A 136459-nucleotide genomic window follows, 5' to 3' on the forward strand; every position below is an offset into this window, starting at 1 on the left:
CCGTCCAGTGTTGTTACCTGGTGAGAGCCTGCACACTTCCCAGCCGAGTCGCCTCATTCCCAGGAAGAAGCTGCTCTTACCGTTATTGTGGGGTTTTGGGTGCCTGAAGTGTTTGGCAAGAAACTGCCAGCTACAGGATGGATTTTTAAGATATTTCTGTCAAGGCTTTTTTTGAGCATACCTGCATCTGTTCCCACGTGGAAGGCTGGCTGAAGCTGGAGACTCACGCTGGCAGTGACACAGAGCTCAGTGCGACTGCCATCGTCAAATACGGCACTTACTGTAGCCCTAACGAGACCAGAGCTTACAGACCTCGATAATAAACTTTGAGAAGAGTTGCCCTCTCCTCCTACCCCAGTAGAGAGCTACGTGAGCCCGGCCAGACTTGCTCGACATGGAGTTGATGTAAACTGGCTCTGGCTTCTGGCCTTGCCGCCACGGACGTGCAGGTGGGAGAAGGGCCAGGAGCAGGTGTGTCTGTAACACACAGGCCGGGTGCTCTCCGTCATACCCGGAGGAAAACCAGGAGCAATCGCAGAAGAGTGAATGCTCTGAAACAACGGAGATCATGAACAGTGGTGGCAGCCTGCATCTAAGAAAAGAAAGACGGTGGAAGGGACATGCTAGTAGTTGTTCCTTAAAACTCCTCCCAGAAGTGCGTACATTTGCCTAGTTTGCATCACATGAAGACACTGATTTGCCACCAAGAATTCCTAAAACAGCACCTTGTTTAGCTTTACCCTTTTGTTTTAGTAACCAGTTTTTGTAATATGGGGATAATAATACTTCTCATGTTTGTAAAGTTCCTTGAGGCCTGCTATTAAAAATCACCCTGAGAATGGCTGTTTGACAATCTCTGCTCTGGTAGGAGCCAAGTATTCCCGCGCTCGGTGCTGTCCTGCCGTCCTCCACCACGAAGCCCTGCTCGGAAGTCCTTGCTCAGGCAGAGTTCCCGGTGAAGTCAATGGGAGTTTCCCGCGTGAGGAGGGATGAGCTAGGTCCAAACTAAACACCCAACTAATAAGCAGCGTAGGAAACAGCTGACTGCATCATTTTTAAGCTCTGTGCTTTTACCTGACTCAGACTCGCTGGCATCACGAAGGATCCCGGGGGCAGGATGCAACCCGAGGGAGGAGAGGAGATCCCTCGTTATGGCAGGCATGCCCATCTTCCTCTTCAGGAGAATCTTTGGCAACGGTATTAAATCTTTGCAATGGAGTGACTACCGCTTGGATAGGTGAGCCGGTAGGTAGACAATTATCTATTGTCTGCTTAACAATAGCCTGCATATACTGAGGAAGTTGCGCTGACCAGGACAAAAACCACCTCCTAGCAGACACGGAAAACAAGTTCCCACTTTACTCACAGGACACGTGTAATACAGGGTACAGGTCTCTCACGTTCAAACTCAGGTGCCTACATTTAGACAAGTAAATAACACTGCACCAAACCCCTTGGATTGCAAAGCCCTTTAATTTTATTTATTTATGAAGTTGCAAAGAGGGAAATAAGACTTACAGATGTTTTGAAGCCAAAAAGCTGGTAAACAGCTCATCACAGTGGGGCAGGTAAATGGGGCCAGAATAGATTCCCTGCATGGAAAATTCTTGACTATAAATTAATAAGGAGGGAAGAGAAGGGTATGTTTATATCTTAACCCTCTAAATACATCTATCTATCTAGAGTAAAGAAATTGTTTTGTGCCTTCCAACCTATAATTATCTCTTATCTGCTGTGCTTGCTTTTGGCCAGATTACAGCCAGACACTAAGGTGGGGGCTTAGATGAAGTATTTGGCAGAAACGGGATTTTTTTTTCAAACTCTGCAGTGGTGCTTTACTGGAGCCATGAAGGACTCAATACTTGCAGGTAACATGCAATGTTAATTTTGAAAATGGCACATCAGTTTGCCTAAAATATCTGCTTGTCACATTGTCTTGCAAGAACCACAGAAAACACCTTCAGGCAGCTTAGGCACTGATACACCAAAAGAACTGGGTTTTGTATTTATGAGTTCCCTACCAGTAACGGAAATAAACTGTGAGCGAAATGGCCATTAATTTTCATGAGCGCTCTGGAAGAAAGAGCAATAAAATCTATTTCTCTGCCCTTTTTCCTCTTTTCTCTCACAGCCCGTGGCCTGAAGCGTGGGGGCTCTGCTGACCCCTGACCCCACCAAGCAAAGGCGTGTGGCTGATCGCTGAGTTAATGACTCCAAAGTCAGCCCAAGGAGATCAGAAAGTCTCCACCAGCCTTGGCATTTTCATCTGAAATTTCTCTGCTTTGAATAGATGTATTTTCCTCCTACCGCCCCTTCTCATATAGTGCAAGGCAAGTCCTGTGAAGAAATGTTGCAGGCAGTGCAAAGTTGCACTCAGGAGAATGAAATTACAATGAATTACATATACCCCTAAGAGTAAGCAAATGTAAATGGCATACACAGGCAAAGCGAGGTAAAGGGAGATCCTTGTTCATGTGACGTGCATAGCCGAGAGCTCTAACCTGTGCTGGCTCGATTTTCCTGTCAAGACCCCATCAGACTGAGAACCGAAAGGAGAACGTGGTGACCCGTGACCCATGACCCTGCACTTTCATTTGGGAAGTATATTCTGTGCCTAAGCAGGAAGGTGAGCAAGGCAGAGCTGACCACTTCTTAATGAACAATTAAATGAACTCTTCCACCTTCCAGAAGAAGAATTTAATCAGAGACTGCTATTGCAATACTCACCCGGGGGAAAAAAAAGAAAAAAAAAAAGAAAAAATTTAAAAAAAAAATTTAAAAAGGGGATTCTGCACGACAAGCCACTCTGCAGGCAGGGTGATCAGTACACAGAGTGTGGGAACCAGAGCTGGGCACGGGCTTTGTGAGCAGCCCTGGCTCTGCCCTGGCAGCGGAGCTGTGGGCGACAAGTGGGCGGCAATCTCAGCTGAACAGCTCTGACGTGGGCTTAAACAGGGTAGGAATACCACGTCTCTAACCAAAGCTGGAGCTACAAAATACTGCGTTGGTGGGAACCGTACAGTCCATCCCTGCAGATGGGGGTGAGGGACCTTCACTGGTGCCCTTAGGCATGGGGGGAGCTGGCACGGGGTGCTGGAGGACTAGTTGATGCATGTTGGCTTCTCGGGGACCCCCTTGGTGGCACAGATCTGGGGAGGCTTTCCCAGATCACAGGATGGGAAAGCTCCATGGTCATTTGGCATGCCAATTTTTGGATGACAACACCTTCTTTCTGACTGGGAAAAGGGAAAGCGACCGGTGTTGCTGGTTTTGGGCAAAAGCCCTTTGAGATTTTGCATTGCCTTTCAGGCAGGCGGGCACCCATACTGATAGGCAGCAGAGGGGTACAGTAAACTAAGATACAAGGAGGCTCCACCTGTGCCAAGACATTCTTGCTTTTCCTGCCAGAAAGCACAGGCTGGCCGGCGGGCTCGCTCCCTGTAACCGGCTGGTGCCATCTTTCCACTTTCTGTGCTCTAATCCACCAACCACAACTCAGTTCAGAAAACGTGAGCCAGGCTTACAGTCTTTTTCTGGGCTCCTCTAAACCAAGGGCATCTCTTTCCAACCTTTGCAGGAAAAGGATTTTTGCACTCAAGCGAGGAAAAATGCCTGTGGGAAGGGGGACTAACCTTTACCACCACCTTTGCGCTTAGGGGAAGGCTGGATATAGCAAAGGATGTTGGATGCTATGCCTTTTGATTCACTGCTCCCACTTGCTGCTTCTCCAGCCACTGGCATCCTACCAGTGTGCATTTAACACATCCATGTCTTGATCAGGATACCAATTTCTGATGTTTCTTCGCTTGGTACAGATGCCTCTGGAAAAGAACAACATAGCCCTGAAAAAGAAATTCCCATCATGGCTTTTTTTGTTCTCTTTTTCCTTTTTACAGAAATTTCTTATTCAGTTTGCTCCGTTCAATACTCTTCTCTCTTTTCACTTCACTTCAGGCCTTAAGTTTCTTGCCCCCAATGAGCTAGTTCAGTCAAAGCCATGCTTGGTTTACAAATATGAAAGCAACAGGCACCTTACAGCTGCTTACAATAAGCAATTATTACTTTTAAACACAGTCTGGTACTGGCTATGGTATGGTGCGAATCATCCCCTTTTGCTCTTTTAAGTGGCGAGGGGCGGTGGGATAGCCCAGCGAATGCTCCGCTGGGAGGGAGGGAGGTAACAGCCGCCTTCTCCAGCAGGACCAGCTGCAGCTCTTCCAGCACTGGTTTTGTACCTGTCGAGCGAGTGCCAAGAACTGGCACACATTAAGATTACGGTGTCTGCCAGCCATCGGCTAGCTTCTCTGCTCCTCCATCATTTTCCTTTCACTCAGAGCAAAGAGAGAAATACGAAGGGTGACGGGCTAGATGCTCACTTTCAGATCCCCTTTGGCAACATGGAGTTGGTGAAAGGGGTGGTGGGGTGGATGTAGGAGAATTTATTCCTGGTTTAATAGCCCTTCATTATAGCTAAGCCTTGCATAAATGGCAATTTGGCTCCCCTCTCCTGAACACTGCCCCATTGCATTAGATTTTTCATAATGGCCGTAACTGCAGATGCAAGCTCTGCTTTTATTTTATGGGAGCTAAGGTAAACCTGCCCGATGTGACAAGCGGCGATCCTCAAGTCCAGCCAAGTCCGTGGGGCAGCATCTCCGAACGGCGGGATTTGATGTGTGAGTCCTGGCAAAGAGCTGCCGGTTTCCGCGCTGGCCCTGCCTGCTCTGGGGACCCATCTCCTTCGCAGGTATTTTCAGCAGCCATCCTGCTCCTCTCCTGCCTCCTCCTTTGCCTCGGCTTGTCAGGATTAGACAGTTTAACCAGTGACCCCAGTTGTCATCAATCTCAATATTGAATGCACCAAGATAATACAGGCAATTCTCTGCTCTGTGGAGACAGGCATTTATGAAGTATTTGTGAAACCATTTTAGCTAAAGAAGACAGACAGCTCTATTTTGTGCCTAATATTGCCCGACAGGTGTGGACACACCCTGGGATAACTCTCTCGTCATCCCGACTAGAAGGTCAAGAGTCTACGTTTGACAGAGAGAATCGCCTTTGGCACTCCGACAGAAAAATGAAAACGCAGCAGCATCCAGGGAAAAAAAAAACAAACCCTTTGTAAACCAGGTGTGCCAGATTTAACATTTCCCAGAGCTTAATTCCTTTTAAATTTTGTAGCTCCTCTTTGAAGATTATCCACAGACCCAACACCAGGCTAAACCAGAAAGTTTAGCTTTTGTTCTTCTAATAGCTATTATCGGCTTATTGTTTTAAACATGTCAGGCACAGTGAGCAGGGGCTGTCTCTCCACTCTGCTCTTTTCTCCTTTCCTCCCCATCCAGCGCCGCCCATCCTCCCCTCTCCTCTCCTCTCCCTCACCCATTGTCATGCTTTCCCTAGGGATCTCCACGCAATGCCACCCTGTGTTTCGCCGCCGTCCCCAGCACGCAGCAGAGCTCGGCTGCAGAAGAGGAGAGCAGGGGATGGCCTCAGTCAGGGCAGCAGCGCTGCTGTCACCCCACCATGGCTCCTGGGGGAAATCCCGGCCCCACCGGGATGCGGAGGGTGGGCTCAGATGGAAAGTTCGCCGAGAGCTCAAGAGCTTGGTAGTGGGGCTGTGAGACGTACCAGGGAATAGTCTGAGCTCTCCTGGGTTATTTCTTGGGCTGGTGCAAATTTCAGCAGCTAAATCTGAGCCCACTTCACTGGCAAATGTCAAACCCAGGAGAAAACATCATTTTCTGCTATGGTAGCAAAAATTTCTCTTGTAAATAAATTTTCTTTTGATTTTTATGGAAGTGAGGTTGTCTGTTTATAAAAAATGGAGACATCGCTGCTTCATATTTGTGCAGAAGAGAGTTGCATGATAATAGCCAAGAATCAGATAATTTCTTTGCAAGGAAGAGGTAGGAATGAGTATTTTTTACCATGGGTGTTATGGGAAGAGCTTTGCCAGGGTATGTGGTAGATTTAGAAAAAAAATTCGTTAGGCTTTTCCTTCTCTTTGCTGTAGGAAATGCTGCAAGTTACAGAATCTAACAGCCGGCTTTTGTGCTCCTGCTTCCCGGAGCTGAAAGAGCACATTCAGAGACGCTGCAGCTATCGACCGTGGTCAGCCCATACTTGACCTTGTGGTCCTTTTTGAGGCCAATCCACTGTTGCTTTCAAAGGGTGGATGGCTTCGGGTGGTTCCTGCCGACACAGGCTTGAGGGAGGCCTGAGTTTATCGGAAGGGAGGAGGAAGGAGGAAACCCCAGGGTTTCCTTACTTCCCTTTCAGCTCACGATGCTTCCTCGTATGAAGCACTTGAGGTGGGGCAGCTGGGAAGGGGGGGTCTCCATCTCTCTGATGGAGATCAGAGCTGGACATAACCCCGCTCTGACTGGCCAGTGGCTGTGGCAATCCCGCTTCAGCGGGTACCACCGGACGGTGCTGTACGGAGGGGAACAGGAGCAGTTGGGCTGACTGCTGCTAACCTGAGCCTCGATGGCTTCTGTTTTCAAACTCTTCATCTTTTTGACACTTGTTGCAACGTCCACGGAGCCCACGGGCACCCGCGGGGCTCTGGCAGCAGAGCCAGCTGGTGTGTCTTGCCCCACACCCTTAGCCATGGGCACCCTCGGGGGGAAACCTGAAAGCGCAGCTGAGTACAGCTGTCAGCAGAGCACGAACAGGCACACCTGGCACCCACTGAAAACCAAGGCTGCAAGAACTTGGGTTAATAATGTTGGGATAATGAGGGACCTGGCAGACCTGCTGCTCCACCAACGTTGGTTTAGGTGGCCCTTGGAGCCGAGTGTCCAGTCCAACATCTCCCCCTTCTCTGGGGCCAGAGGAGGAGAAGGGGAGGAAGGAGGTGGCAGCCGGGCCAGAGTAGAGAGGGGATGGCTGGGTCGTCCCTCTTGCTGGGGGGCAAAGCCCTGAGGGAGCCTTCCTCGGGCCCCAAAGTGGGCAGCTCACATTCACACCCTATTGTGGCTTAGGTTGAGCAGGAGCTGGGGTTCATTCCCAGTCTGGGAAAGCCCCAGCAGAGGATGCCTGCCGCAGGGGACTGTGTGAGCGAACGGCTCAGAGCACACTGGAAACTAAACATGATGGAGAAGCAGAAAAATCACAGTTCACAATTTTTATAGGTTTGGGGGGGGTTCTTTCTGGAAATAGCTATACAAGATATATTGCAAAATCAATCACTGGTGTGCATATACCCTCAGGAGACTTTACAAGAGAGGGATCCCTGCAGCACACCCCCTGCTTCCAACAGCAATGCAAACCGTGGCTCCAGGACCCAGCAAACGCAGAGCGTAGCTCGCCATGCAGGGTCCGTCTGTTGTTCACCACATGACCAGTTCCCCTTCTTGGTGCTAGCTGGCTTTCCAAGACAAGGGCAAGGAAAATGCCCAGATGAATTTGAAATACCACGTGGTCACTAAAATGTAATTTCATCATTTTGCGAGTTATCAGCAGAACACGTGGGGGTCAGTGCGACGCCTGAGCAACAGCAGAGGGTGGGAAGGGTGTTTGGGGCATGTCTTCGCTCTGCGGGCTGAGGCTGGCGTGACTTCAAATACAGATCCAGAGCGCAGAGCAAGCGCACTGATGCTATCGGGAGAAAGAGAGTCTACAAGCAACAAAGAAAGTTTTAACCAAGTATTTACCAAGTGTCATTAACCTGAAGAGAACTGAGAGCTTCCTAGAAAATAATTTCTCTGAGGCTTAGTGGAGTCCAAATGGAAAAGCCCATCCCTTATTTTTGGGGGGTGTTACCATGAAAAAATCCCTGTACTTAAGGAACTGCAGCGTGGGCCGCAGCTGCCCCAGGCGCGTCTGCCCGGGGAGCGCCCGGCACCTTGCTTCCTTCCAGTCTGCGGTTACAGGGGGAGGAAACTCCAGGAGATCCAGATCCTGGTTTGCAGGAGACGGCCATCGGCTTTACAAGCTAAGAAGGAAGGTTACTTGCAGTAAAGCTATATAGCAGAGTTCAAACAGCCAGAGTTTGTTGATCCCCTCATATGGACAAATTAATAAAACATCTAATTAATTTACTTAGAAATAGGACAGCAATCACAAGCCAAAGTTTACCACAATGATTTGCATTAGAGTAACAAACATGTAGCTTAATCGTAGCTGTACATCTCTATTTCCCTATAGAAAATGCCATGTCCTCTCCCCATCATGGATAGCTCATATCCGATAGCGCTCGTAAGCAATGCCGTTTTTCCCCTGGCAATGACATCCCAGGTAAGTCCCACGTGCTCTGCTCAGCAGCGCATGTTTCGTCCCACGGTACGACCCTGGCACAAAGAGCATCCTGCCAGTTCCCCCAGGCTCAAATGGGCACAGCTCTTTCCAGTGAGGCGGCACCAGGTCGCTCCTGCAAAGAGGATGGCCTGGTAGGGACATGTAACCAACGTAGGAAATAGAAAAACCTTTCTGTTAAATTACCCCGCGTACTCAGTAGTACCTGGCTGAGGGGGATAACAGCATTCCTCTCTCACTACCTAAAAACTCCTTCACTGAATTGATTAATCATTTTCTTATCAGCATTCCCTTTGTTCCTGGGCTCTAAGCGTACTTGAACTAAAAACTTCTCAAGTCCGAATCCACTCCGAGTGATGAGTATCTTCAAGGTGATAAATTAGCAATTGCTGTGTTCCCTACACGAAAGCCTTCAGTGGAGCAGTGACCCCGAGAGAGACTTTATTAAAAAGTAACATTTGTCTGACCTCTCTGCAACCTCCTAGCCAGGTAAATATGTTATAAACAGGCTATTTTGCAGCAGATGATAGAGAAAAATTAGCGTTCTCCTTGTTATAAAGAGGCTGGTAGTTGAAAACTGGATTAAAATGTCTTTATTTCGATTTTACTTCCTAATGTTGGCCCATAGAAAAACCATCATACAGAAAACCAAATAGTAAGCATTCTAATATTTTCGAGTGCATTTCTAATTTCCTTCCCTCTGATTATCTATATATTTTGATATTTATTACAGCTGTTTGCTTTGTCACTTGTGAACTCTCTTGAGAGAGCACAGCTCTTACAGCCAAGCGGAGTCCATTACTCCAGCACATATGTCCAGGTACCAAGCTTCCAGGAGATGTTAAGGTGGGATTCTCCGATGTCAATAACGAAACAGAGAATGTATATGTATATATGTGTGTGTCTGCATGCATGTATATGCCTATGCCAGGCTTATAGCTGGTGACTCTGGGAGGGACGGGGTGCTGGCTGCTGTGAAGCAGCTCCGTGGTGTTGCTTACATTTCAGGGCTGAAGCAGACGCTTTGAATCCCCCCCGGCTGAGGCTGCTCACAAAAACGGGTGGCAAGAAGATTTCTGAGATGGCATCATGAAATCAAACGGTGAAGGGAAATCAGGCTAAGTTCATCCCCTGCTGCAGGCTAATGGAGTATCTTCTGTGCAGGACAGGGAACTGAAATACAAGGGGGTTTATCCTCGTTTGGGTATTCATTGCTGTTTTACTGGAATTTATTTATTTCACTGGCATACAGAGGTGTGTGTACATATACATGTACGTATATATAAAAGCTACATAATGAGAACCATCTGGATTCAATATATTACATATAATCACTTATTAAAATATTTTGGGAAATGAATAACTTAAATCCTAGTTGGCAAAAAAAAAAATATTCAAGTACGGAAAACCAAATATTTTTAAAAGTTCTAGCTTTTCCTTTAACTACTTTAAAATATTCAAAAAACCCACAGCAATTGCTAAAGAGTGCAGATAAGACAGAAAAGCTAAACATTTGCATGCAAAATGGTCTACAGGGAGAAAGTATGTGCACGCCGTAAAGTAGAAATACTGTTGGAGGATGAACAGTCACAGTTTAGAAAGAATAATTGAAATCTCAGCCTGAAGGCCAGCTTCGAATGTCCCAATGGAATTGATACTTTTTAGCAGCTCCTAAATGCAGGCAAAAAAATGCCAGCTACATGTTTTCATTTACTTTCCAGGGAGAAATTTTTGACTCCCAGATCTCCCCATCCCACTGGCAAGTTCAGACTATGGTAACTAGCACGCATAGTTAACATAGTTTTGCATTGATACAACACATTCTATAAGCATGGCTAGGCAAACTTGATTGCCTTTGCACAATATCGTGTTTCCCAGCAAATTATCTAAAGATCTGGCAAGAAAATTTGACGTAATTTTCTTGAAAAAACTAGAATAAAATATTTACATTCTGTTCAGATGAGGGAATTTATACTGCCTTGAATAAATCTTTGGGGTTTTTAAAAATTCTATTTAAATACATAAATGTCTGGGTTTAGTTATCCAACGCTTGCATCTCTTTGGAAATAAGAAAAAAGACAACATTGAGAAATGTAGAGTTTTGCTTTCCTAAAATCTGATTCATTCCCATTAGTATTTGCAACATATATTCCTTCTTCACCTCCCCTCAAATTAAAACTGTTTCTGTAAGGCTTGCAAAGACAAAGGACAAACAAAATTAATCTAGTTTAGTCGTTTTCGCTTATCTCATCACGCTCAAGTCTACCTAATGTAACACCCCGCTACACGAAATGGTCTTGCATTTTGTACAGTTTCTCTGGCAATAAGATAACAAAGCAAAGAACGTGAAACCTTCTGCAGTGAAAGGCGAGGAAGGTTGGTTACTTCTAACCCGAGGGGCTTTAAGATATACGACTGAATACGCATACACCAAGGTGGGAGGCTTTCCAAGCTCTGGATCACACCCCTTGGTGTGAAGAGGTGGTTCAGAAACTGGGTAAAAAGGGAGTAGAGCTCTTTTAGACAAATTGTCTAGGCGAGTTAGAATCGCTTTTTCCCAGAAGGACTTTGAAATAGAGGAGAAAGAGCGAACAACCATCTTTTAAATGCCAGCGTGAGCACGCACACGAGTAACACACCATGAAGAAGCCGCGGTTAATTGGTAGGTAACCGTCCTTTCTCCCGTGAGCTGCTGTCCCTGCGCCTAGCACGCTGCAGGGGACACTGAGCTGTCTCCACCAGTCTCTGCGGAGTAAACGAAGACGAGTCTCAGAGCTGCGTTAGGACTGGAAACTTCTCCTGTCCTGCACCGCGTCTAGGTTGCATAGCGGGAGAGCGCAATGCACATTCCCACGCGGGGCAGTGCCAAGCAGAACTCCCTCCTAGTCCAGAGGCCGATGGAGCTCTCTCGGAACAGGCTTTTAACACGGAAATCCACAGGCACAATCTCGCAGCAGCTCCCGATGCAATCTGCTGTAGAAACAAAGTAAGGGTTTTCCCAGGAGTGCTTTTCCCTGAACAAGCAGAAAGCTAAGGCATGCCCGACAGCCAACGTGCAAAGGGCATTTCAGCCATAGAGTTCTGGGGTCCAGGAGAGGCGGCAGACCAATCAGTTCCCTGCCTAATTGCAAAAATCAAGGCTCATTCTAGAGGAAACTTGCAGAACTTTTGGAGAAAAAACACGTATCAGGAAATACAATAACATAAGGGAGATCGACCAGAAGGTCACAACGATCTCTGGAAGCAAGTACCTATCTGCAGAGGCAAGCGAGCAAGCAGGAAAGTGCTGGCTGGGTTTGAAGGGAACCTTTCAGCAACCTTCTTGGGAAGTGGGAACCTCGCTCCTGCCGAGCCCCCTCCGCCAGCAAGGGGAAGGGCAGTCGGTCACGTTCTGCTCGGATGGCACCCTTGCTGGCGGAGAGAGATCGACGATATCTGAGAAGCGGAGCAGAACAGCGGGATAAATTTTAACCAGCTTGCATATCTCACAACCAGTCCGTATCCGTATTATCTGAAGTTCTCTCTGTGCTTTTTTGCAGAGCGCACAGAGGTGTAGCCTAGCATACTAGCCCTTAAATTAAGCAGGATTAAACAGGTCCCAGGTGGCACTTAATACTTCCACCAGGTTTATTCATCCCTCATTTTAAAAAAAAAAAAAAAAGTAAAATCTAGGGTTTACTTTAGCAGAAACCTCAAAGCAGTTGAAACTATTTTTCCCCTTAACCGGTTTTATCGAACTACAGTACCCAGAACCATCCCCACAGAGAGTTCTGAAGAACCAATTCTCTAAAATTGTTTTACACATTATATAAACTTATTTTCTGGACCTTCTTGAAGCACAATGGCTAATTGGGATAGAGTCTAATTTTTATTGACTACACAACTCGCTTTCAGCAGCACTTTACAGCTATTCAACAGCCATGTTCCTGGTGAGGTAAGCAGTGTTACGAACTGTTTTACAACCCAGTGTGGTGAGGCAACGGGAAAAACCAGCGAGGGTAGCAGAAGCTGCCTCCGTACCCCACTGAGCGAATGTCTGTCAGGGAACACCCGATACCCTGAAAAGAGAGAGATGCAAAGCAATCTTTGAATCTCTGAATTTGAGAAAGCTGAACACACTTAGGCACAAGTCCTGCACAGGTCTCCATTTCAGTTAACCAGGTAAAACGCCTAGTCCTTGGGATAGAGCAGAGATTACTGCTCTTAGTCCTATCAGTCTTTTGTCAAAAGCATCCCTGGAGGACAGGGAAGGTAGGTTGTGGCAAGATACCCATTTCACTGTTGCTCTCCTTTAGCCTAACTTCTTCACTGGAAAGACATGAAGGAGCAGGAGCTCATTGTCTCTCAGAAAAGGAAGCAGCAGAGCAGGTTTAAAGAATAAGGTGCTTTTGAGAGGATTTTTTCTTCTTCCTACTCTACACACTGCAACCTCAAACCTGAAGGAGAGTCTGGCAGAAGTATTCTTACCTAGAGACTTCTAATCGCCCAAGTGAAGGCAGAGAAAGCGTGAAGAGAAAAATCTTGTTCATTAGGACATGCAAAAAGGAAGCTGGTAGAATCTCCCAAATCCCTGTGTAAATTAACGATCCGAGAAGACATCATGCAATACCCTAAAAATTGATCAGGAATTAAAATCTTTCTTTTAATCTTTCACTTTTCCTGAACTACTTATAGCTAGAGTTTAGTGGTCAGAAGCAATGAAGAAAGGATAGAGTACCTTTCTTTGCTCCAGACTTCACTGTAGGCCAGGAGATCTGAGGCGATGGGACACGTTCCTCCCCTCTCATGCACTTGGTAGCATAAAAGGGGAGGAAACGATACTGCTAGGGCTAAGTCTCTAGCTCAGTAGCAGTCTGAACATGTTGATCTCAAACTTTTTTCCCTGAAAGCTATTTTTAAACTAGTCTAAAAGTAGCTTCTCTTTTCTCTGATGCTTAATTAGTTCCAATTAAAATAGACTACATTTAAGTTGTATACATTGAAGTTTGAATGGTGCTCATCAAAATACAGTAAACGATAAAAAACTGCACTTACACTGAAATGTATGTGCCCTTTTCATCTCCTCAAGACTTCCAAAGGGATTTGGGTTATGAATCACAAACATCCCCCTCAGCATTAGAGTCTTATGAGTCAGTAAGATAGTCATCATTAATCACTTCTCAAGCATTTTTAACAAGGTGGTTCCTGCTTGCTGCATGTTTTCATCCACATCAGTCATTTACATAGCATAAAAGGTGTGCCTAGCATTTTACAGACAACCAAGACAAAAATCTTTGCTTTGTAGTGTTTACAGCTACAATAAGATCACACAAAACAAGAAAAGATTCTCTTTGCAAATGAAAAAAAGAACAGAAATTACAACTATGGCAAAGTAGCAAGCAATTTTTTTTTCCGTGGTACGAGATAAGTTTGCATTTCTGTATTTCTGTATTATTTTTATACAGTTCCTAGTTTTACCACTCACGATTTTAAGTAGAAACCTATTTACACAATTCACTTAAGATTTTAATATCATTGTAACCACGAAAGCATTTTATGCCCTCCTCTTTCTCAAAGGAATGCAATCACTATTTTGCTGTTGGACTGTTTCAGGGAGGGGAGAAGAGGCACCCCAGTTCTACACCGAACACTTAAACCACTTGCATCAACACGTCTTTCAAGAAGCAGTAGCAGAGATGCCAGAGTTGCTGTAATCCGAGTGGCCACTTAAAAGAAAGAAAAATAATCTGGAAATTAAATGCATTTCCACTCTAAGACACCTATTCCATGACTGCCACTTAGTTGATGATATTTAAGCAAAGAATAAGGAAGGTTTCATTTGTTCTTCCCAAGCATGATTTGTCAGTCATCTTCTTTTCCTCATCTATACACTGAAAAAACTCCTAGTATAACTACATCTGCACTCCATGGAGAAACTGTATATGCTCACAGATATTTTTTCAGGACTGCCAATTAGCCTACAGTCCTTTCACTGGTAAGGAATGTTTACATGCTTCTCTAATGCTTTTCTCCAAGTATTACAGCTGTTATTTTGGACTTCAGTGCCATAAATGAATGTATCAGTCCACAAGACAGACCAGAGTTATGAAACAACAGCTGTGAAAACAATGCAATTAAGGACACAGTTTCAGAAGTACTCTGTTACAAGCTGTTTATTAGAACTTCACTTTGACAATAAATAAGGTATTTCCCAAGCAATCAAAATGTAATTATTTAGAAAGTTAAACAACTGAAGTTTTCACAATGCATTTTTTTATATACATGATTTACTGTATTTTAAACACAAGTTCATCTGGAGCTGTACAACAGTAGGATGTCCATTTTTTAAGTTCACACAGCAGAAGACTACTAAGACGTATCTTTAATCTGGAAGCTGCGTGTGTAAAAATAATCCAAAACCATACCAGCTTCAGGTTGGATAGTCCAGCTGTTACGAATGAATCTCTGTTCACTACACTCGCTGTTGCTGAATTCAAATTCGGATATATGGCTTACGCAGGAGAAATAGTGCCTTTTAGATTTATGGTTTTAAAGAACTAGTAAGCCGCTCAATTCCAACAGTACAATGTAACCATTTGTAGTTTGCTGCGCTACTGCACACCCAGTTCTGCCCTCCACACAAGCGGCACAGAACAACCTTCTGTAAATTATGATCATTTTCAATGTTGTAAATCTCAGTAAGTACAAACTTTGCACTTCAACTTACTGTTAATTATGCAAACGTCTTTCAGTTTTGGTCAAATGAATTAGCATTTCTTCACTTAAATACTCGAGACATTTAATATGCCTTAATAATACTTTAAGAGTTTTACATTCCAAGTTAACTTCAAAAGAATGTTCCTGTTAAATAAAGCACCAAGTTTCCTCCACGTTTATTCCTTAAAGAAAGTCTACGAAAGACTATTTTTTTTTTTTAAAAACATTAGTTCTGCTAAGAGTTGTAATTTAAAAATAAAATTTAATTCTTCTGGTTTGATCAAAGCCATGTTTCCAAAGTGAGATTTATATATTGTGTGCAACACCCCATTTTCTTTGAGGGCAGAGGTACAGGTCTCGCAGTTATGCAGCTGCAATCGAGTTATCCGCTTGTCGACCCTGAGGCTTTAAGAAAATAGAGAATTAAAAAAAAAAGGCAAAATACTAAGGCTGTTATGAAACTAACTTTGCAATACATTGTGTTGATCAATGTAGCTCTAGTACACACGTGTGGCATTAAGCCTATCCTTACTTCTAATGGTTTCCAGTAGTAGCACAAACATGGAGGACATCCAACTGAAATTTCAGTTTTGCCCATGAGTACTTGGTGGAGGCCTCAGCTCCTTAACTGCCCTGTTCAATGGCAAGAGCACCTCCGTACACATTTGGACAGCGTAGGACAAGGCCTGGCTGATCAGAGTTCTCAATATTACTGCAGGATAAAAACCTGACAGTTACCAATGCATAAAACAGGAATGAGACTGACAGTTTCATGGAGGAATTTCAAGCAGATGCACTAGAGATGGGAGAGAGCAAGGAAGAAGTTTTAAGGAAGAAAAGGCATTCTTACAATAAGGTTTTTTGAGGTCCTGACAACTCCAAAGCAAAAGCAAAGAATTCTGAAGCCTGAGAGATTCCACAGGAGCGTTGAGAACACCACGCTTTTGAGGAAAAAAGCCTTTTGTACTGACTTAGGACATCTTGACAACCAATCTAGAAGAGCCACTGATTGACAGCATACATAAAAAGTAATTTCTGCCTATCTCTTTTGGCTAAAACAAAATTGAAAGAATGCCAAGCCTGTTTCCTGGAAACAGGATTACAGATGTCTCAACAAGTCCATCTCAAGTCATATAAACAAACTCTTCAGGCTCCTTGCTTACTAAGAGTCTGACTGAAAAACGAATACAATATTCCGGAGACAGCAGCAGTGGAATGAGAAAGCATTGTTTTGGGCAACTGGATTTAAATGATTCTTAAAAAGTCAAAAGAAACCTGTGATCTACTTTTCATGACATGATTGAATTGTCTTCAGTCGTACCACTTAAGACAAAAAAAAAGCTAGACTGAAGGATTCACTGAGAGGATGTGTTTTTAGACGTTATTTAGGGAGGTGTGGGATGCTACAGTGTTTCTGAACCTAGTCATATGGGTTGCTCAAACACTTTTTTTTTTTCAGGAGTGCTACAAATTATGGTATTAAAGTATTTCATTACATTTAGCTTACTCCATTGTACTCAAAATACAAACAACTTTAAGACTCATTTTACAGATAAAGACATGGAATAACAGGGACAAGCTAAGCACATTCAGCTAGTTCATCTAATTGGAACCAAATACTTGTTGCACTTAAACAGATTTCCTAAGGATTTTGGTTGGCAACACCAATGCATAACCCAAGACGTTTCAAAGCAAGTAACTCTGTTACAAGCTGGCCATTTTAGTCTGCTTAGAAACACTCAGCTTTGAATAGAGCTGGGGTTGTAGTCCCTAAAAACTGAACAGCCCCTCAGGGAGCCTTTAAACACAAGGCACTTCTCACAGTCTTACCTTTACAAAAATGTGTGTCGGTATGAATCGTCTGAGCAACTGATTAGTGAAGTTTGGGAATCGCAGCAAGTTAACATGAAGACATGGTAACTGCTGATATCCAGCCATCAGAGGATAGAAGTTATATAACATTTCCTGCTGTGTGCCAGGAAGGATTCTTAATCGGATCTTAAAAAAGAAAAGAAAAAAAGACAAACATTGTGACCAAAAGCAGTCCTCTGTTTACTTTCTATTTATACACTGTTTACTTTCTTAAGTTGGAAAGAATGTAACTACTTTCCTATTCTAGTTAAACTATTACTTTTATACTGAAGCACCGCGTTACCCATGAACAACACTAGTTGGGAGCCACTAGCCTGGCTCCTAGTCAGGCTTCCATTTCGCCCTTCTTTAAATGGAGTCTGCATCCATGCGTTCTTCCAGACAGCATTTACCATACTTTCAACATCTAAAAAACAACGACTTTGTCCTCTTTGCACATCAGTGTAAGTCTAATCAACGTATTCTTCACCACCAGATAAGCCAGCAGGATCAGTAGATGTGACAATTTTGTACCTGTTTAAGGCCAGAGAACATGAAGGCATCGCTGGGTTCCACTGACACCTCCACATCCTGGACTAAGTTGGTCTTATTTTGCAGGTGATACCTGACAGGTAGGGATTCTCGGACTCGACCAAATGATGGTAGATCTTTGGAAAGAAAGTAAGTAATCTCAAATACAAAATACGTTTTAAAGTTCCATACATAAAAAATAAGTCTGTCGCAAAGAGCAGTGAAAAATTTGAAGAAAAAAAAGATAAAATAACTAGGTATCCAAAGCATTTCTGACAAGATTTTTCAGGAAAAAGGTTAAAGAACAGAACACAACTTCATCACAGCTTTTCAATAACACTTCTTCAACATCTCGTTACAAAACCCCAAGCTGCTAACACTGTCCAGGAATGCTAGCCAGGAAGTCATTTTGGTTGCTGCTGAGTATTTTCAGCTTACCAAACCCTTATCAAATACTGTCAGGAAGCTCCTTCAAAATATAACAGGAAAGGATGATGGAAGAATCTCAGTACAAATGAAACTGAACTGAGGAAAGCATAGGAATTCTGTGTGTTTAGTGAGCTCTCCACTCCCCCTCTGCTCTTGTGCAGGTGAAGTGGTAGAAGAGAAACAGTTCACCTGCCTGCAAGCAGCTGAAATTCTCCAGGCTGTTTCTTTCCTGGGATGCAGCCAGGGCGTGGGTGGAGGGAACAATGCTTGCCATAGGCGTCTAGAGAAACCTACTGGGAAGGCAGCATCAGCAGAGGTAACTCTGGCCTTTGTGCTGCCACGTAACACAGGTCGATCCATTGACAGCTTTTAAGAGAACGCATTCGCGTAACTACCTTCCAGCTCTTCCCTTGAATTGAAGAGGGGAAAGAGGGGCAAGGCTTGAGGCAGTCTAAGCGATGACAGAGTTTCTTTCACTAGCTCCGAAATAACCAGCACCAGTTTTCTGAATTTTGCTACAGTAAATGCAAGCTCTGGATGCTATAAAAACTTTGGCCGCCCTAAAAATTCTAATTGGGACATATATGTTGCCAAATTATTATTACCTGCATTAACATGGAGGGGAATGCTCTCTACAATCACATGTGGTAGAGTGATGACTGTATTAACAACAGGTACACTTTCCACAGGTGAACTTCTGCAGGAAAAAGTCAAATGCAGACCATGTTGAAAGTCATACAACAAAGTATCAAGCGAGTACAACAAAACAACATCACTTATGTGTGACTAAACTAAAATTATAGTAATTTCAGTGGTGGCAAGAAAAAACCCAAATCTTTATATCAGATTGTTTGAAGTGAGCAAAAAAGTGCCATAGCATGGAGATAAAATAGCAAAAGGCAAGTAAGAACACTAAACAGCTCTAAAACTAAATAAAAGCAAACTAGAAGAAAGATATACCTCAACATTTGTCTTGGAAAACTGAATGAATACATAAACCTACAATCTAGGGTGTGAAAACAGTTAGTTTTCCCATTTAAAAAGTTAGTTTGTTTCTACTGCCACAAAACTATTCCTTTGACTTGGCTTCTCAAGTGAAGTATTTAATGACTGGAGAAAACAAGGAGTGGAAGGTGACAAAACAGCTTTGTAATTGACCTAAGATCTTACAAAGAAGAAAGCTTCATGGAATGTTAAAACCATAACCACATAATATTTATCTTTTAAGTGAAATATGTATTTATTCAAAAGTCTAACAAGCTAAGCAGTAATTAGTAAGGTCCAAAATATCTAGACAGTGCTTGCTACAGGAAGATCCAAAACCAAAAAAGCAAAAAAAAACCCCGAACAAACAAAAAACCCCACCAACTCACCATCTCCCCTAAAAATAAACCAACTTACTTCCTCTTCCCATCCAGGCCAAGAGATACTTACCTCTTCCAGGAAATGATATAACATCCAGTTGGCACTCCACTAGCATTAGTAACTGGCGGACATCGGAGGCAAAAGCACTCACTGGCACTCTCACCTGTCTGTAAAACAACTATCAGCAAGATTTTGTTTAAAATCAAAGCGTAATCATTACTGCAGAAGCCACCAAGTCTAAAAATCCAATATGACACAAACACAAGTGTTCAGCCAGAAAGGCCTTTGAAGTGCTTTGCAATGTATACCTACATAATATATAAATTCAATAAAGGTTGTAAAGTATCCCAATACATGAAAGGGTGATGTATAGAAATATATGACAATTTATTTTCTGAACGGCGTTATGAGGTCTTTCATGTACACACAGAACAAGTCATTGCAAATTTAGAGTTCATACACAAAAAAAACAGCAAAATAATGCCAATTCAAATTCTACACTTCTCCCACAGCAAATTCCAAGACATCAGCATAAGATGTCTCTCATGTTTTAAAATGAAAGTGAACACGGACATTTCTCCTCACCCACCAAAACGGATGACAGGTGGGGAAGAGAGGGAACAGAAGAAAAATCTACTGGCTTTGAGTTTTCACTCTTTTCTCCACTTGAATGAACTAAAAAAAAAAAAAACAACAAAACAAAAAAACCCCACGTACCTTTTCACTTAGTGATTTAAAAAAAAAAAAGTACTAAGAAAATAGATGTTTCAGTCACTTAAAATTAATCATTAAATCTTTATTAAGTCTTATGGGAGGGTAGGGGCGGGGCAGGAGTGGGAAATGGAATCAACCAAAAGGTGGACAGCTGGTATCTGAGGGGGTTCATACCTCCTAGCAGTTAGCTCTTTAAGGAGTATCAACCAGAAGCCATGAAGCACAAGGTGACAGAGCTGAAGATGAAATCTCACAGTTTGAAGACTAAAGGAACTGGGAAATAAGTGCTTTTTGCCAGGTAATCCTTGAATCTACAGAGGAACTAGAGTCTTGCAAGTCCCTGATTATATGGGTGGACAGCTGCCCCACAATCAGGCAGCCATCCAGGCTGCTTCATTTTATTCCAAGTTTTGATAGATTACACACATTTTCACATCTCTGACTCAGCAAATGCTAAGACAATGTTTTGTTGGAAGATTTTGGATCAGCTCTACTGCTAGGTACTCCATTTATTTGACTTTAAAGCTAACATATGCACTCTTAAACATTGAGATCTGCAAGATAATTTTTTTTACATTTAAGTAATTAGTTAAACTGTGTTAGTATAAAAAAAAAAGATGCTTACTTCTAACTGTTCTTTATAGCCTACCCTGTTCTAGCGTCACATTTTTCAGTTTCATGACTGCAATCATGGACATGGATCATTTTAGCCTTTGGATGCTGCCCCTATCACGTGGTAAAGTGTTTGCATTCCAGAAAGTATATGTAGCCCATAAACACTGGAAATATTGAGTATCTTTTCATATGGATATCTAAGAAGTTGCATATCAGAAGTGCTTTCCCTTACCTCTGTTGTATTTAGAATTTTGGTTACCATCTATCATTCAAGTCTATTTACCTGATCTGGTGAAGTAGAACTACGTTTTGAAGCATACTGCTGTCTAAGTTGTGTTCTGGCAAGCAATTATAGTATTAAACAGCTTTCTTCTATGTAGAGTTTGATAAACAAATGCTGTTTAAAATATCGCCCCTTCCTACTTCCAACTTATGCAAAGAGTATCCTCCTGGTAGAAAGCATAGTCTAAGAAAACTTACCATTCTCCACATAAGATTCCAGTTGATCTACTGGGGTCATGGAAGCTGACAGCTGTAGCTGGCTGCTTACAATAGTGAGAGGCCAAGGAGAGGCACTCAGGATGTCTGTCATCAGTAAAAATGGTATATCTGCAAATACTCTGTCCAAGTGCTCCAACTGTCAAGACAGACACAAGATTTGGCTATTTGTAACTAAACAGGGTGCAACTATTGAAAGTGGCGTGATTCCAAAATACCTACAACTTTTCAAACACGTACCTTTGTGGAGACAAATTTGACAGCAACATCAAAAGGAAATACTGTTTCTATGGTTACAGTTTCATCCTGCATAGGTAACGAAAGGGGTGGGAAGAAGAGGGTAAAAAAAGTTATATTCAGTTTCAGACCTGGCTATTGATGTCAAAGGTTACTAACGTAAAGTTACTTTTAATCATCATTTTAACCAAGTCCTCCCCAGGGCAGAATGTATCTTTAAGAACAAATATAGAAAACTTTTCTTCTGATTATACTTATGAAACTGCTCACCCTAAATTGGGCTACCATACTGCTGATTTAGCATTTTTTCTATTTATTAGAAAGGCTTCTAAGAGACTTGGAATTACAGCCTTTAGATTGAGAATATTTCTTGCATTTTATGAATGTATCTCCAGCAATTGCTGCATCTTTACATCCTACCCGGTGACACTTGCAAAGGATTTCCTTCCCCTCAACAACAGTGTTGATTAAGTAAGAAACATAAACCAGAAACATTCTTGCACCGACTGTTCCACAACGAATGTATATTGGTTTTTCCAGCTGCAAAATAAAAGAGACAGTATGAGCCAAGCTATACCTAAATTACATTAATTAGGCCTAGAGCTGTCCAAAACTTGTTAATCATCTTACTTGGTCCAAGTGGGCAATAGTAGAACAGGTATTATTTTGACCATAAAGAATCTTCTACAACGCATGATCTTAATCATGTGATGACTGATTTTAATCAGAACAGCACAGCTTCACTTGCTTCTCTGCTGATGCTCGTTTGTTACTTCACAGTACAAGAAAAGAACTATTACTGTGTAATATATGATATACCCAACTTCTAATCTACTAGTCACAATTTGAGTTTGGTGCAACATCTGCATATTTGATCCTCTACCATGTTGAATCACACTTGCTGACTATTATTATCTACTGTCCATTAGGCAGTGCATTTAATTAGCAGTTGAGATTAGCCTCCTTATTTTATTTCTTATCTCCCAGCTGTATCATCAATCCCAGAATATACCTTATTCCCAAATTTAGTCCAAAAGAGGATCTAGCTAAAGAAATACTAAACTACAAGTAAACAATAGGTAAAATACGCCATGAGTATTTTATTTATCGGTTCAGATATCTGAAAGTAAACACAGGTCCTTCTATGAGAGTCTGTTATTAGTTGATCCCAATTTTCTTAAGTGTGATATGGCAAGAAGGTTTTAAGCCTTCACCTTTTCCCCTGGTTGCAAGTCTCCTACAGGAATATCAGGAAGCAGTGCAGGAAAGGAGTCATCACATGCATCTGTTCCATGAAGAGTCACCTGAGTTTTCTGAGTCAGGTTGGCATCTTGCCCTAGGATTAAAAACAGTCTTCATATCCACACAGGCTTACATCACTGAAGCATGAAAGCAATAACTAAAAATAATAAGATATTCATCTCAAAAAGCAATGCATGAGGAATTAACGTTGTTCATTTGGTTGAGGAAATCTTTCAAAAGTACCAGCAGAGGGTAGATTTGACAACACCTTAAGTTTTCTAAGTTGGAGGCTTCACATCCTGCAAGGTCTTTGTTTCATCTATTTAGGCCAGATTAAAAAAAAAAAAATCTCAAAAATCAGAAATCATATCTATATGTTCCCTACCATAGACAAAACACAACATAACTGTGTGATCCAAGTTTTTCTTGGTACTCTATATGAAGTAAAAAGGAAGTTTCACTGTTCTGTGATTCTTTTGTTTTCAAGAGCATGGCTTAATGATTTTACATCTTTTAAAAATTGTTCTTCCAAATCTGTGTGGAAAATACATAAAAACAAATGTATAGATGTTAAATGAAACCATTCTTCAGTCAGAGGTTGATTAGAATAATGGCATTACTGCAAGCATGTGGGATAATTTTCAAAGCAAAAACAAGCCACATCTTGCCAAATAGCTGCAACTGTGGAAAATATATCACCTTCCCTATAAATGAAATGTCAAATTTCAATTGCCCTTTTAATGTAATCAGCAAGCCCACATTGACCTTGCATATCATGTGTTAAGAGTCAAGATCAAGTGGGGAGAAAAAAAAATAAAAATCAAGACCAACTATTAAACACTGCTTTAGAAGCTAAGCCCAAACATCCAATTAAATAAGTTTAAAGTACACTCCACTGACTTTAATGAACCGTACAACTGTATAGGGAATGTAGTTTTATTTCAGAGTACCCAGCACATATTGCATCCTATATGCTAGTGGCTTAAAAATATTTCTGCCTTTTAGGATAATTGCTACAAATATGCATACCAAGTATAACATTTGGACTTCACATATTGAAAACTGTCAGCAGTAACTACATACACTCACTAGGACTTAGACATAAAATACTTGCGTTTTTTCCTTTTCATTCAAAGGAATACTGTCTCAGTACTCCACCACTCCCCAAATTTCAAGTGGTTTAAAAACCAAACCACATTGTCCAGGGTGGGGAAAAAAAGCAGGGGTAGGCAGGGGAGAAAACCCACAAAGACTATACTTAGAAAACATTTATCTAGCACTGTCTAATGCTTTCATCTCAGCAAGAAAAAGATCTATCTCTTGGGAGAAGAAAAATTTAGTTATAAGCAAGTTAAATAAGAGGTTAGGAAGAAATACAAAAGCTTCCATGTTTTCTTTCAAACTTTTAAAGACTTATCTTTTGAAAATATCCACGTAAACACTACTGACAAGCAGTGGTCAAGATAACCATAACTGAATGAGTCTGTTAGCTCTTGTTCTTACCACTAGTATCTCATCATTCCTAACCTTCCCTTTGGTTTGGCTCTTAATTACTGGAGAGCCATTTACTGTATTTCTCTGCATTGCATCAAGAACAAGGAGTCAATTAGGAGACTGCTGGATTAAAAGAAAGTAACCCCAAATACCTGGCTTTAAACCTGCTGTAAGCTTAACATCTTTGGCCACTGTCTCCTCATGTGACTGGACTGTCACAATCAAGCAATACATTTCATTAGTCAGGGCAGGAGGTTCATGACGGAGCTGAACAGAAATGTTTGGTACTCTAGAAATAATCCTTCAAAAGAAAAAACTCAGTTATTGTATGTTTCTTAAATAACAAGTTTTTAAGCCTAGTTTAAAGGAGGTTAAAACAGCCTATTAAGAGACTTCTGACAACTGGTGGCCTATTCAACTAGGAGATGTGAGATTCCTGAAAAACAACATGATGGGAACAACTCTATAAAACCAGTTTGGAACCCCAGTAATAAGCACTGATGGATCAGATGTTCTGCCAGGAAAGAAAAAAGCACCCCCACCAACAGCAATCAGACTTAATTCTTTTGAATACATCTAAATTAATATTAGCCTATTTTCCAATACAGTTTCTTAGGGATTCTTTGTTTGTGTGATGGCTTTTGTAAGAGAACAATAACACCTCCTAGTTTGCACAAAAATCTGGGAAAAGTCTGCCCAGCAAAGTTAGGTGAAGGGGAGAACTAAAGGATACTTGGTATGCTCAGAGATCAGCGCAAGCTTTTTCTGCATTCCTAGCTATCTGGAGCCTCAAAAGTCCTAAAGAATTAAGATAGGTACTATCTTATCCCCAGGTAAGCAAAGACATATTAAAAAGCTCATATTAAAGAAGTCCCAACAAGTCTGTCTTCTTCTTTTAGGCAGAGGGATCAGAACTTTGCAGGAGACTCACGATGATATATCATACATATTTTCAAGTTTTTACTCACATAGTGCTTGCCTGAATAGTCAAACTGTCCCAGTGCACTTCATTATCTGGAAGCTTAGGTCTTCGCCTGAAGGAACGCGCTGCCTGCAATGCTTCTTGGGATGAGGCAGCATCTCCACCTCCTCCACGCCAGTTCAGAATCACACATCGGCCAGATTCACTTCCCAGGATCAAATCCACAGAGGTGATCTGATAGACACAAATTGGAACACATACTGATAACTTTGTCTTCAGATCACCTACTGTAACAATATAGTTTTCCAACGTACACATCTTTATTATGCCTGTATATCACCAAAAAGCTTCTGGCAGATTTGCAGACTGAAGACACCTCACCACTCCAGGATTTCATTTAATGAAACAGTGGTGGGAAAAGTATCTGTGCCCATGTGTGTGCAGTGTAGTATTTTGTAGTTTCCTACCCTCCCATAGTGTTATACCACCCGTCCACCCTTTTTTTTTTTAAGCGTATTGCACATATTTAAAAAAAAAAAACAACAACACACCAAACAAACTTGAAGCAATACTTAAGTTCTTGTGATAATTTTTTGCTTTGGTATTATCAATAAAATTTTACTCTCATTTTTGGTACTTAGTTTCAAGAATTCAAACATTTCGAACTGCGTGAACCGGTGACATTTGTAACTGGTGCCAGATTAGAGGCAACTTTGTAGTTTTGAGTTCTTTGTAGCCATCAGTAAGAGAGGTGTAAAACAAATTGACAAACCTCAACCTTTTTTCCTACATCTTCAGTTTTTGCAACAAATTTGAAAGTGAACTTTCTTGTTTTGCCAGGAACTAAGCACATTGTTCCTTGTGATGACTGTTCTAGAATATCACTTTTTTGATAGGCTTCTTCTACCACACAGTATTGGTTGTAATCCTACAATGGAGGAGTGGGGAAAAAAGTTGATAAATCCAGACTTAAGACATCTTTAGAGAGTAACGGTAGTACAGCAAATGTTAAGGCTCTGTGTTACTGGAACAAACTATATGGGTTTTTGCTACTTTTCACTCTATAGAAGTTAGACCTAGCAAGTAATTACAATGCAATTCTTTAACACAAGATATCCATTATATTAATTAATGTAACTTTTTGCAAGAACATCAAGAGAAATAAGACACTAAAATGATCCTTCTGAAACTTTAGAGCGCTTCATAGAGAAACAAAGATATGATCGACAAACTAATCAAACTGCATTTGGGAGTTTTATCACAGTATCAATATACTTGTCAAAAGTGATAGATAATGCAAAAAGAAAAAAACACTTAAGTATTAACATAATTTTTTGAAAAGAACTTTTGAATTTCTTTAATTAGTTTAAAAACACTAATAGATATTATTCCATTCTTATAATAAGTTTCTATCATTAGGTCAGAGATAGATAGAACATAGTTACCTGATTATTGAAACTGATGCAGAGCTTAGAAAACCTGATAGGATGAGGACAATCAGCTCTCAGATATACATCAAACTGCACAGGAACATCAACATGAAAACTAGGAGCGAGAAATTTTGCTTTGCACTGCACTGGAATTAAAAAAAAAAAAAAGAAAAAACAACCAAAAAACCAAACCAAAACACAAAACCCAAGAAGTAGGTGTTAAACACAAACTACTACAACATTGAATTCCAGAAGCACACTCTTGAAATAATCGTGGTAAGGATTGTTCTGTGTGTACTCTTAAAACTTTGGTTTGCATGTAAGTGGGACAAATTTGGCTACTGACACTGCCACAGAAACCTACTTTTCAGCACTTGACCAAAACCTTTGCAGAGAAGAGGCAGACAACCAGCATAAAAAAATAATCCTGTACACTTAGATACACTTCTTTTGTAGGTAATGCTCACTCATGCCTCCTTTCTATGGGGAGTATTAATTTGCACACATTCTGCTCTCTTTCCTCAGAATCCTACTTCAAACACACCAGAGTGGCAGAAGTCTTTCAAAAAGCAAGGGTTTACTACTTCTACCATGTTTAAAGGTGTAGGTAGCCTCAGCTGGAAGTTCAGAGTTTTTTTTCCCCTCAGACACAATGCTCAAAGGATTCTTCTTTAGTAATCCATATTGGGGATAAGAGATCACTGGCTTCTCTCATGATTTCTTATCTTACCGATTTAGATGAAGAACTGAGCAGTGCTGAAACAAGAGTTTCAATGTTGCTGGCTTTAATAATACACTTTAATACACATTTTTTCCTAATTAGTTATTTTCAAGAGATAACTACATGGAAGTTTATAATCTGGTGTAAATTTGCTTTCTTACTTACCAAATGGTATAAAATCTTGGACTTCTATTGTGAAAACATTACTGCCTGCCAAGGAAACACGGTCAGCCCACAATTTTTGTGATGCTTTCACAGCTGCAGCGTCACAATCAGGTTCAGGATCAGGGCTTTCATTCTGTATGCAGACAGAAGATTACAAATAACAATAAAAGAAGGCTACCAAACACTGACCACTCTTCAGATTATTTACAAGAGTAATAGGAGTTTTGCCACTTACCATTAGAACTTTTATCAGATTTTTTTCTATTCGAGACTTCTGATCTTCTTTAAGAGTAGATGCTAGCAAATAGAACAAAACCGAAGATTACAAGAGAGAAGCAAGTCCTCTTACTTTTTTTTTTTAAACCTTAAAAATAAATCTTTCCTTTGGATTGCATCTTTCAAAAAAACACATTCTGTGGGAAAAAATTCTAACATCCATCTACCAGTAATGAAGGATTCGTTCAGTTTTCAGAACTTTCCCCACTTTAAGTGTTTCCTCTTGCTTCCACTGGAACCAAGTAAAATATTTTTTGGTTAGACAAGCATTTCATAATTTATTGGAGGAAAACCCCAAAAGAATAACGCCTATACCTTCATGTTTTTTATGTTTAAAAATGGAAGAAACAGTAGAAACCAGAAAAGTTTCGGACATGCAAAAGGCAAGCTCGGATAATATTAGAAACAACAACTAGAGAAGGTAACAGAAAGTAAAAAGGACTAATTGAAGTAAGCACTCTTCTCTTGAAGATACAGAAAGGTGGGTTTGTCTCATTGGCTATTCTTTAATACAAAGCAGAGTAGCCTGGCTAGCTAACAGAAGATGCAAACCCATTTTTACCACATCTACCTTAATAGTAGTATTAGTTAGCAATTTGGGGCACAAAAGAATTATTTCTGCAGTGTCAAGTAACAGACATTATACAAAGCAAAGTCCTTGCATTATTACTGTGCAGCCATCCTATGTCACATTCTTTCCCTAAAACATACAACATGCCTATTTCATCAGCAGAGTTCTAGTAAAAAAAGCTGAGAGCAGCCTATTCGGAATTTTAAAGTCCAGAAAAATGGTGCTAGCTTTGTTACTTACTAGGAAACATGTTTTTCCCCCTTAGCTATACTACTGTTCTTACCCCATCCCAAAGCTCAGGAAGTTTCTGTTACATTATTTGAACAGTCTTAAACGAATCTCTGTGCCTCAGATATCCTGACACAGTCTATTTGGATACAATGAATTTTATAACAGAAGAGCAAGAAAATTCAACTTCCAGCATATGAGAGAAGGTAGTAAAAATTCAGCACAGGTATACAGTTATTTTGTAGTCAAATCATTTGAAGTACTGTAAGCACTCTGTCTGACAATGGTTTGTCAGGCTTCCAAACACACGTACTTTAATTTTTCTGTATAGGCTGAGTATATTTTTTAAAATAATACCTCTACCCAGTAGCTCTAAAGAGTATGTTATATAATCTTTTAGCTGGGCCATCAGATATGAACATTTGAGAGCTGTCGTCAATATGGAAGTGAGAAGAGTCCACCATCCTTCACTGCGATATTCACACATAACATAATCCAAGAGCCTGCAACACAGTAAAATTGAGAGAATAATAAGTTATACACACCAGTATTTTTTAGAAGCTTGCATTTACTTGGTATCATCGACACAAAACTCATTTTCACTAATACAAATGATAGATTAAAGTCAAGTCTACTGTTTACATATGGCAACGATTTATTGAAAACAGCATGAAATTATTGTAAAACACATTTATTCAATGAATTTTCTATTTCAGGCTAGAACAATTTTCACAAGAGAACAACAGGAAAACTCACCTGTCTTCACATAAAGAACTAGCAAAACAGCAACTGGATAGAAGAGTCTTAGTGCAGCATTGCACTAAAAATATGCTTTACCATTGAGTATGCAGTAAGTTTTAAGAAAAACAAACCAAAACCCCACAATAAAGTCCCCTTTAAACTGAAGGATTTTAATGGTCCTTAAGATGAGATGTTTCTTTTCCTCCTACTCCCTGCTCCCTTCAAGGGTTTCAAAGATCTACAGACACCACATGCATCAATCTTTATCAGGCAAAACTGCACACCTTAATATGGTTTTAATACTGAGCAATGTTTGCTATTACTAGCAAAGCAGAGAAGTGAATTTTTTTTTAAACTCTGCTCTACTGTTCAAGACGAGTTTCTGCCTACTTCAGAAAAATCTACCTAAACATAAATAAGAAATGCTTGTTCATATAAAAATTAGGCTTGATACAAACTGATTTGCTTATCCTAGCCTATCTTCTCCTCCATGTAGCTTTCAGTCTGCTAGTAACAACAGTAAAGACATCTCTCCTACGTCAAACATACTCCCTTTACAACATGCGATCTTTGAAACCTAAGTAATGAAAACATTGTGGGACTCCTGCTTAACATGACCTTGACTCTCCCCTTAAAAATACAAAGTTAAGAAACTAAGCATAAGACGCATCCTTCAGAAAATGTGGTAGCTGTACCTCAGCACTAAGCTCTCCTAGCTCTGACATCATCAATAGCAGAAAACTACACCAATAAAAATAATTCCTTTTGCTAATTCCCTGGTATATAAACAAAAATTAAATTCAGCTACATTTCCATATTTTTTGGATTTTGTAACTACAAAGTCTGTAATTAAATATAACTATATTCTCATTGCAGTAGTAGGCAAGTTTCAGAAATCACTTCTGGGAGAGAGAGAGAGACAGCATTCAATCAGTGAGCTAGAAATAAATAATATTTGCCCAATAAGGCAAATCCCCACAACAGCTTACAGCTGGAAGTTTTTCTACTCTAATAACTGACTCCTCATATCTGTTTTGCTTTCTTTGATATAAGTGGAGTTCATAGACTCCAAAGCTTGTGTTTCAATCAAATCCAGGTACTAGGAGCACCTTAGATGAGCTTCCAACATTATTCCATAGCTATAAGACATGGGGTCTTAGTGAGAAGAATAGCATGTGAAAGAAACAATCATGGATGGTACTCACTTCAAAGCTTTGGCATAGTCTTTAGCGTAGTAATACTCTTCTCCCATTTGAACCACTGATAAAAAAACATTTAAAAAACCGTATCAGATCAATATTGAAAATCTTTGCAAAATTAATTTTAAAAATGCATCTGATTATCTATACTCACTCAAATGACTTTTCATTCTTGGACATTTGTATTTCTTGAACTGCGCGACAGCATTACTCAACAAAGTGATTATTAGCTCCTAACAGACAAAACCATTACCGATATTATTATATATGCAAGCATTAGGATAATGTTAGAAAACAGATTTTTTTTTTTCATAGAGTAAAACTTACTGAGTGAAGGACATTTTTCTCTTTCAACTGCAGGGATAAAATCCCCATCTTCTCCTTTTCAGGATCAGAAAGATCGAAGCCTGCATAAGACAATGAAAAATCCATGAAATTGGAATTTTGTCCAGATCCAAAGGGAACTATTTATGTGGTGAGCTATATACAATGCAAGCTTCAACTGAAGCACACTCAAACTCTTAAACATTCTTTTGCCTAGGAGACTGATATATCGCTTTAAGAATTCCTCTGTGTTCTGGAAGGGAAATTCTGGAACAAATATCTTGTGCCTTTTGTTTAGAAGAAGTTATCTGAAGCTACCCAAAAATAGCAAACTACAGTAAGACGACCTAGTCTTTAGACTGCATCTGTTAACATTTAAAGCACTTATGTTAGAACAAATTTGTAGCCCTTTTCCTATCTGATCTCAAGTAAGGATTCAAGCTTATGTTTCTCTAGCAGTAGAGAACGCCAACATATGAAGATCTGTATAGGGCTTTAAAAGACTACAAACTCTTGCTGGAACGAAAAAAACTGAATATATTAACAGGTAAAGTTTCTCTTCATCTTAGAATCTACTGCTGAGGTTAAACAGTTTAACTAATTTTAAAACAGTAACACTTGAAGATAAAAGGTTAGACAGTACTGTATTTATGGTAAATGAAATAAAGTCTTTAAAAGAGGGCAGTGATAAAGTGGCAAAGCCAAAGGATATGCAGAGAATAAAGAATAGGAGACCAAGTGGAGAGGCAGAAAGGGAAGTAAAACCACAGTCAGCAACAAAGATCTCAGAACTGCATGTGTATTCATATATAGCTCAAAGCTGTACATTCAAAATCTGAATTTCTGAGAAAACATCCTCCTTAATAGGAAAACCACAAATTCCTTTCTTAGATTAAAATCATTGCATCCTCTCAATCCATTTCAAAATCCAAAAAGCTTTTTCAGACAAAAAAGTCATGAGTTCCTGTCTACTGTTCACAAGATACAGTATGAATGGCAGGATGAATTTATAACAATCGCATTCAGGACATCGTTACTTTTGCTGTATCCAGTTCTCCAACTTCTCTTCCCAGGAATAATAAATTTCACTACAGTCAGGCATTTCTGCAGCACACTGATTACAGGTAGCTGAGGCAGCAATAGAAACAAAGCAGCAGCAGAGCTTCAGTATGGCCTACGCAGCTTTGCTGAAGACCTGATCCTGCATAAACCTGAGGTTCCTTTTTCTATTTGTTACAGAGATCAAACGCACTTCCTGCACTTCCAATTGACACCTGTTCAAGTCGTATCACCAACTAACAAAAGAGTGTGGTCCCAGCCCTGCATCTGGCTCTGTGGAAAAAGGAATTACATGCTTATGCCCACTACATCAGCTAGCAGGATCAGCAACTGAAGTTTGTCTGAACTCCAAAGATACAGGACACAGAAACGTACTTAATATTCCCTGCCGCCATGGTCTTTGCCCGTAGAAGTCAAGCACTCCAGTTTGCGTTTCCAGGGGATCCGGATTGGGATATACCACAGAGGACTGTAAATTCAGCAAATACGGTCATAAAAAAGGGTTCATGTTTCATTTGATGCTCCAATATACATGCACATAAAAGAAGAAATTTGCTTTAAAAACCATATAACCTTTCCAGCCACCTGTATAAAAATAGTACTTCAGGAAACCGAAACATTTAAATACTTCTCATTAATTCAGTCTGACATTCCACTTCATTCACCTCCATTCGTCTCAAATGCTATTAAAGAATAACTGGGTAATCCTTTTTAAAACTAGTTCCCAACAAGATAATCCAAGAACAACAAATAAATAGCACCAATAGGAACAAAGATATTTTTAAATAATCGGGACATGTCAGCTGGAGAGTAGCTACATATAATTAGCATGTATTTTTAATCGATTGCAGAAAACGATTTTCCATGCAACCCTTTCTGCCAGGCAAGTGTCAAAAAAACCCAAAACAACAACCACCACTACCGCCGCCACCCCCCACTCTAATACTAATGCTCTTGTTTCTCTGCTTCCTGTAAGTCACCAGATACAGTGCATGTATAGAGAAATATACTGGAAAAACAAAACAGTAAGTTTTCAAGTATCCAGAGACGTAGAAAGTACAGGGTTTTTTAAATAAGTATTTTAAAAATATGTCAGAATTATTTGTAATAAAATAAACACTATTTGTAATAAAATAAACACTAACACATTTGTTCTGGAGTAACCTTTCCAATATATAACAAATACTTGTAATATTAGTAAGCATCACAAGAACACCTATCTTTCCTTGAATTTAATTTACACATATTACAGATTATTCCACTACTAAACCATTAGCTAATTTATTATCTGGTTACTTGCAAAGCATTTGCTCCCCTCCCAACTTACATCGTGGTTACAAAGCATACTTGCTAGTTGTTTCCGTTCCTGTGCATAGTAGGCTGCCTGCTGGTAATAGAAACCTGGATTTTGAGTTTGAATTGCTGTCAATCCCAGCTTAATTGCTTCATCAAACAAGTCACCAAAAGCCTGAAACCTATTAAAAAAAAAATTCATAACCAAGGTTATGTACAGAACAGCAATTTGAGCGCAAAGATACATTTCAATTAAAAGTTCTGGTTAGTCTTAAGACAGATGATACTTCTCTGAACTTTTGCATTTAAGCTCTATGGTTGCATTTGTGTCATATCCTGTTCATTCCCAGAGAAAAGTGGTCAATAATCAATGCAAAACAGAATGACAGCATACAGGTTTTATGGTCTAGTGTATCTCTTTCTTAGATGAAGAGCTCAGAATTTGTATCTTGCCTAGACAAGTAAAACAGTGAACTTCATAAGGTTATATAGGAACTAAAACAGAAACATTACTAAGCAAAAACATACTGTTTAGACATCCAGGCAGCATGCTCAAAAGCCAGTTCTGCACTTCCTATTTTTTTCTTGCACAAATCAATATGTTTCCTGAACTGAGCAATTGCATCCAGTGGAGTATTATGCTGAAAACAGAGGCGACAGATCTAGAAGAAATCAAAATAAGAGGAAAAAAAGAAAAAACAACTGTGTTAGGCAGCAAAGGATTAGCTTTAAAAAACTCCCAAAAACGCCACCCATAAAAAACCCAAACACATTAATTTTACATATTTCTGAACAGCTCGAATAGCATAGAAAACAGAGGGAGAAAAATAGATGTAAACCATGATGTACTATGCCTAAAACCATGTGGTCCTCTATTTCACCTAATGTTATTTTTCTTCCCCTTCTCCTTCAAATCATCAATGGAAGAGTGCATAACTCACAACCAAATTCAAGACGGAACTGCAGAGCCCCTGGGAAGATCATTATCTTTGAAGCCTGCAGTCTGCAAATGGAATTTGATGGAGTCCAACTCCAGGATTGTTGTAAATGGTGGAATAGGTTTTTTTTACCTAAAAGCCCCCAAAATACCAAAAGTATGGTCTGATGCTTAAAGAGTTACTCTCCTCCTCCTAACAAGCAGTAACTAAACTATACTGCCTTAAGCTTTGCAAGAAGACAAAAATATTCAAGGAACAAGCAACCCTTGTTTTCACTCCCCCTGCACAGAGTGAGAGTTAAAGAGAGTCTAGTCTTTCAGATGACTACATCTCAAATGAGTGCCAATCCTTCAAGATACTCCCAAACTTCAGCTAAGGATCTTTCTTTTGTGTGGAGTTCAGAAGTCTTTGCAAGGCTGAGTGTAATTGGTATTCCACTGATAGCTGTTTCTAATCTACCTCCTTAAGAGCGATACAAAATGGAACTTTTAAACCTTTACACATTAAAGAGGCACCAACTTTTACTAAAAAAAAAAGTTGTCAAAGATTAGAAGTACACTTGTTACCTTGTAGTTTATAAATCCTGCCATGGTCTTGATTTCCAGCATGTTTGTTTCATGAGCCCTCAATTCATGCACAAGATTGTAGGCAGTTCTGTAATTTCTAAGCAGGAACACTTAGAGTATTTAATTAGAGTTAAATCATACAAGATAATAAAATTTAAGAACAGGATTGCTGACAGCAGAAAACAGCTTTCCAATCAGAGTGTTCTTCCCAGTGAAGAACTCACCCCTTACATACATGTTTAAATAATTTTGCAGTTGCAAAAATGTTTACCATAGTCTATGGCTTAGCAGTAATTTGGGGTAGAGAGAGTGGGGGAAGATTACATGAGTCTTACTTGAGAGCATTCTGCGTATCCTGTTTCAGCTCACTGAAGAATGCTATTTTGAACTGGTGTCTAACAAATAAAAGCTGCAAAACACAACCAGTGTACATAATTCACAAACATCTGAACATACCTGTTACCTATAAAGCAGACACAGGTGATAATTTCAGAGGTTTACATAATACAGCAGTTAACTTGAAAAACTGACTATGTAACTGTTTCCTACAAGTTCTCTCTACCACCATGACGCAACAGTGATCTTTCAACAGATTTAATCTATTCCAAGCCCTTCACCCTGGAACAGGGGAGAGGCTTTGTAACACCCCAAAATCTCTACACTAACAGTGTCGATTGTTCATTCAGAGCTCACCACTTGGATCCCAGCTTCCAAGAGAGGGAAGCTGGCAATCGCAACAGAACACTGTGTGTCTGAGCAGATATTTAACAATCTGAAAAGCAAAAGCTAAAAGCCAAATCAAGGGCAAGTTTAAGTTCTGAGCCTTTAAGGGAAGCACTTCTCACAACTTTTTAAGATACTACATTCAAATAGGTTAACCCATGTAGAAAATTTAATTTTTTTTTTTTTTTGTTAATCAGAACTTCATTTTTGGGCTGTGGCTCTTCCTCTGAAGAAGATGAGAGGAAGACAAATAAACGTAAAAACAAAACCAATCAAAATCAAAGTTTAAGTTACAGAAAATAAAACCAGATTTAATTTCTATACCGAGAGAAGGCATCTCAAGTTGGAAGAGGGGGAATAAAACCATTTAAGCAAGAAACAACCCTTATTTTCATGTTTTAACATGCACTATAATTTGCACAGTATTTCAAAAATTGGGTAACATTACCTGATGAGTGGTTTTGTTCAAGAACTCCTTATGAGATTTCACTCTTCGTATTTCTGTATAATAGTAAGTTTGTGCATGCTCATAGAAAGCATTTTCCAACCTGCAACAAAGTTGCTCATAAGTTTCACTAAGTTTTTCCCACATAAAAAGAATCTGAAGAATAAGTTACGTTTAACCATGCTTAATTTTAAGGTTGGCAAAAGAAGCTTGAGGTATTACTAAACTCTTCTTTAAGTTACCACACAGGGTAAGAGTTTGCAGACAAAAACTCTTCACACAAAGCCTTACACAGGGGTAGCACAGTGTAGAACAAGTAGGTTCAAGAGCCTTATGGCTTGATTTCTCATACAACAATCTCCAGTATTTAACGTGAGAAAGTCTGAGAATAAGCTGTTAGGATTTTGCAAGGCAACAGAAAGTAGAGAGACACCTCAGTCAAAACAAGCAAATTTTGCAGAGGCTCCTGGGATAAGTCTGAACAGGTCAAGATCTTATTTGCTGGACTGTGGGGGGAGGAGTGGGAAAGAAAAAATAGCAATAAATAGAATTATGAGGGCACAGACTAGGTTTCATCATTCTGTCCAAACGTCAACAGCTACCTGAGTTACAGAGGTAACAGTCGAACTTGTGTTTGGAAGATAAATAGCCCGATGGCAAGTCACAGGGGGAGAAGAGAAAAACAAAGAGGCCCAGAACACTCAATACAGTATGAGGCTGAGGAGGATCTATGAAGCACATGCTGTATGATCAAATTGTAAGGAGTAAAATCAACTATAACAAGGCCACAGTCCAGGAGAGGAATACATTCAGTAGCACTGATGCACACAGGAAATAAAGGATGAAGTACCAGTTCTGTGATTTGGCTAAGGGATGACTGCAGACTTTGACCAAGGCAGATCACAACTTGGTGTTCTGCTCACCACACAACAGAGAGGATGGCGATGAAAACAACGGGACAGACCATGGACAGCAATTGTTAACTATGAGTTCAGTCACAAAAAGAAGACAAGATAAATTAAGTCTATCTATTATACTTATTTTAGCAGTATACTGCGGTTGTATAAGAAAAGACAAGCCAGTCTGAGAGGTAAAAAAATTTATTCTCTTTTACTGCTATGAAATCTCAATTGAAAAATGTCAAAACAAAAAGATTAATACCAGGAATTCTGACATGATTACATGCTCAAACATATTTTTCTTAAATGTGCATGAAGAGCTATTAATCCTTGATGATATAGCCTTATCTTCACAAACTTGGAGACAGTTGCAAATCACATTTCAAAATGCAACTATATGCAGTCTGCAAAGGCTTACGCTAGTTAACATGCAGTAAACATTCCCTCTTTAGCACTGAACAAAATTTGAAAAACTAGATGTAACACTTAGTCTATTTTGATCAATTCTAGTAGCTGTTTATGAGCAGCATGGACACAACAGCACTGATTTATACTGAGAACTTTACTGTTTATATATAAATACGAGCATGAGAGAAGGAAGAATTAGTCTCTCAGACCATGACTCTTCCTCTCCCTAAGCATATCTGGAAAAATTAAAACTAATTTTAATAAACCATGATTTGCCTTGGTTTAAGCCCTTCTTTTTAGGTCTACACAAGACTGTCTTCCTTTCCCTGTTCTGTTTTTGAAAGGCCTTAATAATTTATTTGAAGCTGTATTCCCTGTAAATATTAAAACAGAAAGCACAAGAAATGTAAAAAAATGACAAGGACATAATATTTGCAACCAGATAAACGCCACTTAGCATAAATAGAAAGAGAGATACCTATACAGCCAGGAAGTGGGGGGGGAAAAAAAGTAAAGACCTGCTAATACAGAGTTACACCTAACAAAACATTTGTAGGGAAAGCTATTTAGAACCAGCAGGGCCAAAACCACTGTAGAGGTAGAAAAGCCCACTTCAACTCTACCTGACTTGAGGAAGGGAATGTCTTGGGATATCTAATAATGTTTCTTCAAAAGCAACATCTCTGACAGTCATTACTCAACCTCACAGAGAAAGGGGAGCCGTGTGCAATTCACCAGGTTGCAGAATAACCTGAAGAATTCCAGTAAACTGATAAAATAGTCACTGCTGATCTACAGTCAGCATGCCACATCATAGTCATCCCAACCTATCAACTCTCTCAACACCTCTGTTAGCAAACAGAGCAAAACAGTGGTTTACAGTCACTTACCTTATAATATAACCAACAAGATGATCAGTGTGTGGAAGCACAAAGAGGGATTTTCCAGAAAGGTCACAAGCATTGCATAAAGCCGCTGCCCTCTCTGATGCAATAACATCTTCCCCTAGTGAAGTCAGGAAAACACAAGTAAGCAGTATGCAGTGCTGCAATGTCAAACTAGCTCCAAAAGCCTGACCAGAACAAGTATTGGAAAAATCTAATACACATAAAACTGAGACCACATTCTATCTTATTTCTTTCAGAGTACTACGTGCTTCATCATCCAGCAGAACACATTGCAGAAACTTTCTAGGAGTGGCTTACCTAGCAACAAAGTAGAAGTATAACATAAATTTTTCATCTCTCTCACAGAATTAAATATCCCGTGATATTGAAAACTACAATAGCATCCAGAAAAGACAAGCATATATAGCAGATGGGGGGGGGGGGGGGGGGGGGGGGAAACAACAAAAAATAAGAAATTGTTTGCCAGACACTAGAAAGTATGCAGCTACAGCTGTAGCAGCAACTCTACAGAAACATAAGGTTAAAACATACCACATTTCACAGCTTCACTTGACTCCAAAATTTTATTGATTAAAACTGAGTTAAACTAAAAGGTTTCTGTAGGTCCAAATACCCTTCCTCTAAGTTCTCATTGCTTTTACAGCTTTTCTTAATCTCAAGCAAGGTTTAAAATACAACTTACTTACAAGAAGGCATGTCGTGTATTATACTAACATACCATTTTTTGATACTGTGTATCAAAAGATGGACTTGGACTTAAGGGGAAGTTAAGGATAAAAGTATCAATGTTTAGGGTCACCTGCCCTGAGAACTCTTTCCACGTGTATACCTTCCTGCAGCCACAATGCATGTCATGTACGTAGATGACATTATATTAAGAACTGAAGACAACGTCACAAATGATAGTCAGCTCAGTCTGTCAGGCCTTCTGAAAAATGAGATCATCACAACCGTGTACAGAGTTCTCTAGTACCTGGAGGTAACGGTGTTTTTTTCTGAATCAAAACCACAGCGACTTTTGTATTTCTTCCCTGCAAACTTTGCCTAAAATAAAAACAACAGGGCACAGTGTCAAGGTTTCACTTCTTATTTTTGAATAATCAGAACAAAGTGATAGTTCAGTCTAGATGGAAGCATTGAAAGAATTCTATATAAGAAATAAACCCAAACACAACAACGTGCTGCATCATCCACAGAACGCTGTGTTCTCTTCTTTGTTCAGATGGGACAGAATGATTGTGCTGAGTTTAGCAAGCAAAATTTCAGAGGCTGTTTTTACTTAAGTGACTTTTAAAAATAAACCATTTAAAAAAAAGTTTCTTTACTGTCAGTTGTGCTTCAAAAAGCAAAGTTCAAGTTCGTCTTAATTTGTGTCTAAGAAGAAAATAATCTATTTATTTGTCTTAGAATGCAAAAACGACTCTGCAATTCACATTTACCATTAGCTTGAAGTGCATTATGAACTAAGCAAAAAAACTCTACCTGACAATTTCAACTCGAGTAGCACATTCTGACTGTTTTTCTTTCCATTGTGGCTCATCCCAGTCTAGTTCATAGAACACCACAACAAGTGCAGGAACCAAATTCAGATGTTTGTTCATCCAACCAGTCTTCAGGATTCCTTTTGGAATATACCATTCGTAGGATGTCCTCTGAAAATATTGAGGTTATTAAAGCAAGCTACCAAATCCATTTACTGGCTTCTTAATATAGCAGGAGAAGGGGAAATGCCTCTAGATTCTTGTTACTTGTCGATATGTTTGTCATCTTTCCTTTAACATTCTTCCCCTCAAGCCTTTGCTTCCTATCGAGCAAGACATACACCTTGTTTCCTGGCATCAGGGCTTGATGCCTGAAATATCAGCAACAGAGGTATCAGCAGATTCCAGGTAGACTGGATAAAAAGGTCCTGTTCAGAAGCACGTTTCACACACCTTCATGAAAAGTTAGGTTTATTTTAAAAGCGGGCTCTTGAGATGCTCTCAAACAGAGCCAGGAGAAACCAGTTAGGATTCTTGTTCCTTGCCAGCATCACAGAATTATGTAGTTCTCCAAGGGTTAAACCCATTGACGTTGCTTCCTAACTGCCACTGCAAAGCCAAAAGTAGAGCAGAGATATTATTTCTGCTGCATTTCACTTAGTTAAAGGCTTTACATTTTTTTCAGAATACACCAATGACAAATATCTAGTTTCTCCAGAGTTAAATTTTGGGTTTCATTAAAGCTCAAATTTTACAAGCACACCTTAATGCTGAGTAAATGAACAGCAAGTACTTAAAAAGCAAGTCATATTGGCTTTCTCTACTTCTCGCTACTGAGCTAAGGCACCCTGGTTTCCTATGCATCCACAGCACTCCGCCACAACGCCCTTGGCTTCTCCTTAGCGCTGACAATTTTTCTCAGGCTTCAAGCTCCCACGCTTCCCCTCCAACAGCGCGGGGAGAGACAGCAGCATTCCGGCTGAGCGGCGAGCGCTGCGAGTGCTGCTCGGCTGCCTGCAAACCAGGCAGATCACAACAGCCCCTTGCTACGGCCCTCGCCCTGAGGGAGCCACCAGCTCCCGCATCCCCCCGCAGCCAGCCGCTGGCTTTTGCTCCACGGGCAGAGGCTTGAACCCCGTGAGGGGCCCGCCTGGACGGGGAGCAGCCGGGGCACACGCCGCTCGCTACCTTCGTCCTGCACTTGGGGTACTCGTGGTCGCCGGGGAGCACTTTGAAGGAGATGGGGACGCGGTCGGCTCTCCGGTTGGCGCAGAAGGCGTCCCACACGGCCCGGTGCACGGCATTGTACACCACGTCCAAGCCGGTGAGGGTGACAAACGCCATGGGCCGGCAGCACAGCTCCACCGGGAAGTCCCACTGCGTCGGGGTCATCCTGCGCCCGGGCAGGCGGCCTGCGAGGCGGCTGGAGGGCGGCCCTCAGCGCGGCGCCTTCGCGGCCCAGGCCGGCCGCTCCTCCCCGGCCCGCCCCGGCTGCAGGAGCTCCCCGCCGGGCGCTGACACGGCGTCGGGCCCGTCCCCCCCCCGGGGCGCCGCTCACCGCCGCGGGCTGGAGCTCGGCGCCGGGCAGCGCCAGCCGCGAGCGGCCGCGGGTCACGGGAGGCGTCGGCGAGCAGGGCGAGGGAGGGCCGCCGCCTGAGGAAGCGAGCGCCTGGCATCGGAAGGGCAGCAGAAGCGACCAATCGGCGCCTCCGCTCCACCGTCGGGCCAGTCAGGGAGCGCCCGCGCGGATACGTCACTAGCGAAGGAGCCAGTTAGCTAAAGAAGGAAGCGAGGAGAAGCGGAGCCGGCCAATGGGAAGACAGGGAGGAGGTGACGACAGGAAGAGGGGACCAATAGCAGCGAGCGACCGGGTGACCCGTGCTGCCCTCGGGGGAGGTGTGTCCGTCGGGCGGGGCCGCTCGGGCCTCCCCGTGCGACACCGGCGGGGCCGCGCCGCAGCAGCGAGGCCCGCCCAGCCCCGGCGGCGGTGGGGGGGAGGGAGGGGGGATCTCCGCGCGCCGCCTCCCCCGCAGCGCGCGCCATGGCGGCCAACGAGGACCAGGAGGTGAGCCCCGGGCCCTGCCCGCCCTGGGCGGGGAGGCCGTGAGGCGCCGCTGCCTGAGGGGGAGCCGGTGCGGGAGACTCCCGCGCACCTGCCCCGCGGCCGGGAGGGAGCCCCCGCGTGGGGAGAAGGGCCTCGGAGGGGAGACGGCCCGGGTGGCGGGGAGCGGGAGGGAAGAGCTGGCCACTGGAGCGGGCGGAGAGCCGGGGAGGAGGGAGCCGGGCGGCGGCGGGGCCGGGGGAAGGGCGGGAAGCCGGAGGGGCCGCGCACAGCTTCGCAAACCAACGGCGGCTGCGTGCGAGCTTCGTGTTCGGACTGAAATCGGTAACCCCCTTCTCTGCTGTGTGCTGCAGATGGAGCTGGAAGCGCTGCGCTCTATCTACGAGGGAGATCTGTGCTTCAGGGAGCTTAGCCCGGTTTCCTTCCAGTACAGGGTAAGGCAGGGTGAAGGTCCGCGGGTCGCTGCAGCGCAGGTTTCGCCGTGAAGTTGCTCTGCTGCGTTGTAGTTGACTTACCAGTTTTTTTCTAAAACAAATGGGTATTCGATGGGCAGTAAAGGCTAGATCCGCAGGCTCTTGTTTCAGAATCTTTGGTACGATGATGCTTGATAGCACAATGCGTAATATTTAGGAACCTGCTGCCTTAGCTAGGCATCCTGCTTACACCTTTATGTACTGCATAGCTGGAACTGTCCAACTGGCTGAACGAGCCAGCATGCTGAGTAATACTTAAACTACCTGGTCAGAAGTATCACTTATAGAGACATTAATAGGTAAAGCTCTGAACCTTCCCTATTGCTCAGTTATAAGGTTCTAGTGTCTTGTCCAGAGGTAGTTGACATGCCTTGTCTACCTACTAAAGAGAAAATCCACAAAATGCTTTGGGCATGTGTGCTGATACGATCTGCTCAGGAGAGACATAGAGGGAGTGCTGAGCTTGGGATACACAATTAGATTCTGGCATGAAATTCTTGCCAGGTTTCTCAAATTTAAAGACCTGGAAGTTCTTCTGGGCATGGACTGAGGCAGATCTTTGGATGGCCAGAGAACTTTACTGATGAAATCTTAGGCACCCATGGGACAGAAGGGAGACTTCTGAAAATGTCATATCCCTGTAGTGGGGAGGAGGCATCTAAAATAATCTTTTCATGACTTCTCAAGTAACTTCAGAATAACAGCAGTAATTGTAATGAGGTAAGTCAATTTAATTAATAGCACTTGAATCCCATCCATGTAAGTGCAGCCTTCCTTCAGTGATAAGACTGTTATTAGTAAATTTAATTTCCTTAAAAGAGCAAATGTGAGATGGCTACAAGTCTACAATGTGTCATTCTACATTTTACTGGCTTTGCTCGTTGCTAATTTTTATTAGGCAAAAAATAATTGTCAAAAGTTAAAACTCATTTTAAGTACTGTAAAACTTGGTGTCAGACAAAGGCGAGCATGCATCTTTCCCTTGAAGAATTTGTATTATGAGAAGGCATATTGCAAGTAAGTGCATGAGAAGGTCGAAAGAATTAGTATGCCATTTTTCTAAGCCTCATTTGTCTCGCACATGTCTCACATACAAAACACAGCTGTATTGTAATCAAGTAAGGCTACCCAGTTTTTAGGTTGCACTGACAAGGAGGAGCATGGTCACACAGCTTTCTGTACGGGTTTGCTCAGTGTGCAAACAGTGTTTCCTGAGAGAAGTCATCTGTAAACCCTACTACCAGTTCTCTTCTTGGCAGCAGTGGGAAGTGGACTGCAACACTGTAGATGATGTCTTGATAAATGTTACGGATTCCTGATTTATTTATTTAGTCTTTATTTCACCTCTAAAACAGATGGTTCTGAGTGTCAGTTAGTCCACTCTGCTGAAACAGACACTGTAAATAAAAAAGCACCAACTTTTTTCTTTCCTTTCTTTTTTTTTTTTTAAATTTTGGAGTACAGTAGCCTTACCTTGATTAGGACTTTTTTTCTGGCTACGCTTCATTCCACATAATTTGATGAAGCCAGATTTTGCCTGTTCTAAAATGAGGGAGTAAGGGAGAATTTTTGGATTTAATCAACTTTGTTGCACTAGTCTTCCAAATCCTTGTGTGAAACAGTTATTTCTGTTTGTATAGTACGCCTTTGTACTAGCACCTGTACTAGTTTTAAATTTAAAAAAAAGATTTTTATTTAATTTAATGTAATTGTAAGGATTGTATATTTAATTTGGGTTCACTAAATTGGTTTGATGTGCATGATTATTTATATTAAAATGTGCCTTTTTCTAATGTTACGCCTTTTTTATCCAGTCTCATTCTACTGACTTCTTAAATCTTTTAATACTCATTCTTTCTTATAGTGAAATAAAATATCTGTATGGATGAGATGTAAATATTGAAATTCTTATCTATTATTTTTGCTATATTAGGTCACTAGTTTATTTTCGTCTTTATTTCAGCGCTGTCTTGTGGTTTGTTTTCATATTGCTCTGAGCTTGGATGCGTGTGGGGGGAAAAAGAAGGCTTCATCTTTTTTGTTCTCATACATCATTGTATAGTATTTGGTTTGCAGATGCTACAAAGTAGCTTTTAAAACCCAGCGATTGAAAAACAAACAAACCATAAAAAGAGCTTTGAATGTTTCTGCTGCTTTTCCTAGGATGAAAACTACAGGATAGAGATTAATATTGGTGTCATAAACTTAATACTTTTTCTAGGTAGCAGCTTTATTTTCTAACTGATAACTTTATGAAAATAGTTGTTATCTTAAGGAATTTGGATAGTCTTAAAGAAGTGAAAGACTTGCATATTGGCATTGTAATCCTTGATAAGTGACTGGAAACCGTTGATTTATAAATTTTTTCTTTTCCCTTCAGATAGGTGAAAGTGGAGATCCCAAAGCCTTTCTAATAGAAGTTTCTTGGCCGGAAACATATCCACAAACAGCACCAGTCATATCGATGGATGCTTTCTTCAACAACACAATGTAAGTATTTATGACAGCTTCACTTCCTCACCTTATATGTGGGGGCTTTTTGGTTGACAAGCTTTTCTTCATCTGTCTGGATTATATTTGAGTTTTATGGTTTCTTTTAGATCTTCAGCTATTAAACAAAGTATATTGGATAAGTTAATGGTAGAAGTTGAAGCGAATCTTGGAACTGCTATGACATACACACTTTTTGAATATGCCAAAGATAATAAAGAGTTGTTAATGGAAAATCAGCCTGTTAACACTGTGGTAAGTAGATAAATTCAGATTTTAATCTCTTGCTTTCAAAACTGCAAAAAATGGTTATTACAACTCTAAATACTTCATAGCTCTGTCTTTAAGTTGTTAATCAGTATATTGGGTATACATATGTTAGTGGCTAAACAGTGACACACAGAGTATGGTGTCACAATGCTCTGTGGTCTTAATTGTTATATTTGTTATTTTGCTGTTATACCAAAATGTTTGTGGGCTGCGGTTCTCTCTCACAGAGTAACATAAAAATGGAGACTTGGAGCAGAAGCAAAACTAGAGAGCTGAAACGGAGATTAAAGGCTTCTGCTCTGTGGGTGGGGGCAAATTACTGCAACCTTCCTGGGATGCAATGGATTGCACAAGTGCACCTCCAGGGTCTTGAATGAGTCAGGCTGGGTCTATTTGTGGCTTCTGTGTTGTGTAAGGACGTTATTGGCCATTGTGGTGCTGCAGATTTGCTTTGAGAAAGAAGGAATGGTTTCTATGTTTGGGAAGTCTGAATCCCTTCAGGCTAAATCACACTCTATGATTTAATTTAAAAAGTGTAAGAGGTGCCCCTTGCAACTCTGAAAGGGAATAACTCCAATCCCCAGCACATGGTTCTTAAAACTACAGTTATGATTATATGTTGATTAAAAGCTGCAGACTGCTGACAGCATTGCTTCTTTCTGACAGTCACGATATTTCAGTATGTCAGGTTCAGTAATCACACACGGAGTTATCTGTGGAACTAACATGCAAAATATTAACAACCATTTTTATCCTTCTCAGACTTCAGTAAGCAATAGTATTGCAATTGGAACTCCTCACGTGCCAGCAAGTAAGAAAAAAGATAAAAAGGAGCAGTTATCCAAAACCCAGAAACGGAAACTAGCCGATAAAACAGGTTTGTTCACTATAATATTGTTTTGTTTGAGCAATATGAGAATCCAAATTTTATAGCAGTGGCATCTTGCTAGAGTCAGAATCAGTAGTCATTTGTTTATAAGATTAACTACTTCAAGTCTGTGGTCTCTGTTTTGCTTGTTTTAGATGAATTATTCTTGCCTGAGATGTTAGTTCTGGTCAAAGCAACTTTCTATTGAGTAGGGATTTCAAGATGTCATTGGTTTTGTTTTATTTTTTTATTTTCATTTGTGACAAAAGTGAAATTTTCACTTGTGGGAGGAGAGCATTTGGAACTTCTAAAAATCCACTTTCAACAGAAGACGTGTTTTGTTGATGGGCCCTCGTAAATAATTCACGTTATTAAAAATGTTATTTCTAAATGAAAGTATTTGTTTTGGAACCCAAAATAAAACATTTAATTTAGTTTGTATCCTCAAAATAGAGGTGCTTCTGCAGATACTTTATGCTTTCAATGAAATGGTGGGGTTTTGATTGAAAAGCGTTCAATATTTCAACTAATCCTGCTGATGACTTTTATGTGTTCAACCTGGATAATGCTATCCTATTGCAGCAATAAGTTGTACCCTGTGATAGCAATTTCTGCATATAATTTACCTAACCTAATGTATAATTGGCATATTAAATGTTGGCCGTATAAAGGAAAAGCTGCATAAAATTCTGTTCTTTGACAAAATGCATCATTGCTGGTCAGCCCAGCTCATGTTGGAGTTGCCTTCTAAATTAAATGTGAGATGGACTGAGGTGTTTTTATTTAAACAGAATTACTTTGAAGAACAAGATGTGTTTAAAATATTAATATCTATTTTTGTCCTCATGGCTTTGTAGTGGAGAAATTAAAGTTTTTGGATCTTTAGAATTTTGTGTGTTGATTTTAAAGAAGATAAAGATTCCCTTTAGCTTGGGCGTTGAAAAGAAAACCTTCTTATTCTGCAGATAACAAAGGGGAGCTTCCGCGAGGATGGAACTGGGTGGACGTAATTAAGGTAACATGACTGTATTATATGCAGTATTATGAAAATACTGCATACGTACATTAAAAACAATTTGTACTTATATCTGAAGAAAACTAATATGATTTTTTTTTCTTGCTTTTCTTCCTAACTTTGTTTGGATTTGACTGTGGTGTCTGATTCATTTCTATATGTGTCCAGCATGTAAGTATTTTCAAGTTATCTTCTAACACTAAAAAGATTTGCAAGAAATAGTAAGAACTGCTGCTCTGTTGGATTCTAATTTACATGTTTCTCAAATGCTTTAAAGTGCTTAGTTCTTCTGAGTAGTAGAGTCAGAAGGACTTTGATTCATCTTTGAACTTTGTGGGTTTAGTATTTCTTTTTTATTTATTGAACAATTGAATTTCAATTTTATGCTGAGAGAGCTTTGCTAGCCAAATGCACTGCAAATATTCTGTCTTCTGATGGCAACAAGTTGTAAAATAAAGTTAGCGGTGCTGCCAGATTCTGGAGGGCAATGGATAAGTAAGCAGAAAAAGGGAGCTGTCCCAAGTGGGAGCACCTTGCTGTCTCCTACAAGCCTGAGCATTCTCTGCCGCAACTCCTACACTGAATAATTCTTTTCTACTTGCTCCCTCAGCATTGGTTTCTTCAACCCTCTTGTCTTTCCTGGTTCAGTGGAAATCAGTATAGCTGCTTGACAGTTTTGAAAGCAAACTATTTTATTTTACACAACTATAAGTAATTCTCGGTGTAAGACATAACACCGGTTCCAATTGTTAAATAAGAGCAGGTAAATGATGATGGTGGTTTTGGGTAGAGTCCTTCTGAATTAAAAGTGGCTATTTGTAGTGGATGTCTTGGATTCTAGATAGATTTCACAATAGCTTTAAAAAAGAGAGAAATAGTTAAGTTAATGTCTCATTTTATATTGTGTAAATTCCTATATGGGAATTCTCTCCGAGATGTTGGAAATACTTTTTCCATTATTTCATCTTTTTTATTTTGGAGAACTGGTAACGGAGTCTTCAAATTAAATGGAAACAGTACCCTGAGGTTTTTCTGGGGTTTTGTGTTGTTGTTTTTTTAAAATCAACTTTAATGTTCAGGAAATAAGTGTATTTAGTGTTTAAGCTTAAAAAATAATTTTTGATGCTTTTCAGTCTCTTGGTACAGTAGCACAATCAGTCTGTATTATTAATTAAATATACATGTGTTCTATGTAAGATGGAGATAATGTTGTTTCCTAATAAATGGAATGGCAGTCTAAACTTTGAATACTTTCTTTTTGTGTCTCTTTTATAGTTAAGCAAAACTGGTTCTAAAGATGATGAATAAAGGACTTTGGTACAAGGAAACTCCACCTTTTAATACAGTGCAATTTTGGGTCACCATCTTTCTCTTAATAACTTTCGTATTTGTTGAAGTAAACATTTTATAAAGCTCAATTTCCTAACTCACAAACCTAGTCACCAAGTTTATCTAGAGACTATGTGGTCTTCTTTGGAAAAAAAAAAAACAAACTTGCCTTAAATGAAGGTTAGAATGTGACAAAAGATATAGAGAGCCAATGTGGTGAAGTGAATAGTGCTATATGCAGTGTTTATTAATTTATATTTCACTCTGTAGTAAAATCCTGTTATAGTGAACCTAATGATACTGTAAACATTTCTTGATGTTCTTACTCCAATTGAAGAAAAAAGCACTATAACAGTGATTGGTCACTTGACAGCATAATTCAAAATAAATTATTCCATGGAAACAAGACCTTTGTCATTTGTTTATCTAATATGAATGTAGAAGGAGAACATAAAAATTGTTACATTGCAATACAGACTAGAGCTTGTGGTCCCGTTTTCACTAGTTACTGGCTGAAATAGTAAATACTAGCGGAAGCAAGGCCAAATATTTCTAGTCTGCTCAAAAATGAGTGGTTACAGCAGGAGTACGTCTTTATTCTCTGGGGTATCCATCTCTTAGTCTTTCTCCAGTATGCGTCTTTGCAGAAGGTTGGATGCCTGAGGGGAGGGAAAAGTGCTCTCTTGCACGTGTCTCAATGAGCGTTGAGATGTTGTAGCTCTTCCATTGGAGAAATGGGCATTCCATGGAGGGGTTTGCTGACTGAGGGGTGGGACAGTGGGAAGAAGTCAGCATTCTGCCAAATGTGGTGTGAGAAATTTTTTCTTTTCCTAATCTGCTCTCTTGTATCAGAAAGAGAAGTCATCTTTAATATATGAACGGTTACTGAATACAAGATGCCTTAATGTCCTTTATTATTTTTGTTTGTTTTGAGATGAACTTTAATAAATGCCTATTTATCTGCTGTGGTATGTGTTTATTTTTTTTAGATTGTGTATTGCCTACTGCACTTCTAGGGCCACGTTTGAATTTGCAAAGGGTTTTCTATTACAAAGAAAGCGTTCTTAAAAATTGGTGGAAGAATTACATCTTCCGTCTTTCGGTATATGTTTGCGTGTTCTTCAGGGTAGGTGTGTTTGTCATTAATGTGAGGGTCAGTCATCCCACTGAAAGTCATAGGAGAATATCCATCATGTTCAGTACACGCAGCAAGGCCAGCGTCCCTTTGAAAGAGTGCCCTCCACTGCACATGCTAGGTACAGGATTTGGTGAGAGGGATGTTAGGGGCGCAGGCTGGATGCTCTGATCAGTGGTGCTAAGAGCATTTGTAGGCAATAGAGGATAGTTTGTGTGACTGTCGTATTAGGACTTCAGCTGATGGAGTGGAAGTGTTTATGCTACTGTCTGTGTCAAGAGAACTTACGTGCAACATACATGAATATAGTTCTCTTAAATTCTCTTAAATTATTTTTGTTTTACCAAAGGAGGATACGCTAAATATATTGCAAAATTACTGCTTGTCTTCATATATATAAAGAAAAAAAAGTTACATGAAATGTTGTGATTGCAGGTGAAGGAAAAAAATTGAATTTGTTCTGTGGTTTTCGCTCTTCTGAAGAGACTGTGAAGAGATTGACAGAAATACAGTCTATACTGCTGTCACCCAACAAGAAGCTGTAGTTTTTACTGAAACACTCGAGTTACAATCGGTAACTGTATGTGCTTCCTCAATAAGGAGAATACTATTAATTCTTAAAGAATTCTTAATTTCAGAAAGTTGTGATTTGTTTTTCAACTCAACCCGCATTTAGTGAAAGCTGGTGAAGTACACAAGGTAGGACTTTTTTTCCAAATGATGCAATCTTGCCTTTGGCATAAACTGAAGGCTGATGGCTGCCATCTGAGCAAGAGTGTCTGGCAGGGAGTAACACTGCGGGGAGAGGTTGCTCTGGGAGTACACGGTGAGCCTGTAACAGGGAAGGGCATTTAGCTTTAGTCTCTGCCAGCATCAGAATGGGCAGGACCTTTTCTATTCACATCTCCAAGGGGAATTGACTTGTCTTTGCTAGTATCCTTGGTGCATAAATCAAGTTGCCATGACAATTTATCTGAACAGATTAGTTAGGGAGAGTGGGGGAAGGACAAATAAGAACCCCATCTCTTGCTTTTATAGTGTTGCTGTGTGTAGCGGCAAACTTGTTAACCTTGTGAAACGCCTGATTTTTCAGCTCCTACTCTGCCTATAAATCACACACTCTTGTGAAGACCTCCGAGCAATCTCCTCTGCTTCTGTTAGTAAACATGTGTTTGTTTGGAAGTCTACTTTCAAGGGAAATAGTTTGCATTGGGAATTTTTCTATCGGTTCTTTGCTTCTGTGTAAATTTTGAAAGGTAATTTGTGTCGTTAAACCATTTTCTCGTATGACGTGATGGTTGGAACAGAGTCATTTCAAGAATCTAGATACTTGATATTATGGAGAGGCCTGAGCACTGGCAACTGAGGGGAGGGAAAATGTAATGATTCTTATCAAGAAAGGCACAATTGTAAATAGAGATCATGACTACTGCGGGAATTCTAAACACTGTTGAAAAATAGACCACCACCTTTTTTTAAGTAAAAACCCACCGGCAGTGGAAAAAAACAGTGGTTTATGCTTTATTTCAATAGGGCAAGAGTCTCTTAATTGTAGGGCTACACCACCTATTTAAATTCATGGGTTTTGCAGTAAAGCTTCGATTGGCCTGGGGCGTCAAGTGTCAATACTAGTAGCAGTAAAGTGAAAGTAGCAAGTGTCCAAAATACAGGATGACTAAAAAGGAATTTGTCGGTTTACAAAATTTTCCATACTGCATGGCTACTAATTGCCTTCCTGAAGCACTAGTTGAAAGGGCTTTAAAAAAAATACTTTTTATCTATAGTGTTGTTGCAGTAACCACTTGGAAATCTCATCTGATCAAGCATAGCTTACTTTTTTCCCTTTTTTCAAATTTGTCTCTGAGAATCTTTCCTTGGGACAAATTTGTTGCAGAAAATTGAGGTGGCAATACCAATGCTTAAATGAAGTTTAGTTTTTTGAACTGAAATTTAACTTCAAATATTTTTTCTCTTCAGTCTTGTAGTACATACTTGAATTGGTTAATATTCCTAATGCCTTTGAAAGTTGATTAATTTTAAGCTATGCATTTTTTTTTTTAAATTTCAAAACTTTTCTCAGCAGGCTATCATTCTGTGGTTTGTTTGCTTGCTGTTAAGGAGGCAGGGAGTCTCTCTCCCTTCCCCCCCCCTCTTTTTTTTTCCTTCTGTCAGTCCTTGTGCCCTGGAGCACATCACGAGGCAGTGCACTTTCCAGCCTCACCTTACAGGGGCTATTAGCATAGGATGTATGCAGTTTTTGCTATAAAATGATTTGGTATCTCTGAAACACAGTGACCTTTTCTCCAAAATCTGTCCAGCTCTTTCTGTTGTTGATACAGGTATTTGAAGAATACAAAAAAAAAAAAAGTGTGGCAGGGGCACAAGAACTGTCACTATCACATTGGTATTTTTATACTTTATTCCAGATGAAACTTCAAAGAAGTCTTTAGTTGTATTTGCATAATGTTAAATACAAGTTTGTTCAGTGCTGTTAGTACCAAGACCAAAGATGCTCCATTACACTGTAACGTATCAAATACCAGGGAATAATGCAAACTGCCTTTAAGTATGTTGGGTGGAGGGGTGGCAGCTGTGATTAATCAGCAGCATGTACCTAGCATATCCTGCTGGGGAGAATGGGGTTGTGTGGGTGTCTCTGAGGGCATAATTTCTTCTGCAGTATCTTTATTGCTGGTAATGATCAGTGAAAGGGAAAAGTCAGTCTAGGAGGAGTTTGGAAGATGTCATTCCAGAAAAGATAATCTTTTCCTTTTCAAACAATTATCTGTTATAGTGTCACTGAGAGGCAATAAACATAGTCTTTTATGGAGTCACTCTTCAGAGCAGGATCTTACTTTAAATCAAGTAAGTGTCTCAGTCAGTAATGCATTTTATGATTTCCTGCAGGAAAAACAAACGTGAAGAAAGTATTACTATCTAAAGAGCTGCTGTCTCCACCGTAGGGGACCATTTGATCTCTACTTATAGGGAAAACTATGGTTCAATTGACCTTAAAGAGAGATTTTATAATAGTTCAGGGAAAATGTAGCAGGCCATTGATAAAAAGAACACAGCCTCTATAGATGGTTAACAAATTTGCACAGCATTATCAATTTTATATTTTTCTCTGAAGATCAGCACTAGAATATTACCAGGTTTTAGTTAACTGGCATACAGCATGATCATGATTTTTTTTTTCCCTTCATGCCATATGCCTTTAGATGATAAAAGTACAGGAAGCAGTATAGAAATTTATTTCCTAGATTAAAATAGTGCTGAAGTTACAAATCCACTCAAAAGAAGGAAATCAATCTTACTCAGAAGTAAGGATGTGCCAAAATTAAAGCTGTCTATGTGATGTTTATATGAAAAAGAATGCACAGGAAGATTTTTTTTCTGTGACTACATGTTTTTTGGGTTTTGTTTCTCGTTTTTTTTTCCTCTGGTAGTGTCCAAGCAGATGCTTAGTGCTTTGCTTCCTAGTGTCCCTGTTAATAGAAAAGCAGTACAAAAACCTGAGTTTTAGTATGCTCCTAAATCTGAAAAGGGAAGAAAGTTTTCAGTTTGTAGAAGTAAATAAAGTAACAGAACTGTCCCTGGAACAAAGTGGACATTTGAAACAGGATGACCATGTATAGAGGCAAATTAATTTGCTTTAATAAAATGGACTGGATCTGAGTGGCTTTAGTGCCTCTTTCAAGGTCTGTCTCCATGCGGTGGATCTGTGACATATAAATGCTTATGGATAATTTTAGGTTGACTATAGCTACAGTCCATGTGATTAAGCACTACTTTCAATAAATTTGTGTCACAGAACTCAGTGCAGATTCTAACGTATTGTTAATGAGGTTTGGATCCATCCCTTTTCATTTGATGGAAGGAGAGGAGATCTACTGCTTACTTCTCTGGGACGAAAGAAACCCACATGTATGCTGTCAACGAAGGCTACCTGGGCTTGGTTAACAGGCATTACAGTCAGTCTGAAAGAGTTAAAAAGGTGAAGTTCTACAAGATAATTGTAGTAGCTTATATGAATGTGAATCCACTACTTTTGTACATTACTTTGTTAACTTGCTTATTGTGATGTTTAAAATGCTCTGAGCGCAAGCAGATTTATTAGCTTATTAGCTAGTGTGTCTATGTGTCAAGTAACTGTTCAGTCAGATGAGTTCAAGAGCAGTTACCTTGTCTTTCCTAATTTCATGGCATAAATGAGAGTTCTTTAACTCTTTTCATGGTGCATACCTACAGATAGTATCCCTCTCCTGTTTTTTTCCCAGCATGGGCAAAAAATGGTACTCGGCATTACTGCGTGTTTCCTTCATAGCTTTTATATAGAAAAGTATATTGGGTGGGGGAGGAAGAAAAAAATTAATATAAACTACTGACTGGTACCGATGCCTCACACCTGGAACTAATTAAGAAAATCTGTGTCACATTGCATATAATATAATGCTACAATATGTCTCCCTCCTGATTTATTTTCTCCTGTTCTAAATGTATAGACTTGAGGCTTCTACTACAACCCCTGACTGGTAAAGATTGGGCAGAATCTCTTTGTGATCATGACAGTCATCTTTGTTTCACAGGCAAGCCCTACTCTGTTAGATGCTGTATCAATGAACTCAAAGGCAGCAGGGGTGGTCAGTGTCTTGCAGGATCAGGAAATGGGGAAGAAAGGTATTCTATGAGGAGACACATGCTAAATATGAAAAGCAAACACTGACTTCCTTAGATATCTGTTCAGGGAAAGAAAACAACAGAAGTATTGAAGAGGTGAAAGAAGGAGGGAGGAACAGCTTGAGGTCTGGAGCCTTAAGAACATGGTTGGTTACTCTTCTAAAAAATACAGTTAATAAACATACGTTGTTTCTCTGCATGTTAAAACCTCTCTAAGATATTTTAAAAGATGACAAAATATTTTTGAAGGTGTGAATGATACACCATTGAGGGGAGGAAAGAATGTCACCAGAAGAAAGTTATACACAGGAGCAAATCTGGAAATTTTTATTTGAAGCTGTGAGATTCTTGTATACCAAGCAAATGCAATTTCCATTATGTGAAGAGATGGAGGCAACTCTAAAATCTAGTTTCATGTTTCCCGCCATATTCTGAGTAGTTTAATATTTTGAGCGTTGCAAGCTCAGAATTTTATCTGCTGGAAGGAAGGGTAGTGCACAAAATTTGGATTTATATGTACATGTTGCACATGCAGATTTGGCTCATCAGTATTTAAATCTCCAATTAAAGTCTGTGTCTTGTGAGTAGAATGGTTAAAATGTGATTTGCCATGCTTGTGCATATATGCACAATCTTGGTAAGGTGCATCATTACATCATATCACTTAAGTTATGAATGTACTAAGTATATTCCCTGTAAGAGTATCTGTCTTATTTGAGAAATATTTATCCTCTGACTCATTCAAAGCTTTCGTTGGCATCAAATGCAGCAAAATAATCAAAACTGATTTTTTATTACAACAACCTGATCTCATTATGCTTATTTGTGCTAGAATCAGAGGCCGAAAGAAATGCATTAATGGAAGAAACCTATCCTCAATTACACAATTACTGTTAAGAAAGAGGGTGTAACTCCAGCTGATGGACCTGAGGTGGGGGCTTCCAGGTAGTGTCAGAAGTGATCACCACAATGTTTTACTACATCTGGAAATTCCGAAGAAGTGTCAAGAGATGAGATATCAAACATTTGTTGTAAGGTTTTTGGGATCTTTTTATTTAATTTTGGAATTCAGTTGAATTTATATTTTTAGGGTACAATAAGTGTATTGCTGGTTTTATTATTTAAAGAAAGGGCATATTGTAAACCTAGAATGCAAAAGAAGAAGGGATAGTGAAGCAAGTTCTTCACTGATACACACTATAAGGAACCTGTTAGGTTGGCTTTTGTGCTGTATGTAAATCAGGGTTGTATTTGTCTCCTTTGTGTATGTATTCCTTTTCTCATTGCTTTCAGGTTTTTGTTGGACAAAAGCCTGATGATCCTGTCATCCCAGGAATATTATGAACGAAAAACTTAGAATTAATTAAAGGTATAATTAGAAGAATGAAACTAACTGAAATAATGCAAAAGCGGAAAATGTTAAGTGTTGCATCTCATGGGGAATCAAAAGAGACAGTTCTGACTGAAAAAGCAGTGCAGACGGATGATAATCAGGCAGGTGTTACTCAACACTTTTTGGAAACTGGCAAATCATCAAAAGAAAATATAACTGGAATTCACTCTAACAGAGAATCAGACTCAAACATTTCAGATGAGCAGGATCTGTTTAATGTGTCATCTTCATTCCTCAAGCATAAACCTGCCGTCGAATGTGACAAAGAACTGCAGCTTCTTAGCCAGTGGTACAGACGGGATGAAAATTTCGTTTCAAGTATTTACAAACCGCAGCCTACCAGGTTAGTGCTGAGTTCCTTCTGTTCAGAAGTTGTTTGGTAAAGGAATAAATGTGGTTTTCCTTCCAATCAATTAAGGAGATGAATTTATTCTTCATTAGTCTGAAAGTGGTTCACTTCTTTAATCACTGGAAGTTTCATTGCTAAGCACTTGCATGAAAGAAATACTAAGTCTGAAGAGTCTCCTTCAACATTATATCCCCCAAATGAATAGTATCTTTATTTAAATGAGCAGCAGTGCTTTTCTCATTATAGTATGAAGTGCAGCATTAGAAGGTATCATTTGAAGGAAAATTTCCCCCGAATCTTTATTAATGATGCTGATAACACTATCATCAAATAGGCATATGAGATTTTATCCCCATCTTAGAGATGGTGTAACTGAGGCCCAGTTGAGATATATACTTATTAAAACAGAGGGAATAAGACTCAAATCTGTATCTGTCCATCTGCCAAACTGTGCAGCAATTTGGTAGGCTAGAGCTGCACCTACCTGAAGTAATGGTATTCTTTAATCATGTTTTATGATTAGAGCAGCTTCTTAATTTTCCAGTATGTTCTCACAGCTTGTCTTTTACTCATCTTCATAGCACATTTTACAGGGATATTTTCAGCAGTGATCCTGCACACAGGCAGCAAGCTAAGAGCAAATGGCTGAGCTCTTTCCAGAAACTACACAAGATATTTCAGGAGTATGCTCTACTTACTCTGAGGGAGAAAGCATCCACTGAGCTTCTTGAGACAGGTGAGACTAGAAACCCAAAATGAAGAGAAGGGCACTCAGCTGGAATGATCAGCAATAAGTTATTTCCTAAAAGAAGGAGAAAGGTTAGCTTCAGTAATAAAATAAGTTAAAGGAGTTAGAGACATCACCAGTTTTGGCACTCCTCAGAATCTTGTGGTATGATAAGCAATACTTAAAAGTGAGTATGTTACTGCTGTAATAAATATGTAAAATAGGCAGAACTTTGAAAGACATTACTTGTCAATAACCCTAAATGCCTTTTCCTGTTCAATGTACTGTTTAGTTCACTTAAACATATGTAACTCCTTCTACAATCTGCAGGCAACTCTTTAGGCTCTACTAGAGGAGCAAAAAGCCTGGGGTTTGGCCAAACAAAATAAAACACATGCTGTGAAATTCTGTTTAAATGCAGAGAATAAAATGACTACTGCAGAATAAGCTTTATAATGCAATAATAATTTAACAACAAAAGCATGCATTTCATGAGTTTTTTTACAAATAGATCTTTTCTGGGTTTCATATGAAGAACAAAGGAAAATCAAATGTTTTCTCTGAGGTTGAAAGTGGTTGTGCATCAGAGCTAAGAAAATCATTTAGTACTTCTTTCTGCCACCCTTTCCACAGTATGGTGCTCATAGTGCTTAGATGAGCAGTTAGATTATTTAGAGACATTATAAAGCTATTAGCCTTCAATCCGGTAAAGAAAGTTGCTCCTTCTGGGATATCTTTGGGGTTATTTATGTATTTGAAGACTACCCCTTTTGGTTACTGGTTAGTATGAGTTAAATCAATTTAGTTCTTAATCAGTCCTCATGGCAATTTCCCCGTTAATCAAAGTGGTTTGTTGATACCATTCCCTAGTGTTTTATAAGAAGTAAACAGTGTATGTGTGATTCATCTTAATAATACCCCACCGGTTTATTACGGGAGTCCTCCCTACGATCCTAAGAAGGGACACCATTTTCAGTGCTGCAGGAGCAAAGAAAAATCTTCCAAAGTTGTAGCTGATCTGATGTAGGAGAATGATTTCTTGATATAAAATCTGACCATACATATGGTCTAGAGCTTGGGATTTGAAAACTAAGCATTTTCTGTGCCACCTCAGTGTACTGCCACCATTCACCCTTTCTTACCCCAGCTTGTCTCAGTATTCCAAGGAAAGACAAAACACCTTCCCTCTAAAATATATCTCATCTCAAATATATCTAATATATGTCTATATACACAAATATATCAGTACCTGAGAGGAGTTGGTTGTGTAGATGAGAGGAGGAGCAGTCTTTCTCCTGAGCTCTGCAGATGAATGCCAGAAGCATGAGATTTGCTTATATGTATTATCTTAGCACAGAACTATGAATGTTGTAAGCGGGTTGATACAAATCCGTTCTGTCCCCAGTCCATGATACACGAGCAGGAGGATTCATAAATTTACAGATTAATTAGCCAGCAGAGACCATATATAGGATCCAGTCCTACATGTCTACAAACAAGTCAGTCTGTACTGTATATGACTTGCATGTAAGCCCCTCACCCCATAAAAACCTTATGTTAGTTAATGTAAGATGCAAACATATGAAACAGCATAAGGGGAGAAGGAACTGATTAAAATAATTCTAGGAGAGGTTTCTAGGGTATTTCATCCATTGCTTAGAATTCCAATTAAAACTACATATCTAGTGAAGAGCTTCTGATATCAGATTCTTATTTGTACGTGAAAGTTTGATGGTTTTCTTTTTAAAAGGAGGAAAATATTAATTAGAAAGAAATGTATTTTATAAATTCTACAGTTTCTTTCAGAAATGAAAGTTGTGTTGTAAAATACATGCCTACAGCTTAGTTATCATAGAATCATAGAGTAGTTTGAGTTGGAAGGGACCTTTAAAGGTCATCTAGTCCAACCCCCCTGCAGTGAGCAGGGACATCTTCAAGTAGATCACGTTGCTCAGAGCCCCGTCCAATCTGACCTTGAATGTTTCCAGGGATGGGGCATCTACCACCTCTCTGGGCAACCTGTTCCAGTGCTTCACCACCCTCATTGTGAAAAATTTCTTCCTTACATCTAGTCTAAATCTACCCTCTTTTACTTTAAAACCATTCCTCCTTGTCCTGTCTCAACAGGCTCTTGTAAAACGTTTGTCCCCATCTTTCTTATAAGTCCCCTTTAAGTACTGAAAGGCTGCAATAAGGTCTCCCCGGAGCCTTCTCTTCTCCAGGCTGAATAACCCCAACTCTCTCAGCCTTTCTTCACAGGAGAGGTGCTCCAGCCCTCCGATCATTTTCGTGGCCCTTCTCTGGACCCGCTCCAACAGGTCCATGTCCTTCTTGTGCTGAGGGCTCCAGAGGTGGACGCAGTACTCCAGGTGGGGTCTCACCAGAGCAGAGTAGAGGGGCAGAATCACCTCCCTCGACCTGCTGGCCACGCTGCTTTTGATGCAGCCCAGGATACAGTTGGCCTTCTGGGCTGCGAGCGCACATTGCTGGCTCATGCCCAGCTTTTCATCCACCGAGTTGTCTTTAAATATGATATAACTCCATAAGCAATTTAATGAATAGTCTATGCAGTTATTTAAGTTTGTCCTATGCCTGAACGATATGGACATGGTCCACTGAAGAACATGAACTCATGTGACCATTCTTACCCAAAATGTTTTCACACTTGATTACTGTTTTCTGGTGGGAACACTGTTATTTTTCCAACAAAACAACTGTCAGTATGTGTTTCAGATCAACAAGTAAGCTTCTGAAAGAAAAAAAAAATATTTTAACACAGGAATGCAAGAGTTATAATTTGATTTATTGGTGGCAATGGTGACAGCAGAAAAGTACAATTAATTCTAAGCCTCCGCTATCAGATTGCTGATGTTTGCAAAATTTCTGTGCATTTTTCTGAGGTAACAAAAATTTCAGTACTGTTTTGTAGTGCAGGGATTATTGCTGCTTATTTTAATATTATAATTATCATAAATTGCCATTATCATAACCCATGTATTTGGGATACTGCAATACAGTGTGCACATCGTTCTTGTGGAAGGACTTATATTTATGCCCAAGAATATATATTATAAAATATGCTTTAATTTTCAGTTGTTTCAGCTGGTAAATGTGTGGCTGTGTATGGTTTGTAGGTAAGATATCACAGATTTAAAAGCATATTTTTCTTTTCCACTGGAATTAAACTCCTTGTAACAAATAAAGAATTTTTGGGGTGTGAGATTTGTAAAATAATGAAATCTCCTGCAAACAAAATGTTTTTGAGAAAGGACATCAAACTTTAGGCCTCAAAGTATCAGTCAAGAACAGAAATCCAAGTGAATGTTCTCATCAAAAAGAATAGTGTTTAACTAGTTCCTTATTTTATTTTAATCAACATTAGGTGCTGAAACCAAATTTCCACTTGGACCAAAACCCCCATCTCTTTTCTTCTCTGCATTTGAAAGGAGTTCAGTTCTGGCAGGAACCTTGCATCTTCCTCTTTTCAGGATGAATGTGTCAAGTTGCAGCTTAAAGCTCTGATCTCAGTTATAATCATTACCCAGCTGGTGTATTTCTGTATATTTTAAGAAAAATATAGCAACCTGCATGTTGTTTTGTCTCGTGGTGGTTACCTTTACTAGTAGTTGCTGTTCTCTGGAGTGTGCATTACCCACCAGAGGGAGCCGAAGCCAACAACTGTCAGATTTTTGTAGAATCGTAGCATGATTTAGGTTGGAAAAGACCTTGAAGATCATTGAGTCCAATCATTAACCTAACACTGCCAAGTCCACCACTAAACCATGTCCCTAAGGGCCTCATCTACACGTCTTTTAAATACTTCCAGGGATGGTGACTCAACCACTTCCCTGGGCAGCTTGTTCCAGTCCTTGACTACCCTTTCGGTGAAGAAATTTTTCCTAATATCCGATCTAAACCTCCCCCGGTGCAACCTGAGTTGGCCTTTCAATTCCAAGGGCATTCCCTGGTGAAAGTCCTCTCTTACACTTTACAGGGCTTTGGATTGGGGCATCTGTCCTCAAATTAGCTTGGGAGCAGATGGGGACTGGGTAGGAAATCAAGTGTACCTCCTTATGCTATGTTACGACCTCTTTCAGGAACCATCACTTCAGTGTCAAAGCAAGCAAAGCAAAACCTTGTGATGTACATTTTATCGTTCTTTGGGTTTTATGTATACCATTCTTTGTAACATGAATAAGGACACCAAAATTGTGTAAAAGAGAAATAACTTTGAGAGTAGGCCAAATATCCCTGGGAAAATTAGGCCAGGTAGAAGTAAGGGTGAATAGGTTATCCATGTGTCTAAAAGGAAATCTCTTAAAATTCCTGACTACAAACAGGCTGGAGGATATTTCTGCCATATATTAAACTGACACTTTGTTTATCAAGAAAAAAATTGGCTGAAAAAGGATAGAAAGTGTTTGATTTTGTTCAGCACAGAAATATGTGTCAAGTGTCTGAAGTGTTTATTTTGACTGAGAATTTTGGAACTAAATGTTTAAATGTTTCCAAACTTACATATCTTCATTTTTCCTTTAAAATTGTAGTTTTTTGACACATTCTAATTTATCCCAATTCATGATGATGTACTGAAGAATGTTCCGATTTTTTTTTCTCAGCCAATTTTTTATCCAGCTCAACTGCAGTGGTTTCTTAAACGTATATTGATAGAAGTTAAAATTCAAGATACTGATAGAGTTTAAATTCAAGCCATTTTTTAATTATATCAAGCTATGTTTTCATTATTACATGTAAAAGCCCCAGGCCTCTAAATAATTTCAAATTAAGTCTCAGTGCTATGGTGAACAGGTTAGGAGCCTGACAAGTCCCATAAAAAGCAATTTAAAAAAAAAAAAATTCTTGAGAATGTCAATATAGCTTATTTATTTATCAATAAACATGAGGGATTAACACCTACATCTCCTTGCCTTGGGTGTGCCAATACTGACATGGGCAACGAACAGGGAACTCCTTGGAGTTTTTTTTATGGTAACTAATTGGTCAAGGTGAGAGGGGTTTTATTGTTCTGGTCTTCTTTCTGTTTGTTAAATCATGAGATCAGTTTATATTTCATCAACTTCTAAGAAAAATCTTCCTTTGACTTGGAGGATGGGAGGAGTACTGGTCCTTCTGGACAAATGAGCTTCTTCCCACATGTTTCCTTCTGCGCTTGGAATAAGTCATCCACAGAGAAATAAGTAGATGTTGACACATGGAGATTAACAGCTGAAAGGTGGTAAGGAACAGCTTCTCATACATTTCTGAGTGGTAGCTGACCATATGAACCTCAATGGTCTTTAGAAAAAGGTGGAGTTGACCTCTTTGTACTACAGAAAGCAGGAAAGCTCACACAGTTAACTATAGCTGAGCAATCATATACGAAGCTGGTCCTTACTGCCTCTAAGCTGCTTGCCACTTGCACACGTCATTTCAGTGCTGTGGCATCCCTTGACTTCTGCAAAACCGTTAGTCTATTGGTCATAAGAATTATGACCAACGGGAGACATTGAAACTTCCCTAGGTAATAGTCAAATTTGCTTTCTACACCACCAATTGTGGGTAAACAGTTAGCCTATTAGACCTCCTACGGGATTTTTTTCCAAATTCAAAATCTTGTCATACAAAAATGGTAACAGTCACATCAAATAACCTCAGCTCAGGTTTCTGTTCCTTCACAGTATTTTATCATGTCCTTCAAAGGAAGGTACAAGACGGTTTATATCAAATTGCTATCTAATGGACTGTGCTTTATGGCTTCCTCAGTTAGAAGTTGCCTTAAATACTGGAGCATGAGGTTTTGATAGATTTTTTTTTTTAATGTCTGGATCCTGTATAACTTACGAAGGGCTCATTATCCATATTTCAGCATTTCAGAGAGGAGCACTTACAGAAAGTAAATACTTTCTGTATTTACTTTGCTGTCAATTTAGTTAAATAATGGCATAACTTGTCAGGATTTTTAATAGGCATTTTCCAATATTTCAGTGGAAGTTAATCTGTCAAATGTAGTAAATAAAAAGAGAAATGTAAAAATTTCAAAAAGATTAGCAGGAGACTCATAGACTTGAAAACCAAAACAAACCTTAAGTTATGCAGTTTACAATTGTACCTCCTCAGCAGTGGCTGTTGGATAAATTACAGTGCTGTATGACACTTTGAATGTGCACTTTAGGATTTTCTTAATTAAAGAAAATAGAAGGGGAGAAAATCTTACAACTTTTTTTGAAGAGGAGATACATTATATTATAATTTCTTTCAGATGCAGTTAACTAGCTATAAAATGACCCTTCAATTCCCTTTTTTAGTTTTCTTGGATTACTCTTTACACTCCTCTTAATTATTTCTGACAACTTTTTTCTTCTGTCTCTGCACTTCATTCCCGCTGTCATTTCAATCTTTGTTTCAGTTCTCTCTCTTATTTGGGTTTATTTTTCTCTCTTGCTTTGTGTGGGGGTGATACTTTCATATTCTCTGTTTTCACATTTGACTTCCCTTCCCCTCAGAATTTTATTGCCTCATACTTTATTCTGAGGTCAAGGCAGGGAAAGGAATATATGCCAGCTACAGACTCAGGAAATACAGTCAGCTCTGTGTTTGAACCTATACTTTTTTTTATTATTTCAGGGTTTTGATCTGATGGACTCACGCCAGTTGCTGCATGAAATACACATTTCTTCAGCAGATACTCCTATACACAGGGATTGCTCCATACTTATATCAAGAAATTCAGTGAAAGATTATATCCTATGTGCTTACAGCGTAGTAGGAAGTATTTTTCACCAGTGAGAATTTAGGATTAAAAAATTCCTCTTCATAACTCAACTGAATATCAGCCTTCCATCATTATATTTTTGTGAAAGTCAGGTCTGTTAATAATTTCTTTATTAATTTATTATTTAATTAATTAATTTTCTTTATTAATTGTTCTATAACTGATGTATTTTCATTATATAATCCAAATCCAAATGTTATAAGGGATTAATCCTAAGGGTACATTTTGCAGGTATGAATTCCCTCATCCCTTCAACAACTTACTACATCTTCCACTAACAAACCGCTACTCAAGTACTTCTTCCAAACGTAAGTTGAAGAGCATTCTTTCCTGTTTTGATACGCCAATCCAGCAGGCAGCTTTATGCAATGTTTGTTGAGATTGTCAGACTGAAATTTCTGAGAACAACATCTGTGCTAGTGCAGTGCAGGAGTGTTCTCTCAGTTGGTTCTCTCAGTCCTACTCCCAGTATCAGCTGGGAGTTCGTTATTCATCTTTGCTCTGTGTAAATATTGTAGTCACGTAAAAAATGGTTTTCTAAGGATGACTAGTCCACTTCTATAGCATATAATGGTAGAAAAGGATAGTCATAATTACTTATGCTGTAAGTTTGACGGGATTTGAATGATGAGGTTTAGGAGAAGTCCACTGTCCGCCACTCACATTAATTTGATTTTCAAATGGTGCTGGCAATATTCTGTATCAAAGACACAAATAGTTTGCGAAGGCAAATCCAGCTGCTAGGAGTTAAGACAAAGTGTTAGAAACAAGGTTGATGAAAGAGGAAGGAAGCAATAGGCCATACATAACAGGGATTATAAAGAGAATCATCCAAAGTGTATTTTGATGTCCTTACTCCGTCCTGTATTTCATCACTGATATGTCTGAAGGGTTTAAAAGCTAGATTTGTAGATGGTAATGACATTGGGAGCACAGCAAATTGTAACGTATGCTGCATCTAGATTCAGTGCAGGCAGAGATAGGGGCAAAATATTTCAAAAGCAGCAAAATCAAACCACATTAAAAATCCCAACTCCTGTACATGACAATCTTTTATAGCATTAAAATGTGCAGTTAACTAACATATTTGGCAATCTGATAGTTTTTTATTCCTGAACTGTCACTGCCAGAGCAACAAGATTGCCCTTCCAATCCTCCCCCTCCCAGTCATGTCATAGTTGGTATAAAAAGTCCAGATCAGGCTGCATCAGAGCGTCTGGGGTTTATTCTGTAACTTGCTCGTCTAGTTGATTCTGACAGTATAGACCTGATGTTGTCATATACCTCTTGCACTGGGTTGTGCAGACACATCTGGAAACAATTCAGTCTTCCTTGTACATGCACTTAGTCTTCAGGTTTTATTTAGTAGTGTGACAGAATAAGGCTACAGGTATGTTTTCTCTGTTTTGTACAAGACTCTTCTTTTGTACAGGAATAGAAAAGAAGCCATGGTGTTCGGTGCTAGCAAAGGAGATGTGGTTGTTAAACTGAGATGCCAAGACTGTGTGGCTGCTTTTCAGGGAGAAGCTGTAACTAATGACTACTTCTTGTCATCTTTAGTTAATGAATGTTTAGAAACTATATTCTTGCTTCTTTAGAAAAGGAAGGTTTTAGATTTTTTGGGTGGCCTGTGAGGCCTTCAAGAGCATCTTTTCTAAATTCTTCTGGAGTTTTTGAAAATCACACTGGCAGCCTTCCAGCAACTTTAGGTGCCTAATTCTTCCTAAAAATCTGGGCTTTTACCCCTAACTTTTTCACCCAGCTGTGTTTGTCTGAAGGCAGGAGGTTTCAGCTCTCTCACACGTTCATTAAACCTTCCAGATTCTGGTACCTGCATCCTATCAGGCCTGGCAGCTGCTCCAAGAGCAAATTCTGTATTACTCCATTACTTTCAGAAGGGTCAGCAGGGCTCTCTCAAATATTCTTGAGAGAGCACATTTTCTTTTCAGATAGTGTTACAGATTTAAAAACAATTGCTGTTTTAAATGTGCCTGCAGTAGTGTAGTAGAAACCTCCCTCTTGCTATGAACAGCTCTGCCGTTCCTTACAGGGCAGCGGGCTATTATGCAAGTAGAACTTTTCAGTGTTAGCACCTGTGCCTACTCTCGCACCCTTCAGGGTTGCTGCAATGACTTTATTTGCACCTGCTTCATTAATCATTTGGGCTATCACCTCATGGCATTCAGCCGTATTCCAGACACTAATACCACTGAGATAATACTCTGGTATCTGAAGACCACAGGCATGTGGCCAAGTTACCTTCAGTTTGTCTTGGAGGTGAGTGGTTTCATTTCTGTTGCCATTTGTTTAAATAAAGGAGAATTGTTTCTTTGGATTGATTCGTTTCTGAAAGGATCATGCAAATGGAAATCTCAAACTATCAATATTGTTATTCCATATTTTATTTCAATAATCTCTTCTACTTTACCATGGTACCTTATTTATTTCCTACTGTTTCACATGAACATCTGTAACAAAATTGCAATGAAAAATGGTGTGCCATGTGGTTAAAGAAATGAATACCAAGTGATCTGAGTGCTCTGAAATCAATCATGTGACAAAGGAGATGGGCGTAAGTGGTGAACAGTGTATTCATTCTTGTGAGAATACAAGAGATCTGAACCAAATTTCATGCAAATTTTCATGCAAAGAGAATTTAAATTAAGTTCCAAAGGTTATGATTGCTCTTTATCACTGAAATGTACTCTCTAATCCTAAAAATCTCCACATTCTGGAAACCAAAGATGTGATTTTCAGTGCTGAATTCAAGCTTCTGTTGCTCAATACTTTATCAGTAAACTGAATAATATTATCAACGATCTATAGCTGAATATACATTTATATCTTCTTGTAAGTCATTGAAGTCATTGAAGTCAAACAAGGGCTTATTCTAAAAAATGTCCAAGTCCTTAAATCCTGTGCAGCTTAGCTCAGGAAGAGATACCTGGAAACATTCCTTCTGAACATAGTTGTTGTGGTAAGGCAGTTGCAGAGAGAAAACTTCGCTAATTTCTACATTCTCTGTAAGCCAGATCACATCAGGCTTTATACATAGTGATCAGCACCCTGTATTTCACCTAGAAAGTGAAATGATCACCAGTGCAGACGTTTGTGTACCTGGCCTTTGTGTACTTACCAAAAAGGTGGACAGCAAAATTCAGGTAGACCGTTCAAACAACCTCACAAGATAGTGCCAGTAGCACAACCACAGACACATGTGTTAATTGCAGAATATTCTATTCCTGTGCTACAAATGCTTTTTTTTAAAATTTAACCTTAAATGTGTAGATGTTTGTCCTGACCGTCTTTGTTTAGCCTTTTGTGGAGAACTATTTTCAAATGTGGAACTTGGCTGCAAAGATCAATGACCAGTTTTTGACTGTTATTACAAACAAGGGAAAAAACACAAACGGAATTCAAGACATTGTGGCTATGCAGAATTGTCCCAGGCAAGTTCAAAATACACAGGTATTTGATGTTTAAACATTCCCTTTCTTTCAGATTAGGGCAGGTAGCAGACAAGACAACATGACAGGCACAATGTTGCATTTGAAAACATGACTGAAACCTTTAAAAGGTGGTTCTGCCAAAAAGAACAGACAAAATACACTAATTTCTGTAATTTGTGCCTGAATTGCCTTGCCTGTTTCTGAAGTAGTTTACACATTGCAAAGGGCTGGATTCAGAACTAACATAAATGAACACAATGCTGAGCGCTGCTGGAATCATCCAGTGAAAAACAAGTTGAACGTAGAGTTAGCCAAAGGACTCATCCTTGCCACACCTTGATGTGGAGGCTTTTTAAGAATGTGTCTCAGCCAAATTAAAGCAAAAAAACTGAAGAAAAATATTTTTTTTAAATGATGAAAGCTCAGAACTCCAAAAATGAATTCCTAATTCCCACTGGTTTCAGTGAGACCAGGATTTCAGCCCTATGTTGCAACTGGATACATATATATCTATGCTGAGGAATTGGAGATCACTGTCATTGGAGTGTTCAGAACATTCATAAACCTTCAGACTTTAAGACATAACAGGGACAACTCTGTAGGCAGAATAATTACTAGTCATAGATTGGTGAGTGTTTGGGGTTTTTTTTGTCTTGGGGATATGTTGTATGCAGGAATCTCAGTGCTGGAGTGATTGCAGTGTGGAACACAGTAAAATCAAAATGCCATGCTGTTAGAATGGAAAAGAAACTTGTAGAAAGCATTGAAATTGTGCTGGTGAGGGACACAAAACTCTTTGCCTTTACAGACAAAGGATTGGCCTCTCTTACAGATTCTCTGACACTCATTTTTCAGTACTAAATGCAAATTTATCCAGAAAGTAAGTAAAGTAAGTTTGGGGGATGTGCATGCTTATGGATTTTTTTTTTTCATTTCTGTAAAACTTAATTAAACAAGACATTTACTTAGATAATTAATTACACAAAGCAAGAAAGGTGTTTTTTAAATATTTTTACTAGACCCTGTTAACTTACGACCTTTTGAAAAAGAGGTATGTGAAGAAACAGTCAGAACAAACAGAAGAACATTACATCGTTCTCTTGCCAAAGTAAAGAGTACAGCATTCTTGAGGGAGGGCTACTGCTTGGCCTCTCTGAGAATAGGTAAGAGTTTGTCTCTGGCACTGACTGCATCATCCACAAAGTTTTACATATAGAACAAATCTTACGTTCATGCTCCGTATAACTAACTGCTAAATACTTTTAAATAGAATGATTATTCAGTCAAACATCTTAATTTTTTTTATTCTCTTGAGTCACAATATGCTAATAGTCATTAGCATAAAGAGCATTCTCTTAAAATCCACCAGATACTCATGGAAGTGTCTCTAAATAAAGTTAAAATCTGAAAATAAGCAGTTCTTTACAGTATATTGTGTATCTGAGTGGAAACTTTAAGTCTGGTTAAGATCAGCTGTACTTCTTAGTTTCAAAGCTACTGTGGGACCTGAACTGTGAGCTAAGGCTCCCTTTTCCAGAAATGGAGGAAGACAGAAGTCGTCACTTTCTGGGGATAAAACCCTCTGACAGTAATAGAGACCTCACTGGAGCAGAAAGATGCAACTCGTTCTTCCCTGTGTCTGTTGGACTGAGTTGGTTTTCCCTAGCGTTTGTGAGGTCTGTGAGAAATGGTTGGATAAGATCTTTTGGTGCTGTTCCCAGAACATGGTTCATGTGATATCAAAGAATCCTGATGTTTTGCCAGGGACCTTTTTGTCATTGGGAATTTAGAGGCTGGGTTTGTAAAGGGTTGGCTGAGCCACAATACAAAGAAAACTCCTGAGCAACCTATTCTGGCAGGCCACCAGGGACCCGTACCAGGGTACTCCACCCAAAAGGAGAATGAGCAAGGGAGCAACAGGTGACAACTTTAACTTCTTTAGCACTGCAGAGCTGGAGCTGAAACATTGGTTGTCCAGGCCATGGATTTGCACTGAAATATGAATTATTGGAATAAATAAATGAGGTCATTGTAACCTTCCTTAAAGCCAGAATGTCCTTGTCTTGAAGTGGGGAGATCAAAGAGACAAAGACCAGACTGATGTACAATTATTATATTCCTTCAACTTCAAGAATTAGTGACCCTAGCTGCCTGAGAAGTGGGAAGGAGGAATTGTGACTATGCTCACTTAAATACTATTTAAGTAGCATTACTGTCTCTCTAGACATCAGTCTAAACCAGTGGTTTCTGATCTTCTTTTACAAGTATGTTTTTACAAGTATATTAATGACAAAAGGAGAGCCAAGGAGAATCTCCACCCTCTATTGGATGCGGGAGGGAACGTTGCCATCAAGGACGAGGATAAGGCTGAGGTACTTAACGCCATCTTTGCCTCAGTCTTTAGCAGTCAGAGCAGTTATCCTCAGGGTGCTCAGCCCCCTGAGCTGGAAGACAGGGACGGCGAGCAGGATAAACCCCCCATAATCCAAGAGGAAGAAGTTAATGACCTGCTACGCCACCTGGACGCTCACAAGTCTATGGGGCCGGATGGGATCCACCCGAGGGTACTGAGGGAGCTGGCGGAGGAGCTTGCCGAGCCGCTCTCCATCATTTACCAGCAGTCCTGGTTAACTGGGGAGGTCCCGGATGACTGGAGACTTGCCAATGTGGTGCCCACCTACAAGAAGGGCCGGAAGGAGGATCCAGGGAACTACAGGCTGGTCAGCCCGACCTAGGTGCTGGGGAAGATCATGGAGCGGTTCGTTTTGAGGGCGCTCACAAGCCATGTCCGGGACAACCAGGGGATCAGGCCCAGCCAGCACGGGTTCGTGGAAGGCAGGTCCTGCTTGACCAACCTGATCTCCTTCTATGACCAGGTGACCCGCCTGGTGGATGAGGGAAAGGCTGTGGATGTGGTCTACCTGGACTTCAGTAAAGCCTTTGACACTGTCTCCCACAGCATTCTCCTAGAGAAGCTGGCGGCTCACGGCCTAGACAGGTGCACCCTTCGCTGGGTGAAAAACTGGCTGGACGGCCGAGCCCAGAGAGTTGTGGTGAACGGAGTTAAATCCGGTTGGCGGCCGGTCACGAGCGGTGTTCCCCAGGGCTCAGTTTTGGGGCCGGTCCTGTTCAATATTTTCATCAATGATCTGGACGAGGGGATCGAGTGCTCCCTCAGTAAGTTTGCAGACGATACCAAGCTGGGCGGGAGTGTTGATCTGCTGGAGGGTAGGAAGGCTCTGCAGAGGGACCTGGACAGGCTGGATCGATGGGCTGAGGCCAACTGTATGAGGTTCAACAAGGCCAAGTGCCGGGTCCTGCACTTCAGCCACAACAACCCCATGCAACGCTACAGGCTTGGGGAAGAGTGGCTGGAAAGCTGCCCAGAGGAAAAGGACCTGGGGGTGCTGGTTGACAGCCGGCTGAACATGAGCCGGCAGTGTGCCCAGGTGGCCAAGAAGACCAAGGGCATCCTGACCTGTATCAGAAATAGTGTGGCCAGCAGGAGCAGGGAGGTGATCGTGCCCCTGTACTCGGCACTGGTGAGGCTGCACCTCGAATACTGTGTTCAGTTTTGGGCCCCTCACTACAAGAAGGACATGGAGGTGCTGGAGCGTGTCCAGAGAAGGGCAACGAAGCTGGTGAAGGGTCTGGAGCACAAGTCTTATGAGGAGCGGCTGAGGGAACTGGGGCTGTTTAGCCTGGAGAAGAGGAGGCTGAGGGGAGACCTCATCGCGCTCTACAACTACCTGAAGGGAGGTTGTAGCGAGGTGGGTGTTGGTCTCTTCTGCCAAGTAACTAGCGATAGGACGAGAGGACGAGGTGCCTCAAGTTGCACCAAGGGAGGTTTAGACTGGACATTAGGAGAAATTTCTTTCCTGAAAGAGTGGTCAGGCCTTGGAACAGGCTGCCCAGGGAAGTGGTTGAGTCACCATCCCTGGAAGTATTTAAAAGACGTGTAGATGAGGCGCTTAGGGACATGGTGTAGTGGGCATGGTGGTGTTGGGTTGATGGTTGGACTTGATGATCTTAGAGGTCTTTTCCAACCTTAATGATTCTATGATTCTATGATTCTTTCCATCTGTAATCCATAAGTTTTGTCCACTGGCATGGCAGTGCTGGATGAATGGAAAGTAAGCGTATTGGTAGTTTTCCTCACTACTTTCCATTCACCTCTTAAAGTCTGGAGTTGCAGACAGCCTATTTTGACTTCTGAGTATATGCAAGGAATTTATCTTGAATCTACCATTGCTGTTCACTGCTGTAGTTATTTATGATGCAGTCTATCACCACCTGCTTACAATATACAAAGGATGAGAAGGAAGCAGGTTTTCCAGAAGCCTTAAAATTGTAGTGATCACCTATTAAATTGTGCATCCTTCTTTCTGAGGAATTTTGCTTCAATGAATGTAATCAAAAGGTTGTATCAGGTGACAAATGTCAATATTTAATATTTTTTCAGAACTTTGGACCCTATGGGAAACATGCAAGGAAATTAAGACAGGAAGAGAGACTGGAGAAGAAGGTAAAACAAGAAACAGAAAAAAAGGAACTTACTAGTGAAAAACATAATGCCATAGAGCAGTACTTGCTTAGTGGAGATGAAAAGGTGAGAAACAACATCCTAATGTATCGTGTTTATAGCGTTTCTTTCAAATCTCAAAATATTATTCTGCTCACTGATGGATGTGTTATGTAACAACTGTTAGAATGCTGAGAAGCTATTTTGTCCTACTTTGTAGTTCTTTTTTTTTCATTATGACACTTATTTCTATCTTGTTTTCACTCCATAGTTTCCGTTATGATCTGGTGTCAGGAAGGTCTCAAATAGGTAAGTATTCTGGGGTCCTAATCATAATTAAGAAGTCCACCTTTTGATTGCTTAATTTACACTGATGATTAATTTTCTAATTAGAAATTCTATACTTTTTCTTCCTAAAGATCAAATTTTAAATTGTAATAAGAATTTTACAGTTTCATTGTGTTGTAACCAGAATTTCTTTTTTCACAAGTTTGCAAAGTTTGTTAATAATCTTTGCTATTTACTGTCATCTGCATATATAAAGTATCACTGTGGGCTGTGTTTGGCTTTACTATGAACAGTTTTCCATCTGACTTACCATAGATAGTCGCAGCCCTGTGTTCATTTGACATGATTTACCCTGATTTTGTCAGTCATCACTGCATTGGGTCAACATACAGATGAGCTGGAGAAGTTATTAGAAGTGCATATGTGTACATATACAATAATTTATATGTCCATATGAAAGGACTTATGCCTAGAGGTCCATTTGGTTTTAAGGTTCATTGGCCAACACCAATGCCACTTAACTACTTATATAAATAAATACGCTAAGATTGAGAAAAGGGTACATATTTTTAATTAGCTATAAATGAGATAAAAAAGAAAAGTGCTGACATAAATCTGCAGAAAAGTTCTTGAGCTTGTGACTGACTTGCCATATGATCTCCTGCTCCCTAGGTCACAGTGTGTTCATACCACACGCACCATCTCTCTGAGTTCAGTTTGCAAGCCCTGTGCCAACTCCATCTTCTTGAAACCAGCACATCCATCTTCTTTCTATACACTACTGCCTTGACCTACGTTGGCCACTATCTGGTGCTTCCCAGCTACACTGAAGAAGAGAAAATCAACCTATGTCATATAGAACTTAGAAACTGGAATGGTAGGTATTATTTTTTGTAAGCTTAAATGCACTTTTCATATTGAAAAGTGACTGCTAGATGTGGTATTTATAAAAATAACCAAGGGTTTGGATGGTGAATATTTGCATGAAACTACTCAGAAATTATCAGCACAGTAAGGATTACTTACTGAACATGTTCTCTAGTTGCTAAAAATTCATGTACTCATTTTGCCAGTCCCTCCCACCAAAAATTAACACTTATCAAAGAAAATACTGTGAAACGTTATTCCAGTGTTTCTTGAATAGTGTTATGGTTTAACCCCAGTCGGCAACCAAGCATCACACAGCTGCTCGCTCACCCTCCCTGCCCCCGGTGGGATGAGGGAGAGAATCTGTAGAGCAGAAGTAAGAAAACTCATGGGTTGAGATAAGAACAGTTTAATACTTGAAATAATATCATCAACACCATCATCATCAACACCATCATCATCAACACCATCGACGGCAACAACACCATCGACGGCAACAACAACATCGACGGCAACAACATCAACAATAATAATAATAATAATAAATTGTAATCAAAAGGAAAACAACGAGAGAGAGAGAGAGAGAGAGAGGAACAAAACCCAGGAAAAACAAGAGATGCAACCGCTCACCACCTGCTGACTGATGCCCAGCCAGTCCCCGAGCAACAATTGCTGCCCCCCGGCCAACTGCCCCCAGTTTATGTACTGAGCTTGACATCATATGGTATGTAATAGCCCTTTGGCCAGTTTGGGTCAGCTGTCCTGGCTCTGCTCCCTCCCAGCTTCTTGTGCACCTGGCAGAGCACGGGAAGCTGAAAAGTCCTTGACTCAGTGTAAGCACTACTTAGCAACAACTAAAACATCAGTGTGTTATCAACATTCTTCTCATACTAAATCCAAAACACAGCACTATACCAGCTACTAGGAAGAAAGTTTCCCAGCCGAAACCAGGACAAGAGGTAGAAGCCAAAGCATAGTATCCAGGTTTGCTGCTTAAAATACCTGAACATCTATCAAATTTTCTATGAGTGTGGAGAATATAACTGTTTTGTTATTAATTAATTACGTATGCAACAAGTAGAAAGCAGAGCTGGAAATCCATTTTGGAGGTCATTTATTTCCACGGTACTGAAATTTATTATTATTTCACTCCAGTAAATAGGTGGTCCTTCTGTACAACAGCTAGAATCTTATCCCTGGGTAGTTGTGTTCTGCAGCCATCACCTGAATCGCCAGGTATTATTAGAAGCTTCCTTTCCCTCATCCTAGTCTCAATGCCCCTGGGAAATTGCACCATTCCTCACATCCTATACCTTTAAATGTTCCTCAGTTGTGGATCTGGATTTCGCTGAGAAGAGAAAGGTGAGCCTTCTCCATAGACTTAGTGCTGCTGTGGTAGCGTAACCTTCAACCTTCAGCTCACTTTCACCAGGGCAATGCAACAAGTGTCCACCCAGCTGGCCACTGGCGATGCTCAAAATGTGCCCTTAGGTAGGGTGGATCTGATGGCTGTGCTCTCCTTCTGTCCTGCTGGCTGAGAGTAAATACTACATTCTTCAAATGATTTTCAGAGAGAACTTCCAGGGGAAAAGGTAGGAAGAAGGAGAAATATCAGATTAAATTTTCCTGGAGCTTTGTCTGGGCCTGCAAGGATATGTCAGTGCCTTCCCACAACTCTTGAACTGCTGATCCAATCCATTTCCCCTGCCCAAGGGCAGGATCAGTTATAATTAAACCAATGCTGACATGATTGTCTAGCCTGTCTTGTAACATCTTTGTCACTGGACGTCTTTACTTTCCAAAGTAATATATTCCAGTGCTTCACTGTCATTATGGTTGGGCAGTTCTTTTTTGGTTTGTTTTCTCCCTAGTGTCTTATTTAAACCTTCAGCGCTCCATCCAAAGGACATTAATTATTGTCCTTTTCACTTAGACAAATTCTCCCTTTCCTCTCGGAAGCAAACTTTCACATTACTGAGGACTACTGACTTCAGTCCACGTTTTCTCTATCTTGTTGCTTATTTGAACTCCCTCCACCCTTAAGCGTGGTTTCCAAAACTGAATAGCATAGAATTACTTTGTATGTCTTAAAACAGCATTCCTATTTATTCGTCTCGAAAGATTTGGGTTTTTTGTGATGGTGCAAAATTAGTGACATGTTGATGTTACTCTCTTCAAATCCTAGGGGTTTTTTATTGTCATTGATTATTGCACTATATTAAATAATCATTAAAGTGCTATTCCTTAAGACTAATATCAAGTTAATAGTAGAGGTATTTATGTGAAAGATACTTAAAATGACTATTTTTCTAAATTTTAGGTTTAAAAATTATTGAAAAGTGAGCCAGATGTGTACTGCTTGACAATTACAGATGATGCCAGTAGAATTGGTTTTGGAGTTATGATGGAAAATGGGTAAACTCCTGAATATGTTCCTCTTTTGTTATTACATGAATGGTACGCTCCACAATCATCAAGTTCCTCTACTGAATCACTTGCTCAGAAAGGAAAAATGAGGAAGCTGGCTAATGCTGATAAAGTAACTTCATGAAATGCAGAGAATAAGTTAATAGATTTTGTGCTTCTGCTGATAAGTCAAGGATTCTGTATGTTTGTAAAAATTACTTTGAGTTATCTTTTCAAACAAAGTGACTGTTACATCATTTTCTTCCACTCACTTGCATCCTTTCACTAAGTACGATAAAACTATGGTTGGTCATCTTGCCAGGTTTTTGCTACCTTAAGAAATGAGACAAATGACAGATAACCAATGGTTTAGAATGACACATATATTAATTTCTGCTTACATGTTCTGATCTTCTAAACTGGAAATGAGCAGGAATGTTGGGCAGTCATTACTAAAGAGTTGCACTATTTGAGTGAAAGTAGGCTTTGTTGTGTGTCATCTTTATTAAGCAGTGCTCTCTTTATATGGGACTCAGGTTTTAAGTATAACTATTTGTGAATGGCCCGTCCTTTTCCCAGCCGATGATGATCATTCCACTCTGGAGTAAAAATCTAATCACAGCGACACAAACAACACAGAGAGGCTCTGAGCCGAAGAAGGTACAACTTAGAAGCCCAAGCATCAAACAAAATAAGGGATCTAGGGAAAATTTAGTGATAAAGGCAGCCAGCCATCCCCAACTACCCAGTGAGATTCCAGTAGAAGGTGACAGGATTCCAGTGTCTATATTCATATCAAAATAAGACTTAGAAGAAACTTAGTGTTTTTAAGGCTTGCACAGTAGTAATGAGAGACAATTGAGAGAAGCTATGCGTGCCATTTATTTACAGCCATTGGAAGTCCAGTCAGCCTCTATAGTTGCGCTGTTTCATCATCTTTCCTGATACATGGTGATCTCTAATGGGTTTTATTCAAGGTTTAAACAGAGATCTGCTTGAAATGATACACTGAAATAAAACTATGCCAAAGCTCTTATACAGTCTGTTTTAATGGAGTTGTTTATATCAGCACCATCTTCATCTGAAACTCGTAATGCTCCATTAAATATTGTATCTTCCTACATGGTTCAAAAACATGGCAGAAATAGCAGTACCACAGTTACTGCTTCAGTTACTTCCCATGGAGTGTTAAGAACCCTGAGCCAGTGGAAGGTTAGCCATGTTTTAGAGGCCTTGAGTTGTTAGATGACTTCAAACTAGGATACCTTAGTTAGATGCTTTCAGTTGATGCACTTAAGCCTTCAGTAGAAACTTGGGCATTTTGCTGAAAACACAAGCAGTATCTTACAGGAATGAGCTTAGTGCCGTCTCGTTAGTCAGTATTTGTATGACTGGCTTTACTTCAGGAGCTTGTACCCAGGGTCTCTCCGCATTTTTGCTATGCAAGGCACAAATAAACAGCTTCAACATCATTATGTGTTCATAGCTTTTTTTATTTTTTTAATAGAGCCAGCTTTTAAACACAGACAGAACCTGCTTTGTGCTGATTCCATATTTTGCCAAGGCCACAATTTAAAATTGCACCTCGGTCTTACCCATTATTCAGGCTGTTGAATAGGAGATGAAGCATCTGCCGAAGAGCATGTTTGCACAACACCTTTAGAGAAATGGGCAGAGAGGAAAGGCACAAGCTGTTAGAAAATAATATCAGTTTATATCAGTGGGAAAATAAAAGGTGTTTGAAAACACAGTCAGCCTCAAGAACTTAGCTTCAGCTATAAAGAACTGAATGGAAGTACGTCATTTTTATATTCATCAGATAATTCCATTTAGAAGCTGTGCTTAATTTAGTGAGAAGGAAAACTAGGACTATAATCTGGGTGCATTTTACATATCTTTATGTGCAGATTTACTTTGGCCACAAGGTTCAAGAAGGAGCCTTATCAAATGATCTGTTATTTTGGCAAGCATGCTAACGTGAACTTTTTCCTACTGAGTTTTTTGAATAAACTTCTGCCTAGAGGCTGTATTCCAAAATATCAGGATTAATTTTTTTTTTTTTTTTTTAAACCTTCATCCAGAGGCAGAATAGATGCAGCAATATTTCTGGTTACAGTCAGGATGTTCCTCCTGTGAGGGACTTGCATGATTTGAATTATTAAGAAAAAAATTAAATTTCTTCTCAGTTCATTTGATTCTCCTACGTTTTAACAGCCTTTTACAGTTGGCAGATACTGAAGCTACAGTTCAGTTACTCTGGTGCATTCCACAAAGTCAAGCCTTTGAAACCTGTGTGTGCTTTCTTTTCTGCTGTTGTACCTCATGCCAGCAAGTACAGATGACAAGTCATTAAATACAAGAGAGAGAGGTGTAGCAAAAAAAATTTTATTAAATACGAGACTTATGTCTGACCTGCTTCCCCCAAACCAATTCTGTCTCCATGGTAACAGCCACAAGCATGTGACAAAACATTCAGGATTTCTCTAAAGAAAAATTTAAATACTTAAAATGTCACTTTTCAAGGAAGCATCATATTTTATCCTCAAGCAGGTTTCAAAAGTGCATGGCATGTTTACAGGAAGACAAGCCTTGTGGCTTGTAAAGCTTCATCAGCAAATGCATTAAGTACGCGCCCCACGGCCAGCAGGGCCAACTGCTGCACAGGCGTCAGAATGAACACATACACTGTTAACTTACCTGGTCTGGCAGTGCTTTGGGAACGGGGAGGTATGTCTTCTGAAGTCGAGTTTAGAGTAGCTCTGGTATGATAATCACAAATTTTATTGCAACGTTCTTTACATAAAATCATCCAGAAGTACCTTCGCAGCTTACTACAAATATTTTAATAGTGTAAGAGGGGAAAGATTCAAAATTATTCTTACCTTCTATTGCTGAATAAGATGTAATCATAACATAGATGAATTTGCCACTCCGGTGTATACTATCATTAGATTACAGATTACTGCATTGAAAATCATAGCCAACAAAGTATGTATTTTTATTTAGAAAATGCTCAATGGTCTGTTTCTGTACGATTTCAATTATTCAACATTTCCCAGTTTTATGAAATTAATATGAAGAGTTCTTCACTGATGCAGAAATTCCGATGATCTAGCTTAAAAACTCTCCCAAAAGCCATTTAATAGTGAGATTATCTTGCATCCCGTGTCCCAGCTCTACTGGTTAACTTATACAACTCACTACGTTCAACCGACAATACAATAGTTTCTTAGCATCTCAATATTACACCTTTGGGGAAAAAAAGCATATTTGGGTTTTTTCTTATAGAATTTACTATCTATATGTATTTAAGTATGTTTTTGTTATCTGTTCGCAGGACAAAAGTTTGGGATCCATTTGAACACCAGCATACTATTATTCCAGGTTATGAAGGCGTACATCATACTGTGGTCAGCAAACTCCAGCTGCTGGAGGAAAGGGCAAAAGCAGTCCTACCTGCAGGTCTGTAAAACTGATTATTATACTGGTAATGCTTCTACAATCCTATTTCTCATCCTTCTCCAGTAATAGATGGCATGTTACTATTAAACATTTACACGGCAAAATTTCTAAGTAGGCAATAACATAGGTATATAGTGGGCTGCAACTCTACAGTAGAGTTTTGTATTATCTTGGTTTTATTTTTATTTGAGAAACGATGGGTACTTTGTCCTTTTAAATGGGATATTGAAGACTTAAACTTTGCTATCTGATGAAGTCAAAAGGAGCCTCGGAATAATTCTGTGTCTGCCCAGCAGCAGCTGACAGACTAGGGAGCGTGCAGCCCCCCTTTCTGCCCTTGCACTGGAGAGCAGGATCAACCATCCCAGTGACCAACCCCTCCCTGTCTCGGGCACCAGGCTATTTTAATGTCTCCGATAAAGTGTTCCTCAGTCAACAATTAAAGGCATTCTTCAAGGCCTGAAAAGCACGTACAGCAGAGAGAACAGCGTCAAAAATAGTCAAAGAACAAGAAAGCGGAACTAAGGAAATAACAGTACCAGATAATCTTCAAGCAAATAGCAGAAATTTGGGGGTTTTTGTTGTTGGTGTTTACCACAGGTTTGCCACCTTTACTGTAGACTTTTAATGTCCATTTATATTCATTTCCACCACTCAAAATAATAACCTATTTGTTGTTAACCTCAAACAGCAAGAAAGCAGTACCTCCATACAAGCCCGAAAGGGAAACGTAGCTTCCACGGCACAAGTATGAGTGCTGGGGCACCGGTGGGCAAATGAATTAATTACACACATCTCCCAGATGAACCTTGCTGTATTCCTCACTGGAAGGTTACAGTTGCAAGTAAATTGCAGCCTTTCCCCCAAAAGCGTGAAACAAATTTACGCACCTAAAACTTGTCAGATTTTTAAATTCCTACTGCATATAATTATATAGCACCCAGTTTGCCTCCCACAAAAATCTCTGCCTCACTGAGACCATGCAGAGGCAAAATTAAGTTTGGGGTGGTATCTATAAACCTACCATTTCCTAGCCTGACTGGTGACCTAAATAAAACTTTCAGTATTAGGTTTTTCCAAGATGTAATTTATACTATGGCTGTCAGGAGTTAAGATAGCAGTTGCCATGGAGCTTTAATCTTTTTTTAGGCTTTAGTCAAAGGAAGCTGGAAATCTGTATGCTGGGTAGAACCCTGCTCAACAGAATTTATTTAAATTGGGACAGGATTTTATCCTAATTTCTCTACTGAAAGTTATTCTCAAAGGTTCTAGAATTCTTTTTATTTTATTTTGTTTCTCAGCAGGAGATAAAATTTTCCTTTTAGGCTTCTTAAATCACACTACATTCAACCACAGAAGTACCCCACATTCCTCCAACTATAAACTGTAACTTTCTACTAGTCTTAATGTGCGCAGCTAATCACTGTAGTGAAATTCATTCACCAGTTTTACCATTTTCAGTGGAGGTACTCCGTAAGTATGCAGAAGCAAAACTTTGGGGAGGATTTTATTTTCTATATGCCCACTAAGCACTAATCCCTACACTGGAAAACAGGCCTTTGGAACAGGAGAAGTAATTACAGTTTGAATCTGTGCGTATGCTACTTATAACTTCGTTGATGTATATTTAAGAAAAAAAGAAGCATGCAATGCATGAAATGCATCTCTGAGAAGTACGAAATTGGCCATGCTATAGTCAGTAACGTTCTGCTAGAACACAGTTGCAGCAGAACAGAGATGCAGTCCATTCTAATACTTGCAGTTAAAACATTGCTGACTTACTTAAAACTGAACTTACCCTACCTAGTAAACCAAAAGAATGCAGAGAGAGAAAAAATGCAGGATTTGTCAAAATAAGCTTTTAGAACTCTCACCCTACCCCAACCAAAAATTAGAAAAGATTCGGATGCAATATGAGCTTGATTTTAAGAAGAGACTTGGATTCAAAGGCAAATGACAGCTTCATTTAATGAAAAATTTGCCAGAATTTTCACTAAATAGAACTGTTTACTGGCCAGCTGTACTGGAAATCCATAATCATCGAGCTGTTCCAAAGACTGCAGGGTAATCAGAAAATTGGCACAACAGAGAGGATTTCAAACTTTTTCAACTCTTTCATGGCATGTATTATAAAAAAGGCATGATAGTAGTAAAAAATAAACATCTTTTTCCTTCTAGGATATGTAAGTCTGTGGGACTTTAACAGTTGCACAGTAACTTCTGGTTTTACCACTGACAACAAAATGTCTTACCTAACTAGGACTGGACAGAAAAACAATTCTTGTGGGTTTGAGTCACAGCCCTGTTCATCATCTTGAGAGGATCAGATGCAAAACCAACTGTCCATTCCACTGGAAAAAGACTTCTTTGGAGAAGTATCCACCAGCAGCCAGGAAGAACCTGAAGAAAACTAGACTGATGATTAAAGACACAAGCAGCATCTCAGATCTCTTAAAGACAGCTATTCAGAGACATACTTCTTCACTGTGCCCAAGAAAAGCTATGCCCTGTGAACAGGATTTAGAAAGCCGTAATGGTCACGGAAACTGCTTAACGTAGCTCAGAAGAACTTTTGGGAGGTGAGGTCAATAAGATAAGAAGTGCATATCTTCAAGAACAGATGCTGTACTCTGGATTGCAGGGAGATACATATCTGCGTTCAAGGTTTTCAACCTTTCTTGAGTTAGGCTCCTATAGGAAACTCTCACAAAACAGCAAGCGCTGTTTCCTAACCTCACCTAACTTTCCTAGCCTCATCTGACTGGTCTAGTGCAGACCTTCCCAACATACATCTCAGTTAATTTCTCTGTTCTGTGGCATTCCACAGGTCAAACCATACTTGGCCTGCCTCAAGTCTCCTCCGCAGAGACTACCCAGGGTTGCTAGTCCTGACGGAGGAAGATATGCTACTTCTAAGCTATCGCATAAGCAAGTTGCTTTTTCTTTGCCCACGATAGATTTCTTTGCTCAGAGTCACTGAGTAGATAGGCTGCCTTTCAGGACTAATACATCTGTCATTTGAGTTTAAAGCAGGCTTCAGCAAGCAATAGCTACCAAGATAGTATTAGCTTTGAAATATGCAATAGAACTTCAGACATATTACCTGATGTGATAAAGTATCTTTACGATTTTCACAGCTTTTATCATTGCTCTGTAAGATTCAGGTATGTATGGAAAAAATAAAGGTCTAGATTAGATTGCAGCATTTAAAGCAAGTTGGGCTTTTATATGAAACCTGTGGTATTTTTTCAGTCTGAGGTGCCAATGTCAAAGACTTGCAGAGCTACTGGAGATGAGACCTCTTAATAAAAGAAATATGTATGCAGATAAGAGGGAGAAAGAACTCCAAGCCCTTAACTTGCTGGTGTGGCAATCGCTGCAGTTTTGTCCCAATAGACTGGTTGGGTTTTAGGGGAGACTGAACAGGGTGCACTTCAGCCCAGCTGAGTCTAAAGAATAAAAACCCAGATGAAGACTTTAAGAATCAGATCTCTTGCAGTCAGAAATGGTACAAGCCACAGAAGTGCCAAACTGCTCATTTTTAAGTATGAATTCAGACAAACTGTAGTAGTTTTCTTCAAGCTGAAGTTAGAAGCTTTTAAATGAAGAAAAAGTCTTCAAAGTTAGGAAGCGCCATCTTCTTTACAAAGGCCCACTTCAGCTCTAAAAGAACATCCAAAATGGAAAATCCTTAGATAAATTCAGGGAATAATGGGGCCTTTCACTTACCACCCTTCTGTACCGGTTTCAAGACTTGTCAAGTACCACATTACCATTTCTGGATGTGTAGATTAGTTAATGCTTGGCGGGGAAATACAGTTCAAACTAGTTTAAATACAGAGGTATTATCATTGTGCTTTTTAGCAATCAACAGTTATGAACATACAACAGCATGCAGAAGATTATACTTAAAGAATTTGTACCTATCATGGTTGGTAATTAGCTGTATTTGGATTCAGGCAACTTACACAGCAACTGGAAGAAACCTGTATTAATCTTGTGTACTATTCCAGACCTGCCAGAATTCCAGAGTCCAAAAAAAATGCAGTAACTGCTGGAGATAGCAAGATGGCCTTATAATATAGACAGCAAATACTAAATTGCTCATTTTGCTTTCAAAACAGTAAGCTTTCTATTAGGTGTATTTTTTGTTTTGCTTTAAAGTTTGGATGGATGAAGTGATTCTTTTGTCAAGATTAATCAAACTGGTCCATGGGACAGTGATCAAGAAACACTCTTGCTCTGATACCATTCCTTTTAAATAGTTCATGGGGACCTTTTGCTGGTGATGAACTTGCATTACTTCAAAACTGAAAGGCAAAAAGCAAGAACTTAGAAGTGCACCGTATTTCCCTAAGCTTCAAGAAAACAAAATGTAACCTACACTGAATTAGGATGTAGCATTCATTTTCACAAGGAGGAAGCAGTTTCCTGTGTAGTTACATACACTTCTATCAACTTCCGAAGTGTTTGTTGCCCCGATTTACCTTTTTTGCAAGAAGCTAGACTTACTTCATGACAGTCAATACATATCTTGAAGATGAACTGGTTTAACAGTGTTTAGTTTTCATTTTCACTTCACTAGTGAGGTTCCTCCCTTTAAGAAAAGGAACTCAACATTAAGAAGCAACGTAAGTGTTCTCTACTTACCTTTCTGATTTCATACTAGCATCTTATGTGCATTTTCAGCAATTACCATTGACCTTCTATGAAAACAGATGCAAAACCACAAAATCTGGGTTTGGTTAAAAAAGGTGGTGAAATGCGAAATGCCAGATAACATCAGATCTTTCCTCCTGTACGTTTTAACAACAAATTAGCCATTTAAAAGAAGTAATTTTAGATGCACCCATGTGTATTTGAGGCACACTGCTAATCTGCTTATGAACGGAATTATTTCTGCATTTGAGCAATTTCATGTATTAGGCAAGCAAGTGCCGTTTCCCCAGCAATATCTTCACTGGAAACCTTGAAAACTCGTATTCCCTGCTAGAAGGGCCATTAGCATAAAAGAAAGCATCCCTGCATTAGAGATATTTATCTGGACCACTTTCAGAATCTAAAATTTTCTTTCTGTAACACCACAACATACACTTCCTACTTCAGCAATTATTCCAGATGAACAATTATATAAGGCTCCCAGCTTTCTCCTCTGCCTTGGAAAAAAGTATTCTTGATTTAGCCAGTAGAAATTCAAGCAATATTTTTCAAGATAAATTAGTAATGTTAATAGTTACAATTTCACTTTGTTCTGCAACTTCAGTGTTTACTTAAGTGATGTTTGGTTTTTAATACTAGGGAGCATCGCCACTTTAGGTAGACATTAGATGTTGATACAACCCCCAGCCCAAGGCTTCCAACCAGTCTTCCCAAGAAGGAAATTTAAGAATCTTTAAGCCGTAACAAATAGAACAAAGAGTAAAATGCACAGGGGAGGACTTACACCACTTGTCTCCAACAGCTGGCCTGATCATTCTCCATCAGTAGCCATGATCCAGCCCCCTCAAGAAGCCTATCTTTGCAACCTCAGATTAGCCACTAGGCCTGGAAAGCAAGATAGGGCCTCGGGGTAAGGTTTACCTTCTCTCCTACCCTGCTGATGGTCAGAGTCCTTACAGTAGTTTCCTGCAAGAGCTATTTGCTTACTGTGGTACAGGTCTCCCCAGTGGAACTAGTCCACTTACTAAACCTACGATTTTAGAGCAAAAATTCAAAACACTGGCTTTACGCTCCCCTGCCATATGTTAACTAGTATTACTTGCAAATGCTAAATCCTGTTAAGGAATCAGATCATAACTGTGGAAACAGGCTTGGTATTTTACGTAGCTTATAATATTTAGAGTCCTGCACATTGATTCATACCATCTGGCCTGACAGCACTGAGGCTTTCTTTATGCCAAGCGCGGTGCATCCAGCCCTCCAGCCCCAGCCACCACAGCCCTCTAGTGGAGATGCAGGAGGGAGTTTTGATGGCATTCATCCATCGTGGCTTGCTTTTGCTCATCTGCCTTCTGGGCTGCTCTCAACTCAGCACAACTACTTTTCAATCAGCCTTGGCCAGAGATGGTGTCGCTTCTCCCTCTGTGCTGTCAAGGGAGACCTTAGCAGCAAAGAGAAGTGACCTACGGGGACTTCTGAGCACTTGCAGCCCATCTAGAGATCACCCCCACGCCCAGCCCTGCAGAGCTGCTGTCCGCCTTGCCAAGCCCACCAGGGCACAGGCAGTCTCAAGGAAGAACACTTGAGCAGGAACCCTAGGTGCAAGCTTTGATACACCAGGTACACCACTCACTTCTCCTCTATTAGCATCTCCCATTGCAGAGGAGCAGCAACAGCTGTTTTCATCTTTTTTCCACCTCCTCTAAACAAGTGGAGGTGAGGAAGTTCACTTTTAACAACCACCCAAATAGTGTTGAGACGCTACCAGCATACTTCAGGACAATGCTGTTACTTAGCCTGTCAGAAACCTGCTGGGATTTGTCTAGTGGCTCTGTGCCAGTCATGCTTATGTTTTGTTTTTTATTATCTATCAAAACTTTTATTGAAAGCTTTTGCCTTCAGGCTTTTTAGATAGTTGCCCAAGTCCAAGATGTGTGGTGCTGTGCCTAAAGCCAGGTGCGGCCACACACGTACACAAATACCACACTTAAAGGAAAAGCAAAGTTTACATCCCAGAGAATACCAGTCACATTTCAGCTCTCTAGAGATGGATTATGATGAAGATTTCATCACATTTGCAATTTCTGTTCCCTGAGATGTCAATATCCCCTCCTCTCAAGGGATCCTTCTACCACTTCAAGGCTGATATAGGCAGTGGCAAAACCTAAACAATCAAGGGCATTAGAGCAAGCATCTTAAACAATAAACACCACATCAGGATGCTCGACAGAACCCAAACAAAACCTACTAAGAATATTCAAAACTGCATATACACCATAATTCTATCGTATCCAAAAATTCACTCCCAAGTGTAAAGTCACAAAGACAAGAGTTTAATATTGACAAAAAAAAGCTTAAGTTAGTGGTATTTTCTTCCTTGAAATAACATACTGGTCATATGAAAGTCACTGAAGAGGTCTGTTTTTAGCTCGGAAGACTTTTACAGTTACAGCTGAATTCAAAAACCCTAATTCCAAATGTGTGATGTTAACACAAAAAACCTGAAAACTTAAGACCTGGGATAAAGAACAAATTCGGTTGTTAAGATTCTAGCAGTTAAGTGAGGCCTTTCAACGCCCTTTCCATAACATGCAAAGTTCTTCAGTATCTTTCCCACCACCATTATTTCAAGATTTACAAGGTTCTTTAAAATACTAATGGTGTTAAATTGAAACCAAGCGCCATATGCTTGTAATGTCTTCTGTGAAGGTCTGAAGCCACCCTGTTTCAATTATTTGGTTATTCAGTGCAGAAAGTTAAAGATCACAGAAGGTATAACAGCTTTTAATACTCCATTAATATTATAGATTAAAAATTATTGCATAGTCTTATGCATTTCCTAAAACAGCGTTCTCTGGAAATTAAACATTTTAATATAAAAGGAGCAACTCTTTAAAACATGAATTGCTTTCACTACCTCGATCTTCTATCCTTTTTTGATTTGTCAGTACATTTGTCCATTGTTTTCTCATTGTCTCCTCTGCACTTGGGGCAATACCATTTCCCCTTTGGTTTGTAGGTGAGTCCAACACACGAAAAGTGGAACCACTCGATAGGACACTGTTCGTTATCACATCCTATCATTTCGCCATAAGACACTTGGTTGCATAAGCAGTAAGTTGGTTCATTGGGATCAATCGCAAATTCTACAGGTGAAACCTCTCTCTCTTGTTTGGCTTTGGAGCGTTTTTTCTTCTTGGAAGATTTAGATCTTTTTTCTTTGGGCGGCTGATCATCGCAGTCATCAATACCATTTGCTATATGGCACAGATCACGGCTTTCACTGGTTCGCTGGCGACGAGGTCTACGTGAAGATCTCTCTGGCTGACAGGACTCCATCTTTGCCTTTTCTAGAGGCTTTTCGTTCTCAGACAGATCTTGAAAACACTGAGAGTGTGTTTCCATTTGCCGGGCTCTATTCTCTACCAGTTCTAGCATCTGAGTAACTATTTGAATTTTTTCATCTCCAAGTTCTTGGCTGTTGATTAACGCACGCTGAAGATGCTGCTGCAAGCGTTTCTTCTGAAGAGGATCATTTTCTGACTTGTATTTTTCATAGACATCATCTATTTCTTTTAACGCTTCTATAAAATAAAGATAATAGGAATAAATACGTAAGATGGAACATGCTCAAGAAAATAGAGAAATGGATTTCTGACTGATGAGAAATAGTCCAAATTTTAATTATAGTATGCCCTAGTGGGCTAGATCGGATATTTTATTCAAGTTGCATGTGGTCATCAAATCAGCATTTAAGATCACAATCCGTTGCAAGAAAAAATTCTCAAGTTCTAAGAAAAAGCAAGCTTATTTTAGCCATCGGAAAAAGAAAGGATAACCCAAGAAAGGGGACCACAGCTGCTAGAGCGTGGGTAGTCCAGATCCTGCCTCCATCTGAAAAAGCAGGAATTTCTGTTGAGAGTCCTTACCACAGTAGTTCCCAAACCCTGGCCTACAAACCAAAGCAATAGCTTATTGTATCACAGGAAGAAACTTAGAATTCATATAATCATTATATATCATGATATACAATGCTCCAGAATTAGGATATCCAGGTCCTCTGCCTTCCCCTTCTTATCCACCTAAAGGTTTGGTATTACACTTTCAAGTAGACATAGTTATAAAAGGAGTATGATAACTGAAGTTGCACAATAGCAAATTTACAATCAGGATTTAAATCAACTTAAACCACTCAAAATGCTTTTCCTATTACCAAGACAAATTACAGCAAGTTGCATTTTAAATCGAGGCTGAACTTTTCAGAATAGGTGACCTACTGTTTAGTGCATCACAGGATATTTTTAAGCAACTAGTAATGAGTGGCTCACAGTTTGACTTCAAAGCTTTTCTTCTTGCAAGTCATGCAAAATAACTGGATGAGTTGCTGTGAATCTTTCATAAAATTTAGTTCTTAGAAGCAAGTTTAATGAATCCAAATAAGACATTAACAAATGCCTTATAAGCCAGTTTTAGTCTGTACTCTATTATTCTATATTGCTGGATTTTAAAATAGTATTTTCCAGACCAAAAGTTACACTAGATCTATCCATAAAAGACAGAGAAATTGCTAACATGGAAGGACATAGATTAGTAGAACTGACAGTGAAACCTGATGCACAGTGTTACATACAGTACTGGTCCCTTCAGAAACAACTTAAGGATTTTATCTGAACAGGCAAGGGAATTTATGAATGATACTAAGCTATTTACTTCTAAAGCTAGAAGACATGCAGTACCATCTATCTCTTCTTAAAGACTTGCGTTTCACAAACTGGCTTTCATTTTTAAAGAATTTGTCTGCATTGTACAGTTGTGAAATGATTCAAGCTTGTGCTAAATGGAAGCCATAGATATTATCTCAACATTGTTCACAGTGATTTTTTTCCTGCTGACATCTTGAAACAGTAGCTTCAGCGTGAACAGCCACTTTTTACTATAAGTTCTGAAACCTCTATGACAACAGGAGCCAACAGCATTTTGTTCTGTTCCAGACTTTCACTAGGGTAAGATAAAAACCACTACCTTGCCTGTCCAATAACTCACTTAACCTCTTTTCTTCTCAATACTAGCATTCCAGCTACCATTAAAAACACAAGCTTTGTTTCCCTGCATCTCCAGCTGCATCACTTGCCTGTTGTCCTGACAGGGAGGAATCTTACTCTCTGCTCCTGAAAAGTGTGGAGTAAGGTACTTTGTAGGCTGTTGAACTAGAAAGGCATAACCAGAGCACCATATTCTGCAGCCACATTATCTCCCACCCAGCCTTTTTTTATGGGGGGTGGGGGGGAAGTGTAAGTGTAGTTACACAGATTTCCCATATAGGGAATGACCTGGCCAGAAGAACCCACAAGCAATAACTGTTAGCTTCTTCACATGGTGACAGAGAACAACATTCACCCTACGCTGATTATTCCCTGGATGCAGCCTGTGAAGATTCGCTGCACACTTTAAATGGATCACCATCCATTAAAAAGAGGGAAGAACTTTTAGGTTGACAGAGATGCAAGTTAACCAAACTCCTTGTTGGTCCCTAAGATTAGAGAAGGCATCCATACACCCAACTAAATAGCTCTGAAACCCCTGGTTTTTTTTAAAAAAAAAAAAAAAAGGCAAAAAACACAAACAGAACATAAACCAGGGCCAAGTGTTCATTACAGATAATCTGATTAAATTTGGTGGAGCTAATAAAAGCTAAAAGGATTTCAGTTTTCCAAGCACAGGAGTGGCTTTGTCCCTAGGAACTATCACTACCTTTTAAATTAGCTGAAATTATATAGCACTGCTTTTACATCTTCAGAGTTGGGCCAAAAATATTTTTATCAATTTTTTATGAGTTTGGACAGGTTTTTTGTTGTTGTTTTTTAAAACAGTTCAAGACACTGGTAAAACTAGCAACAAACCTCTGCTTTGACCCAGTATTGTATTAGTGGCTGGAAGAATACGTATAGGAGATACAGCCTAAATAAAAGATTGAATCTATTCAAGCCAGATCTAGTGTTGTCACCACAGATCAGGCAAAGAGCTAGGCAGTCGAGCCTTGACCAAGAATTCAAAATGCTGCAGACAAGTCTACGCCCTTTAGACTTTAAAAACACAGAAAGCTTACAAAAGCCTGTTCTTATGTATCTTCCTGAGTAATTAGAAAGATAATTGAAAGAATCCGTTTGCATTTAACGTCTGAAAGGCCTTAAGGTCCCCTCTTCCCACAGTGAAGCAAGCCTCCCCTTAGGAAGGGAGATTCGGCTCTAGTTCCTACTCCACGGGACCAAATTCCCCCCCACTCCTGCCGTGGGTCCATGCCACTCGTCCTCTGCTGCACAGTTCAAGCAGTAATGCTCTTCAGGAGTAGGTCCCATCCTTATGATTAGGCGGTAGGGCAGTAATTAGAAGTAAAAGATACCGCAGCTGCGTAGCCCAAGACTGCAGGCGTAATGGATTTCATTGATATTTAACCTGCATTTCGGAAGAAACCACGTCTTTGACTGAAGTTCAGGGTAACTTCCCGCTCCATGGACCCTCTCCATGACCAGAGGGAACACTGCGAACACTTTATTTTACCCTCCCGTGCGTTAACCCTCGGCGCCCCGGGTCAGCGCCCGGCGGGACGGTTCGGAGAGCAGCGATTTACCGTGGCCGGGGGGCTCGGCTCCGCCGGGACGCGGCACCCCGCCCCGCGCGGCGGCGGGGCAGAGCCAGCTGTAAAACCGACTCCCGTGCCCCCGCCGCCGGTTCAATCAGCGGGGCTGCCCGGCGGGGAGAAGCGAGGTGGCAGCGGCTCCGCACGGCGGAGCGGGCCCACGCGCGGAGCCGGGGCCTAGCTCCGGGCAGCGAGGCACCGCCGGCTCCCACCGCTCCCGAGGCGGGGCCACCGCCGCCGCGGGGCGCCCTCCCCCGGGAGGGACCGGCCGCCGCCCGCCCCGGCAGACACTGAGCGCGGCGCCCCGGCACCGCCGCGGGCTCAGCCCCGCGCAGGCCCCGGGAGGGGGCCCCCCGCCAGCGGCCACCCCCCTCCGCCGGGCCCGCCCCGGCCCCCGCTCCGGCCCCTCCGCGCCGGGCGCATGTGCGGCGGGCGGGCAGTCCCCCCTTCCCCCCCCGCCCGGTGCCCTGTGGTGGAGGCCGCGTCCCGCGGCGGCGCCCACCTTGGCACTGCGTGTCCATCTCCCGCAGCAGCGAGGCGTTGCGCTGGATGTCCAGCGGCAGCGACTCCACGCACTCCAGGTAGTCCTGCACGTAGAGCGAGAGCAGCCGGGCCCGCTCCCCGCCCGGCGCCGCCGGCCCCGCCACCAGCTGCGGCCCCGCCAGCATCATGCCCCCGCGCCAGCAGCACATCCGCCGCCGCCCGCACTGGGCGCGGGGTCCCCGCGGCGGCCCCGCTCCGCTCCCTCCTGCCGCCGCCCCTCTGCCCGCCGGTGGCCGAGCTGCGCGGGCCGGGCCGAGGCGCCGCGGGGGGCGGTGAGGAGTGAGCGCGCCGCCGGGCTGGGCCGGGCCGGGCCGGGCCGCCCCTCCGTGGGGTCCCGCGCCCCTTCCCGCCGCGGAGCCGCCGCCGAAGCAAAACCCACTCGGAGCCCCCGCCCCTGGCCGGTGGGCTGTGCGCATGCGCGAGGCCCTGCCCTTATAAGGCGCGTCTGGCGGCGCTGCGAGGGGTTCGCATTCTCCCGCCTTCCCCTCTCGCCCGCTCCTACTGGCCCGGCGCGCGGCAAGGGGCGGAAGCCAGCGTGGAGGCGGAGCCTCTCTTAAAGGCGCACGCGTCCGCTGTTTCCGCGCCCGGGCGGTGCGCTGACCCCGCCGGGGGGCGGCGCGGGGTCGCCGCCTGGTGGAGGCGGCCGCCGCGGGGGGGCTACTCGCGCCCCGCAGCCCGACTGTGCCCCGGCGGCGCCCGTGTGTGGGCGGGGGCGGGCGGCCGTTGCCGGGGGCGCTGAGGCGCCACGCGCGCGGGGCGGGCCGGGAGCTCCCCCAACGGCCGCTTCCCCAACGGTCGGGCGCGTTCGTCCCTCGCGCACCGCCGCCGTGCCCGCGCCCGCCATCTCTGCGCCCAGCCTCCGCGAGCGGCCGGCGGTGCCCCCTCGCCATGCCGCTCGCCGCCTTCCCTGAGGGGCAGCGGGGGCCGGCGTGTGTGCCCTGCTGCGGGCGCGGTCCTGTTGCAGCCGTGTGAGGTGAAGGCGAAGAGAGCAGAAATGACCGCCAGGAGTGAGTACCCCCCTTTTACCTCCAGTTTTCAGTTAGCTTCTGCCGCTGCAGGGTTGTTAGCAGGGCGGGGAGCGGCGCTGTGAGCTGGCCCTGAGGACCGCGAGTGTCTCAGGGGAGAGATCCGCGAGGGCCCTCTCTTGCTCTCGTGGGGTGTGAGAGGCTCTCGTGGGCTGATGAGCGCCTTTCTTCGGCCAGTCCCCCCGTGTTTATTCGCTCTTCCCAAAACATTCTCTGTCCTTGGAGACGTTGAGGAGTTTATCTCGAGGGCGTGTTATGGCTCGCACAGATTACACTTGTTCCTTGTACAGGCCGTGAAACTCTGCACTGTATTTTCAGTCATAATCCTGAATCTTCCCACGTTTTCAGGAGATAATGCAAAATATTTTTCTACGATTCTGTGAATACATGATCTGTGCCAGATGGCTCCACGGCTGGTCCTATGACAAATTACTGTGTTGAACCTCGCTGACTTTATCTGACCAGCCCACAGATCAGCATCTCACATGATGGCAGTCTGCAAGTACTATTTTCTTAAGACACCAGTTCACAAAAGTATTTAAACACATTCTTAACTTTCAACTCATGCAGCTGCTAGGCTGGTATCCTACATGACAGTGATTTTTCATACATTTACATCTAAGATGTTCAGTAATTGTAGCTGTAGATGGATGGCTTTGCCCGAATCAGCAATGCGTTGGCAAGTTCATAAAAATGAATGAAAACAAAGTTGTAGGCAGTACTTTCAAAACATTCTTTCTTACACTGATGTCACCCTGGCCAAAAAACCAGGAAGTCTGCAACTCAGTGTCTTCATGTTCTCAAGAGGACACCTTCATCTTGAAGTCCGTAACGCCAGTAAAACTAGCTGCTTCTTTTTTGTGTATTGTGACAGCGCAGATTAACAAAGCTAAGCCTCAGATCATTTTATGCTACTTGTCTCATTTTTGCGCAAGTAGATTTAGAAAGTGAAAATAACCTAGTTACCTTTACTTCCATCGGTAGTAAACCGCTCAAACTTTATTGTATGGTGTTCATTGCTGTCACTTCTGAATAACTGAAGCCTCATCAATTGTATTATTTCATATAATATTAACAGATAACACTTAACTGTACAGGTAAAAAGCATGTATGCCAGTGCAAAAGGACCTGGATTAATAGAAGTGATATAGTATTCTTTTGAAAGATGTTGCCTGTTTTGAGGGGTTGTGTTTCTGCTTATAGTAAGTTTGAATGGCTGTATCGTTCTGCCATCACATGAAGAAATAAAGCTGAGAAAGAGAGATTTCCCCCACAGAGCAGAAAAACAAAGCAAAAATGTTCATTAAAAATTAACATGTTAGTTAAAATCAAATGTTAATTACAATTAAATGTTAATTTAAAAATAACATTTTGGCATCACTTTTTTTCTTACAAGAAATTATGTATGCACCGTTGGTAAAGAAATAGCCAAGAAAGTCTTTTTAGAATAATTCATAACATTTTTTACAGGTGGTTTCTGTGCTAAAACTTGCTGTTTGTCACTATGGGGGAAGCAGTATCTAAGGTACAGCAGAGATCAGCTAACGTTTCCTGAATTTAAATGTTGTCTGCTGCTTTTGAACACTAAAATAAAGATTTAAATTTTGAGTAGTCAAGAATGCAGCAGTAACATTAGACCAGATTTCCCTAGGAAAAAGAAGCCTTTGCTTGCTGCATGTTTGAAGCTCAGGGAGGAGGAAAGCAAGAAGAGTAGGCTGAATTCTCTGGGTTGATCATGCCTCAAAATGGCTAGGAGCAAGCACTGGAGAATTTTGATGTATTGGACTCAAGGTTGCAGGTTGATAGCCTATGTCTCTTCTTTGGATGACTGTGAGAATAATCTGGATATAAGAAGAGGCATGGTGGAGCAAAACCCTGCTATTTGTAGAGATGGACAGGCAGAATGACCATACATTTCCACCAACCCTCTCCACTAAGTGGAGAATTGTCAACTTGAGGTTGCCCTTCACAGTGGTACCAGGGATGTGTTATTAGGGTGTATTGCATAAAACCCGCCTCAATGGTTGTCTTCCAATAGTAAATAATACACACATAGATTTTACTATGATAAAATATTTCCAGATACTTAATCCAAACCTTATTTTTCCCATTTGCAGTTTTGCCTCTCATCTTTCGTAATTCTGATTTTACAGCCTCAAATCATAGCTGATTCCTGCCCTGTTTCATATAATAATACAAAAGTTGGTTAGATTTTTTCAGCTTTCCATTGATAGCCCAGGAAGAATTTCAGCCTGTGGAAAAAATAATGAAAAGCAGCATTATTGACGAGGACAAGTCCATGAGGGGCTGTAATTTTTAAAGACCTACTTAACATTTAGTGGAAATGCGCAAAGGATGATAATAGGGTGCTTCTTTTAAGCAAATGGAACAGAATGGATTTTTGACGATATATATTTCTCGGCAGGTATGCTTCTCTGGTTTCCATGGGATGAAGAGGATGAAGAATTCTCTAAGATACCAAGAAAATAAATGCAAAGAAAGAAAGAATGAGTACAAAGCAGGTGGGCTTTTTAAAAAGTCAGCTGAAGAAAGCTATAGGCCACAGAAAGGTCATATAGAAGGCCGTAGTTGACCTTCGTATAGGCGATATTCCAGGAAGAGACTATCCTTGCCAGAGCTACAGAGGTAGTAGCGTGTTTGTCCAGGTAAGCTATTCTTGAAAACTTCTCTAACATCAGGTCATCCAAAAAAGATACTTCTCTGTAATGGCAGACATCATTGCTTTTGATTTTCCTTAAATATTAGGCTTGATTTATCTGGTGGAACACAAATCATGTGGAAAGAATCATTATTATTTTTCTCTTTCATTTACACAAGCGTAGGACACCTAAAAATAAGACATGGGCTAACATCAGATCATTTCAATAAGGTGATAAACTGGCATGTGTTTTTTTCCCAGCTAGCCTTATCCTGAGATGTAACAAAGAGCTCCTTAGCACCAAGTAACAAACATCCCACACTGATGAGGAGATGTATGTTCTTCCTCATCCAAATGCAAACATCTGTTCAAAAACTGGAGGAGTTCCAAATTTTCTGCCAATATGCTCTAAAAGAAAATTTCTTCCTGAGCCCAAATTAGTGATCAGTTGACTTGTATTACCATGGGGAAGAAGGCAGCTGCAATATCCAGCTCATCTTTTTTCTTCAAACTGATGGGTTCTGTTTATCACAAGCAGAGTGAAAAATGGAGTAAAGTGTGCAAACTAAGTTTACTTTGTGCTTTGTTTTGTAATAACTATTTATCTATTTTTACAGTTCTTCCCATTCAGCTTCCATACTCTAATCCCACGTCTGTACCCAAAAGTGTTTTGAGAAATTGATAGGCCCAAGGTAGGAGATGTTAAGGAATTCACTTTTATATGACATCATTACTTCCATCAGAGCATACTGACATTTTGTCGCTTTGTTTTGAGCAGAACCACACTGTTCCTTTTTGAGAGTATCCGCTCTGTTCAGAGTGCCCTCTGGAAGTCAGCAGGAGCTGGACACCACCAACTTCTCACAGGTGCTGTGAAGCATGCTGGCTGGTATAGGAACTGCAGCTCCGTAGAGGAGGGGGACACTGCTAACCAGCTGAGGGGCAGCATTTGGCTGCTGCGATGGGTAGAGCCACAGGGATCATTCCCTGTCATTTACAACACGGATCTGTCCACTTGTGGCTGAAGTAACACGTCCCTGTTTTCCCCTCCAGGAAACGGTTTTCAGACAGTGATTCTTCTTCCCCACCTATGTTTTAAAGCATAAACAATTTGTGGATTTGCTTTCTGGCTCCAGAGCCAATCACCATGCCAAAGAACTCAGGAAGTGTGCAGATGATGTTTAGGGAAGCCAGGTGAGGAATGGTAACGAGTTAATCTTATGCAAATATGTGGCAACCGTCTTTATTGTCTTACTTGAGCCCTGAAGCTTGATCCTCTTCCACTCAAGTAAATGGAAGAATCCAGGTGACTTTAATGGAAAAGAACTGAGCCCCTTTTGCCCACAATAAACAAAGGATTTTTTTATGTCCTCTTACCTGAGCTACATGCTAACATGTGTCCTTTGTGTCTGTGATTCTGCTACTCGGCACGGGTCATGTGAAAAACACATTTTTACTTCTTCCTCTTGTGAGGAACAAACATACACAATCACACCTTTGTAATCAAGATTGTGAAATGAGGGCAGGCAGTGCACCTGCAGGAAGTTTCAGTAGTTGATGGTTTAAGACATTCATAATACTCTACCATATGTGGATGTTAATTTTCCTTTCCACCTCAGGAAATAAAGGTGGGAGTCATCCAGCCAGAATGAGAGAGAATCTTGGTATAAACAGGTCTTGCCCTAAAAATGTCTCCGTTGACTGTAAGGGGAGCCCAGGTCTGTTGTCACAGATGTCAGTGAAATGAATTCCACTCCATATGTGGAAATGGGGTTATTACATGCCTATAGTTACCACTTATGAATTTCAGAGTTCCCCTGAAAACTTGAAGAGAGTTTTGGCATATGTCATTAAAACTCCACACCAAACAGGAGGAAGCCTTATTTCATTTCCCTCCTAGTGTGGATTTTTTTTTTTCCTCTTTGGAATCTGCGTATCCAAACCTAGTACAAATGATTAGTGCAACTGAAAAGTCACTGCAAATAGCACCAGAGACTAATTTCATATCTTCAAAATAACTCTATAACACAAAGTCACCTGCATTATGTGTTTCTTAGGGGTGCTGCTGCTATGCAAATTTTTCAGTGCCACCACTTACTTCAAGTTACCAAGAATGAGTATTATTCTATAATGACTAACATATGACCGAAGTACACTTTTTTCCAAGAACTGACAGAGTTTACATTTCCTTTATTATTGAGTTGTAATTGTGAGAAAAATTACTGGTTAAACAAGATGAATAGATCCCTAGCTTCTCAACCATCCTCTTCTCCAAAATAATAAGCAGAAATGTGACATTTGCTCCAAACAAAGGAAGGATTTGGGGTCGAAGGCTATTATCAAAATATGGGCAGCATCTGACTGAATATAGTTTGTCTTTTAGACTGCAGTTAAAATGCAAAACACCAGAGGATTTAGAAAATCGGGCAAACATTGGTTAGATGGGCTTTCTTACTAGTGACTATCTTTTGCCCGATGTGATTCATCTCTGACAGTGGCATTTAAAACACAGTCCACTTGGGACTAACAAGTAAAGTTACTTGACCATCAGTGACAATTCAAACTTTAAAGGGCTGTAGGCTCAGATGTTGGAGCTGAACAATGCATTTTTAGTTGCAGGAATGTTACTGGAGGAAGAAAATACCTAACTGGTAACCACTGGAACCCAGTCTTACATTGCCTTAGCAACAGGCCATTGGGCTCAGAAATTATCACATGCCGTTTTCAAATTAGCCTACAACGTATTTGAAACTATTACCGAGTATCAACACAAAACCCGTTTTTCTGAACGCTCGTATGTGGGTGTGTCTTCAATGCGGATGGAAACCTCTGCTGTCATTTACAAAAGGCCGGCCCGATGTCTGAATAGTCACGGGCAAGTGCTGATAACACTCCGCTTAGGCCAGCTCTACATTGGCAAGTATCCTGGCTCAGCCACATGCAGTAACTGTCTTCCTGTAATCACAGCGGTTCAGTGAAATTGCACAGGTTTAAATGCATGCAAGGAAGAGAAGTGGAATTAATCACAGCCTAAAAATTGATACTTCCTGACAGCAGATTTAAAATGGGGGGTGGTGCAGCATAACAAGCATAAATGACAATATTTTCTTAAAAACACGTCACCTAGCTAATAGCAATACCTTTGCTGTGGCAGCGGCAACTAACAGAACCATCTAGAAGGCACACAAATACAAGTTAGTTGTTGTTAAATGGACAAAGAGTGTGGCGTGTTATACACTATGCAAAGCATTGCAAAAACGCACATTTTAGCTGAAAGAAGAGCTTTAAAAATATTCTACAAAGCAGATATTGCGGTTATTTTCTCTGCAGTTTGCAACTTATAAAGCTGGGGGATAGATCTGCCTAGTGAAAGAGACAGCATTAAAACTCCTTCAATGTGTGCTTTTTTCCTCTCAGTCTCTGGACCACTAGACCATGTCATGTTAGCTTACTGTCATCTATAGCCAAGATGAGTTTGATATTTGACGTATTCTCTCCTGATAACAAATTTGAAGACAAACATTTAGCATAAACTACAAGTGAGAGAGTTTTGTTCACACACAGAGAAAAACAGCCCAAATTGTTAAGGTGCTACAGTGCAATCTTTAGGGCCAAAAAAGAAAACCAAACCCACATCAGTCACTGCGCGAGCTTCAGCTTGTCTACACAAGCTTGTCTGCGGTCTTCAGCCTGCACTGCAGGTGCTACCTGCGCTACAGAGGGATGACAGCTCATGAAACGTTAGGTTCATAGAGCCTTAGATATATCCTTTTTAGCAGATGAAACTAGGACACTGGGATTTCATTACAGTTTCTCAACCAAAAAAACAGAGAACTTCACAGAGCTGTGCCCTAGTTTAGTTGTTTCTTTTGGGATGGGTTCTTTGATAGCATTTTAATTTGAAATCTCTGCTTTCTCACATACATATAGCTGATCACGTGAAGAATTATGGGAGAAAAGAGAGAAAGACACTCGAGCTCAAATGGCTAAGAGAGCAACCAAAATGGCAGCTCAGGCCAGGTGGTTTGTCAGCCCTTTCCACACCCTTTCAAAGCTCTTGTGTGAAGCAGTCAGAGCTATCATAGCTAGTTCTGCACAGAGCTGCTCCCCGCTCTGCACACTGGTCTCCTCTGCATAGCACAGAAGTCCGACACAGCTGAAAAGATGTCACCCTGAGGATATTGCTGGAAGAATGGCAGATGTTGGAAACCAGCGGGGTGTGCAAACTGTACTGTGCCTACAGGCCGTGTGCCTGTAGCTCGACCAAAAAGAAAGACGCTGCTAGTTCAGCAGACCTGGGCTCACCACAGGAGCTTCATAAACACCAAGAGAGCACGAACCACAAGGAAGCGTTGGCTCTGGGCTGCTTGGGTGCTGTTTGGGTAAGGGCAGCATTAAATCACATTTTTTGGGCCTGAACTTGATGTTGTTTTGGGGATCTCTGCCAGTGCTGTCATGTTTCATACCCAGACATGACTAGCGCAGCAGAAGGCTTAATTCCATGCAGTCAAGCACGGTGATGTGTTACTTGCTTGACATACTAGAGGCAAGAACAGCACTGCCTATGACATTAATTCACTTTATGAATGGCTAGTACTTACGTGCATGATTGCTGCAGGCAACGGCATCTTGCGTCGTATCGGGGAGCGTAGGCATGAGAACGTGCCTGGAGTGGGCACTCGCTGGTCAGAAGTGCCGGCTTCTCTGAGGAGGTCCAAGTGAGCAGGGGAAACCGGGGGTACGCCCTGCACAGCGCCATGTGCGCAACTGCTGCGCTGGAGCAGCGCGATGTTTGTACTCTGCGCTGGAGCAGCTTTTGTGCTGTCACTCGGGTACGCATCAGACTCCCTGCGTTTGACGTTAACTTCTGCGTGGTGCAAACGAACGCGACAAGGTACTTCCATCGGGCCTCTTGCTTCTTCCTGGAGCAGGGAAGGAAGGAGGGCCGTGGCAGGCAGGGGCAGGAGCAGGAGCTCCGTCAGGCGAGTGCCTCCCTCTGCGTCAGGAGGCGCCCTGAAGCCCCGTTGGGTATGAGAAGGGGGGCGCGGGGCCATGTGTCCTGCCGGCCAGAGCCACTGCCGGGGAAGCAGTGGGTCCCCAGGCGTGCTTTGCGCTTCCTGCAAACAGCTCTGCTGCGCCGGGGAAGTTACCACGCAGCAGGAAGTTTTCCCCCGGTGCTCCGCCGCTGGGGGAGTCCAGCCCGGCCCACCGCGGCCCAGGCACCGCCGCGCAGCCGGAGCCGGGGCCGGCAAAAGGGGATGGCCTGAGAGTGAGCCCCGTTCTGTTGGTGCGCCTGCGCACTACCTGCGTGTCTGTGGCCGTGACGAGAGCCCGCCCCGCGCTCACCCGCTCGGCCCGGGGGCGTCTCGGCGGAGAATGCGTGAGGTGAGGGCAGGCGAGGGCGCCGGCAGCGCCCGGCACTCTCTGCCGGCGGTCCGGGGACTTTCCCCTAGGCGGGCGCGAGGCCCATGAGGAACTAGGGTCCTCCGTGCGTGGCCTAGCGAGCAGGTCTTCAGAGCACCCCGCCATCCCCGCAACTCCGCCGCGGCTTTATATGACGCGGCAGTCGGGAGGACCTCTAGGCCAGAGCGAGGAGTGTTGGCCGCCCCGTTTCTTTCTCTGCTGGTCTCCGCAGACGGTGCACGGACAGCGAGGCCGCCGGGCTGCCCCCGGAGGAGCTCCACGCTCCGGGTGGCCGCGATACCTGCCCCACTGAGGGGCCGCCGCCGCGGCACCGCCCCGGGAATACATTAAGCAAATTTAGCGCTGTGGCTCCGCCCCCGAGAAGGGCAGCTCGAGCGGCTGCTACGCGGAGCCACGCCCCCCGCGACGCCGTCGGCAGCGCCTGCGCCGGGCGGGGCGGCCGGGGCGCAGGGCGGGAGCCCGGCCGGCGGCACGCTCTAGCGCCCCCTTGTGGCCAGCGCCCCGCGTCACTTCATTCCCCTGCAAGCGAGAAAAACCGGGCTTTTACCGACAGCCCCCCGAAGCGGTGTGTACCCTGTACCGGCTAACAGCCTCCAGCGTGGCAGCTGTCCGTCAGGAACCCACCGTACGTACTTAAGCTGTTCTAGCAGCTCTCAGAGGAAACGGGAGTCATTTTTAATGACTGGAATTTCCTGTACTCCCGCAGAAAATCCAGGGCCAGTTTTTCTTTCGGCTGGTGGGTTTCATTTGTCCCCGAGACCACTTTGCACAGCTACAGTGTTAGCGCACTTGTTCTAGCCAGTCCTCGTCAGCAAGGTTGACAACTGAAGACCAGCATCCCGACTGCTAGAGACCAGGACAGTACCTGGAAGGCAGATCCAGAGGTTTTAGAACTGACAGGACTGCACAAACACTTCTTGCCACAGCCAGTTCTTTGAAATTCTTTCTTTTTTCCTTTAGGATTAATAAAATGTTCATAAATTCTCATTCAAATACTTAATGCTTATTTACTCGTTTGTTGGAATCTGCTTGTTGAGCTGCTTTCCATGCAGAACGTGAAATAAAAATAACACACTTCAACTTTCAGTTTCTATTAAGAGTAGCTACAGACTCATCCTTTAATGAATCACAACCAAACATCAAAGAGGAGTAACATTCAAAAATTCTAAAAAACGTAAGCGTAAGTCAGGACTTTAAAAAAAGGCATCTAGCACCTCAGCCTTTTAACACAGTTACCCTAACACCCCCTTGAGGTCAGTAAATACTGTGAGCTTCGCTTTACAGATGGGAGACACAGGTTTTCACATTGCAACACATGCTGCAATTCTCAACCAGAGATCTGGAGGAGCCCAAACTAACAGCTAGAAAAGCTGTACTTCAGAGGGCACAGGACACAATTCCCGCCCCGCAAAAACAGTCATTCTGTGTTTCCACCTGAACAGGGTGAGGATTTGAAAACAGATCTCGCGCTTCCTGGCATGAATACCACAACTCTTAAATACAGCACGAAACTCGCTCTGCGCCAGAAGCACGCACCAATTCCTACGCTGTGTAAGATGCAATTTAACGCATTGCGTTCCGAACGTCGGGTGGTGCTCCAGAAACACCGAGGGGGAACTCCTGAGAAACCTAACTGGAGCGAAGGGCGACCGAGGGCACAGAAGCACAGGGATCAGATGGAGGAAGTTCTCAACCGGCCATCGGGAAGCGCGAATGCCTTGCAGGCTTCAGGTGCTACGGACTGGACAGCCACTGCTGTTCAAAATCACGTAGGGTACAGTGTAACAACGCCATTGTGGTTTAGTCCCAAAATCACAAAAGAACTTGAAGTCTTTAAGTGGACATATGTACTACCGCGATCCCAGGAATTCCTATTCACTCCTGTAGTACTCGATCAATGGATCCGTCAGCCAAGTGTAAGGTCTCCATTAAATGATGCTAACTACTGTAATCGGACAAGATTAATTCAAAATAGCACTGAAGACATTATGTTTTTACAATTACATGTCATTACCCAACATATCAAAACATGCAGTTTGTGCAGGTATTTCAGTAACATTGAAAATAAAAGGTAATTTCCCACTTTCCTTGCTTCAAACCATTCTGTACATAGTGTAAAAACATAGCAAAGGAAGGGCTCAATTAGTGCGAACACTTTACAATAACTCACTGTCTCTAGGAGACAGCAGCATCTTCATTTTGCTTCTCTTGGTAAGTGTTACAAAAGTACAAATAGATATTCTATAGGTCCGCTCTCTTAGTTTTACAGTATTTCAGCTACGCATCCAAAGAAAACAACCCATCCTTGTGGGATTACACCTTGAAGCCACTCAAAAGTAAAGCTTTTCTTAAGGTGTTGCAGTTATTGAAATGGCTGGAATATTTAATAGCCAAAACCAAAGTACTATAAAAGCATATCCCAGAGGTTTTATTGTTTTAGTAGCAGTCAAAATATGCTTAGTATGGAAATCCATGTTTATTTGAAAAAACTGTAAATGTATTTCACGATATAAATTAAATCTGCTTACAGAGTTTTGGTGGCTGAAGTAGCTGTGACTTGACTGCTAATCGATAATTTGCCAGTATACTGTTAAATGGGATCTAACCTGCTAGTATAATGTTAAATGGGATCAGGGTGTCATTTATATTGCGAGTGCTACGACATCCCATGAAAATAGTCAACCAACTATTTTCTCTCCTAGTATGAGCAACAGTGAACATTATGAGCAACACGCCTGAAACAGATGAATCAACTTTTGATTGAAATTTTTAAACAACTTTCAATCATTCAAGTATTATGGTCCCTATATACATACTTCTACGTGGCTACAAAAGACATGGTAGACAATTGAGCACACTGCCATCAAATCGTAAGAATTACAAAATTGTCAGGTTTTAAACAGCAAATTGTACCTTAATCGTTTAATTAAAAATAGAAGAATTAGGTAGACTATTTTGCAAATAAAACAGCACACTAGTGTGCTATATATTAAGGCATACCTTTAAATGCGCACTTGTCGTCTCTAACAAGTTTTATACAATTGCTACCAAGTGAAAGGACTATCATTGTCTTGCAAAACTGAGAAAGAAATACAAAATATCTGGAAGCCTACATTTTTAAAGTACAAAATTAACCTTTAGTCCTTGTCTTGAAATACTATACACGGTACAAACAGCGATTCTCCCCTACACGATCTCACGAGGATTTCTTAAAGCTGGAGGTAAATTCGAAGGTTTTGACTCTTCATCCAGAAGTACCAAATCTTCAATTTCACTACCTTTGTATTTTCTTTTACATATCTTCACAATAACTTTCTTCTTGAGGAATAATTTCAAAGCTTCTCTTGAAGCAACCGCTTTGGCATTTTCCATACTTTTACCACAGCCAGTACCCAAGTAGACAGACTTGCACCTCAGTTCACAAACTATGTTTTCTAGAGAGCTCTTATTTTGAGGCAAGTCTGCAAGTTCCTTCAGGGGAACAAAAGCAACATCTAACGTAGCTTTTACAGACTGAATAGATGAGTTTAGAAGTTCTGCGTGATTTACGTTAGGACTGAAGCCTCCAACAGCAACCAGTTTCCAGGCTACAGCTTTGTACAGTCTGTTGAAAAAAGGTTGTCTTTCCTTTGCATCTTCGCTGGTTAATGGTTTGCACAAAGCCTTAGCAGGGCTTTCAGCTGCCTGCGAGCCACTCTTGGAGGCAAGCTGTGGTGAACCTGCCTGCGTGCCGCCTTTGGCGGCCAGCAGGGAAGCACCTGCCTGAGCTCCACCCCGGGAGGCCAGTGACGAGGGACCTTGCTGAGCGCCGCTCCGAGTGGCCAGCAGCGAAGCAGCCACCTGAGCGCTGCTCTTGGAAGTCAGCAGTGAGGATCCCTGCTGAGCGCCACTCCGAGCTGCCAGCAACGAGGCAGCCACCTCGGCACTGCTCTTGGAGGCCAGGAGCGAGGAGCCCGCCTTAGCAGTGCCCTTGGAGGCCAGCAGCAGGGAGGTGCCCGCCTGAGCAGCGGTTTTGGGGGCCAGCAGCAGGGAGGTGCCCGCCTGAGCACCGCTCTTGGGGGCCAGCAGCAGGGAGGTGCCCGCCTGAGCACCGCTCTTGGACACCGATACTGGGGCACTCGCTTGGTTCTTGGAAGACAGCAATGTAGCACTTGTTTGTGGGGTGCTCTTGGCAGCTGATGGCACCACTGCTGCCTGTGGGGTGCTCTTGGCAGCTGATGGCACCGCTGCTGCCACCGTCTCTGCCTGCAGGGTGCTCTTGGTGGTCGGTGGCACCGCTGCTGCCACCGTCTCTGCCTGCGGGGTGCTCTTGGTGGTCGGTGGCACCGCCACCACCTGCGCGGCACCCTTGGCAGCCGGGGGCACCGCCGCTGCCACGGCTGCTGCCTGCGCGGCACCCTTGGCAGCCGGGGGCACCGCCGCTGCCACGGCTGCTGCCTGCGGGGCACCCTTGGCAGCCGGTGGCACCGCCGCTGCCACGGCTGCTGCCTGCGGGGCACCCTTGGCAGCCGGTGGCACCGCCGCTGCCACGGCTGCTGCCTGCGGGGCACCCTTGGCAGCCGGTGGCACCGCCGCTGCCACGGCTGCTGCCTGCGGGGCACCCTTGGCAGCCGGTGGCACCGCCGCTGCCACGGCTGCTGCCTGCGGGGCACCCTTGGCAGCCGGTGGCACTGCACTTACTTTAGTTTTCTTTTCAGGTGATGGCACATTTTCAGACTTGCTTTCCTTAGGTGGATTTGAGCAAGGCTTCTCTCCTGACTCTTTTTCAGGTGAAGATGGGTTTTGCTCAGTAGTATTTTCAGCATTAGCCGGTTTTCCTTCTGCTTCTAAGTCTGATGTTGTGACCATTTCTTGATTTGAACTGCAAGTTGACTGGGAGCTTTCTGGACCTTTTCTAGTATCTTTTTCCTGCTTTTTTGGCAATGTGCTCTCTGTTTCCTTTGGGGCTTCTGCCTTGGTTGTTTTCACATCCTTTCCAGTATCCTTAGAATCTTTGCTTTTCTCAACAGCTCGCTTCTTGGAGGGCTCCTCTACCCTTTCTGAAAAATAAGTAAAGTATGTTATCCTCTTTAATTTCTGCACTATGAAACATCCATCTAGAGACAATTTATCTATTTTCTAAAAACTTCTAGCAATAATCTCTGTGAATTTAAAAGGTATATATTAGAAATACACCTTGAACTGCCATTTCAAGTATTAATCTACTATTTCAGAATATTTTAGTATTTTTTGCCAAAAAACTAAAAACACTCAGGTGCAAGATTTCAGAGTTTGGTTTGGGACCTGTAGGCAAGTATGTATTTGTATTCTTGAAGTCCAAACCAAAAATGACCTAAGTACGATCTGACCTGAAAAAAAAAAAGTGTATTTTGTCTACTAATATCATAAAAACATCTTTAAAATACCACTGTAAGAATTTCTTTAAGAAACTAAGTTTCTCACAAAGTAACAACGTCTGACTAGCGCTAAAGGCAAAGTAAGAAGAATACATTTAAGCTGGAGTACAATAGCCCACATGGCATTAAAAAAATAATCAGCTTAAAGTGCACCAGTTGTAGAAATTCAAAACAAGAGCTCTACATTACCAATGGAACACTTATGCATTACATCTATTTTACAGGTCTTATATGAGGAAAAAATAGCAGAGAGAGGGGAAATGATTAACAACACAAAGTAAATTATTTCGACAACTTTCTAAGCCCGAGGTAAACCGAGAACATTCAAAAACAAGCATTTTCTAGACTCCTATGTATTGTCACAGCTATGATCTGCTAACCATTGCTACTTGATATGCCTCTTTTCTTCACCTTGGCAACCAGTTCATCTCTCGTGGTGCGGACAGGCGCGCCGGTCACCTGGATGCCTTCGGCCATTTCCAGCGCCTTCTCCATGACCTGCGGCGGGTACCTGGAGGGGCGACAAGGGGAGAAGAGGGGAGGGGCGCCGTCAGGCGGCCGCGCCGCGCCCCACCCCCCGCCGCGGGGCCCGCCGCCCCAGCCCGCACTCACCGGCAGCCCAGGAAGACGTGGTTGGCCCACACCATGGAGAGGGACACCAGGCGCTGGAGCTGGGCGCTGCCCGCCGCCGGCGGCTCCCCCACGTTGCGCAGCAGGAACTCCCGGCGGTGCCGCCAGTGGTGCTCGGGCTCGCAGGCCCCGCGCAGCGCCTCCGCCCAAGCCACCTCTTCCGCCGTCCGCCCTAGGGGCTCGGCCGCCGCCTTCCCCGCCGCCATGGCCGCCCTCGCTCCCCGCCGCCCCCCCGCCGCGCCCGCCCCGGCTCCGCGCGCGGGGCCCTCCTCCGCCCCGCACAACGGAAACAACCGCCCCGATCCGCTCCTTCCGGCCGCGAGGGATGACCTCAGAACCGGCGCGCGCGGCTCCCCGCCGCGGCCGCCGCCCCAGGCTGCTTTGCGGCGCGCGAGGGGAGGAGCGAGGGAGCGTTCGTGCCGCCGACGGCCCGGGAAGGAACCGCGCGCGCCCCGCCCCCGGTCGGCGGTCAGCCGCGGGGCGGAGGTGGGCCCGGGGGGGCCGGTGCCTCACGGCGCGGCGGGGCTGGGCCCAGGCGGCGGGAGAGGAGCCGGGACAGGGCTGCCCGCTGGCGATGGGGTCACGGCGAGCACGTCGTCCCTCAGACACCTCGCTTCCCGTGTCCGTTTGAGCGTGCTCCATCACAGGCGTTCTAACACGGCCCGCGGGTTGGGTTGGGTTTGGCTTTTTTCCCCTCTTTTTTTTCTTTTTTTTTTTTTGTACTGCAGCTGAAGCCTGAGATTTTTCACAGTGCACGTGTGGATACTGCACACAGGTTGTTGCGTTCAGGCTCATACTTACAGGAGTGCGAGCTTCTGGAGAGCTGCTGACCTGCCACCCTAGGGCCTGTGGCAGACTGCTGGTTTCACCATCCTTCTCTCAGATTTTGGGGGTGCTAGGGCAAGAGAGATGCTGTGGGCACGGTTACCCACTTTGTATTCTGCCTCGTAAAAGTGAACAGAAATGTTACGTTTTGTTTTGTTTCATCATTCTGCTTACAGGTTCATTCCAGCCTTATTGAGGTCAGGGTTCATGGGATCAAATCATGTTTTTACTTCCTTGGCGTGTGATGGGAAGGCGATGGCAAGGAACGGGGTTGTTGTAGCATTTTGGAGGAAACATTAATAAATGAGGGCTTCTAAGTAGGGGGGCTGCTGGCTACAAAGGGTTCAGATACTTGCTCGTGCAACTCTGTAGCTGTCTCTACGTTGCAAAAGTTTACCCCGGAATTTTATTCAAAACCGGTTGGAGAACTCTGTTTGAAAAAGTAATAAACATGCTGTGAAAATATCCCAAGCTTTGGTTGGCCAAGATGGTGCTTGCTGAATTAGTGCATCGGAGAGAGTTTTGAATTCCAAAGGGCTGTCCCTGGAGAGCTGTATTGATTTTTTCCCCCTGAATTAGAAGTCTGTGTTTGCTTAAGTTTTCAATTTTTAACACCTATATGTCATCATGAAGTGAACAACAAGATGGATTGCATTTAAGGAAGCAGTGTTTCTCCCTAAGTGACTTTAATGTCTTATTTCATGGAAATTGTTGCGTAGTGATTTAACTTGTAGTACCTCTATGGTGCAAAGCTAAGTGATTAAGGAAACGAAGCCAGAAAAAATAGTCCAACACACTTTTGCTCTGTATCCGTTGTTAGAGTGGAAGTGCTTTTCCTTCACTTTCTTGGTTAGCCCACGCAACGTTATCTCATGCTTTGGCAAGAATAATTCGGTGACAGAGGGCGAGCGAACAGTAATGAGTGGGATGGGACCTGGAAAACTCGCTGTTGTTTTGTATTTGCATGTAGAGCAAGAAAAGGGCAGGAGGTTTGCATACTCTATGGTGTGGGTGTCTTGAAGCAGTGGGTTTGTTTAGAAACAATGTCAGAAGGTTTGGAAACAGCACTGTGGTCACCAGCAGTGTAGTGTTACCCAGCTGTTTCCAGGCATTGGTTGTTATCAATCCTGCGTGTGGTCATCTGGCAATGTAGCCTGAAATATGTGAAGGGCATGACCTGTCACACTAGGGTTTCCACCTAGAAATGAGGTGGGCCTGTCTCCTAGACCCTTTAGCCTGCGATACCACTATTCTTGACCTCGGTGTCAATACAGACCCTGGAAGACAAGGGTGAATGGATCCCTTTGCGTTTGCACTCGAGCCAAGATCATCCATGCTGCTGGCCTGTTTGTTCACACTTCAACGAACCAGTGTGCTTTCTAACAAAGCCACTTGGGACTTGGCCCAGGCTTGAGATCTGCCCCTCAGGGGCAGCAGGAACTCAATCAGGCCTGAGTAGCTGTAGCAGGACGGCCTGTACTTTTGCAGAGGTAGCAGAGCAAACAGCACAGCCTTGAATGCCCTGTCCTCCTCCGCAACCATCTGAGCTGCCAAGCAAAGTGACTAAGGACTAGTCCATGTTGAGCTGGTCATATACCAGTTAAGAGTAGGAGCTGGGGAGGGTTAGACTCCAGCAGGTGATAGGGGCAATCCCGTACACTCAGAGGGATCCCCTGAAGTCATATTCTAGTGTTGCTGGGTGAATGATGGCTCCTGATGCCAAACATCAGAGGTAGGCCTCCACATCTCAGAGTTTTGTGTCTGCTCTTGGTCACCGCAAATGTATATGATTATATGGACTCTTCCAAAAGCATCATTCTAGGGAGTGTTGCAGACTTAGCACAGCTACAAAGCTTAATACATTATCTGGTCCTAGAGTGGCTTCAGGACTGATTAGAACAACTTTTTCTTGCCCAATTTTGGAGGACAAATGAACTGAAAGCCATTTCACCTCTTGCCCACTGACCATACGTGTGAACACAAACATAGGTGACAGCTAGAGAAAAGTCAGAGGACAGTCCTGCGTATTTCTGGAATGGCTCACAACAGTTTTTGGCTGTAGTGAGCAACTTCTATGGTCTGATACCTTTCTGGCACCTTATGCTGTTAATTTTGGGTTAATTTTCTCTAATGCTCCTTCTGCATCACCATAGCCTTGTTGTTGGTACAAAGATGACTTAAACCAAAATCGAGCCTTTTGTCTTCCCTACCTGTTTTTTCCAGACATATTCTTTCTGCTTTATTATTGTGTGCTTGAATCATACTGGAAACAGGCTAGATCCCAGACCCGGAGCATGGGATGTCATGACTTGCACACACAAACATAGTTGTATTCCCGCAATGCTCTCTAAGCACTAGAGACATACTGTGTCTCAGGTTGATTAACAAGTGCATGTAGTAGAAAAGAGAGAAAAACACTGCTGTTAATTTTTAAAAAGGAAAGAAGTAGTGTTTTCATTCTCACCAGGAAAGGCAATTTTGAAGTTAAACACCTCATTGATGGTGCTAATACTGTGCATTTAATTTTCAACGCTGGAAGAAAAGAGATGTTTTTGTTCCCACCAGGGAAGGAACTTCTAAAAGCCACATTGATAGTAGTGTTGTTAGAGTCATTTGGGGCTCAATAATAGCTTCTTTTGGCAAGATACAACTAAAATCTCAAGGTGAATCATACCAGTGTCTGTAATCACAGTATTGCACCTGCACTTCCTGTATAATAAAGTTTATTTCTGCCTTTGTAAACCAGTGAATTATTATTTCTTCAAAGTCAAGTCCCGCTGAAACAGAGGGCAGTAGCCCCATTGAGTTCAATTATGTTCTGTGCAGTTAAGGTTAATATATAGTGACACTCTTTATTCAGCTTAATATGAGAAGTGTGCCTTTAACATCACAGCAACACAAAGATAAAGCTTAGAGTTATTGCCACAGAAAGACAGTAACAGTGGGATCTTACTGGCCTGGCACAATAAATCCTCTGAGCACCATCTGTAGGTTGGTCCCTGCCATAAGTAGTAAGTACCCACTTGAGAGCCCTGGCTGAAGTTCATTAGAAATGCAGCCTGAAGAAGGATGGGGAAGAGACATTTTGCTGCTTCCTAAGACAATGTACGTGTTCTGCTGGAGCAGGTCGTTGAAGGTCTCCTAGCCAGGCAAGGGACAGCGCTTCAAGGGAGATGTGTCTGCATGTGGCAAGGTAGCCAGTCATTGCTGTTCAGTAAACTAATCCTTGGAATAGAAGAAAATACGTGCTAAAAGAGCATTAATGACTATGTAGGCTTGTCAATGGAAGGGAAGTTAGAGTTTATTTCGCCACAGTTACGCAACTATTGTTATGCTACTGTAAACAGCTCTGGATTACAAAATCATCCACTCTTCTGAGATTTCTCAACTGAGGAAAATTATTTGTGTAATTGCAGTGGATAAAACTAAAGGTAAAAATGAAGAGCTTAATTGATAATCATTTTCCTTTACACATATGTGCTCTTATTACTAGCTTAAATACTATTTTGCATTTAGTAATATGTTATATTTGAGATATATAACTGCCTACAGCAGAGTTGTCAGCTGTTTTCCTTTAAATGAGTTTGTTAAGTTTTAACTACAGGTAAAGGGAGCATACCGCTTGCTAAATTTTGCTTGCTAAACTATGTTTTAGGTAGCATACCACTCGCTAAACATCCATGGCTTGGTGTGATATTTTCCGTGCTGAGGATGGAGGTTTAGGATGACTTTACTGCTACCAAACGTGATCTAAGAACAAAGGCAGGAAAAAAAAGGCTTTGTCTAGGATAAAATATTGTGGAGATCTTATCTTTGAAGTGCTTAAATGCCTTTATGCTCTAGAGCAGACTTGGAATTTGTCACGAAAAACTGAATTGGGAGGGGGGTGTCTGATCTTCTGACTACACTTAGCATAATTTATAAGCCTTTGGAGAAAGGAATTTTCCACATTCCTGACTTAGCATGTGCCCCCACCATCCTTGCTACTATTGCAGTCAAGTCTACCTCAGTGTGGGCTGCAGGGCCCAAAAGAGTCCTCTGTTTGCCACTGTGGACTGGGGTGGGTGTCTGGACTGAGAGTGAGGCTATGGAGACCATCCCCTGTGCTCCCAAAAAGCTGCTGTTTTCTCCTCTTCACAGGTGCCTTGAGCGTGTCTGATAGGAATGGTGAAGGGACAAGGACCTGAGCGAGGGGAGGGAAACAGTAAGTGTGGAGGCAGGGGATACGGTAAGACTGAAACTACTAGGGGGTAGAAAAGCTTAACAAGAGTAATAGGGGTAGGATACTGGGATTAGGTGAGGAAGGAAATTAAATTCTCAAGGAGAAATGAAGGAGAACGAGTTCAAGGCAAGGGGACAAGTACATATAGATGAGGAATCGGAGGGGGACTGTATGCCAGAAGCCAAGGACTAAGAGAAATGAGAGAAGATAGATGTGGAACCAGTGAGGAAACAAGAAGAATGAGAGCACATTGGCAGAGCAGACAAACAGAATCAAGTCTTGACTCTGAGCAAAGGGACAAGCTGTGATGGGAAGGGGAGCATTGACAGAGGAACCACTGGGATTTGAACAGAGACTTAGAGAAAGGAAAGTTAAAACTCGGAGAGCACGGAGACATTAGCATTTCAATGTTTTTTTCCATTGCAGTAGGCAACTGCTGGGGGAAGTAATACCAAGAAAATACCCTGCTGTTCTAATTTTGTATAAGATATTTTCTTGTCTTTTCTGTGTGCTATAAAGGAACAAAAGAGGTAGAAATCCATTTGTTTGCAGAAATCCGTCTTGCAAGCCACCTTTAAAGAGTTTTTAGGTAGGAAGCCTTAGGCCTTTGGCAGACAGCTCTACCCTAGAGTTGGAAGAAGCAAGAAAACAGCCTTAGGAATCTTAATGCAAATATTGGCATGAGTTCATTGTAATTCAAGAGGATTCAGGGAAGCACTAAAAGGGCAAGGAGGTCTTACCTGAAAAAAGAATCTATCATGAGGCTATAACATACTGAACTTTTATTTGTGTGTGTGCATATATATGTATACAACACATATGATGTCTACATACAACGCATATGTAATACAATATGGATGTGTGAATATATTTTTAAAATACTTCTATTATTGAGAGTGTAAGCACCTATAAATCTGGATACCCCTGCTCCTTCAGTCAAACTATTCATGCCTTGGAGAAAAAGAAAAATTACAACTAATATTTTATTGGCTTGGGTTGTGGATAGGTGCATTACACAAATGGATGCTATTAAATCTTTATACCATGCTGTACCAGTATGAATTTTGTATGTGCTACATATTTTGCAGACACAAATAACTATTTTAGAAATTATGTAAAGAGCTTTCCTGAGACTCCAGGCTACAATGTCATCTAATTTGAATTATTGCTATTGAAAATCATGGTTCTGTTTTTCATTATTGTTATACCAATATCCCTGACAACCTGCAATTTACCTGGTATGAACAGCACCTCCTGAAAATATAGAGCTGTTTTGTGTGCTGTTGGTATTTTTGTATATCCTCCCTGTGCATAGGCGTGATATTCCACATCAATTCCACTGGATGGCACTGAAGGAGACAAGATTGCATGGAAATATCTCCAGAAGTTGAGTATAACTCCAAAAAATGAGAATGGCTTACTTTTTCATTCCATTACTGAAATAGACAAATGTGGACTCATTTTCCATCCTGATGTAATAATTTGTCATCAAAACCAGCTCTTAAACACTCCTAGCTGTAGTTCTAGGTCTGGACAGCAGCAGAATTACAGTGGAGGCAGAGTTAAGGCTTCTGAATCTGAATACCCCTTTTCCCCTCAAAAAGGTGAAGGCTAAAAGATGCGGCTTTGGCCCATTCTGGATTCTTATGCGAAGGTTTGCAAAACATCTGAAAAATTTTTGGTCCCTGTCCTCCATGGCAATGCTGTCAATACTGGCCACTTCTACCATTATGAGCAAGTGCAAATATGTTAGATTTTAAGCTCATTTGAAAAAACTACGTAGGAATTAATTCATAATTAAAAGCTTCTACCTGTTGAGAAAATGTGTAGTGTTTCAGAGAACCTCCCGACTTGAAACTCCATCTGCAGTCAACACACAGGGACCCCTGTTTTTTCTTGGGTAGGGACTTTGTGATCCTGCCTGAAAAGCACACAATTCCTCTCTGTCAATCAGACCTATAACCTGGGAGTCATCTTTGACTCCACTCTCTTTTTTGACCTGTTTATCTCGATGTATATGAATTTTGTTTCCTTTTCTTCTCTAAAGTCTCCTCTTATCTCTGTCCACATCACAGATAATGCTTTTTTAGGCTTTTGTTATCTCTCATCTTGCTTATGACAGCTTTTTTTCCTATGCCTGACCTGACCTGTCAAAAAGGTCCCTTGAAACACTATTCTTGCACTTACCTCCCTGGCCTATTTCTGTTGCTCCTTTTTGTACTTGCCTCCTTAGCATATCTCCATAGATTTCCCTGTCTCCGCAAGTCCTCTAGCCTTCTGAGAGTGCAGTTTGACAATTTTTTTGGCAGCTGTGCTGGCCTAAGGCAGTCTCTGCTCCCAGTCATTCGCTCCTGTCTCTTTGATATGCCCGCTGGTTTGCTGGCACAGTTGTTTTGTTCAGCTCTGTGGTAAACCAGATTAGGAACCTGATTTGGCTGAAAAGCAGCATGGGGGAGAGAGGAGAGGCACCTTTTCCTACCAGCTTATTTCTCCAATCTAGTCATCAGGCAGCACTTCTGCTGGTGCAGCTGAGGGGTTGGGTCTGGGGCAGAGACAAGTGGTGAGAGATGCGGGGTTGCAGAGCAGCAATGGCGTATGGTGGTGTATGTAGCGCTGTTGCTAGCTGTTGAGCCGTGACCTGATTTTGACGATAGAGCTAAGCCAAGCTAATAGCTAGCTGCTGCTGAAAGGGTAGTGCTGCGCCTCCTTCCTCCCCCCGTCATGGGTGGGTTCCTGGCGCTTCCCTTGTGCCAACACTGGTGCTTATCTCACTCCAGTGAGCCAGTTGCGGGAGCTAACCCGGCACAGAAGTATTCACTTCTTGTAAGGGTTTGCCTGGTTGTTCTGCCGAGAGCCCATGGAGCCCACCTGCTCAGCAGCAGCTGGGTGCTCTGTCAGCTCAGCTGCGTTCTCAATTGCAGCACAACACTTCGCAACTTTGCCTTTTCCTGTCATTTGCTGTCCTCTTCTCTCTCAGTCTCCATGTCTACTCCATCTGCTTTTCTCATAGCTGTGTTAATGATGTCCTTTTGGTCACCCTCAACATATGGAATACCCTCCCTGAAGCTATCATTGCATCCTTCAAATCTCTCAAGATTTCTTCTACCATGACACACATGGTAAACTGCCAACTGATAATGCCCGGTTTAGTTGCTTGTAGGCATTTTGGATTTCATTACTACACTTAATGTGTCCACGTATTAGCTTGAAATGGGCATACATTATCAGTTTATTTGAGAAGCTACAAGGAATTAAACTGCCACAGAATCTTTTTTTTGGAAAATAAAAATTCCCAAAGCTATGCCCTGAAGGAGATGTGCTTCCCTAAGGTCATATATAAATACCAGAGGCTGATTTTCTGTTGCTTCACACCTTGGATCATCATTCATGCTTGTGCAAATGGACATAGCATTGCTACTAAGCAGTTTACAGTAACATCTTACAGAATTGTAAATTAGTGCCCCAGAGACAAGATAGCAGAGAGTCAGCGCTTACATGAGCAGCTGAGCATAGAGACTTAGGGATTTCTTTTCACCTCGTTGTTTTCATTGTTTGGGTTCTTTTTAGACACAGGGAGAAGCCTATCCTAAACATTTTATCCTAGTATTTTGGTATGCTAAGCATTTTTTTTCCTATTCAGTTAAATAGAAAATGTATGGAAAAACAGCAGTGAGTGAAGCTTCACATTGCCTTGGAAGCAACAAAATAAAATCATCTGTGTTTGCTATTTAAAAAAAACATGACAGAGGGCACCTCTACACCATGCAACAGAGCGCAGAACTTTACAGAGCACATACTCATTGAGTTACTTGCAGAATAGGAAGCAGCAGCTGTAGACTTGCATATGCATGCTGCTGCACCCAAAGTACTTAACCCTGTTGGTAGGTGGTGCTAATTAGGTTGGACATGGTGCTAATTAGGTTAGATACAACACTGTGGTCATGCAAATACACAGTGCCTGTGACTCCGGCTCAGACCTGGCTGGAGGATTCTGCACATACTGCTGCATCAAGCCATATGTGCACATCCAGAGAGAGAAATGGTTTGCCCGTGGCCTCTTGTTCATTACCCCTGTAGGGTTTAGCTGCAGTAACATATGCATTTGCTACATACAGGTGTCAGATGTGGCTTTGTGCCAGGGATTACCTCCCTCTTGGTAAAAATAGAAGATGCCCTTTTAAGTGTGTATTTCAGGCTATGAGTTGTTGCTGTGGAATAATGGACATCCAACGTAGCTGCTTCTCAAAACTGTACTGTTTTACTTCTTAATTAAGACACTAAGTACTGGCAAAGGAGCAGGAAAGACGGGGATGGTAATTTTTTCAGCCACCATACCTTTATAGAAATTGTGAATCTACTGCAAGGTCATGGAGGCAGACAGCAGTATGGCAAAGAGCAAAGCATAGTTCCCTCCAGTACATTTGTCAGGAGACCTACCTTCCCCCTTCAGTGAGACAAAGCAATGTTTCAGGTTAGAGATACGATCATGACTACAGCATAAATTCTGTGTCTGTGTAGCTGGGTGGCAAGTGTATTCCCAAAGCACTGACTGCAGAATTGCTGTCTTCTCAAATAACTGTTTAATATATCCATAAACATAGCATTCTTTCAAAATAATTTGAAGATTCAAGTTGATATTTGTATGAAGGCTGTGCTTATTAGCAAGAAAAAGGTGAACTGAAGAAGCAAAACAAAAACATTGTTCAAGAGGCAGCGTTCAGAATGACCTATGGGATGGATGGTAATAGAACACCTTTCTCCTCTTGTATATTTTTTAAAGGATCTCAAGTAGTCATTTTGGCAACTTCTCTCTGTTGTTTCATTTCCATTTGACAGACAGATGAGATAGAGGTTTTATTGGAATCTAGTGAACCATCAATAATTAGCCCGTGGCAAGTCAGCATGGAACTATGCGGCATGATATACTTGGGCATAATGGATTAAGATTTGATACCTGTGAAATTATGAAAATGATGAAAATTAATAGCTTCTTGATATTGGAATGGTTGTTCCTGGTGTTTTGTAAATTGTTTAATGTCTCAGGGAGGGATCCAGTCCCCTGAAGATTTGAGCAATCATTGTAAACTTTATAATGTCATCAACCTATTTTTTTTATCCAAGGTATGACAGTGATAGCGAGCACATGATAGCAGGAACGTAGATTTTAAAAAATAATATTGCTAAGTGAAAGGCAGACACAGAGTATGTAGTCAAGAAAACGAAGTTGGGTATTTTTTTCATTCTTTTTAATCCTTTTTGATGCTATCTTCAATTGGGTTTTTTTCCACTGTTTCTGCCAGGAAAATTTATGCATGCACAGCTAGATATCTCTGACTTTTAAAGTCATGGCACTTAGCAAAATGCTTTTAAAGAGAGACACACAAAACCTAATATTATCCATGAAAATTACGTAAATATTTATAGGCAGTATATGTTTGATTTTTGGTTTGGGTTTTTTTTTTTTTTAATTTAAAAAATCCATCTGCTGCTAGCAGATGACAAATATTTAGATCAAATTTGTGCCTGGGATACGAGGGCACTATTTCTTCCAGAAGGGACATTATAAAGTTGATACTGTAGGCCCAGCCTGAGTTCCCCAACTCAAACAGCATAGCAGGCACTCTGTTGGGGTGCATTCATAGACTTGTTTGTGCATTCATAGACTTTGCATTCAAAGACTTGTTTGTTGGGGTGAATTCATAGACTTTCCTTTTCAAGGAAGGCTATGAGCAACCTTAGGGATCATTTTGCCCAATCTCCTTCAGGAGTTTTCCTAGAGGCTGGGCTGAAGTATGTCTCCTGGGAAAATACCTCATTTTGCCTTAAAGACTGCATGCAGTGGTGACTCTACCATCTCCCCTGGTAAGTTGTTCCAGTGTTTAGTTACCCCCACTGCTAAGAAGTTGCATCTTATTTCAATCTTGAATTTGTGTAACTCCAGTTTCCAGTCATTAGATCTTGTTATGTTTCTGTCTGCAAGACTGAAAAGCCCCCCCTACTATCAAGTATCTTTTCCGTATGTATGTATCTATGCACAGTGGTCCAGTCACCACTCTTCTCTGATACATTTAATAGATTTCTTAAACCTTATACCCTAGAGATTGTTTTTCAACCTCTGGATCATTTTACTGCCCTCTGTCTGAATTTTTTCTAGGGCTTACATATCCTTCTTGAATCATGGGCACTGTTTTTTCTGATGCTGTGTGTAGAGCAAGGTCACATCCTAATAGTTATTTCCTTTTTTCATACAGCCAATAAATGGTTATTATATATTACAGCTGATATTTGCTGGATACATTGCATGTATCGATAGTTTGGTAGATACAGTCCCTAGAACTGTGGAGGTGTGACACTTGCACTCTGAATGTGTGTTGCATTACCCTAATGTGTGCTGTGAATTAAAGGAACAACGCCTACCAGATCGTCATATTATGTCCCTTTTTGCTACTTAGATGATCCATGAATCCTACTAATACATATAAATTGTAATCCCACATTTTCTAAATAAAGAGGGAAAGGCTATGTTTCAAAGAGTGAGTTTTGTCCTTCCTGTAGGAGAGGTCTTACATTAGGAAGACAAGCAGAGGAACTATTCTATTGCTGTGCTCAGAGTAGAAGAAGTAAGGGAGGAATAAGGGCAAAGAAGCACTGAGAGAGCGCAGTGTCAGTATTCTGGGAAAGCTCTGTGCGACTGCTTTCCTGAGCAGCAGGAGAGTGGAAATAGCACCCAGTTAGGAGTTTTCCCCAAGAAGAACTGAAATTTAACAGAGCTGGCTGGCTTAAGTCTGGACACATGAAAAACTGGTAAGAGAAACATTGTCATTAATAGCTTGTGCAGGTTTAAAATACACTTATTAGTATAGTTCATTTAGCACATGTACATAACCTGCTGTGGGTACTGGTGTATGGCTTTTAATTCCTCTAGTAGGGAATTATAAAATCACAGAAATGTTGTTTGGGAGGGACGTCTGGAAGTCATCTAGTCCAGCTCTGTGCTTGAAGCAGGCTATCACCAACACTCACTCAGGAATGGACCTCCTTGGATCATCTGAAAATTTTGTCCACAGCTCCTCCAACTCCTTATCTACTACATCTATCCACTTTCTTTTGTTCTGCCATCATGCAGGCAAATTTTGTTCAGCTCTAACGTGAACTTGATCACGGAACACCGCTGGCTGAAAAAAATGATGCTTTTTTCCTCCAGACTTCTTGAGTTTAATTAGATCCTTCATCCTGTCCATCACAAGGCTGTATGACTATGGATGCTGGCACACAAATGGTACAAGAGCATTCAAAGGGAACTGCTTATGCAGCACAGCTTTGCAATGCAACCACACAACTCTAGCAGTTTGCCAGTGCAAAAAAGTGAGGTCATGCTACTTCGCCCCCTCCTCCTTGGCCATGCATTTCCACTTTTCTGGTGGCCATGGCGCGCTGAACTAGAGGAAAACAAACCTCACCATAAAGAGTGAGTAGTTATTGAATGGTTTATTGAGTAGCAGTGCCAACTGGGGCAGACTTCTATGGAACTGCTCCTTTCAGTGGCAGCTAGCCATTTGGTTGGCTTTGCTGCAATGAGAAATTTCATCTCTGGAGTGCAGTTCCATAGCAGTTTATCCTTATCTAAGTCAGAGGTTCCATGGTCCCTCCTGGTATTTGTGCAGCTGAGCAGTAGGTTGGTCCAGGGAGCTTTGCAGCCAAGAACTAAGCTTGCCAAAAAAAAGAGCTGCTCATTTTTGACTGGTTTCAGGGGGTTGATGTGGCTGAAAATGAATCACTATTTTACACAGTGAATTTTCAGCCAAACTTGCAACTTGATCTGATGCAGTGTGCTGGTACATGCGGTGAGACGGAGAAGGGAGAAAGGCTGGATCGTGAATCTGTGTCCTCAGACACTGACATGTTCATGATTTCACTTGTTCTTTTCCTGAAGCACATTATTGAGTGAGTTTTTTGTGGTCACAGTAGGTCTCAAGATTATTGTAAGATGTTGAAAGAGGCCTGTTGTGTAAGGAGGCATGCAGAGTCGATATTCTGTGGATCATTCCGGACTCAGTGATTATTGAATGACAGCTTGTGTTTGCAGAGACTGACTCAGTGACCCAGATGGTCTCTTCCAGTCTTATGCTTCTAGCAGTACCCTTCCTAAGAGCACCCCACTGTTAAAACTGTTGAGAACTAATTTTTTTTAATCCTGTATTTTACTTTAGCCACTTTCTAATTTGTTACATTTGCTACTATTCCATCCTTCACTACTACATTTCTTTAACAGCAGAGTGAGAGAGAGAGAACTTTTCCTCTTAGCTGTGCTAAAGATTTTCCCCAAATGCAGCCGTTAGAGACCAGCTGCAGACAAAACAGCACAGGCATTTGATTTTTTTCAACAATGTTACATTTTGAGCTCCTGTCTGCAGTAATTAATTAGCATCATTGCTGAGCTGACTCCCTGCGGGACTGCATGATCATTAGTGCCAAAGCCAGGAAGGGAGCAGGAACTCCCAAACCCCTGAGTAGGCTACTGCGGCAGCTGTTGGCATCTATAGAGCATTTCAAGAACATTTCAAGTGACACTGGTGGAAAAGATTTGCTTTCTCATCGGTATGAGGGGCTTGCCCACATTCAGTTAGGCTGCTGGCTGGGATCAGGCAAATCTACTTCCTGGGCAAGATTTTGTCAAAGGCTGTCTAAAACCCGAAGGGTTGCTCTCAGCTAGTTCATCTTTATTTTGCTGGTACGCAGAGCAAATTATAGAAGACTTGAGAGACATCAGGGTACAAATCAATGATGATGTACAGTACTGGGGCCGCTGTGCCAAAAGCTAGCCCAGAACCAAAAAACTGTCAGCTAGAAATCAAACTTAAGTCCAGTAGAGACACAACTGAATCCAAACAGACCAAAATGAAAGTGCTGGCATGAAATTAAACAACTTCCTTCAGGTGCAGAAAAACAGCAGACACTGAGATTATTTACAAGTCGTTTTATGAAATATTTTTGTAGGCTTGGGATGCAGTGTAATATAGTTTAATCTCTTCTCTCATCCCCCATGCCTGTTTCAGAAGAGAACAAGAAATTTAATCCAAACAAAGGATTAAGAAATTTCAATAACTGGACTACTGCCATTATCCAGACAATGGGCCAGCTCTTTAAATGCTTGTTCTTGATTGAATTGAAGTCAATGACTACATCAGAGGGAGCAGAATTGGAATGCAGAAAAGAGGAAATGAAAAGTCTAGAAGAGCTACACAATTATTTTACCTATTACGCACTTCCAGTAATGCATCCCCTAAACAAAGCAGCTCTGAGAAAGGATCTCTCCTCACTGGAGAATAAGGTTAGGGGCAACTTTTGAGAGATGGACAGAGGAAAGAGAAATGAGATTTAATATAGATAAATGTAAGGTAATACACCTGGGAAGAAATAACAATCATGATATATACAAAATCAGGAGCTGCTGTTTAGAAAACAGTAATAGAGAAGAAGGCCTGGGAGCAATGGTTTGTAATTAATTGCTGCAGACAGGAACTCAAAATCTGACACTGGGGCAAAAATCAAATACATTCTTATTCGGGGCCAGCACCAGAGATTTGTTTCTACAGTGAGTGCATGGAGATCATTTACACAAACAAGAGAGAGCTGGCAACAAGACAAGCAAAATATTAAACTTATGGCTACCGTGTTATTCATTTTATTTATAAGCTAGAGCCTTGACTGCTGATACCATAAGCACAAGCTTGTGGTTTTCGATTTGCTGAATACAGTAAAACAATAAGATAAATGATCTCCAAGATGCAAACTCCCGATGAGTTTGTAGCAGGGTACTTTCTCTTTTCTTGTCCTCATATTTAAATGCAGAACAGTGGCTTAAAAGTGATCAGATTTAATCTAGCCCAAATTGAGGAAACAAACCCCCTTTCTTGAAGAAAAACACTACAGCTGAAAACAGTATAGAGAGAATTAAGAGAGTGTAACCATTCCATAATTCAGTAAGAGGGAATCTGTTGGTAAGAAATGAACGCCAAATGTAGAGCTATGCTTTTATTTAGGTAAGAAGAGTTGCTCAATAAATGCATTTAGCAGATAATGAACAAAGATATCAAAACTGTGTTCCACCAAAGACCAGAAGAAACATTACTATGCTGAGAAGACAGCGTCATGTGAAAGGCTGCCAGACAACCCAGACAGAGTGTCATAAAGAACTGTCTGATTGCATGACCTGATGGCTGTGTATTTAGAAGTTCATAGACTTGTAGATCAGAACGAAACACAAATTCATTCTAGTCCTAGAAAAGGAAAGGGGGAAAACCCTAACAAGGCATAGGATGCAGAATATTAAAGATTTACAGGACTATATCATCTTATTAGTTCTGTGAGCTAGTAGCACAGGGTAGTCCTGTCTTTGATTCCTTACAGGCCATGCTGGAAAGGTGGCACATCTCCCCACTATAAGGCAACCTTGGGGTGGTACCATTGCTTCCCAGGCTGGATACAGCTTGGGCTCAAACCACGAGGCTGTATGCAGACACAGAAAGAGGCATTGATAATACCAGGGCAACTTTTTCTCCTCCTGGGAAAAGGGTGATGGATCATTTCTTAGAGCCCTGTACCTCAAAAAGCATTTGTTTTGATAAGTGCAAAACTGAGTAACCATTTTTTAAAAGCAGCAAAAAATATGGCAAGACTATATAAAAGCCTTCAAAATTGAAATTTCATCTTCTATCTGAGAAGGCAGATAAAGCTACATAATTAGTCAGGGGAGGTTCATTCCCCTTCTCCCCACAGCCTCCAGAGAATAAACTCCAGGTAAGCTTTTCGAGACTGCAGAGCTTCAACTGCAGAGGGTTTTAGTCTGTGAAAAGAGGTTTGGAGCACATGATAATTAGCAGCTCACAGCTGAATTTTGCTATCTGTCAGAGTATTCTTTGCTATCACTGCATGAAAGTACTCCTGTAGGTCTCCCAAGTCTCCCTAAACGTCTGCTGTAGTCTGATTTGTCCGCATGGAACTTTTTAATATAGAATTTGGTCAGTGTACAACACTTAAAGGCTTACAGCAAATCTCTTTTCCCTGGCAGAACAACACCTGGACAGAATGAGAAAATAAAGTTTTTTTTCTTGGACAAAGCAGGAACTGCTTTACTGTTTATGCTATACCCACGCCCATACAATCCAGGGGAATTCAGTATGCTGGGAGAATCCATGGGTAGCCTGCTAATCCAAATCCACATCTCCTTTGTATCCCCAAATCAGTGCTCAACAATTCTGGCAGGAGACAGGCTGTTTCTTAAGACTCGTCCTTCATCTCTGCTTGCTCACAGTTTTTAAGTCCCAGTGGGAAAACTGTAGAGACACTGGGAGAAAGACAGTAACTGTAAGGCAATTGCTTTAAACTTTTAAACTCTTGGCAAATACCAAGAACTGTCCAGTTTATCTGAAGTTCAGCATGTGCTTAAGTGTTTCAGGCCTGACACTGTTTCTGAGTTACAGTCTTCGTTACTGCTGCTTTCCAGACTGCAGTGTCAGATTTGTATGAATTTCTTACAAAATATTTCTAACCTTTAATTACAGGAGACTTAATGGTAGGATGCACTTGTGCTGGCTCTTGTCTCATCCAAGCCAGCTGTTCAAGTTGTTAATCTGTGGGCTCTAGTCTGTTTCCAACAGTTAATTTCTTTCCTGTTACTGCTTTTTATCTTTTTCAGGTATGTCTTGCTTACCTTCTCAGCTCCCATGGCCTCCTGCCTCCCTCCCCCCAGAATAACCTGCTGGGAGCTATGTGCATAACACGTGCACTTAACAGCACTTTCATTGTCTTTCAATCCAATTGCAAAGGTCATTTTCTTGGCTCATTGTCCCAGTCCTGTCACTCCTCTTTTTTGCACAATGCCATTGGCTCCGTTTTCTTCACTGTGTGAAATACAAATGACTTCTCTTTACTTTTCAAGCCATGTCTCACCCACAACACCAAGAAGTAGTCCCTTCCACCATTATATAAATGATGCCAGTCTTTTAAAGCACTCTTGTACATTCGCTTTCACACTTTCACCCATGCTGCTGATTATGCATAGCACAAAATCTGTGTAAATACCCCTAAGCCCATCTTCCTCTGCTTTTTCAAGCATCTTGGCTCTGCCCCAAGGTTTGTCAGAGTCCGAGCATAGCTACAAAACTGTTTTGGTAGATACACGTTTTCATATGAACCAGTATCACCTCTTCTTCCTGCTCATCTCTCTATAAGCCTAGTAATAAATAACAAGCACTTTAGAGTCAAAACAGCCTCTTTGTTTTATGTGTGTACAGTGCAAGCTACAATGAGGGTAGATTTAGGTGTAATTTTACGAGCAGTGTTAATAAAAAAACTGGAGTAAACCAAATTATTTGTCTTGTTTGTAAGTCTGTAACAAACTTCTAGGAGGTAGCTCCAACATAGGATGTTTAATTTGCCATACCAAAGTTGCTTAAATCTGTTGATTCCAGGAACAAATTTGCCATAGGGACTATGAGGGAAAATGGGGGTCCGGGACTGTGCCTTTTGTGGCAGATGACTGTTACGGGCTTAGTAGTACTACCAGACTGCAGCCTGAGGGGCTGTAGTCACCCTGCTCATCTCACTCAGTGAGAACCACGCTCGGGATGGCGCCATGGGGGCACAGTGGTCTTTTCTACAGGTTCCTTACCAGCATCACAATCAAATTCACCCACAATGCTGATTGGACAAGCATCTGGCCACATCTGTTTAGAATTTTGGGTTTAGAATGGGGTTACATATGGTTCTGCAGAATTCTGTTTTATGGAGCACTAATATAAAATGGCATTTTCTCCCTATTTCTGTTCCTTTTGGAAATCCTGTTATTTTATCATCTCATGTGTAGGCAGAGAAAAGTGAATATTCTGCTGTAAGTTATACCTTCTGAAAAGCAATTGGAAGTGATGAGACTGGAGCGGAATTTAGGCTAATAACCAGGCTATGCAATTTAAGATTCTTAGAGACTTAAGACGTCACTGAGAGGTGGACAGAAAGCTAGAGAACTGCGAGATCTACACGCTTTCACTGTTTAACAGCTAGAATATCACATTTTCATTCATGACCATAAAGTGCCTGTTTTATTCAGGAAAAATGGGTCTTGTCAAACAACTTGGATATTGTTCTCTGGCAAGATTACAAGTACATTTGATAAAGATGACTCTATTGACATAATACACTAGAGTTTATGTAGGGCATTTGTTTTATTCTGTATGGCAGCCTACATAAAAGAGATGAATGGGAAGCAAATAAACGAAACCTGTTTTTCTATATGGTTGTTTGCTATGTCACAGCTTCCTGCAATAACCCTGCCTCCTTTCCGTGTTTTCCATGACTTTATTACCTCATAATGCCTATAGTTTAAAGAGGTCCAGTCTTTGCATAATCTCTAACATCTTGAAGTATTCAGAACACCCAGTAACGGGTACAGGAACCAAAGCAGTTTGTCGAGGATCTGTCCTTTTCTAGTTACACCCCAAAACTGTAAGGTAGACATGTCTTCTCTGTTTTATAAAATAAGTATTATAAGTATTATCAGATTCCTACTTGAATAGAACACATATGAATCAGTGATGCAACCATGGAATAAAGCTCATGAACTGCTGATTTAAAATGAGCCCAGTGCACGGCATGACTCAATCCAGTTCACAGTGGATATATATATACCTTTAAAAATATCCATATCATGGATATCCATGCATGCTGTTGGACTAATCACAAGAGAGCCTATGGATTGAATAGTGAAAGGGCGAAAACTACTTTCAAAGCTGTCAGTAAGACTGGAGCCCCAGTAGTGTGAACACACATGCCAGTTGAGAGTAGAGGCTTCGGTCCCTCTGGGGTGGCTATCAGTCCCTGATGCCATTCACTGATACTAAGTTATACAAAGTTTAATCTCAGCGATTTCAGTACAATTCTCAGCACAATTCTCAGTAGATTTCTTAGTAATTTCTCCATGCAGGCAATGAAAGGCAAAACTGTTTTTTTCTAGCGCTCAGGAACAAAAAGCACTGATAATAAAATGTCTCTTTAATTGTCTAGTAGTTTGGCTAATTAAGGTGATAGGCCATGAAGTTTCAGAATATTTATGCTTTTAAAAGGTGGATTATACACCCAATAATCACCGCTAGATATTTGGCTCTTTAGTATTCAGAAAGACTTGATTTCCAAGCTGCAAACCCTATTAATCATCTGGATGTTAAGTATTGATTCTAGCAGGTACATAGTAAAAAAGCCTTTGACTTAAGTCGCTCAAATGTCGTACATGCTATATGAATAAACCATACACAGACAAAACCTCTCTGACTACAGGTAAGGAAGGCTCCCTCCTTCTTTATGTGAAAAAGTCTCAAAGGCTATGCATTTTTAGCCATGAATGTTTAGAGAACTGGGGCTCTGAGTGTTTGTCTGGTGTGTGTAGGAAACAAGGCACTAGAGAAATTATTTTGTGTAAAATCAGTTCAATTGTCAGCAGTCAAAACGTTTCATTTTCTTCAGAAGTATATTTTGGTTGAGACAATGTGTAAGAAGACAGGCATTCTCTATCTGACTTTATTAAACTAAAAAGTGTGTAATTTGCTATGAGAGAGACAAAATTAAATATACTTTTTAGTGGCTTGTAATCATCTGATATCTCCTAAAGTAACAAAGTGCAACCTGTATTGTGCTTAAGAAAGTTTCTTGGGATTATGAATAAGGCTGTAACAAGCGACTAGTGTTATCAACAGAGATTTTAAGTGAAGGCTTTACTGTGATAGACTTGTCTGACTTGGATAACAAACTCTTTTAGTATTTCAGCCCATAAATCCTGAAGAGAAAGATAGTATTCTCTTAGGTCACTGACAAACTAAAAGACAATCTTTGTTTGCAGAGCTCCACAGAGTTAACACAGTACTAGTTAATGATTTCACCGTGGTAATTACTTTCTAGTGTCTGTCAATCAGGCAATTTTAATGTATTCAGCATGGGCTGAATTAATTTTGTGCAATACTACTATTTTACCTAGGTTTGTGCTCTTTGTCTATCAATCTGTCCATAACAAGTTTTGAATCTATGGACCGATTTCTGCCAAGTTTGAGGAGAAAATTGTTTTTAAATATCAAAACCAGTTAGAATCATGCAAGTTTTGTCAATATTGACAGGTGGGTAGAAAGAAACTCACCTCGGGGCTCCCATGGTGAAAAGGTTTTGGAGGGAGCTCAGTTGTTGCCATTTCCCTAAGGTATGCTAGATGACCAGTTGGTATACGCCTAATTCAGAAATTGCTACCTCTGGTCAAGCTGACAGGTAGGGGACGAGGTGGACTAAAGGGCACATGCAAGTGATAGCCGTGTATTTTTAAAGGTGCTCTTACCCACTGTGAACTTGATTTAGGCCTGCCCTGCACTAAATTAGCAGTTCATGAGCTTTATACCATGGTTGCATCACTGATTCATATGTGCTTTGTTCAAGCAGGCATCTAATAATACCTCATCTATAAAATAGAGAGAAGGCAGGTCTAACCTTATAGTTTTGGGGTGTAACGAGAAAGGGACAGATCCTTGACAAACTGCTTTGGTTCCCATGCCTGTTATTTTGGTATTCTGAATACCGCAAGACATTAGAGATCATGCAAAGATTGGACATTTTTAAACATGAGTTCATTGAGTATGCTTGCCAATGTTTGTAAAGGACTCTGGCACCCAGTTGGAGTGCTGACATTGGTTTCAATTAGTGTGTGATGAGTCCCTTTGTCATTGAAAGCATCATGTTTAATGGTATAAATAGACAGAGCAACTGGCTAATAAAATGTAAAGTGAAATAAAATCGGTTTTAATATGTTTGTAGGAGCTGGGTCGTGACTTTTTTCAGCACAACAGTTGGAGTCACAGCTTGGAGAAACTTGAGAACATCTGTTATTTCTGTTGAAAAATACAAGTACATTGAGTAACTCACACCTTTGAAATTCCTTTGTGGGGGTGGAAGACAACTCCTCTCCAATAGAAAGCCGCTTTTACTCAGGATTTGGAGAACATTTGACTGGCTCATCCTTTACGTCTCTCATAATTCAGACACAAATGTTCTTTGGAGGGAAGCTTTGAAAAGGTTTTTTCTGTGTGACTAATCAGGGAGGTTAGTTGATTCCAGAAGGAAAGGCTAAAATGTCTTACAAATTTGCAATACATAGTAGTTAATTTTGCATATAAGCTTATTTAATTTGTAAAATACATGAAGTTGCTGTCTTTAAAAAAGCCAGAAGAAATGTAGTTACAATTGAACTGTGATCCAAGACTAAATTTCTTTTGTATATCTTAAATGCAACTATCTTACTATATTTTTTCTAATAGATTTTTGGAAATCTATTTTCTTCTATAACAAGTCCTAGGGGTAAGGAAAAGATCAGCAGGAGCTGAAAACATTTCTTATCATCAACATACCTATCATGTGCACATACATGTTACACCCCAGGGCACAAACATCACAATACATAATTGAAAAATGTTCTCTTTTTTATGCTTGAAATTCTTTATTGGTACTGAGTCCTTTTTTTTTTTTTTTTTACCTATAAATATGTATCCTTTGTGCCAGCACACACCAAGGACTTCATGTTTTACAAACACACTCCAATCCTCCATCGACCCTTAACTAGCATTGGCCAAGAGGCTTGTTTTCTGGGCTCACGAAAAGGGTCTGAGTGACAGCCGTTTGAGAATGAAGATTCCTGGACAGGCTGATGTGCCCAAAATACCAAGGGCAGCATATTACTTTTCACAGCAGACATACTACTCTTCGTAGCAGACAGTGTCCAGTAAATAAGGATGGGGGCAGAGAGAAGGCAGCAGTAATGTGGAAAGATATGGTAATAGTGGTAAGAGCATGGAGTGGAGAAGAAATATCTTTGAATGTGAGAGGAGGTGAGGGTAGGAAATAGAAAACCATAATAAGGCTGTGGACTGGAAGCAAATAACGATTACAAGTAGGAAGGGGGGGCTCTGTGAAAGAAACAGTTCTGTGCCTTATTTCCATTTTTGTCCCTAGACTAGGTGTCTGTTTAGGCGACGTCTCCCGTGACATACCGGTTTTCCTGCAAGTGGTGTATAATGTGACAGTTTTGGCAGATGGGAAGCTGCAATCCTCCTTGGGAAAGTTAATCCATTGAATAGAATGTGGTAGTTGAACAATAACTCCCCAGAAACCCTACAACAATTCACACAGGAAAAGTTTAGTTACAGATTAACCCCTAATGAGGGATTTTGATTGGTTAGGCAAACTTAACATCAATTCAGTTTAACACAGAATAACATATTTTGTTCTACTTTTCCTAACAGAATAGAAACATTTCAGGAAAATTGTGATTTGGACACTTCATTTTCCAAGAAAAAAAAAACATTTTGTAGAGCTTTCCTGACTTCCTCTAAATCAAACGAAAGTGTGTGTAATTTAGATTAGGTTTAGTACAAATGAGAAAATGACAGATAACTTAGGGTTTTCTTCATTTTTCATGGTTTTTTTTTTCCTTTTCTAGCTCCTGTTTCTTTAGTGTAGCTTAGTGAATTTTCCTGGTGATTTTAATTTCTTCTGCATGTGCAACAGCAGTACTTATCCTGGTTTTCCCTCTGATCCAACAATCCATGTTTCTCTCTCACATCTTCCTCACGCTTTTTCCTTACTCTCTTCCCGAACCTCCCTGTGATGCCGTGTCAGTCTCCCTCATTTCTATACATCTTTTCTTCTCTGCATTCATCTTTCTCTTTGCTCTTCACCAAAATCACCAAAAGCACTATCTCACATGCTTTTCTTAAGTTATTTTAAACTGCAATTCCTGTCTGCCATTAACTTCTCATTCCGTCCCTCAGAGTCACATACTGAGTTATGTTTTCTCTCACATTATTAGAAAGCAGATCCTTCAGTTTCATTCCCTCTTCACTCCACTCAGCAGAGCCATGATTTTATCCTTCTAGATCAAGTCTTCTTTGTTTTTTTCCTCAGTTATTTTTCTTCCAACTTCAACTTTGCCCCTAGGAGGAAGAATAAGATAGTAAATTTTGCCCCTTGGATGGCATTCCTCTCTAAATGAGGAAGGTTATTTCTGTTCTTGATGGTGTTTAGTCATTAACAAAGAGAGTTTGCTTTGCAAATATTTGTCAATTGTTTAGTTAAATAGTAACAAAAAGTAAACCGTTTGATTGCAAATCCAAAATTCCTTCTCCTGTAGTAGTTCAAGTGGTTTAGGTCATACATAAAAGGGAATTTCAGGTTATAGAGTAAAATATTTAAAAGAGGGCTTTTTAGCATGAACATGCAAGAACAATTACAAAAAATATTCCTATTAAGAAGTACATGTAACAACTAGAAAATAAACGTTACAAGTTACCTTATTAATACTTTAAAATATATTAAAACTAACTGAACGAATACACACATTAAACTTTAGACAATACAAAGCTTATTTTTCCCCAGAGAAAAAGAAATCATGGCCAGAGTACAAGAGATAATTAGAGACTTGTTTCTTCTCTACCTCCCAAGGTAAGGCTTAATCCTACAGTAATCTCTTTATTGAGAGCCAAATGTTAGTCAAGGAGCCTGCTGCACAGATTTGAAACTAGCATTTAGCCCATATTTTCAGTATCTGGGAAGGAGCTATCCTATGAATTTATAGTCTGCATTGTTTTAAAGAGGTATGTTTTTTATTTTATCCTGCACTGTAATGCATTGGCATGGCTTCATGATACATTTGCTAGCTTGTGTTGTGATATAGAGTGAGACTTCTTCATGACCCGTAAACCTCCAGAGCCCTTCTGTCTTTTAGCACAGAAAAGGGGTTTATGTTGGGCATACAATGAATGGCACACTCTGTGAATGTGCATAAACCGATTATCCCAGAACAGTTTTGCCTTTGAGCATTTCAGCATCGTGTTGCCCCATTGTCAAGTGTGCTTTAAGATAAATGCCCAAAGAACTTGGGGTTCATTCAAGTGGGGTAGATGTTAAGCAAATTGGCATTCTGTCTTTTTTACTTCCAAACTGTGGTTTGTAGCCATGTTGGCTCTTTTAATTCCCAGGTTAGATGGCAAAGAGAAAAGTAGTAAAGAGAGAAAAATATCTGCTGAGGTTAGTTTTTTTAAAAAAAGGCCTAAAGGTTAGATCCACAAATGGATTTAAGTGGTATTTATGTATGTGAGGTTAAAATTTACACTCTGCTGCAATTTTGCATTGAAGGACCTGTAATCCAGAGGTGCCTGCTTCTCCGATAATAAAGTTCCCACATAGCACGTGCCATGCCCAGGGGTGTCTCAGACGTGGTGGTGCTGGAGAGCTCTGGGCCTCTCTCAGCTATACAGGTTCCACTGAGGTTCGCAGGCGAGGTACCTCCTTTGTATATGGAAATTAATCCAGCTGTCGTTCTGAACATAACGAGCACAGGCTCCATGCAAAATACAGCTATCTCAGGAACAGGTAGTGGTACTTTTTAGGAGAGGAAATATGGAGAAAGGGGTACTCTATAGGCCTGGGAGAACAGCCATAATACTTAATAAAACAATGTGGGTGCCTGGTTCATACTCAACTGTGTAAACTGGATACCAGACCAGAAAGAGAAGTGGGTGGTCTAAAGATGATGTCTCTGGAAGGGACAGTTATTCAGTGGGTGTGGGTATCCAAGTCACCCTACGTGGTGGGGGCCCATTCCTACACTCTGGCAGGTAGAGTGGGTGGAGAAAGTCAGGTAGACAAAGGGTGGAGAAAATGTTTTGCTGCTTGGCGGGTTGACATCCTATGTACATTTTTTATTTGTGTTTAAAATGAAGTTGCGATAGAAAAGTTTTATTTATTATCTTAGGCTGGTAAAAAGGCAAGAGTGGCCTGTACCCTCCCCTTGTTTATCCAATGATTAGAGCATTCCTGCGGACAGTAGGTACACAAAGTCCATTTCATTCACTGCTTGCAGGAATTCGAAAGGCAATGCCCTAATAGCCAGGCTGTAAAGTGTTCTAGGATTCTGTTTACTGAATTCCCTTTGGTGAAGTTTTGCATGGAATGATTAAATATGCTTTGGATCAGGAAGAGTGAGTGTGTCACTTTGCTGGTGAGAGCACTCGCAAAGGAAAGGGAAGGTGGGGGGGTTCTGGTTCTTACAAATAATCAGTGTAGGATAGTTGCCAAAAGAGGGACTGAAATCCATGTGTCCTCCCTTGTGCAAATCTAACCACCAGGCTGTAGAGGTTACTCTCTTTACATGCAAAAATTAAAAATTGGGCCATTCAATTGAGTACTTCACACTGGGTGGAGGAGTAGCTCCTCACTCTTGTTCCTGAACCTGATGAAGCTTGGTGGCGGGAGTAATTTGTGTTCAGTTTTGGTGCGTTAAAGGCAAAAGCCTGCATGTTTTGTGGGGGAGGGAGGTGGTTTTGTTTGTAGAAAGTGCTAGTTTGGAAACTCAGTAGTTTCTACAATAACATACCTGTTCACTGAAAACTTCTCCAGTGTAAATGGCAGTCCTAGTCAAAAGCGAGTACACATGTGTGAGCGTACCCAAGCGACTGGGACGCTCATTTGAAATCTAAGGGACAGAGGTCAAAATCAGTTTGAAGAGAGTCTCTTTGATCTCAGCTGAACAACCAAAACTGTTTACTCGTCTGGAGCAAGCAGGTCTATCTCATTTTATTCCTGTAGGTTTTTAAAGCATACGGGTCCATCTCAAAGCAAACCAAAATCTTTTTCTGAAACTGCTGCAATCTTTGTAATGGTGGAAAGCAATCTGTCTTCTGCCTTGTTCCGAGTAAAAAGCAACCCAAAAGCTCCTGAATGTCTCTTATACACAATAGGGGTTGAAGTCTGCCCTTTTTTCACCAGAGGGATGGGATGTTGTTGTAGGATGGACCCAGTGCAGAGGTATAACCTTGAATTAGCAGGAAGGAGGCTTAATGGAGCCTGAGTACCTAATTAGCCCTCAGCTGTGCCTGGGAGTGTGAGGAACCTGTGCAGCAGGGAAGGTGGGCAGGAAAGACCGACAAGAGGAGGAAAAACTCGCTGTGATGACAGTGCTTGGCTACAAGAAAATCCCAAGATCCATGTGAACTGAAAGAGGAAACAGGGAGCTGGAGGAACCCAGGTGGGAGCAGAAACTTATGTTTATGGTCTGCGCTTTGAGTGAGGGAAGGCTGGGATTAAATGGGAGCTCTGCAGAGAACTGTGCTGTGAGAGGGGCAGACCCACTTGCTCTCTAGTTGTGTTTAGCAAGGGATGCAAGGGCTGAGAAGGCTGTGCTGCCCTGTGAGGAGAAGTGCTGCAGCAAGGCCTTGCTGAGCACCCTGAAGGAAGCTCTTTTTTTTTTTTTGTGGTGCTCGTGCTTAAATCCTGACTGGGCTCCAGTTTGCACAGTCCAGCAGGATTTGTATGGCGGCACTGGTGTGGAAAGTTGTTGTTTGCAGATAGAGATTAGATTGAACAAAGGGAAATGTTGAGTGGTTCCTTGGAAAGAGGCTGATACTTTTGGTGACTTGCCCCACAAATTAACCTTTTCCCTCCCTGAAAAAAGATGTAGCAAGGTCTATGCGTGCCTATGGCAGGGCAGTGAGTGTTCCACAGCTTTGGTATTCATGTTTCCGAGACAGTACTTTTTCCAGTTGTTTCCTGGCATTCATAAACAATGTCCTGTCCGTCCCCTTAATGTGAATGTCTGGTGACACCCAGGTGTATTGAATGGGTGCCTATGGATTTCTTTCTAATGCCTGAGATGGAGGCTTTTGAACTTTGCTTTCCAGAAGAGGTACAGGTAGCATAGCTGACAGACTGCTCATTACCACTGGGAGTTTTTGACTGTAGGACTTGTTTGCTCCATAGGCCTACCTGAACCTGGAATTTGTGACTAAAAGGGCTGGTGGTATATCCCCCTATATACCTCATCAGTCAATGCAAGCAAGGAAGCTTTTTTTTTCCCCTGCATAGTTCTAACTAGCTTCAACCCTCAAGAAGAGACACAAATGATGCAAGATTTTCTCTCTTAAGCTAATTAGTTGTACCTAAAATGGCATTGTGAGGAAATCTGTAGGTTACCTGAGGCCTTTTAATAGCCATAGAGTTTACTGCTGGTGACACAGAGCATGTCTTGGTGTGGTGTAAGAGCTGAATTTTGTCGCAAAACTCTTGCACAAGATAGGTCTAAATTCAGGAAATCTGTCTAATCTCAGGGGCTACCGTTTTGAACTTGCACATTATCCGGCAGAGCTTTACTAGATTGCTCTGTTTCCGTTTAGAAGTTACTTTGCTTGAAGGGGAAGCATTTAATTGATTTAGAGAAGATGTATCCCGTCTTGTCTTGAGCAGTTGCCTTTTTTGCAAAAACTCAATGGTCTCCCTGTAGCTATGATACATATTTTGTCTCATCATATAAAGGTTCTCAGCTGCTTTTCCTGTACTAACTTATAAATGGGAGTTTTCTCTCTTTCTTCACCCTCAGCGCTTTTAAGTGGCATATATTAGAAATTGTGTTTGGTTTCTATCACAAAGGGCTGAACAAAGAAGCAGTGCTATTTATCTTCTAACCGTTCAGAGCTTTCATCTTCTACCGAGGCAGTGTATAACATTAAAATGTTAGCTTCTGCTAAGTGGCAAAACTGAGGTATTCTAATAAGAAATCCTACTGAAACTGGTTCATTACATCTATTCCTGTTAAACATTAACTTTCAATTTAAATTACATGCTGGAAACAATTGTATTAGAAACACTTCTATGATTAAGAAGTTATTAAAAAAGTCACTAAAATCCTCCTTATGCATACTTATGTCATCTTATACTTTTATCTCTATGTCGTAAGGCTCTAATGGCACTAGAAATAATATCTCACAATGCATCTCGCCATAATTCCCACTGGTATGCTGAAAGGTAGTATTAAGAAGATCATTAAGAGCATAGTCTCTTTATGTTCCCATAAGCTTTCCATTAATTTGCACTTAGCTGTCTAAACTACAGCAAAGTTAATACTTACAGCAAGATAATACATTACTAATAGAAATGTGAAGCACACTTATTCCTCCTGGTTATTAATACTACTGTCTGGGCACAGATGTGTTTTCATAGGACTGACTTGCTTGCTATATATGTGCTAATGACAAGAGCACCCAGAATCTTGCTGGACATGCTCAAATTCGTAAAAGCGTTCTGTCCTAAAAACTTGATTATACACCAAGCTGTGAGGCCCCTCTGTGTTTCCAAACATCCCTGTAGAGTGGTGTTGGGAGCAACAGCAAGCAGGCTTTACTCTAGATAAACATAATATATGGACTTAGAGCAACATTTTTGGCTGAGCCCGTTGTGTATGTACAGCTTCATTTTGGGAGACATGCATGTTCTATGGGACTAGCAGTGGGTCATAAGGTTACAACCCATGCACAGTCAAGAAGTGATTTGTGTTTGCCAGAGCAATTGAATTAGGCTTTCTGCACATTCAGGCATGCATTGCTATGTTTGATGATCGAAAACTGGAAGCATAGATTTGGATGAAATTGCAGGACTCCGTAAGCTGGTACTCCAGACGTGAATCTACTCTGCCTATACTACCAGGCTGCTGCTTTTATTTGCTGGTAGGGAAAGGGACAATGCTATAATCTTTCCAGATGTGATGAAACAAATATTTGGTTGGAATAGAACATATTTGCATGTATTTGCTAGTCTGAAGAGGCGCGTTAGCTTCCATCAGAGGGATGGCCAGTGAATTTCATTGGTCCAGCTTGTTTCTCACTGCCAGCAGCCTTCTGTGCCTTACAGATCTGTTTGTACTGAGACCATTTCTAATCTTCCAAAATTGGAAGCAGTTTTAAACAACTGTTTGTTTAAAAGCTGTCAGAGAGCTGAGGAGAATGAATGTTTTCTTTAACTAGCCCCAGGCTGCCCATCTGATCATGGGCTGTGCTCCTGGTAAGAATGGGGACCCAACTTAAGAGCAGAGAAAGAAAGCTGAAGCGAGTGTTGTTACTTAGCACAGCATCTAGTTTTATTGTGCACTGGTTGGAGCCTCAGTGAACTTTTGCAATAATACTAAATGTGGCTTTTTCATCAGGCCTGCAGGGAAACTATTACAGAAGGTTTTAATCTTTTTTTGACTGAAAGTCCTTCGGGACCAGGCACTAACATTTTGTATGCTGTCATAGCGTGTCTCGCAGCACTGCTCCATTTGTGCCTAGGATCACTGAGTAGTCGAATAATGAAAGGAAGAACAAATGGCGAATGACTCTCAATTGCTTTTGCGTTGTGCTAACTGCACTAAGGTATTTGTTTAAATGAAAGCTCTTAGCATAAATAGCTATGCATACAGAAACCAATTAAAGTTTTGAGAGGTCTACCTAAAATTTCTATTTGCTTCTGCAACAGCTGTAAGAATGAAATAAACAGAATAGTCTGACAGGAACCATATGCCCTTTCTTATGTTAGAGCAATAACAATCAATTTGTCGTACATTATTGCTCTAGCGTTAAAGTGTTTGTAAGCTATGTAATAAGGATGTTTAGCAGTTAGTCGCTCAGACGCTGAAGAACTCAAGCTGCATTTAATTGAAAATTTAATCTTTGAAAACACCGTCAGCTCAGGTCGTAACATAAGAGAAGTTGTAATGTAAGAGAGGTAAGTATAACGTTAATCAATAGTCCGTTGTAACTTTCTCTGAGGTATGTAACCAGTTGGCTGGGTTTATGAATACACGTAAACTGTGTCTGGAAATAACCCCTTAAATGTCTCTCATTTAAGTGGAGAGGAAACTTTGTGGGGAAACTGTCCGGAACTGTTGTTCATCACTTTACTACTCTTTGATCATGGTTTTGCAGAAATACACTTTTACGTTTTGCTTGTTTAAAAATTGTATTCTTATTAAAGGATATTAGTGTACATAGCAACAGAAAACATTGTGTATGTTAATAACTTTTTATGTAACTTGTTTAAAAGAACAAACCTTACTTAAAAAGACCTAAATCTGGCAAGTCAGGGCTAGTTTATGATACAGTAAATTATTCTAGCCCTCTTGAAAGAGAATACCTAGAGACAATAGCAGCATAAGCATAAAACCCCTATTCTACAGATAAAATAAGCTTAAATATGCTACCACAACCCTTTACAACACACACCTTTTTAGTGTTGAGCTTGTAACATAATTTTGATGACTGACTTTTAAGAATTTAAATAATGGCAAGTATAGCAAATTCTAATTGCCATATATGTAAGTCCATGCCTCAGGCTGAAGACTTGTTGCACAATCTGAGAAGTTTCACATTTGAATGCTTATGGGATGTCTGTAAGGGAACAGAGTTCTACTACAGCTTTCCAAAACTGAGAAAGAGAAAGAGAAGAGAGGCTTAAGGGGAGATGGCTTAGTTCTGCTTCACTTGCATTTAGTTCTTCAGGTTTATGTTTCCCATTTCTCCTGGCTTTTCAGTTACGCCTGACATCATAGCGTAAGGAAGCTTTATGTAATTCTCAGAGCTTGTTCCTAAGTAATCTTTTAGAGACATGGATTTTTTTAATTGATTTTTTTTTCACAATCCTGTTAGGATAATAGAATGAAGGCAGCTATTCTGTACCTGAAGGCATATCAACCTCGTGGCATTTGCCTTCAGATTAGGAATATAAAGCAGCAGCAGATTGATTAAAGCGAGATCTTGTTTCCTTGCGAATGTTACCGCTGTCACGTCCTGCTGAGTTCTGTCTTGTGTTGATATTGAGCTTGGGTGCCTCATGGTACCTGGGTCAGAAAGAAAGATGGCTATTATTATTATTATTATTATTTTAATCAATCCCAGAGGAGCACCTGGGACAAATGATGATGTATTCTGAAGAGACAATCAGGACTATCTAGAATAGAATAGGTATTGGTGGGGGTGGGGGAGGGAGAGGGTACAAGAATAGCAAGAGGTAGAATAACAAGAGGTAGAAATATTACTTCCTGGGAAGGAAGGAAGCACAAAGTGCTTAGCCTTCTATACCTAGTTGTGATGTTGTTGCTGTAATAACAGATCCTGAGTTGAGATTTTTTTTTTCCTACCTGAATGTCTTGTTTAGAGAGAGTGGTGATAGATGACAGGGTTACAGCTGAAGTTGATAAAAGGTGCATTCAGTTCAGAATTGCTTATTTTGGCACAAAATAAAATCAAAATAGCTAGTGCAATTTTAAAAAGTATTTTTGGATTCAAGGATTGGGGATAGGTAGCCCTGACTGTGATTATAGGGCTTGAGATTTATAGCTCACTTGTTATTCACTCTCTAGGATGCTAATGGGATCCCAGAGCTATGTATTATTGGAATTTATGGGCAAATGGCAATGTAGCAACATGCTGAGTTGTTGGAAATTTCCATATTTGCTGTGTTTTGATGGAAGACTCTTTGTGGAAAAGCATTTCCTAATTTGGTTTGGCTTCCTTGCTACTAGCAGATTGCTTGTGAGGTTATGTAAAATAATTTTGTAGTTTCTGATAGAAAATGCAGAATGGCAAGATATGTGGGAATATAAAAATTTAGTATTTTTAATCTTCTGTATGTGCGACTAAATATAGGCAGCTTGAAGCGGAAATGAGGTGTCCATGAAGGTGTGTCCACCGTCCATGTAGGTGTGTCCACCAGAAATCTAGAAATCCAATCCTGTTGTGCCATGTGTTCTTTTTGACACTTGGGAG

General features: G+C 41.3%; 5 protein-coding genes and 3 long non-coding RNA genes across 21 annotated transcripts; 4 read left to right on the top strand and 4 right to left on the bottom strand.

The window, feature by feature from the left end:
• Positions 1-14393: 14393 nt before the first annotated feature.
• TRAPPC11 (trafficking protein particle complex subunit 11) lies at positions 14394-40868 on the bottom strand. Of its 5 annotated transcripts, none has more exons than XM_075149274.1 (29): positions 40417-40859; positions 39230-39399; positions 38721-38791; positions 37730-37844; positions 35536-35635; positions 34700-34773; positions 34365-34461; positions 33389-33522; positions 32895-33042; positions 31943-32036; positions 30512-30591; positions 30339-30417; positions 30191-30245; positions 28602-28747; positions 27405-27466; positions 27170-27302; positions 26299-26429; positions 25632-25781; positions 24900-25087; positions 24084-24232; positions 22410-22531; positions 21616-21735; positions 21199-21264; positions 20941-21097; positions 19201-19309; positions 18372-18463; positions 17341-17474; positions 16786-16953; positions 14394-15360 (listed from the first exon to the last, which is right to left on the bottom strand). In XM_075149274.1, the coding sequence occupies exons 1-29, from the start codon at positions 40618-40620 to the stop codon at positions 15319-15321; spliced, it is 3390 nt and encodes a 1129-aa protein (XP_075005375.1). In that variant the 5' UTR covers positions 40621-40859; the 3' UTR covers positions 14394-15318. The 5 variants fall into 5 exon arrangements, 4 of the variants coding, with proteins under 4 accessions (XP_075005375.1, XP_075005374.1, XP_075005377.1 ...); XM_075149273.1 differs by having other exon boundaries at positions 25626-25781; positions 40417-40749; XM_075149275.1 differs by lacking the exon at positions 14394-15360 and adding an exon at positions 15423-15667 and having other exon boundaries at positions 25626-25781; positions 40417-40860.
• Positions 40869-41132: 264 nt separating this feature from the next.
• Positions 41133-48141, top strand: RWDD4 (RWD domain containing 4). The gene is made up of 7 exons (XM_075149278.1): positions 41133-41293; positions 41644-41724; positions 44144-44253; positions 44364-44508; positions 45286-45400; positions 46357-46406; positions 46575-48141. Exons 1-7 carry the CDS (start codon positions 41270-41272, stop codon positions 46626-46628), a joined length of 579 nt encoding a protein of 192 aa, XP_075005379.1. The 5' UTR covers positions 41133-41269; the 3' UTR covers positions 46629-48141.
• Positions 48142-54280: 6139 nt separating this feature from the next.
• Positions 54281-81670, top strand: LOC142081911 (uncharacterized). Of its 2 annotated transcripts, none has more exons than XR_012673505.1 (7): positions 54281-55286; positions 70703-70849; positions 71034-71071; positions 71723-71927; positions 74238-74374; positions 77661-77785; positions 80046-81670. It is a non-coding gene; the product is annotated as an uncharacterized LOC142081911 (long non-coding RNA). The 2 variants fall into 2 exon arrangements; XR_012673504.1 differs by having other exon boundaries at positions 54282-55286; positions 79964-81670.
• LOC142081912 (uncharacterized) lies at positions 59096-65427 on the top strand. Its single transcript, XR_012673506.1, has 3 exons — positions 59096-61255; positions 62644-62883; positions 63023-65427. It is a non-coding gene; the product is annotated as an uncharacterized LOC142081912 (long non-coding RNA).
• A 2968-nt stretch (positions 81671-84638) lies between the features above and the next one.
• ING2 (inhibitor of growth family member 2) lies at positions 84639-90082 on the bottom strand. Its single transcript, XM_075149279.1, has 2 exons — positions 89584-90082; positions 84639-86028 (listed from the first exon to the last, which is right to left on the bottom strand). The coding sequence occupies exons 1-2, from the start codon at positions 90038-90040 to the stop codon at positions 85358-85360; spliced, it is 1128 nt and encodes a 375-aa protein (XP_075005380.1). The 5' UTR covers positions 90041-90082; the 3' UTR covers positions 84639-85357.
• Positions 90083-90307: 225 nt separating this feature from the next.
• On the top strand, positions 90308-94689 carry LOC142081915 (uncharacterized). Of its 4 annotated transcripts, none has more exons than XR_012673511.1 (3): positions 90313-90631; positions 93075-94000; positions 94087-94689. It is a non-coding gene; the product is annotated as an uncharacterized LOC142081915 (long non-coding RNA). The 4 variants fall into 4 exon arrangements; XR_012673512.1 differs by having other exon boundaries at positions 90317-90631; positions 93075-93315; positions 93926-94689; XR_012673509.1 differs by having other exon boundaries at positions 90308-90631; positions 93075-94689.
• Positions 92701-98855, bottom strand: LOC142081914 (uncharacterized). Of its 5 annotated transcripts, none has more exons than XR_012673508.1 (3): positions 98459-98855; positions 97910-98230; positions 92701-92901 (listed from the first exon to the last, which is right to left on the bottom strand). XR_012673508.1 is itself a non-coding variant. In XM_075149283.1 (3 exons), the coding sequence occupies exons 1-3, from the start codon at positions 98835-98837 to the stop codon at positions 92866-92868; spliced, it is 732 nt and encodes a 243-aa protein (XP_075005384.1). In that variant the 5' UTR covers positions 98838-98855; the 3' UTR covers positions 92708-92865. The 5 variants fall into 5 exon arrangements, 4 of the variants coding, with proteins under 4 accessions (XP_075005384.1, XP_075005387.1, XP_075005386.1 ...); XM_075149283.1 differs by having other exon boundaries at positions 92708-92901; positions 97910-98226; XM_075149286.1 differs by lacking the exon at positions 92701-92901 and adding an exon at positions 93397-93426 and having other exon boundaries at positions 97910-98226.
• Positions 98856-99813: 958 nt separating this feature from the next.
• CDKN2AIP (CDKN2A interacting protein) lies at positions 99814-105105 on the bottom strand. 2 transcript variants are annotated; one of them, XM_075149281.1, is made up of 4 exons: positions 104741-105105; positions 104509-104639; positions 103025-103771; positions 99814-102961 (listed from the first exon to the last, which is right to left on the bottom strand). In XM_075149281.1, exons 1-4 carry the CDS (start codon positions 104962-104964, stop codon positions 101919-101921), a joined length of 2145 nt encoding a protein of 714 aa, XP_075005382.1. In that variant the 5' UTR covers positions 104965-105105; the 3' UTR covers positions 99814-101918. The 2 variants fall into 2 exon arrangements, with proteins under 2 accessions (XP_075005382.1, XP_075005381.1); XM_075149280.1 differs by having other exon boundaries at positions 99814-103771.
• Positions 105106-136459: the final 31354 nt, after the last annotated feature.

The sequence above is a fragment of the Calonectris borealis genome, chromosome 4, assembly GCF_964195595.1.
Source record: "Calonectris borealis chromosome 4, bCalBor7.hap1.2, whole genome shotgun sequence".
NCBI classification, from domain to species: domain Eukaryota; kingdom Metazoa; phylum Chordata; class Aves; order Procellariiformes; family Procellariidae; genus Calonectris; species Calonectris borealis.

Excerpts from the sequence above, each read along its gene's own strand:
- CDKN2AIP (XM_075149280.1), bottom strand. The coding sequence starts at position 104,964 with ATGGCGGCGGGGAAGGCGGCGGCCGAGCCCCTAGGGCGGACGGCGGAA. Across the intron at positions 104,640-104,740 it reads CACGTCTTCCTGGGCTGCCG|GTACCCGCCGCAGGTCATGG; the intron begins GTGAGTGCGGGC and ends TCGCCCCTCCAG. Across the intron at positions 103,772-104,508 it reads AGGCATATCAAGTAGCAATG|AAAGGGTAGAGGAGCCCTCC; the intron begins GTTAGCAGATCA and ends CTTATTTTTCAG.
- ING2 (XM_075149279.1), bottom strand. The coding sequence starts at position 90,040 with ATGCGCACAGCCCACCGGCCAGGGGCGGGGGCTCCGAGTGGGTTTTGC. Across the intron at positions 86,029-89,583 it reads GATGGACACGCAGTGCCAAG|AAGCGTTAAAAGAAATAGAT; the intron begins GTGGGCGCCGCC and ends TTTATTTTATAG.
- TRAPPC11 (XM_075149273.1), bottom strand. The coding sequence starts at position 40,620 with ATGACCCCGACGCAGTGGGACTTCCCGGTGGAGCTGTGCTGCCGGCCC. Across the intron at positions 30,246-30,338 it reads AAGAATGAAAAGTCATTTGA|TGGTTCAAATGGGAGAAGAG; the intron begins GTGAGTATAGAT and ends TTTTTTTATCAG. Across the intron at positions 25,088-25,625 it reads ATGTAGGAAAAAAGGTTGAG|ATCACCTCTGTGGATTTGAT; the intron begins GTTTGTCAATTT and ends TGTGTCTATCAG.
- RWDD4 (XM_075149278.1), top strand. The coding sequence starts at position 41,270 with ATGGCGGCCAACGAGGACCAGGAG. Across the intron at positions 44,254-44,363 it reads GCTTTCTTCAACAACACAAT|ATCTTCAGCTATTAAACAAA; the intron begins GTAAGTATTTAT and ends GGTTTCTTTTAG. Across the intron at positions 46,407-46,574 it reads ACTGGGTGGACGTAATTAAG|CATGTAAGTATTTTCAAGTT; the intron begins GTAACATGACTG and ends ATATGTGTCCAG.
- LOC142081914 (XM_075149282.1), bottom strand. The coding sequence starts at position 98,837 with ATGGCGGGGTGCTCTGAAGACCTGCTCGCTAGGCCACGCACGGAGGAC. Across the intron at positions 98,227-98,458 it reads GGAAAACTTCCTGCTGCGTG|AAGCAAGAGGCCCGATGGAA; the intron begins GTAACTTCCCCG and ends TGCTCCAGGAAG. Across the intron at positions 96,264-97,909 it reads TGCCTGCAGCAATCATGCAC|GAAGACAGTTACTGCATGTG; the intron begins GTAAGTACTAGC and ends CTGTGATTACAG.